Source organism: Elephantulus edwardii, unplaced genomic scaffold, assembly GCF_000299155.1.
Source record: "Elephantulus edwardii isolate Elephantulus edwardi_28Jun2011 unplaced genomic scaffold, EleEdw1.0 scaffold00099, whole genome shotgun sequence".
Classification (NCBI taxonomy): domain Eukaryota; kingdom Metazoa; phylum Chordata; class Mammalia; order Macroscelidea; family Macroscelididae; genus Elephantulus; species Elephantulus edwardii.
Window position 1 is genome coordinate 10,424,945 of NW_006399849.1, and position 111,966 is coordinate 10,536,910.

A 111,966-nucleotide genomic window follows, 5' to 3' on the forward strand; every position below is an offset into this window, starting at 1 on the left:
TGTGTGTGTGTGTGTGTGTGTGTGTGTGTGTGTGTGTGCCGTCAAATCGGATCTTCAGATCTGACTGGTACAGGAGGAGATTATCCATCCTTCTCCAGCAGAGCATCTGGTGGATTCGAACCATGAGCCTCTGGGGTTGAAGTGTAGCTTCTTGCCACTTAGGCCACCAGAGCTCCCTTTTTAAGATTTTTGTTGCTTTGTTGTTTTTTTTTTAATTTGTTGTTGTTGTTGTTAAATTCTATTCTTGAGATGGTTTTAAATAAAGATTACATAGGTTATTCTTGTTGCTGATATATGCCATCGAGACAACTATGACTCATACATAGCAACTCTATGCACAGCAGCTCTGAACCTTGCCCTTTCCTGAGCCAATCTCACTGTCTCCCACACACTTGACCCCATTGCTACAGTCACTGTATCAATCCATCTCATCTGGGTTCTTCCTCTCCTGCCTTGACCCTCCACCCTTCCGAGCATGTCCTTCTCCAAGGACTTGTCCCTCCTGGGAAAATGCCCAAAATATGTGAAGTAGAACTTCAAAATTTCTTGCCTCCAAGCAGAAACCTGGTTTCACTCTCTCTAGCCCAAACCTGTTTGTTCTCTTAACACTCCATAGTATGTTCAAATACACCACAGCTCAAAGGCAGCTTGAATGGCTCTCACAAACTTGTTTTAATTTTTTCAGCTTGAACTTGAATTTGCATCTGAGCAATTGATGTCTTGCACTAAGTATGAGCATATCTACTCTATCCTTAAAAATAGCTGTCCAAGTGGGTGCCCAGGGACTTCTGGAGCTCACTGAGACCCTTTCATGATTAGTTAAATTCAAAACTATTTTTATTATAACACTAGGTCTGGTTGCCTACTGATAAGAAGCAGGCAGGACATATTCACCAAGTCACTTTGCTGGTAAAAGATGGACAATGTCCTCTCATGTAATTTACAGCCTCTGAAAACCCACAGGAGGGCCAGCTATGAACCAGTCCTGACTCAAAGACAGAGAATGAGGATTTCATTTCCTTTTTCACTTTTGTTCTCCTACTTATGTAAAGTGTAACTTTCCAGGGGTTATAATATCATTGTTTTACCAATTAATGGAATGTGTTTATAGATTTTTATTTTTTTGGATGTTTTTAAGAAAGGCTTTTTGTTTTGTTTTTACTTTATGTTGTTGTTGTTGTTGTTGTTAGGTGCCATCAAGTCATAGATGTCTCATAGCAACCCTATGAGCGAAAGGCCTGAGCACTGTTCATAGAGTTTCCGGAGGCAAGCCATTTAGGAAGTGGATGCCACTCCTGCTTCCAGGCTTGTTTTAATCAGGAAGCTCCAGCAAACGCTGTCCACCATGGGTAACCATTATCACATTTTGCACATCAGTGTCACAGTGTTCAGCATCACAGTAACCACAAGTAACCTCTGTACAGCAATGCACAGACCAGTGCTATACCACCTAGTAGAATGTTTGACAGAAAAACAATCTGAATCAGGCCTGAGGGCCACAGATTAGAGTCACCCACCTTGGGGTTAGTATCATAACTTTCTGTCCACTAGGCCAACGTAGCTCTATGTCTTTGTTGTTATTGTTGTTAGGTGCCATCGAGTCATAGAGTTTTACTTTATACAGGTTTATTTTTTTAACATAATTTGTGGGTTATAGAATGCATTTTCAGTTGCTACATGTGCATGTGAAAACTAGACAGTGGATAAGGAAGACCAAAGAAAAATGCTTTCTAATTGTGGTGTTGATGAAGTATATAAAATATACCACAGATTGTAAAAGGGCAAATAAGTCTGTCACAGAAGAAATGCAGCCAGAATGCTCATTGGAAACAGAGATGAAAAGACTTTGTCTCACGAACTTGGAGCATAGAGAATACGATGAAGACGCAGGATGAGCAATGTTCTGATCTGTTTGTCAGCGGTCATAGTCAACACGATGGCATCTAACAAAAACAGTTGAGTTGGTATATTAATTTGAAATCAGGTTTTTTTAAAGATCAAAGACAAAGAAGCTAATACTTTACACAAAGATAAGAGGAGTTCTTTCAACACAAAATTGTTTCTGCTTTTCTAATTTGGAACTGAAGAAATTCCTCAAGTGTGTCACAGGTTAAGTTATCATTTCACACACTGACTGGGAAAGCCCACCCTACACCTGAGAGGCTAAGGTGTTCTCATTCCGCTGGTACTGTTGAATGCCTGAAAACGAAATAAAGGCATCATGGGAGTTCCACTTCCCAACAATACAGTCATTCACGGAATTAAAAATTGAATTCCAAACAGGAAGACTGAGTTAATAGTACATCTGCAAAATTGTACAGGCCTCACAGATGGACGAATCTACAAATGTGGGCTGGTTGTTTTGCTTGTATTCATCTGGTATCAGCACCAAATAGTTATTGAAGAATAGCTTCTTTTATGTGAAAGCTTGCCAACAAACACAAGTAGTGCTTAAATAATCCAAGTGTTGAATAACTCCTTTAAAAAAAATTGCAAGGTTTATGCTGAAACAATTTGCTGCACTGTTGATGCAGAAGAAATGCTGGAGAAACCTGCAGGCATCTTAGTGTACATCTAGGTGGTGACATCAAACAGTATCAGCAGTCGTTGTAGTCTTTGTCTTTGTTGTTCGGTGCCACCAAGATACGTTTTTGTCCTTGGTTACTAAGAAGATCCAGCTGTATTTAAGAATGGTCTGTATGTTTAAATTGCTTAGATGTGAATGTAGGAGTTCCGGTAGCTAAGTGGCAAGAAGCTGCACTACAATCTTGAAGGTACACGGTTCGATGCCACCAGCTGCTCCACAGGGAAAGGATGAGCAATCTCCTGTTGTGCGGTTAACTGCCTCTGAAAACCTGCTGGAGGGTCAGGTATGAGTTGATTCCGATTCTACGGTGCACAACAACAACAGATGTGAATCTATACATTAAAAAAAGATCTCAACAGTGAGCACTTTCAGGTTTTAATAATATCTATTACTGAATACAAGGAAATTATAGTGACTTAATGGTAAAGAGTTGCACCGCCAACGCAGAGTTTCAAATCCACCAGCTGCTCCGTGAGAGAAAAATAGGTAATCTTCTCCGGTGCAATTTACTGCCTCTGAAAACCTGCTGATGGGTCAGCTATGAGTCAGTTCTGACTTGACAGAACATAGCATCAACAGTATATTACTTAATATATACATCTAAATAACTATACAGATATGCGTTGCTCTGTCCTGGAGAGAGTGAAACCAAATTGCCATCATGAGCAAGGATTTTTTAAGCTCTGTCTCACATACATTGGTCATGTTTCCAGGAGGAACCGATACTTGGAGAAGGACATCATGCTTGGAAGGGTGGAAGGTCAATGCAGGAGAGGAAGACTGAATGAAATAGAATGACACAGTGACTATGGTAATAGGGGCAAGTATGTCAGAGACAATGAGACGGGCTCAGGATAGGACAGGGTTCAGAGCTATTGTACATAAGGTCAAGACGAGTTACAGGCAACTCCATGGCACATAACAACATACAGACATGAGAGAGATCTAACAGCTTAAATCACAGTGTGTTCTGCTGCTACCAAAAACCCTATCATCTCAGGCAGCTGGAATCCACCTGTAGCTCTGCAGGAGAAAGATGGGCAGTGTCTTCCCACTAAGATTTACAGCCTTCCAGTGGAGGATTGCATGAGTCAGAATGCATCCAATGGCAGTGAGTTGCTTGGTCATATAGATATGTACTCCAAATAAACATAAAATAACATAAAAATGTTATTGGTGGTGGTGTTGTTATTAGGTGCCATCGAGTCGAGCATGACCCATAGTGACCTCTTGTTTGAAGCAATTGGATTCTGGAAAGTAGTTTAAAGGTAGGTCATTATTCATTTAATTACAATCAGGTGTGAGCTATTTGGTCATTTTAATTTTATTAACAATCCATTGGGGGCTGGCAGCCTCTTGTTTAAACCAGTTAGGACCCAGTTGAGGTGGCTGGCGGGTGGGGTGCCTCTGTGACTGAAGTTGGTGTGAAGACTGATTGGTTATTAGGGTTACAAACTAAATTCTTAGTTTGTTGTGTTTAGGAGAACACTGTTATAATTGGTACAGCATTTGTCTGTCAGTTTACTGTACTAACAGGTAGGTTGCTGTGATGCTGAAAGCGATGCCACTGGTGGGTCTCATGGCACAAGGGTTACCCATGGTGGACAGATTTTAGTAGAGCTCCCAGATGAAGACGAACTAGGAAGCAAGACTGGCCATCCACGTCTTAAATAACAGGCCTCTGGAAATCCTATGAACAGTAGAGAAACACAGATATAAAAAATGTACAACAAACAAAAATGCCATTTATAAAATGGTAAAAAGTATTAAACATACCAAATTTCAACTTTCAAGTGTGTGTCTTTCTAATAACTTCTACGTCTATGATGTTGTTGTTGTTGTCATTATGTGACAGCGAGTCGCTTGCGATTCATAGCGACCCTATGTACAAGAGCCCTAAATGCCGTTCTATCCTGTGCCAACCTCGCCGTCTCAAACGCACTCATTCCCACCACTCCACTCACAGAATTAATTAATCTCATCGAGGGTCTTCCTCTCCTGCGCCATCCCTCCACTCTCCCAAACATGATGTCCCTCTCCAAGGACCAGTCCCTCCTTGCAACACGCCCGAAATATGTCAGAAGAAGCTTCAGAATCCTTGACTCCAAGGAGCATTCCACCTTCACCATCTCCAGGACAAACTTGTTTGTTCTCCTAGCAGTCCATGGTATATTCAACACTCTTCTCCAGCACCACAGCTCAAAGGCATCAATTCTCTTTCTATCATCCCTATTCACTGTCCAACTCTCTGATGCACAGCACGTAATTGCGAAGAGTATAGGTGTCCTTTATTCATACATATTCAATCTGTGTGAATCATTCAAGAAGCTGGATTCTGTGAGGAAGAATGTGTCATCAGGATAGGAAGAAGACTCATCAATAATCTCCATTTTGTAGATGACACAACTTTGTTCAATGAAAGGGAGGAAGACTCAAAATACTTGCTGCAGGAGATCAAAGACTAGCGCCTTCAATATGGACTGCATCTCAACATCAAGAAAACAAAAATCCTCGCCACTGGACCGATACGCGACATCATGGTAGATGAAGAAAAGATTGAAATTGTACAATTTTGTCCTACTTAGATTCACAATTGACATCCTTGATACCAGCACTCAAGAGATCAGGAGACATATTGCACTGGGAAAGTTTGCTGTATAGAACCTATCCAAATTACTGAGAAGCAATAACATCAGGTTGATGACTAAGGTTTGCATAAATCAGGCCATCATCTTTTCAGTCACTTGCTATGCATCGGAGAGCTGAACAATAAATAAGGTTGGCAGAAAAAGAATTGATGACTTTGAGTTGTAGTATTAGAGAAAAGCAGTAAATGTTCCATGAGTCACCAAAAGAACATACAGATATGTCTTGGAATGAATGCAGCCAGAATGCTCCTTAGAGGCAAGGAAGACAAAGTTTTGTCTCACATACGTTGGGCATGTTACTAGGAGAGACTATTCCTTGGAAAGGACATCATGCTTGGAAGAGTGGAGGGACAGTGCAGGAGAGGAAGACCCCAGATGAGATGGATTGATACAGTAACTGGGGCAATGGAGGTTAAAATTAGTGAGCCTGGCTCAGGACAGGGCAGGATTCAGAACTTCTGTGGGTCACAGGCAACTTGATGGGCACATAATAACAACAATACCACCAAAGGTCATAGCAGTATTATTCACAATTGCAAGAACTTGGAAACAACCCAAATGTCCATCAACAAATGAATGGATTGAAAAATTGTGATACATTCACACATTGGAATACTGTGTAACAATCAGGAGCAATGATTTTTAAAAATACTATATAACATTACAGAGGCTAGAGAGCATTATGCTGAGTGAAATAACTCAGGATCGTAAGGACAAATACTGCATAAGACTGTTAGTGTAAATACAGAAGGACAACTATCAAATCTGATGGAGGGTCACTGTGTGTCAGAATTGACTTGCAAGCAGTGGGTTTTGTTTTTGGTTCTGGCAGGGTGTAAGGAAAACAGGGTGACTCTGGGCAAATTACTAACCTACTTCAGCTTCACGTGGTAATAATAGGAAGGGTAATAGTCCTTTTGACCACACCTCAGCAACCGGTGCAACCATCAGTGGAGAATGTTTAAAAAGCTTTCATAAACATAAAAATGATGTTCATCTTTACAGCCAGCATTTATTTAGAAAGACACTTGCTTTGTTTCTCCCCGTGGAGCTACATCAAATAAAAATTGTTACAAAGGCAAAGATTTCTGTGCATTGACTATGTGACAAGATTTCATAAAAGCCTCATATGGAATTTTTTTTGTTTGGATTTTTAAAAATAATTTTTATACTGGTTTACTTACTTACAAAGTCATTTACATTTTCACACCAGATCTTTCCCGTTTCCTTTACCCAGCCCTCCATCCATTCATCAAATTGTGTGACCCTATGTTTAATCCACTCCCACCCCGCACATCCTCACCCTTCTACTCCCCCACTCCCTCCCTTCGATCCTCAGACACATTCTACAATAATGGTCATACAGTATTTGTCCTATGGGACTGAGTTAGTTCAATTAGCATAATGCTCTCCAGTCTCTCTCAAATTAGGTAGTGATTTACAAAATCATTGCTCCTGCATGCTGTGTAGTATTTCATGATGTGAATGTACCATAATTTCTCATCCATTCAGTTGTGGTTGGACATTTGGGCTGTTTCCATGTTCTTGTGATAGTGAATAACGTTGCTATGAACATTGGTGTACAAGTCTGTTTGTGTCTCAGTTCTCATTCCCTTGGGGTATATTCCTAGCAGTCGAATAGCTGGGTCATATGGAATTTCTATATTCAGTTTTCTGAGGATACACCAGACTGCCTTCCAGAATGGTTGTACCATTTTACAATCCCACCAACAGTGTCTGAGAGTTTCTATCTCTCCACATCCTCTCCAACATTTATTACATGCTGTCCTGTTAAATTGTGGCACTGCTACTGGAGTGAAATGATATCTCTTTGTGGTTTTGATTTGCATTATTGCCAGTGATTTGGAGCATTTCTTTATGTCTTAAGGTCATCTGAATATCTTCCTCTGTGAAAAGTCTTTCCATGTCTTTTGCCCATTTTGTAATTGTGTTACCAATCTTTTTCTTGTGCAAGCCCTGTAGGATTCTGTAAACTTATGAAATGAGACTCTTGTCTGAAATGATATTGCCAAACGGTTTTTCCAGTCAGTAGGCTTTCTTTTCACTCCGTTGAAAAGGGGTTTTGATGCACAGGGAATTCCCATTTATCAATTTCAGCCTCTCCAGATTGTACATTTCTGGCTATATTTGGTAATCTCTTTATACCATAGACTAGGCTGTCTAAGCTTGATCCCAATTTATCTCTGATTAAATGAAATGTTTTTTGTTTAAAGGTCATATAATTCTTTAATAAGCTAAAACCACAAACCTGTCTTTGGAAACTACCAAGAGCCACACATGGGGCAGGGCCAGACATCAGGGTGGGACCTTGGGGAAGTACGGTCTACCAAGCAGGGGTCAGTGATGGCTGAAGAAACCTTGCCAATGATTCTATTTAGGCAGCTCCATCCTACTGTTGTTATTATTGTTATCATGTGCCATCAAGTCAAAACTGAATCATCACTAACTTTCTAGGGGTGTTATCAGAGGCTGGAAACTTCACAGGTAGAGATCGCCCATCTTTCTTCCTCAGAACAGCTGGTGGATTCAAACTGAATGCCTTCAGGTTAACAGTGGCATTCCTTACCACTAATCCACCAGAGCTCCCTTCATCCTACTGGGACCCCTGTAATGGTACAGTCACATTACCTTCTGGGGAAACTCCTTGGGCCCTTTCATGCTCTCATTGTGGATTTTGGTCTCCAGGTAGACACATCTAGCACTATAGCTGGTTGGTCAAGAGCTGGTGAACTGATGGGGTGCCACACAGCCCCTAGCACACACAGACCTCATTGCCCATGGCCCAAAGATTGTCACTGGTGGTGGTGGTGGTGGTCTGTCCTTTCCAGTTTAGACAGAGCTAGGGGGCATGGAGAAGCAGTCAGGGTCCATCTCCACAGCAGCCTGAAGCTTGACTGCTTCCTTTTCAATGAGCTCCATGTATTAGAGATTGGTGTCTTCTGATAATCGGGCCTCCACAAGGTCTTTGTTGAAATGCATCACCATGTCATCTTCACGGGCAATCACCAACACCTCACCAGGCAGAAGACCAAGTTTGCAAAGAAGAGGAATTATTTCAGAGGAGCAAACTGTTTATGGAAGGCCAGGCAGGACTGCTCCATGGTCTTCAGTGCTTTGATGATGGCCTCTCTGTGCCTGGCACTCAACAAGCAGTTTATAATCATAATCACTGTGCACTGCAGCTGTTCTTTGGAGAAGTGGAGGCCACAGATGGGGTTAACTTAAGTCACAGTCAAGACAACAATATTTTCTTTCCATGATCCCCAGGGTGCAACCAGCTGTGACAGGAGACTTCCACATTCTAGCTGTGTTATTCACCTGCCTGTTCCGTGTCAGATCAATTCAGCTTCCCCTTAGCTACAAGCCAGTCATTTCAGAGCACTCTGAGCTGAAACAAGGTTTTTTTGGTGAGATTCTGATGACATAGCTGCTCAGGGAGGTTACTCAGAAGGAAATAACAGGAACCTCACCTCAGCATTGCCAACAGGAACCAGCTAATGAACCTATATGCATTAACTTAACCGTGCTAACCATTTTTATGAGGGAGCTCTGGTGACATGGTGGGTATAGAGTTGCACCACCAACAAAAATGCTAGAAGTTAGAATCCACCAGCTGTGCCACAGGAGAAAGATGGGCAATATCCACTGCCTATGAAAACCAGCTGCAGTCACCAGGAGTCAGTTCTGACTTGGCAGCACACAGCAACAACCACAACCACTTTATGAGGTAACTCCAAATACTATCTCATTCTACACTTAAGGAAACACGAGTTACATACAAGATACACACAAGTATGAATTACATACGAGATATATACAAGTCAAGTAACCTAGTCAAAGTCACTCAAAATTTCCCTAACTGATCCTTCTTTTCCTAACAGTTTTTCAAGTACTTGAAGGCAACTTTTCTATATACTCGGTAATCATCCTTGTTGTTGTTAGGTACCATCAAGTCGACCATGACGCTATGAACAACCTGTGCCGTCCTCATCATCTCTGACACACTTGCTCCCATTGCTGCAGTCCTATATCAATGCATTGAGTTGATGGTCATCTTCTGTTTCACTGACCCTGCACCTTTCCCAACAGGATGTCCTTTTCCAAGGACTCAAGGACTAATAGCCTCACCTAACAACTTGCCCCAACTATGTGAGATGAAGCATCGCCATTCTTTGCCTCTAAGTAGGAATCTGGCTGCACTTTCTCCAAGGTCATTGGGCAGTCCATGGAATATTCAGTAGTCTTCTCCAACACATAATTCAAAGGCATTAATTCTGGCTGAAAAGCTAGCTAGGGCTGAAGTAACCAATCATTGGATCTTCTGAGCCCTAACATGCCTGCGTTAATGTGGTTCAGAAAGGGACATAGACCTGAATTATGCTAAGCAAATCAACTGTCTCTGCTTAATTATTTCTTTCCAAATCAAAAAGACCTTGCAAAATTGTTCCAAACAAGTAACTGTCATTTCACCAGAAAACTCATAAAAACAATTCAAAAATGTAAAAGAAAAGCTAATAGACCACTTTAGAACTTTATTACTTTAGAACTTTTCCCTCTAACATCGCATCTTATAAAACAAGTGTGATCTTCCCCTTCCCCCACTTTTTCAAAAGCCAGGCACATTGGAACTGGGCCACCCAAGTGACTGCTGCTCCCTTCAAAGTTGTCCCTTTGGTAGACTGTGCACTTACTTCACTGCCCAGCACAAAGCCAGGAACTCAGCCTGTGCTGTCAATGCAGGAACAATTTCTGGTGATGTTGCCCTTGCTTGGATTCTTTTGGAATTATTATGTTAGATATGGCCTCCCACATTAAGATAAATTTCTTGTCAATCTCTTTCATAGTCCCACCTCTTGACTTTAGAGTGCATTGGTTAACAAGTTGTGAAATTCTTCCTCTCAGTGTGAAACCACAGAAAGGCATAAAATATAAAGGCATGCTTTATGTGCAAATTCAGCACATTTTCACAAATGCCACAGGCACTTTTTCAGAGATTTTGGTGCAAACAAATTTTCAGGTCCTGAGGATGTATACAGAGAATAAAAAAACAAACAAACAAAACCTTGGATGCATACAGAGGTGTGTATAAATGATGTTCCATGAGCCACAGTTACTGTTCTGTATCCTTATGTGGCATCAGTGACTAGAATTACATCTTGCCTTCAGCACTATTCAATTACTTGAGTTTTAGACTGAGTAAAAATTTGGGCAGGGGAGAAAAGGCTGAACTACTGAGTGATGGAAAAAATAACCTCTCATAATTTATGGGATAGTGTCATTGTGGAATGATTTGGGGAAACTTCTTAACACCAGCCAAATTCTTGTTCAATCTTTCCTTATGCAAAAGTTCAGGGAGGAAATTGCCTTTTTCACTGCCCGTATAACTCCACTTAGTTGGCCTGATATCACACCTATTTGAAGCATTCACACTGTTCTTCCTATTCTTCCTTACAGTTCTAAGAAATTAGATGTCAGAACCTTTCTGTGAGCTAAGGAATTTAAAGACAGCATAGGTACATCACAAAAGCATGGGAACAGCTCAGATGTCCAACCACAACTGAATGGATTGAGAAATTATGGTATATTCATATGATGGAATACTACACAGCACTCAGGAGCAATGATTTTGTTGAAAGATTAAAATTAAAACAGCCCCTATAGTTCTCAGCTGAATTAAACTCAGGTTTCTATAGTTCTCAGCTAAGTTAAACTCAGGAATTTTTCCCTTGTCCCGGTTAGAGCCCCACACCCAGTTGTATCCAGGGCAACAGTATTTAAAAAATGGCTAACTACAGGGTAGGGCAAACAAGCAGATATTTCTCGACTGATAACCCATGTGCCTTTGTTTCCCGACTGATAACGCATGAGTCTTGTGCTTTTCCACTACCCTGGAGTTTGAACTCATTGTATACTTAAGAATTTGTAAAACCACCCTATAGTTAAAGATCTGTCTAACTGCTACATGTGCTACGTGACTGCCACATGTGCTACGTGCAAATATGCTGTGTAAACCATGAGCGAAAACCGAACCAATGAATTCAAACTGTGCTTTCATCACCCAATGAGAAGCTGATACCCAGTTGTATCTCCCTAAAGTGTATAAAAAAAGCCAATTTTGTCTGCTCGAGGTCAACTCCTCCGTCTCCTGCGAGAGATACGTGTCGGCCCGGAGCTCCGCAATAAACCTCTCCTCTTGCTGTTGCATCAAGCCGGTGTCTTGGAGTCTTGGGTCTTCGCCGTCCACTCGGGACAGGACAGGACCACCGGTTCGGGGGTCCTTCATTGTAAACTACTACCTAACCTGGGAGGGACTGGAGCATTATGCCGAGTGAAATAACTCCATCTCATTAGGACAAATACTGTATAAAACAATTACTACAGAATGAGTAAGAGGATCCAAGGGGTGAGAAGGGGGAAAGCATGGGGGGGGGTGTTAATAACAGCATCACACAATTTGAGGGGGTGGGGGTGTGAAAGAAATGGGAAAGATCTGGTGTGAAAAATAATGCATTTAAACTTTGTAAATAAATCAGCATAAAATAAAGTAAAAAAAAAATAGCATAAGTAACATTGATTCTGACACTGGTTTTATCTTCATTGATAGCTCTCCACTGTCAGCAGGATAAAATCAAAGTTCGGTCAGCATGACAAAATCCTTCCAGGATTTGGCCCCTTCAGCCACACCAGGCTTCTTTCTGACTTTTCTTCCTTTTATATTTCTACTTGGGATCTCTGGAGGAGTAGTGAGTAAGAAGTTACACTACCAACCCAAAGACAAGTTGGCTCCAAGGGAGAAAGATGGACAAGCTCACCTTATGTGACTTATTGCCTCTCAAAATCTACTAGGTCAGTTATGCATCTCTTCCAACTTGATAACAACATAATATCTCGACTCAACAATCTGTGTTATGCAGATAACACAACCCTGCTTGCTAAAACTGAGGAGGACCTGAAACGCTTGCTGCAGAAGGTCAAGGACTGCAGACTTCAATATGGATTAAAGCCCAACACCAAGAAAACAAACACTCTCACCACGGGACTGGTTGGCAGCATCATGATAGATAGTGAAGCGACTGAGATTGTTGACAACTTCAGTTTGCTTGGCTCCACAATCAACATTCTTGATACCAGCTGCCAGGAATTTAAGACTTATTGCATTGGGAAAGTCAGCTGTCAGAGACCTCTCCAAAGTACTGAAGACAAACATTGCTCTTTAGCACTTTTGAGAGGTTCCTGAAAGACTTCCCCAGTGAATTCATCTTTTGATTCCCTGATGGTGCCAAGTATTGATTGTGAAGTCAAGCAAACTGGAACTGTTAACAACCTCAATCTCTTCTCCATCCATCATGGTGCTGCCATTTGGCCCAGTGGTGAGAATTTTTGGATGTTAAGCTTTAATCCATATTAAAGACTACAGGCCTTGACTTTCTGCAGCAACTGTTTCAGGTCCTCTTCACTTGTAGCAAACCAGGTGTATCATCAGCATAATGCAAGTTTCTTATGAGTCTTCCTCGAATCCTGATGCCACATTCCTCTTCATAAAGTCCAGCCTCCCAAATAATCTGATCCACATATAGAATGAAAATGTATGCACTCTCTTCCTAATTTTGAATCGTTTCGAAATTACACATCAGTGTTTCCTTGGTCTGTTTCGACGACAGCCTCCTAGTCCAAGTATAGGTTTCACATGAGCACAATCAAGTGTTCTGGAATTGTCATTCTTCTCAAGGTTAACCACAATTTGTTGTAATCTACAGTCAAATGCCTTTGCATAGTCAATGAAACACAAACATTCCTCTGGTATGCTTTGCTTTCAGCCAAGAAGATCTGACATTGGCAATAATGTTTCTAGTGACATGGCCTGGTGGTCCTCTGTTAATGCATGGTTCCAGTTGTTTTGGATAATCTACAGCAGGATTTTTATAGTGTGATATTGTTCAACAATTTCCAGTCTGTCGAGTCAGCTTTTTTGGAGATAGAAATAAGTATGGATCTCTTCCAGTCAGTTGGCCAGGTAGTTGTCCTCCAGATTTCTTGGCACAACCTGGTGCAACTTGGCAAGTGCAGGGCAGCATTTATTTGTTGAAATATGTCTAGTGGTTTGCCATCAATCTCAGAGCCTTGTGTTCTGCTGATTCCTTCAGAGCAGCTTGAATTTCCTCCTTCATCATCATTGCCTCTTGATCATGGTAATTTGCCTAAAATTCTCGTTTCTCTATGTACCTAGGTAAACTGCTATTAATGAAAACTAATTTATGATGAAGCACTATATATATGACAACAACTTGGAATAAGAGATACATTGCAAAGAGGACTCGGGGAGCTGGGGAGGGAGGTAATTGTGCAACAACGAGTGAATATTTTTTAAAAAAGAAGTGAACTGGGAGAGGGGGACAAGAGGGAGAGAGAAGAAATGAAAAGCAATGAATGAATGAAAATCTAATTTTGCTGTAAACTTTCATTAAAATCACAATTAAATTTTTATTAAAAACCCCATCAACGTCAACAAACGAATGGATAGAGAAGCTGTGGTATATTCACACAATGGGCTACTATGCTGCATTGAAAAACAAGGAACTAATGCAATATTATTCAAAATGGGTGACCTTGGAGGACATTATGCTGAGTGAAGCATGTCAGTCACAAAAGGACAAACACTGCATGGTGCCACTGTTGTAAAGCAGGACTGACCTCGGGGTTGGGAGGAGACTGAGAAGGATGGGTTCAGTAATGTATACTGCACTGAAGCAGATGAGGGAGAAAACTGGCTAAGAGGGAAAATTATTAGGGATTTTTGTCATGACAGGAGTCCAGAGCAAACGCTGTGTAGTGGAGTGAACCTCGGGGGAGGGATTGTAAAACCATGAAAGAATTTTTCTTTTGCTTTTCTAAGAGGGTAGTGTACTAGAGAGGAAGGTTGGGTGGGGAGAAAAGTGCAACAATGAATGAATGGAAATACAAAGTCTCTGTACATTTTCATTGAAATTAGTAATAAATTTAAAAAAGAAAAAATAATACTCCATCATAGGGAGAAAAATTGAAAACCATTTAAATATGCAGCAGTGTGAATTCCACATTAAATACTATGTACTCATTTTTAAAGTTTGCAAAGTTTGAAATAATTTGTAAAATGTTAATGATATAAATGAAGTTGGAAATGTTACATAAAATGTTATGTTCTGTGATACAAAATTCACTATGCAAAAATATACAGAACAAGCTTAAAGTAAATACATTAAAGTGCTAACACTAATTCTATCTTAAAAGAAAACAAACCCTTCAACTAATAATCTATTCCTCCCACCCTCACCCCAATATGAGGATTCCTGGCTCCCACCTCCAACAAAAAAACACTGGGGAGAAAAAAAAAAGCAGAAACTGGCAGAATCAACATTACTGGAACTGTGAAAACAAGTTCATAAGGTTACAACAATGAACTGCATGCTGGATTTTTTAAAAAATGCCATCTGAACAGTAGACATTACTCAGCATGGCCTTCACGAAGTGGTAGCAGCAAGCAAAACCAGAGAAAGGACAGAGCAGGCTTTATTTGCCAATTCTTGTGTTAACCTATTTAAAAGCTGCCTAAATAATTGAAGCAAAGCACGCTCAGCTTGGTTTGGTCTCTCCTGGTGCGCAAGCAGAGGTGAAGAAGACTAGGAGAAATCTAGGTGGAGTTTCAGCAAGTAGGGCTTTCAAAGGCAATGTGAGCATGGGAGAAATGAGAAGGCTATATAAACACATACCTCAACGCAAGAAAAACTCCTGAAGACCCTATGCTTTCTCCTCCTGACATTCAAAGAAATTTCTGTCAAAAGACAAGCTAAAACTTCAGTGCCCACATGTGTCTAGAAAGGCAGTCATAGCACAAATAGTCGTAGCACAAGCAATCTACTACAAAAATAAAAAAAAGAAAAGGAAAAAAGAAAGGAAGAAAAGAAATTTAAATTCATTGCTGTTGAGTCAGAACTAACTCATAGGTGACCCTCCGGGTGGTGTCCAAACGCTGTAAATCACACAGGAAGATTGTCCATCTTTCTCCAGTGAAGGTGCTAGAGGATTCAAGCCACAGGGGAGACAGTGCCTGTAAGTTAGCAGCTTAATTCCTTTGGGACTGTATAAACAGAGTTTCCCAATAATTTAAAACAAAATTGTAAATTATGGAGAAGAGCAAAAGCCTGGTATCACTGAAGGAGTTCAAAAGCAGATTATCAGCTGGTGAACGAATCCGCAAGTTTAAAGTTAAATGATTTTTTCTTTTTTCCTTGAAAGTAACAACCTTTTCCCATCAAGTTTCTAAGGCTACATATCTCTAAACCAGAGCAGCCTACCCCACCTTTCTTTCACAGAGTGGTTGATGGATTCCAGCCACTTTCTTTTCTGTTAACAATCCATCATGTAACACCATGGCACCAGGGCTTCTAAACTTGGGGATGTTGTGTACCGTTGAATCAGAACCAACCCATAGCTGACTCTCTGGCAGGTTTTCAGAGGCAGTTAATACATGGGACGAACTTGCCGATCCTTCTGACGGAGCAGTTGGTGGATTCAAACAATGTGCCGTTGGGCCACCTAAACTCCCTAAATTTGAAATTAGGACAACTGAAATTATCTACTGTAAGGACAATGAAGAAAGAAAAGTTAACAGAGCCCAAGTGGTTTACAACAGGACACCACAAAGTGGATCAACGGGAGTCCTTCAAGAAGTATCAGTTTGAAGACTAAAGTGCACCTGAATCATGCTATGGTCTTTTCAGTCACTTGCTCTGCATCTGAGAACTAGACAATGAATAAGGATGACACAAGAATTGATGTCTTTGAGCTGTGGAGTTGGAAAACACTAAGTATCCCATGGAATGCCAAAAGAACACAGAGATATAAAGTGCAGTCAGGGCGCTCCCTAGAGGTAAAGAGGGCAAAGCTTCTGCTCATATATTTGGGCATTTTGTTACAAGAGGCTATTCATTGGAAAGAGACATCATGCTTAGAAAGGTGCTGAGTCAACCAAAAGAAGATCCTGAACCAGGATTGACACATGACTGCAGCAATGGGCTTGAGTATGTTAGAGAAAGCAAAGACCGCACAGGATAGGACAGAGTTCAGATCTGTTGTTCATAGGGTCACTGTTAAGTTGTACTCAACTTAGTGGCACCTAACAATAGAAAAGGGAACAGAAAGAATATATGAACAAATAAAGGCCAAAAATTTGTTAAATTGGATGAAAGATACAAAATCTACACATTCAAAATGTTTTCAAAACTCCAAGTAGGAATGACTTAAAGCAGCACACATTATACTGAAATTGACAAATAGTGAAGATAATGAGGCTTTACAAAATTATATTCCCCACAGCAGTGTCTGTCCCTATTTCTGGGCTGAGCTTCTGCTGGGCTCACATGCTAATGTTTTCCTGGCTCATGTATCTTTGCCCCCAACCCCCAACCTGAGGTTTATAGTTAGTCCCGAGATTATTCAAATCCAGGCCTCCAGACCCCTAATTCAGGGCCCAATGGCCATCAAGAGCACTGGACTAGAAGTCAGCTGAACTGCTTAGTGAAAATTCTGTTTAGACTCTAAGAATAGTCACTGTATCACCATGCTATCTAGCTATGTGTGTGTGTGCATATATAATCATGTATCTATGTGTATATATATATGTATTTAGATATGAGATATATTGACCTATATTCAACTATTTCAGGAAGTAGCATCAGATCATTTGGGAGGGTGGACTCTGAGGAGGAAGGTGGCATTGGATTGGAGGAAAACTCATCAACAACCCCTGTTGTGCAGATGACACAACCTTGCTTGTTGATATGAAGAGGACATGAGGTGTTTGCTGCAGAAGGTCAAGGACTGTAGTATTCAATATGGATTGAAACTGAACATCAAGAAAAGATTCTCACCACTGGGCTGATCAGCAGCTTCATGATGGCCAGAGAATTGAGGCTGTTGATAACTTCAGTTTGCTTGGCTCCACAATAAACACTCTTGGAACAAGCAGCCAGGCAATCAAAAGATGAAATCACATTGGTAAAGTCTGCTGTCAAGGGCCTCTCTGGAGTACAAAAGAGCAACAATTTCAGCCTGGAGACTAAGGTGTGCCTGTCCCAAGCCATGATCTTCACAATTTCTTACTCTGCATACAAGAGCTGGACAGTAACTAAGGATGTCAGAGCAGAGGTTGATGCCTTTAGGCTGTGGTGCTGGAGAAGTGTTGAACATACATGGACTGCTAAGAGAACAAACAGGTCTATCCTGGAATGGGTGTGACCAGGTGCTCCCTGGAGGCTAGGATTTTGAAGCTCTTTCACATATATTTTGGGCATGTCGCCAGGAGGTACTAGTCCTTGGAGAGGGACATCATTCTGGAAGGGTGGATAGTGTAGAAGAGGAAGACCCCAGATGAGATGGATTGACTCAAGTGACTGGAGAAATAGGAATGGGTCTGTTGGAGATGATGAGATTGGCTAAGGATAGGCAAGTTTCAGAGCTAGTGTATGTAGGGTCACTATGAGTCGCAGGTGGCACATAATAACAACAGCAACATATGATGAACCACCAATGATATTGACAGAAGTTTAAACTATACTCCCTGAAGGCTATGGGAAAAGCACAGTTCTGAAAACGGATTTAATTGAGACGTTTCAAGAAACAGATACTATGCTGAAAGCACTTGTCAAATTTAAAAGACCACTGAGAAGAAAAATACTGAAAGCATCTGACAAAATTCAATATCCTTCCATGATAAAACACCCAACAGACTATTAAAGGGACATTTCTCCATGTGCTAAAGGTGATTTGGGAAATCCCACACCTATCATATTCTCAATGACGAAATAGTGAAATTATTTCACCTAAAATCAGGAAGAAGACAACCATACCCACTGTTGTCATTGTTAGTCAACACTGCACAGTAAGTTATAGGTATGGGAATTATGCCAGGGGGAGAAAAGGCATCCAAATTGAAACGGAAAAAAGTGAAACAAGTGCCCTTAGAGTTGACATGATCCAATAGATACAGAAAAGTCCAAAGAAAACCTACAAAAGATGATAAATTCAGCAAAGTGGTAAGATGCTAGATGAAAATAATAATCAGTTATACATTAGCAAGAAATAATCTGCACAAGATTTAGAAAAGTCATTTATGATAGCATTTAAAATAATATCTAAGAATAAATTTAATTAGAGAGGTTAAAAAGCTGATGAAATGAAAAATAAACAACCTAAATTTAAAAAAAAAAAAAAGCTGAATACTGACAACTATGAATCACGGTTGAATAAAAAGCTGTGCTGAAATCCTGAAGATGTGCGGTTTGAGCCCACCAGACACTCCGCTGGACAAGGAGGGACAATCTCCTCCTCTGCCAGCAGGTTCAGACTTGGCTGTATACAAGGAAAAAATAAGATAAATATAGAGGGCACTCTCATGGCCTACTGAAAAGAAGCTGCACCGCAATCCCAAATGTGCATGATTTGAATCCACCAGATTATCTGGTAGAGGAAGGACAATCTCCTGGGACAGACGGATCTTATTCGGTGGCACACACCAACCAAAAAAAAGGGGGGAAACAAAACAAAAAAACAATGAACCCCACAACACTGCTGAGAAAATTAAAGATCGAAATAGCTGAAAAACTAAGAGGGGCTTATTTTCTTAAACTGTCAATATTGCAAATGATCATACAAATATAATGCAATCCCTATAAAGATTGGAGGGGGGTCCTTTGCATAAAGCAACCTGATTCTTATATTCATAGGAAATTGCACTCATTCAGTGTCATCAGACCAATTCTTATTCATAACAATCCTCCATCAGGTTTCCAAGGTTGTAAATCTTAAAAGGGAGTAAACTACCCATCACTCAACTGACAAACCAGTGTTTTCAAATTGCCTGAGATGTGTGGTTTTGTTTAGCAGTGTACTACAAGACTAAACTAAAAAAAGATAATCTTATCAAGCAGGACTTCAAATTATTTACAGCATAAAGTTCCACTAATCAAAAGAGCTCTGATGGCCTAGTGGCAAGAAGCTACATTGCAATCCCCAAGGCGCACAGTTCAAATCCACCAGATGCTCCACTAGAGGGACACTCTTCTGTATTAGTCAGATCTGGTTTGACAGTACACACACACACACACACACACACACACACACAGAGAACAATATTTTTTTAAAAAGGTTGGTTTCTTAATGAAAAAAGTCATTTCTAGATCTATCCTGAAATACAATGTGGTGACAGGATAATATCCATACACATACAAGGAATCCAGTGAATACCACTATCCTTCAAATATATGCACCAACTAGAGACAAAAAGGAGGAAACAGAAGATTTCTACCAACTTTTGCAGTCAGAAATTGATCAAACATGCAGTCAAGATGCATTAATAATAATGGGTGACTGGAACCAAAAAGTTGGTAACAGGGAAGAAGGATCAGCAGCTGGAAAACACAGGCTCAGTGAGAGAAATGAGGCTGGAGAGAGAATAAGAGTTCTGCACGTTCAATGATTTATTCATTGCAAATACCTTTTATAAGAAACATAAACGCAGGCTATAAACATGGAACTCACCTGATAGTACGCATAGGAATCAAATAAATTACATTTGTGGAAAGACTCACTGGAGAAGCTCAATATCAATAGTGAAACCTAGGCCCGGTGCTGATTGTGGGAGAGACCATGAACTACTCATATGCAAGTTCAAGTTGAGGTTGAGGCAAATTAAAGGAAGTCCAAGGGAACCAAAATTTGACCTTAAGTCTGTCCCACTAGAATTTCAAAACCATCTCAGGAAGAGGTTTGAGGCTTTGAGCACCAATGAGCATAGACCAAATGAGCTTTGAGAGGATATCAAGAAAATCATCCACAAAGAATGCAAAAGAGCATTACAAAGGCTGAAAAGACCAAGATGGATGTCTGATGAGACTCTAAGTATTGCATTAGAGCGCTGAGAAGCCAAAGCTAAAGGAAGAAATCAAGAAATCAAAGAGCTGAACAGAAACTTTCAAAAGGCAGCTTGGGAAGACAAAACAAGATACTATAATGAAATGTGCAAAGAGCTGGAGTCAGAAAATCAAATTGCTCAGCGTTTCTTAAGCTGAAGGAGTTGAAAAACAAATTCAAGCCATGGGTGGCAATACTTAGTCTTGGTAGAATGTTATATGATTCAGGAAGTATCAAAAGAAAATGGAAGGAGTACAGAGTCACTGTTAACAGAAGGAATTGCCTGACACACAGGAATTTCATGAAATAACGTATGAACAAGAGCCTATGATGATGGAGGAAGTTCAAGTTTCTATGAAGGAATTGGCAAAAAACAAGGCTCCAGGAGTTGACAGCATACCAATTGATTTATTTCAACAAAGAGACGCTCCCTGGATGTGCTAAGTTATGCCAGGAAATCTGGAGGACAGCCAGCCGGCCAACTGACTGGAGATCGATATTTGTTCCTATCCCAAAGAAAGGTGACCCAACAAAGTGTGCAAATTATTGAACAATATCATTAATATCACATGCAAGCAAGATTCTGCTGAAAATTATCCAAAAATGTTTGAAACAATGTCAATAGAGAACTGCCAGATGTGCAGGCTGGATTTAGAAGAGGTCGTGGTACCAGGGATATTATAGTTAATGTTAGATAGATCTTGGCAAAAAGCAGAGAATACCAGAATGTCTATCTGTGCTTCATTGACTATGCAAAGGCTTTTGACTGTGTGGATCACAAGCTGTGGCTGACTCTGAGAATGGGAATCCCGAACATTTGATTTTGCTAATGTGAAACCTATACTTGGACCAAGAGGCAGTCGTCAGAACAGAGCAAGGAGACACTACATGGTTCAAAATCAAGAAGGTGGTCCATCAGGGATGTACTGTCTCCATCCCTTTTCAATCTGTATGCAGAACAGATCATCCGAGATGCCAGGCTGTACGAGGAATGTGGCATCAGGACTGGTGGAAGAATCATCAACAACCTGCGTTATGCAGATGACACAACCCTGCTTGCTGAAACTAAGGAGGACCTGAAGCACTTGCTGCAGAAGGTCAAGGACTGCAGCCTTCAATATGGATTGAAGCTCAACATCAAGAGAACGATCCTCACAACTGGGCCACTTGGCAGCATCAGCATCAAAGTGAAGAGACTGAGATAGTTTACTTGGTTCCACAGTCAAACTTATGGTTAACAGCAACCAGCAAATCAGGAGATGAACTGCATTGGCAAAGTCAGCTGTGAGGGACCTCTCAAAAGCACTGAAGAGCAATGACATCAGGCTGGAGACTAAGGTGTGCCTGATGCAGGCTATAATCTTTGCAATTACGTGCTATGCATCAGAGTTGGACAGTGAATAGGGATGATAGAAAGAGAATTGATGCCTTTGAGTTGTGGTCTTGGAAAAGTGTGTTGAAAATACCATGGACTGCTAGGAGACCAGGTTTCTCCTGGAGAGTGAAGCCAAGGATTCTGAAGCTTCATCTGACATACTTTGGGCATGTTGCAAGGAGAGACTGATCCTTGGAGAGGGACATCATGTTTGGGAGAGTGGAGGGACCGTGCAGGAGAGGAAGACCCTCAATATGATGGCTTGATTCTGTGACTGGAGAGGTGGGAATGAGAGTTTGAGACTGTGGGGTTGGCAAAGGATAGAACGGCATTTGAGGCTCTTGTACATAAGGTTGCTATGAGTCGCAAGTGACTTGATGGCACAAAACAAGAATCAAAACATAAGAAATCAGAAGGAATAAATCAATCCACCAAATTGAACATCTCAACTGCTTGTTGGTCATTTCTATTTCTTTGAAAAATGCTCATTTGTCTATTTTTAAATTTGGGGACAGTGGTTATTTGTTGGCTGGTAACAGAAAGGTAGTTTGAATGCACCAGGTATTCTTTGGAAATTCTGGTGGCCTAGTGCTTTGAACCTTTGGGAGAAAATGACAGGCCATCTCCTCCAGTGTGATTAACTGCCTCTGAAAATCTGAAGTGTCACAGCTGTGGGTCGGTTCTGACTCGACTGCTCATTTCTAGATATATACCTAAGAGACCTGAAAGCAGAGGCTCAGCCACCTACATACCAAAGTATATCGTCAGATCAGTCACTTCACTCAATGAAATGACTATATCTTTATGGCAAATTGATTTTCAACAATGGTGTCAAGTTCCTTCAATAGTGTCTTAAGAAATGATACTGGGAAAATGGATTTCCACCAAAAAAAAAAAAAAAAAAACCAAAAACAAAACATGTTGAACTCAAATACTGTACAATGTTTGACATTTAATGCAAATAGTTGTAAATAGTAGAACAAAAATCCTAAATTGTAGGCAAAATCATGGTGGTAAATCTCCAGGATCATGTTTTAGCAATGACTTCTTTGCTATGAAGCCACAGGCAACAAAACACAAAATCAACAAATTGGTCTTCATCAACATTAAAAAAAATAAATAAAATTTTAAATAAAAAAAAAGAACTAGAAAAATGTATATTTAAAAGGATGGGGAACAGTTGTGAATCATGACATGAGTTTAATTATTTTTAAAAACCTATGACACAAGACAACAAGAAGAAGACACAAGAGAAAGAAAACACTCCCAACTTTTAAAATGGACAAGTAACTTACAGTAAGGCCAATTCTCCAAAGATATGCAAATGACCAACAGTGGCCTCGTTCAATGCCAGTATTCATGATAATGAATAGGGTTATTATTGCAAACCCAGATTATGACCATGTCCAACCTTGATGCTGTGGTATGCAAGACATCAAAAGTGCTAGGTAGTAGTTAAAGAGTTCAACTAAGACAAATAGGCAGCTTCCTCCTCCAAAGACTAACCTTGGAAAACCAATGGGAGTGCTGCCATGAGTCAGGGCTGCAATGGGTATGGGTTCAGTTTTGAGGGGTGAGTGAGGAGACATTAAAACACCTGTGGATTTTATTCTGCTGTCCACACAATGAGTAAGGATAATAGAATTGATGCCGCTGAAATGTGGCATTAGAGAAGAGTACTGAATATACCATGACTGCTAGGAAAACAAACAGGTTTGTCCTGGAAGTTAATCTGTCCTCAAGTTAATCCAGGCTGCTTCTTGGAGGCAAGGTTTCAGAAGCTTCATCTGACATATTTTGAACACGTAGTAAAGGAGGGACCAGTCCTTGGAGAGGGATGTCATGCTTGGGAGGATGAAGAAACAATGTGAGAGAGGAAGACCCTCAATGAGGTGGATTGATTCAGTAACTGGGGTGATGGGGATAGATGTGTCAAGACAGTAGATTGGTACAGGACAAAGCAGGGTTTAGACCTGTTGTACACAAGGTTGCTTTGAGTTTTAGGCAACTTGATGGCACATAACAACATCTGTCCACACTATCCGCCCATCCAGGTAATGAAGTTGCTCAGTGGTTTGCCAACTGTTAAATTGTGTGCTCTGACATATTGCCAAGTTAGAATACTGCTGCACTGAATATGCCAAAGCAGTGTCCTAAAAAGACCTAGAAATTAAACACAATCTCACTTTTCACCAATGTGCCACATTAGATTTCCTTTAAAATATGTATTAAGTTCAGACTAAGGGTCTTAGAGAAATTCTGAGCTCCACCACGCCAAAAACATTTGTGCCTCATAAATTGTGGTGAGAGATTATTTCCTGTGTGCACAAACTTACATAATATTGTGATTAAACGTACAGTATATACCAGAAAACTTTAATAGACCTATTAGGAAACTATGGTCATATAGAAACCTTTGGAGGAATATACTCCACAGTTTAAGACAAGTTGCATACTATTCAGATGGCTCATTTTTCACCATAGGTGTGTTGTCTTCCCTAACTTGTAAATATTTGGAGATTTCTTCTACATTAGATTTCTACAGAACAAACTAAATTTACAGGTTAAGTTATATTATCACAAAGGAACTAACAAACTATAGTAAGAACACTGCACAATTAAAATACTTCGGTTTTAACAGGGTAACTGCTAGTCATACATTGTCACAAAACTGACCTACAAACTTTTCCAAACCTTTAAGAGTAGAATTCCACAATGAAGGTATTTATTCTTAAAATCATAGCTCTTCTGCTACACCTTGCTTTTTAGGACCCAGGCAAGATTATTAATACTGAGCAGCAGTTACTGAAGCATCTCTCTGCACTGGTGGATTGTAAAGATTTTTGCTACTATTTGAAACACACTCTCAACTCCCAAAAGTCATCTAAAGCACAAGGAGCATGCAACAATCCAAAATAAGATGCTATAATAATCAGATTACATGCCTTTCCTAATCTAGAATTATCTTTATTTGCCAGGATACACTACTAAGATCTGATAATTTGAGTAGATGCAGAAGCAACTAGGAAGAATTAGAAAAATTAGGCAATTATGTGGTTTTTTCCCTAAAACCAACTTTTCTTAAATTTAAAATTTATGATCATGGTATAATTCTAAAACAGTAGAAACCATATTAGCATAAAAGAACATTTTTGTAAGTACCAGTCCTTTTAACATACTCAGCTTACCTGATACTTCTGTATTTACTTCAACTTTAATAAAAATTTATAAAAACTAAAAATATTCTCAAATAAAATACAATTTTTAAAGTGCTATTTTCAAGCGAGAGGGATTACAAAGAAGCACCAGAAAGCTTTGGGGGATGACATGTTAATCATCTTAACTGCAGCAACAGTTTTACAGATGTGTAAGTCAAAACTTACCAAATTATATAAAGTTTACTGAAGGTCAATTACACCTCAACCGGTAAAAACAAAAATACCCACCCACACACTTTTCTGTAATTGAGTTTGAGGTAGCCAAATTATATTCCTCACTTTCTCAAACTTTTACGGCCTATTATTCATTCCAATTAATTCCATACTAGAGCTACAATTTAAGCTGGTTCTGTAACTTGTGGACCCTTTCCAAACAATACTGGTCATACTGCAGCATGATCAGACAGAAATTAAAAATTATGTTTATTATATTTTAATAGTTATCTTAAATGACATGTGCAAGTATGGCTGAACTCTCTCAGAACCTGACCGTGTTCATGACATCATTTACAGACTGATCATACTTTACACAAATGCACTCCATAATGGGGGGGAAAGAATGTTTTACATGACACAACAATTAGTAAATAAGGCAAAAATTGCAAAAATTATCTGAATATAGGAAGGTGTCAGGAAATAAAAACTGAAGAACATATTTTATCAATGTTTAGAAAATTAATGGTTGTTGTTAGGTGCTGTCATGCTGAGCACAACTTATATCGATCCTATGAACAGATCTCAACCTTGTTCTATCATGGACCATCCTCACACTTCCATGACACACAAGAACCCACTGCAGCAGTCACCATGTCAATCCACCTTGCTAAGAGTCTTCCTCTCCTTTGCCGACCGACTCAAGACCCTTCCCAACATCATGTCCTTCTCCAAGAAACAGAGCCTCCTAACAACATGTCCAAAGTATGTGAGGCAAAGCCTCATCATTCCTGTCTCCAAAGAGCACTCGGGCCACACACTCTCCAAGACATACCTATCTATTCACTCTCTTGGTCATCCATGGGATGTTCTGTGCTATTTTCCAACACCACAGCTCAAAGGTGTCAATTCTCTGTCATCCTTATTCACTGTCCAGCTCTCAGATTAACAGAAGTAACTGGAAAGCCTGGCCATAGTCTAAAGATGCACTATAGTCTTCAAACTGACATCATTATTCCTCAGTAACTTGAAAAACAGAATAGGGTATTTTAAAGTAAACTTTTGTTAAGTACTTATTTTGCACATACTTCGTTTCCACAAATAGTTTATAAACTGGTAGATTTCATTACTCTATTAAATGAGTACAAACTAATACAGAGTCCCCCAAAATACTCTGAGATACTCACAAGACTTTCTTTATCAAAGTAGTCTATTTTCTGTGGTTGTTCCTACATTTACTTTTAGATGATAAAACAAAGTACAGCAGGTCATATAAACATCAAGATATAGTTAAAATTTGTTACCATAAATTTATCCTCTAACATTTCGTGGGGTAGAAGAGTGTGGTTTTAATTTCTCTATCACCACTGGTCTCATTAACAACCACCACCATAAAAAAAAAAAAATCTATTTCCTGGTAAAATCTGGCAAGTTGGGCAGCGTGTTGTGGAAATGGCAATAACACTGCAGGTTTCTATGAAAAACAATTAAAATAATAATAAACTTTTAGAATAATCTGATAAAAACCCCATAGTGTGTTGCAAATTATATTTACAATTATGAGATACATAAACAAGATGAGGGCAACGCAAGTCAGGTAGAGATATAAAAATATAAATAAGCAGTCAAATACTTTTCCAGGAAATTATTCTAAAAACTAAAATAAAATGAACATTTAAGAAGTTTATGAAAGCAGCTTAATGTATCCCATACATTATTTTTCTAAAATCATCTTTAAGAAAGTGTACTTGGTTCAATAAATTAGCAAACTGCTGTATCTGGAGACTAATACTTTGAACACTACAAAGAAAGACAATATTCTGAAAATCCAGTTTATTTTCCATGTGTGGACAGATCCAGTCAATGTGATCAGTTTTTCTGCATGTGTAATAATTTATCAAAATAGGTTTTCCCACAAGACTCTTTTCCATCAACTCTGAACATTCTGGTCTGACAACATACTCAAATAAAGCTTTTGAAAACCACCTCTTAAATTTGGAAGAAAATGTGGCAAGTCTTTCCTTTAACATTTACTGCACTATGAATGGCTAAAGAGCAATTTATATTTTAAAAGGTGACTAGTATAACAGTTGAATTCAGGAAATTAATGTTTTAGTGCATTTTGCTCCAGTTTTAGCCAACATGCTACATTGTCCTTGTTGTGGGGCGCACAAAGTGGACTTGAGGAGTTCCATTGTACGTGAAAGATATGACTCTGCAAGCAAAACAGTGTAAGCTGCCTTTTGTTCTTAAGATCTGGACATTTTTAAGACAGAAGCTTTGCAAAACATTACACAATTTTTTATTATTAAATGAGAAAATCTCATTTGTTACATCGTCACATTGCTAGTCAGAGAAATGCTGCAGTGATGAAGAAAAGTCAATGCTGGATCAACCAAAGTCCTCATTTCTACAACATTCATTTACAAAGAAATAATGTTCAACACAGCCCAACACAACATTCTTGGTTTTCTTCATATTGAAGTCCCCCAAAAAAATCATCTTCTAATGGGGTATTTTACTACATAAATTATAGTTCTTCATTTTTACAATTCACCCCAAACAGTATGAGAGATGTGTCACACTAAAATTTCTAAAGCTGTTAGGAAATTCTTCACACATCATCATCATCTGATGTGTCACTGCTACTTGTCTCTGTGTCATCATTCTCAATAGTGGGTTTGAAAGTGCTGTTTTTCCAGGGTCCAAACTTGAAGTCACAGATCAGGCCATTTTTCAAAATACCATTTTTTCTCAGACCATTCTTCTGTAACTGAAATGTCAGAATGAAATAAAAAACAGGTAAAAGTGAGATACAAATTAAGAATATTCTACATGAATACAACTGAGTAAGGAGTCCTTAAGAATCATTCTTTTGACAGGTCTACATTTACCATCTCTAATGGAGATATTTAAGGCAAGCAGGTCTACCTGGGTGTGAACCATAACTCCGTCACTTATTAAAGTATGAACATTTCTGAATATTCAATCCCTTATGATGTGAAGTTTTATAAATAAAATTCAAAATGCTAAACATGAAGTAATGGATAAACTATTTTAATTAAAATAAATTTTATCATTAAGTAAATTAATTAAATATCAACAATTAAAATTCTTTAAAAGTTCATATAAATTATAATGAAAGTATTTTTATTCTAACCACAATACACATTAAACTCTACAGAATATGCACAATGAGAAATACAAAGTATTATAACAAAAACAGTCATCTCATTAGCCATAGAGCTTAAAGTGCTAGGAAAAAAAAATTAAGCCTTCTAGCTCCGAAAAGAAGTCAAAATTAAAGGGTTAGTGTAGCAATAATAAGGAATTCTGGTGGCACAACAATTACAATATTCTGTCACAAACCAAAAGGTAGGATGGTCTAGCACACCAGAAGAAAATCAGGGGTATAAAGATTTCAGCCTACAAAACCCTACTGGCCAGTTTTACTCTATCATACAAAAATATTATTGATCAAAACCAGCTCAGCAGCACATAATGAAAACAAGGAGTAATAAGTAACAACTTGGTAAAAGGACAGTTAGTATCGAGGGGGGAGGACAGAGTAACAGTCTCATATGATAAATGCTATAAAGCCACTACACACACACACACACACACACACACACACACACACACACGAGAACATACATGTGCTTTATATAAACTCTGGACTTTCCAGTTTCATGGAAAATGTGAGACTAGTAATTCTCACAGAAATGTCTAAATGCACTCCTAAATCTTGCTATTTAATAAAGCAGTATTTAGAACTGTCTTAATATCTCATATAGTCTTCAATGAAGATTATTAACAATTTGAACAAAGTCTAAACCTGAAGAACAAGCCAATTCCATCATGACCTAACGATGTTGTTATTATTATTATTGTTGATGTTGTTTTTGTTGTGTAAGTGCTGGCTCCAATTCACAGCAACCCTGGCAATGCCTGATATGCCATCTTTTACTATTGTGCCCTTTTATTCCATCATATGCTCCAGCAGCCAGCAAAAACAGCGTAACTTCATTCATACTCTTTTGTTTATTCCTTGTACCAAGAACATCACCCCCAACTTACCTATTCAAGGTCAATTCAAACCTACATCTCAATAAATCTTCACCAGATTACAGCAAATACAATTAATATCTAAAATTTAAACTACATGAGAGATTCTTTCCCTTCTTGTACTCTAGAACCACTCTGGGATAACAGACAAAAAAACATTTTTTAGATTTATAAGACCACTCTCATCTTCAACATTTCCAGAACTGTTGACAAAATGCTTTCCATCAGAATCTATCTCCTCCAATTAAATGGTTACATTTAGAAATTTGTATTTCTCTTCTCTTAACAACTGTAATAGAAATTGTTTTATAAGCAGCATTGTCCCCTAATGATTTTTCAGACATATAAAAGTCAAATAATCTGTCAAACGATGCCTTTCTCTTGAGTTCAAAAACATGAACATTGTTATACCATACAATGATCTTCAATCCACAGTATGTGTAAAATGGTCATTGCATCAGTTAACTAGTTTACGATCAATAAATTTATTCATCAATCTGAAAGCTACTTATCAAGAGAAAAATCCTCCAGCACTAACTGAATTTTTCCTGATGCCCTTCTTTAGAGTCAAAAGAAAAATGAGTCTCAAGAATGAACTAAGCCTAGTTCCAGATTAATGTATACGATATAGATCCTTTATAAAACATTCTACACAAACATCCACAGGAAAAGAAACATTAAGTGGTTGCGAAGAGGCAGAGTTAGGGATTTAAGGACTGAATTTAAAGGTTAATGAAGGAACTTCAGAATCATGTAACTATCCTTTACATTGGTTAACTACACAATTATCCAAGGAGCTCTGGTAGTTAAGTCCTAAGGAGTTGTGCTGCAAACCCAAAGGCATGAGCATCTTTGGTGAGAGATGGGCAATCATCTCTCATGCAACTAGTTTAAAGGCTCTGAAAACCACATGGAGGGTCAATACCACATGAAAACAACATATATATGCATTTATCAGAAAACACGTTAAATGGTATGTTTCTAAAATGTCAATTTTATGACCCCCTCAAAACACCATTATCCACTGACAGGTTTGAAATTACAGAATATACTTTAAGCATTTTTGACATTTAAGAAACAACAACAACAAACCACCTTAATATGACCAAGTCTTTTATATTATGAAGTTAGTATATAATCAATTGCCTTAAACTCTAATCCAAACACTTAAAAAGTACTGTGAAAAAAATCACAACATTAATTCTGACATCTCTATGTAAAAATCAGTTCAATCATGACTAGAATTACAAAAAAATTAATTCTATATGGCCAGAAGTACAAAATTCCTGTAATGCATTTGAAGATAACATCCAATCTTCCTAATAGACATTTTTTAAAACTCTTGCAGAAAAAATTAACAGGGACATAAAACATGCTGTTGGAGAATATAAAACATTCTTGTTAGAGATTAAGCTATCCAGAAAACTGGTCATACTTGCCCTCTTTGTCTCCAAAAAAAACCTAAAACAAAATGCTGTATAAAGTATGAGGAAAACTTACAGTACAGGTTTAAAGAAGTCACCAGTGCAGGAAACAAAGGCAATTCTAACTATATGTTGTGTGCTATTAAATTCCTAAATAAAACTGCAAAATCCTTTTTTAAGTAAAAAAAAAATATTATTATGTTGTTGTGTTAAGGAAAAGGTAATTTAAAAGAAAACTTAGACAAGTCGAGTTTTATTACCTGTTCACTAATAACTTGGAATTCTCTCATTTCATCCTCAGTTAAAGGAGCACATGTTTCATCATTTTCACTATCTTCCTGCCAGCCCATTTCCTTTAACAACCTAAAATAGAAAAAATAAGTAAAATGAATTGACTGCTTCATGCAGGAGGTAATTTAGTTTATATTATGTACTAAAAGCTATGATCCATTATCAAGTGCCCAAGATACAATTTTCTTAAAATTATTCAAGTCCAATTACCAATCCCTGCTAGTAAAAATAAAAACTACTTAACTGCTTCATTTTTGGTATTGAAGACACTAAGACAGAAAACTTCTACTTGAAAACATCTTTGTAATAAAAACCTGCTAAATTAGTTCTACTAAACAGCAATACTTCTCATATTCAATACTCTCAGTCTACTATGTTTGTGTTCAATTAATTAGGCTTTCAGGTTTGAAAAGGCTACGTAAGTTTTACCATCTTATATTCTGCTGCTGCTGTTGTTAGGTGTCACAGAGTACGACTGATAGGGTCACTATCAGTCGTACTTGATGAGCTGAACCTTGTTTAGAACTGAACCTTGTTCTATTCTATGCCATCCTCATAACCATTGCTGCAGTCACTGTGTGAATTCACCTAGTCTTTGAAGCTCTACTACTTATCTGCCCTTAGCCAGGGAACAGCCTCTACTAGCAACATGCCCAAAGTATGTGAGACAAAGCTTATTATCTTTGCCTCCAACGAGCATTCTGGTCACATCTTCTCCAAGCATCGCTGTTTGTTCTTTTGCAGTCCGTGGGATATTCAGTACTTTTCTTTTTTAATACCAAAGCTGAAAAGAAGATGCACAGCAAGTGATCGGAAAGGATGAATCAGGTACCTATTTAAGTCTTCAAATGGATATCATTGCTCCTCTATAATTTGGAAGGTCCGTGACAGCAGTTTTTTCCAGTATAATACACCTTCTGATTTCCTGATTGCTGTACCAAGGATGCTGATTGTGGATCCAAGCCAAGATAAAGTTGCTAACAGCCTATCAGTCCAGTGCTATTTCCATTTTCTTGATATTAGGATGCAATTCTACACTGAATGCTGCCGTATTTGATCTTCTAGAGTAGATTAAAGCCCACCTCATTTTCATTAAGGTTGTGTCCTAGTCACACCGAAGGTTACTGATCAATCTGCCTTCAATCCTGATGCCACATTCTATTAAACACTTCTTATGCACACCCCAGCCATTAGCTCCACATAGTTCAATTTGAAAGGAGCATTATGTTCTACTATAATTAAAAGATAATTTTTTATAATGCCTTCCCACAAGGTCTATAAATACATTAATAAATAAAAGTGGCATCCACTTCCAAAATGGCTTGCCTCTGGAAACTCTATGTATGAACAGTGCTCAGGCTGTTTGTTCATAGGGTCGCTATGAGTCGTCTACGACTCGACGGCATTAAACAACAACTATTTTCTTACCTATTAAAAAAAAATTATTTCCATGTTATGCAAACAGAGCTAAAAAGACACATTAAAAGGAAACCAAATCCTGTTTAGAGAGCAGAAAATGGACAGGGCACAGGGCTTTAAGTATCTTTCTGAAAGGGACTAAGAATAGAACAGCCCCTCACCACTCCAAAGAAGAAAGTAAAGAAAGCGTTTGTAGCCCAGCCCCATGGTGCCTCGAGACCCACACCAGCATCAAGAGATTAATTTATACGTTGCCGACTCATAGACTTTATTCACAGTTGTGGTACCAAGAATAGGTTTTACTAGAGAAGTAAGAGCTGCAAAGTAGGCAAGACAAAGAATATCAACCAATACAAATCCAGGTTTTAGCCCAACAGTCCCAAGGCACAATCCCACAATTAGTCCAGGCTCTGGTTTCAGTTCAGCAGTCAAATCCAAATCATCCAGCAGTCAGCCTGAGAGGAATTGTTAAGTCAGCTTTTCCTTCAATTATCCGGCAAGAACAGCAACAACCTTTAATTGTAGCCTTTATCTCAAGCCTTCTGTTTACACCTTGCCAGTCTCTCCACTACCATTTCAAGTGTCTCACACTTACTTGGATCTTACCCCAGTCTTATCCTAATCTCACAACTGCTGATGATTTTCAAGACCATGCATCTGCAGTTAAGGTAACTGGAGAACTGACAGGCTTAACATGATGCCTAGATAAAGTCAACTTTAGGTTAATACTGTAGGAACCAATCTCTTTTTATCTGGTGAAACTAGAACACAACAGCCATACTGTTACATTCATTCAATGAATTAAAAGTTTCTGCTTCTTGTACATACTACATAAGGATCTGAGAGGGCTCTTGCTTCCAAAGTCACTTATCTATTATCTGATTTGATTCTGTGTGAGCACCCGCTTAGGCATATCTGTTATGCTCATTACAACTATGTATTTTTCACTCGGCCTTGCCATATATTAAGTAGTTGTAACTTTCCTGCCTTCTCTAAATAGCCTCACAGAGTATCAGGCTTGAGCAAAACATGACTCTACTTATTAACAGAAAGGTGTGTGTGTGTGTGGTGGTGGTGGTGGGGGTCTGGTGATAAAAGCTGTGGATTACATCCTGGGGGTGGGGTGATGGGCTGTGGATTTCTAACCACTAGATCTGGCAACATCATAACTGGTAAGACTAAAACTGTCAACTATTTCACTTTATTTTCCTAATGAGTACGTCTTCAATCTTACTGCAGGTACGAAGGATGTTGACTGAAGACATATTGCACTAGGACAGTATGCAGTAAGGGATTTCTCCAAATTACTGAGGAGCAATGATATAAATTTGAAGACTAAGGTGCACCTGTCACAGAGTCCAAGTTTTCCAACTACTGAATCCTCTTCTCTGTTGCCAGCTTTTGCATTCCAGTCACCCATTACTATCAATGCACCTTGATTGAATGTTTGATCAATCTGACTAGCAAAGTTGATAAAAATCTTCTATTTCCTCTTCCTTGGCTCTGGTTGTTGGTGCACATATCTGAATGACAGAGATGTTCACTGGCCTTCCTTGTATGCATACAGATATTATCCTGTCACTCACAATACTGTACTTCAAACTGGATCTAGCAATGGCTTTCTTAACTATGAAAGCAACTCCATTTTTCCTCACCTTTTCATCTCCAGAGTTAATATATCATATGATCATCTGCTTCAAAATGACCCATGCCAGTCCATCTCGTCTCACCAATACCAAGTATGTCAATATTTATGCATTCCATTTCTTCCTTAACAATATCTAATTTTCCTACATTCATGGTTCTCACATTCCATGTCCCAAAATCAAAAGGGCTGAACTCGATCAGCATCTCTTAAGCTCAAGGAACTGAACAACAAATTCAAACCTCGAGTTGCTACAATCAAGGATGCTTGAGGAAGAATACTAAATGATTCGGGAAGCATTAAAAGAAGATGGAAATACATAGAGTAATGTATCAAAAGGAATTGGCAGACACAGAAGAATTTCATGAAACAACATATGAGCAAGAGCCTATGGTGATGAAGGAAGACGTTCAAGCTACTTTGAAGGAAATAGCAAACAATAAGGCCCCAGGAATAGAAGGTATACCAATTGACATATTTCAGCCAACAGATGCTGCCCTGGATGTGCTCACCAAGTTGTGCCAAGAAATCTGGAGAACAACCACTTGGCCAATTGACTGGAAGAGATCTATATTTGTTCCCATCCCAAAGAAGGGTGACCCAACACAGTGTGGACAGTACAGAACAATCGCATTAATTTCACATGCAAGCAAGATTCTACTGAAGATTATCCAAAAACGACTGGAACAGCACATCAGCAGAGAAGTCCAGGCTGGGTTTAGAAGGGGTCGTGGTACTAGGGATTGTAGCTAATGTTAGATGGATCTTGGCTGAAAGCAGGGAATACCAGAGGAATGTATATCTGTGTTTCATTGACTATGCAAAGGTGTTTGACTGTGTGGATCATAACAAACTGTGACTGACTCTCAGAAGAATGGGAATCCCAGAACACTTGATCGTGGCTTAATGAGAAACCTATACTTGGACCAAGAGGCAGTCGTCAGAACAGAGTAAAGAAACCCTGCATGGATCAAAATTGGAAAGGGCGTACGCCAGGGACACGCCTATCTCCAAACCTTTTCAACCTATATGCCCAACAGATTATCCGGGAGGCTGGGCTCTATGAGGAGGAATGTGGGGTCAATATTGGTGGACAATCTTATCAGCAATCTGCATTATGCAGATGACACAACCCTACTTGCTGAAACTGAGGAGGACCTGAAGCTTGCTCCAATATGGACTGAGGCTCAATGTCAAGAAGACAAAGATTCTCACCACTGGGCCAATTGGTAGCATCAGGATGGATGGTGAAGAGATTGAGATTGTTCACAGCTTTAGTTTCCTTGGCTCCACAGTCAACACTCTCGGCACCAGTAGCCAGGAAATTAAAAGACGTATTGCGATGGGAAAGTCTACTGTTAGGGACCTCTCTAAAGTACTGAAGAGCAATGGTGTCTCTCTGGAGACTAAGGTGCGTCTGATACAGGCCATGGTCTTTGCAATCACTTGTTATGCATCAGAGGGTTGGACAATGACTAAGGAGGATAGAAGGAGAATTGATGTCTTTGAGCTGTGGTGCTGGAAAAGAGTATTGAGGGGACCACGGACTGCCAGGAAAACAAAAAGATTCATCCTGGAAAAGGTCAAACAAGGCGGTTCCTTGGAGGCAAGGATTCTGGGGTTCCATGTAACATATTATGGACATGTTGTAAGGAGGGACCTGTCCTTGGAGATGGACATCATGCTTGGTAGGGTGGAGGGACAGCACAGGAGGGGCAGGTCCTCTTAGGTGAACTGATTTAGTGACTGGGGCAATTGAAATGGGTGTATCGGGGATGGTGCGATTGGCACAGGACAGAGCAGTGTTTAGGGATGTTGTACACAGGGTCACTATGAGTCGCAAGCGACTCAACGCCACATAAGAATAACAACAACAAGAAGGTGCACCTGATTCAGGCCTGTGCCTTTCATATCACTTGCAATGAATCTAAGAGCTGGACAATGAATAAGGATGAAAGAAGAACTGATGCCTCTGGGCTATGGTGCTGGAGAAGAGCAAAGAATATTCCACATATAGCCAAAAGAAAAAACAAGTATGTCTTGGAAAAATGAAGGCAGAGTGCTCCTTGGAGACAAAGATGACAAAGCTTCATCGCACACACTTTAGGCATGTTGCTGAGAGAGAGACTAGTCCTTAGAGAAGGTTATTATGCTTGTGAGGTAAAGTTTGGAGAAAGAGAGGAAGATCCTCAACCAAATGGATCAACTACTGCAGCATTGGGATAGAGTATGTCAAAGATTTTAAGAATGGCACAAGATAGGACAGGGTTCAGATCTGTTGTTCACAGAGTCACTATGAATCATACTCAACTCAATGGCACTTACTAACAGCACGGAGTTCTGGTGGCTTAGCAGTAAAGAACTGTGCTGTCAACACAAAGATAAAAGATACATGGTTCAAATTCACCAGCTGGTCTATGAGAAAAAGATGGGGACTCAGCTCCTAAGTGATTTACTGCCTCTGAAAACACTGGAGTGTCAGTTCTGAGTCAGTTCCAATGCTGGTAAACAAAATAGGCCCTAAAGAGTTCAAATGGTTCAGTATCAGTTAAAACCTTTACTCCAGCTCTTTACTCTTTTCTGATCTTTTTAGGATTTGTAACATAGACATAAACCTATCTCTTCACACTATAGGAATTTACAGTAATTAAAATTTTTTAAAGCCACTCACCACTTATCTAAGGGAGTCTGTGTGCTGCCCTGATACAAAACAGACTGACAGAGTAGAAAAAAAAACCCTAACTTACATACTTTACTTACTGAAAAATCAGCTAGTGAAAATTTTACGACTCCTAACAATCAAACCTGACTAAGCATGTGTCAGCCTGGAAGTTGACAGCACTTCATTCAGATACTAAGTATGTACTATATACATATTACAACTCAAAAAGGCCAAACAGCCTATTATATGATTTCATTCATATGAAACATCCAGAAAAGGCAAATGTAGAGAGATTTAAGGTAGTGATTATATATGGCAAAGAGGATAAACAGGTAATGACTGCCAATATCATTGGTGCAACGTTTCACAGTAATGTTCTGAAACTGTGCGAAGAAAAATAAATTAATTACTAAATAAGCAAATAAAATGAAAGCTGTGGTGTGGAGTTGTACAACTGTGACGGTATTAAAAACATTAACACATACTCAGGTATATGTTACTCTTGGTCTTTTATTAAAGATGTTCCAGAATTGGAGCCATTATGAGTTAAGTAGCACAAACACCCCCCCCAAAAAACAACGAAACCCCAAAAACAAACTCACCTTGACAGAAATGCTTAATATGAGTGAAGTTTGAAATATGGAAGTTATGGCTAAGTTTTGAAAATTAACTACACAACATAAAACAGAGAAAGATAAAATCTTGAGTGTAGAAAGTAACGAGCACAAAAGTAAAAACTACTAACCTGTGTTCTGCTTCAAGTGAACTTGAAAGCACATCGGTTTGTGGAAAAGTTGAAGACCGAATGATCTGTTGAGAAAGCACTGAGGCATTGCCATTCTCTTGTGGAATCTCACTTTCATCAAAGTTTCGATTTATATCCCTCTCTTGATGACTACTATTGCTGTTGTGCAAATTAAACGAATCTTCCTCCTTAGTTTTAAGTCCATAAAAAAAGAAAAAAAGATTAGTTCCAAAGAATACACCTAAACCTTTTTTGGGGGGGGTTATCTCATCATCAAACATTACACATTTTGACAACAATCACAGCACCTTCAATAGTCTTGGCCACTTAAATAAACAAGTTACCGCACACTTTTAAATTGAGACGGTGCTTAGAAACACATTTTTTCCCCCGTCATTTGTGGCAACGTGTTAAGAGACCACTAGCTGAACCTGGGGTGCTTCTCTGGGTCACCCAAAAAACAAACCCAAAGCTCTGACGATGCTCAGGATAATCAGGACTTAAGAAAAAAGTGTATACATAGAAATGAAGGGGGTGGGATGCACACCCATGTTTATTGCAGCTTTGTTCACAATAGCAAGGAGTTGTAAACAACCTAAGTGCCCATCAACAAACGAATGGCTAGAGAAGCTGTGGTATATTCGCACAACGGAATACTATGCTGCATTAAAAAACAAGGAACTCATGCAATATTATTCAAAATGGTTGACTCTGGAGAACATTATGCTGAGTGAAATATCCCAGTCACAAAAGGACAAATATTACATGATGCCACTGTTGTAGAATGGGACTGTCCTTGGGGTTGGGGAGAGACTGAGTAAGATGGGTTCAATAATGTATACTGCACTGAACCAGAGGAGGGAGAGAACCGTTTAAAAGAGAGATGTAACTGGGTATTTCTGTCATCACAGGACACTAGAGCGAGGGCTGCATGGTGGAGGGGACCTGGGGGAGGGTTTGTAAAACAATGAAAGAATCTTTTCTTTTACTTTTCCATAATTTTTGGACTCATGTACTTATAACTTGTTAGTCAAATTTGTGTCTTCTAGGTTGCAACACCCCCATGATACATCTTGAAGGATATGTACATGTACAGCCAAGCACAATCAATAAGAGTGCATCTGAATTCCAAAATCAATCTCCATAATAGTCAATGTGTTTCCTACTGCCAAAGGGGCCCTTTAGAGTAGTGAGAGAAGATCTTCACCCTGAAACCCACAGCGTCCCTTTTCAGCAGGAAGTAGCTAAGAGAATACGCCGTCCCCTTTTCCTTATGACTCAGGGTGAAGTCTCTCTCAGGGAGGAGTGACAGGGAATGGCAAAGGACACACTGACAAAGAAGATTAATCAGAACTGGCTTTGACAAGCACTATGGCATTTGGACAAGAACAAACTGGGAGGAGGGTAGAGAGAATAGTGCAACAATGAATGAGTGGAAGCCCAAAATCTCTATAAATGTTTATGAAAATTAATAAAATATAATTAAAAAAAAAAAAAGAAATGAAGGGGGTGGGGAGAGATCTGTATTTAAAAAAGAAGTCACTATTTATGGAATTGAAACTATCTTTAGGAGATTTTTATTTAATCAAAATTCCAAAATAACATTTGACTAGATACTTTAATGGTATTTTAAATACTTCATTTCAGACCAAGAGCTACCATAAATTCAATTACCTTCTCTGAGCCAGCATGACTTTCATCTTCATGTTCCTCTTCTACTCTGTCCCTTTTCAATGCTTTCAAAAATTCACTCTTTTTGTCGGTACGCATTCGTGTCAGTTTGGTTAAACGAGGTTGCTGATTAAGTTTGTCAACAGGTGAAGAGGAATTTGAACGATTACACTAAGAGGAGATTTAGAAATTATACTTAACTAGACAGCCAGGGTACATATGCATCGTTCACAATTACAATTTTTTTAATTTTATGTTTACACACACAGAAAATTCATTTTAATGTCTATTTCAAAATCTAGTATCTCTCTCTCCCAATAAAGGTTAGTTTGCCTTTGTTTTCTTTACCACTGAGTAAGTATTGCTAAACTAAAGAATTTTCTTAGACACTTCATTTAATACTTTATACCAACAATCCAGAAGCAATAAAAATCAGATACTACTATGATTTTTGATACCTGAATGCTAAACAGTGTCAAATAATCCATTTTATTATTTCTATAAATACAAAGGGTTTATAGTGTAAGATTTCACCAGTAAAAAATTCTGAGGAACCAACAGCTAGAGAGAGGAGAATTAAATCCTTCTGTTTTTGTTTTGGTTCTTTATAGCATTTTTTTTAAGAGTGGGATACAATAGAAAAGAGAATGTTAGAATCTTTGTCACAGGTAGTTTTAACTATGGAAAAAGACCATAACTGCCCTAATTACTGGTATTACCTTATGTCTGCGCACTAAACTAGGCAAAATTAAATCAACTGAGAATATGTGGCTACAGAAAGCCTCTTCCTTTACAATTCTAAAATTCTAAGCTATAAATAATCTACAGAAATAAGATTAACTGGACCAGTAAACTAAAAGACTGCTAACTTATCATTAAATCTATGCACATCAAAGCCTACAGTAAAAGTACTCAAGATCATCTCTTCATTAAATAGGCTGGATCATAAAATAGTGTTTATTAAATACCTATGAGTGTTATGCGCTTTTAGTAATCATGTAAAAGACCGAATGCTCAACAACTTTTATCAAAGTTGAAGTTGTCCCATAAATAAACCGACAGAGAAGCACTGACATATTCACACAATGGAATACTACGCAGCATGGAAAAAAGAACTCATGAAATATTATGCAAAATGGGTGACCCTAGAGGATATTATGCTGAGTCAAGTTATCTCAGTCACCAAAGGACAAATATTGTATGGGCCACTGCTGTAAAATGGAACTGATATTAGTGTTGAGGGAAGACAGAGGAGGAGGGGTTGAATGATGTATACTGCATTAAAACATATGAGGTAGAGAACCATTTAAAAGGGACATATGAATGGGTATTCTTGTCATTACAGAAGTCCAGAGTGAAGGCTGCATAGTAGAGTGGACTTGGGGGGAGCGACTGCATAACAATGAAAGAGTTTTTCTTTTTCTTTTCAAGAAGAGTGGATTGGGGGGATAGGGTGGGTGGGGAGAAAAGTACACCAATAAATGACTGGAAACCCTAAGTCTCTAAAAACTTGCATTAAAATTAATTTTTTAAAAAAAAGTTGAAGTTGTAGGAGACACGAAAACCAGATTATGGAAATGAAACATCCTGATGGAATGAGAACATTGTGAAAAATGCAACCAGTGTCACTAAAAAATACCTATACTGACTTTTCTGTGCAAAACTTTTACCATAATGATGATTCAGGTGTGTGTTTGATATTTTTTACAAAATAGTTTATGACGGTTATGAAGTCTCAAACTATTGTCCAGAGTTATTTCAGATATAACAATATAGTCACAAATGTCCTGAACTCAAGTCTGGTCAATGAATTACCATATACTTAGTCATTATCATTATAATATGCACTCTTACTGATACATTTAGATTAGTTGTTATACACTTCGAAGTCAGACTGACTCACTGACCCTTCACTGAATTTTTTTTTCATCTCTCTTGGGGAAGAAGCACACGGTGGATTCAAACCACATGCTTTTGGGTTGCCAGTACAATTCCTTATCCATTAGGCTATCTTAGCTCCATTTTACATCAGTATAATAAAATATGAACCTTTTCCTCTTCGTTCTCCGTTAACACTAATACATTTTTTCTATCACCTTTAAAATAAGAGGATCAGGTAATACAAAATCATAAAATAGAAAATAATGCTATTTTTTGCACTGCAATCTCGAAGGCACGAGGTTCAAATCTACTAGATGCTCTGCTGGAGAAGGGGCAATGTCCTCCTGTATCAGTCAGGTCTAATATGATGTTACACAACAAAGAGAAAAGGGAAAAAAAATGCTATTTTCATAGCAATTATTTTCTTAACAAATTTCTTTTTAACAAAGATTTGACTAATGAGTATATAGGCATTCACCTACATTGTTTTCCCCACTTTTTTTTTTTTTGAAAAATTAAAAATTGTTCCTACTTGTTCAAAGCCCCAAAATGATTAGTAAACAGAGAGAAGTATAATAGTTTTCTGAAGGAATTAAAATATCTCTCTTCTAGATAACTGTATCTTTATTCAATGTTAATTCAATTACCACTCTCAGGAATAACTGTTAATGGCATTACCTCTTTCACAGAATTTGTTGATGGACTAAAATTCTTTGTAGTCGATTTGAAAGCATTAAAGTTGCCAACACCATATGAAGACTCATGCGAGAAAGATGGTCCACCTTTATTTTCTTTAGTTTGGCTTTTCCATTGTGTAGGCTGAAGAAAAAACACAAAAACATTAATAAGCTATCATAAAGAGATTATAAAAAAAAGAAAAAAACAAGAGCAAGAGAGGAAGAAAGAAAAGCAGTTACATTTAGCCAGAAAAAAACTTTTAAAAAAGATCTTTCTTTAAATCATTCTCATGATTATCTTTCCTCTGTCACTCTTCCTATAAATCAAAGTTTAGTAGATAAAAACAGCCAATTACACTGATATTTATTTTACGATCTATAAATCTAGTTAGGTTTCTTTCACCAGATGTTAAGAAATACCATGTGGGAATTTAAAAGACTTACACTGAACATCAAAGAGAATTACTGAACATTAAGCAACTAGAACTAATAAAAAAATAAAAATTTCACAAAATTAAATTACCATCACTAAAACTAAATATACAACACTTAAAGAGAATGTAAAAATTAGTTCATGAACAAGCAGTCAATTTCTAGAACACAACATCCTATCAATATCCTGACACTTAATTTTTTTTTTTCCTCTCACAAAATAAATTAACTGATACCAACTGAAAATTTCTATTTTCCAGTAATTTAGAACTTACTTTTGTAGGTGGAGCAGCAGGTTTCGGGACTAAGCCTTTATAAACACTTGGACCAGTCCCATTCTTAACTGGCTGTGATGGAAGATTTCCCACTACTGGGAATCCAGATAGCTGTAAGTCTTTTGAATTACCTTTCTTAATGACCAGCATTCTTGGAGCTCTAGGTTTTGGATTCGGAGGATATTCTGCATAAATAAAGCACGAGCAAGAGTTATACATCATTTCGATTTTTTTTTTTTTAGCAAAGAACAATACTACCAAAAGAACAGTATAATCCAAATTTTGGTTATGTTTTAAAAACATCATTTGCCTCCTGTATAAAATGCTGACAAGTAACTTTATTTCTGGGTTGTGGTGTGTGGTTTTTTTATGGGTTTTTTGTGTGGGGTTTTGTTTGTTTTAAGTAAAATCTTAAATCCAACAGAACACAGCACACATTGAACAAGACTTATCAATTAGGTTAGGCAGGGGCCTAAAAATGTTATCTAGACAAAGTAAAGATTAATTAAAGTCTTAACATATTTTTTAAAAATTAACTACAACAACAAAAATCACAAATTACACTAATGGTTTTTTCAATTAGAATATAAAATATATATCTGTTTCTCATTACCATAGTTTGAATAAGTAATTCCATTTTCTTAATTCATCTTCATCCTTAACACCACTTATAAAGTTATCACTTATGAAGTTATCAACTATGTAGTATCTCTATTAGTAAATTTCTAATTAAGTTATGCTTAACAAAAAAGTCTTTTCAAAGTACCAATCTGCTCAAATATATACTGGCCATCTATGATTCTGTGCAAGGTACAGGCCAACTAAGTCTGCCTTTGCTTCTTGGGTTTGTAACTGCAGGTATTTCTCAAGGGTACATCAGTTGCTGAAATTATAAAAAACTATTTCTAGAGTTCAACCTAGAAATAATGATTAATAAGTTTTAACACACCAACCAGATGGAGTAAGACAGTGACTGCAATAATGAACTAAAGAGCAGTACAGAGTATAAGGATGGCTTAGGACAAAGCAGTACACTTTATGCTTTTATACAAGAGGTCACTATGAGTCCTCTTTAATGTGTGAAAGAATGAGGATGTTACTTTGTGAGTTGAGGTCTATCTGATACAAACCAAAGTATTTTAAAATGTTTCATATGCATATGAAAGTTGGGACAATGAAAGATATGATGTTTTTGAAATGTATTAGTGAAGAGTATTGACTTTATCAAGCATTGCCAAAACAACAAACAAATTTGTCTTTGGAAAAGTACCTTCAGAACACTCCTTACAAGCAACAATGCTAAGACTTTGGTTCATATGAGGGTGAGCAAAGTCCTGGAGAAGGACATCATGCAGCTAAGATCTTAGTAAGATAAATTTACACAGTGACTGCAACAGTGGAGCACAGCATAGATTTTAAGGCTTGGGCAGGGCTTTATTTTGCTGTACTTTGAGTCAGAGTCAACAGCAACTGATAACAGTAAATAAGGCAACAGTGTAGATATGTGTAATTTCTAAAATCAGTGTTCGTAACTATTAAATTCTACTACTGGAGAAAATGAAAATTAAACTAGTTGTACTAGGTATTTTTTAAAAAATATCTACTCCTAAACAAAAATACACAAATACAAAAAACATAATGAACAGTTAGGATAAATCTTGTAGCTGATTACCTTCTTTCCATTACCATTACATTCACATCTCTCTTTTTCCCCTCTTTATCATTAAGAGGCAAACTTTAATACATTAAAAAAAATACAGAACCAAATGAAGAATAAATTTTTAATTAAACAAGTTTTAAAAATAATCTGAAGAGAAAACTTACAATTACTAGGAGCCATATCAAACTTAAAGGATCTGTACCACAAAAATTAAATTCCTATCACAATCATTAGTTTTAAGAAAAATAATCGGTGTAAGATAGCATTTACAGTAATGCTATTTGAATTCAACTGGCTTTAAATGCTTTTATTTCATTTCATTTCTGTACATGTTTTGGTTTTTAAATACAACAATTTTTACTTGGTAATTCAAGTCACATAAAAAAAAGAACACGCTTCAAGAGATCTACTTTATAAATATGTAAATGATTTAAAAAGTTAAAACCAAACTAGATGCTCTGATATAATGTGCCAAATATGGGCAAATAGAAAAGTTCATCAATTTATCAATAAAGAGATGGGGAAAAAATGCTGACTAGTAACATTTACTAGTTAAATAAGCTCTTTCATTATTTAAGCTTTAAATATTTTAATCTGTTAAATGGATGACAAAGGAAAATAATCAGTCCAACTTCTGAAAACATAAAAAGTCAATAACCACCAATGAGGACTCAAAATAGATTTTGTTAGTGTGTGTAGGCTGAGTCAATTCCAACTCACATCAATCTTAAAGAACAGAATAGCACTTCCCCATAGGGTTTCCAAGATGATAATCTCGGACTATCACGTCTTTCTTACATGGAGTAGCTGGTCAACTTTGAACTAACCAACATTTCAGTTAGCAGTTGAGCATTTAAGCATTGCATCACCAGGGCTCCTTTTTTCAAACCTTCATATAAACACATAAAACATACATCTTCCTCTCTCTTTCCTCCTTCCCAATTAATCAGTTCATATACCTAAATATTCTAAATACTTGTACAGACACAATGAAGCACTTAACCAAGTAAATTACTAAGAACGGAAAAATCATCTTAAGCACCACAAAGAGGGGCAATCAAGGATAAGATCAAAGCACTACAGTTAAGAGATAGAAATTAGAGAAAGGGATTCACAATAAAGTTAATTTTAAGTAGAATGTGGAATTCAAAATAGGTTAAAAAACATCTTGGGTAGCTTATTCTCCACCCCCACCCCCCACCCCCAAGATACTTTTTAAACTGGAATGCTTCTTAGAAACTTCCAATTTCTCATCTACAAAACTTCTTTTCAAGGACAAACGTTTATTATTCCTTTTATACACACTACATTTTCATTGTTAAATACTGACTTACCTGGAAGGAAGAAGCACTAGAAAAGCTCTATTGAAGTCTTTCCTAAAATTCTCTCAAGTCTTCCTCAGGAACATAAGCTATTTTAAATGTTGTAATGGGCAAAACAGTAATTGTGGACCAAACGGGTAGTGAGATTCAAATAGTGACGTGTGATTCAATGGAAGTTTCATTGTATTAATATGGAAAGTGCTGGGAATTTAACAATTAACCAAGTCACAACCATATTTATTTCTCTAATGCAGATACATGTTTTAGTTTACCTAAGACACAGAAAAGAGTACATCTTCCTTTTAAACATCTTTTCAACTAGTGCTCAAAATCCTTACACCAAGCCTGAAACAGTAGAACCAAAAATCTTTATATTAATACATTTTAGTCTTATTTTCAAAGATGTCTCTGCCTTTAAATAATTTCTATCATTATTAAATCAACCAAGGATCAGTACAAATAATATCTATAGGTAGTTTTATATGACAAACTATCACTGACATTCTTGATTTTTAAAAATTTACTTTCATTCTAATCAAATCTAAATTATTCCTATTTCTTAGAGTTTCTATTTAACATCTTCCAGGTGATTCTATATTCTTATGCAATCAGTTGTTCCCAGAAAAACTGAATAATAAGGAAACATACCTAAGAGAGGAGCTTGGGAGATTTTTTTGGTTGGGTATGTGTGTGTCTGGGCGTGTTGGCCTGGGGAGAGTGGTAGAAATACTAATTTGCAATACAGAAAAAACAATGCCATTCACATGGTTCTAACAAAAGTGTATGATCACTCCCATCCCCCACCCCAGAAAGCCATAAACAAATAGGGAGATCAAAAGAAAACTCCCCAGAGTTATCATTCCATAAATACAACAAAGAACAGCACAGGAAAGTGGCAAAGTTTAAAATAATGCCTTTATTGTTAGAACTAGTGTGCTGTCATAAGCAACAATCTTTTTTTAACAGTTCCTGATATTCAATAGGAAAAAAATAACAAATGGACATGGTACAAGTTAAGTTCCAAAGTGAATACAGCACTTTAAAATTTGGTATATAATAATCTTATTGCTTAGCTTGCAAATATTAATATTTTTAACTTTCCATTATTTTAAACTTCACATGACTCTTAAAAAGCTGTCTATTTTTACTACTTGAGGCAGTTTATTATTCTGTAAAATTAAACTCTCATTCATTTTTAAAGAAAAGGGAGTGACTACCAGAAAAAACTCTAAGCTTTGATAATAAAATCGACAAATTATCTCCAACATAGACTTATCGACATGGCAAATTTATACAAATATTTTTAACAGTATATATAGAAACATTTTCATTAGTTAAAAGACTAATTTCATCAGAAGAATTTTAAAGTTCACCAAGTTTCTGTTTTCCTTAGGTTATCAGGTTAGAAACATGACATAATTTCATTACATTAACTAAATTATTTTTAGAAGAAATTCTTAATTGAGTATACTTAATAGTATTAACATCTGCAAATAAACAATTTAAAGTCAAACTCTTCCTCTACACCTCAAGTATCTTAAAAATACTTCCTTAAAAAGCCCTTTTTGAAGTTCAGTGTATCAAAAATGAAGTTTTTTAAAAAAATAAAGTTTTAATCTAGCTTGCATTTTATAATTTAAAAAGTTAGATCTACAAATATCAACATTTTATCCTCTTCAGAAGTATATCATAAACTACTTACCCCATACACCTGCAGCTAAAGATTTATTCTGATTTGGTTCTCTCTCATACTCAGGATTTAAAGATGGCTAGAAGAAAGACGGAATAAAAGTATTAAAACATGTTTAATGGCTTATGATTTTTTAAATGAAATCCTTTAAATGAAGTCTCAAATTTACACACATTTTAACTACTGAGGAAGCTATTATGACCACGACAGACTCAAACTCTAAAATATTAGTAAAATACTATCTACACACACACTACTCAGGAAAAAGCAGAAGTCTTCAGTATTTCCAACCACCTGATGAAATGTTAACTTGAGTGAATAGTCTTTCAATCAATGTGAAAAGGAATCCTTCCTTAGCACAAGGTCAAAAGAAGTGAACAGGAAAATGAAACTATTCTTTAATTCTTCTGGAGGTTTTTAAACTGTATGCTTGAGCTGACACCCATTTCCAAAGGAAGGCATAAATTTTATTTCAATACACTCAACTTACTTAAAAACACGGAGCTGAGCATTAAATGGATATTATAAAGCTAATATACAGGGATAGATTTTTCTTTCTTCTAAAATGCCAAATTTTTAGTTTTTTATATCATGTGTTTTCCGTAATCTTAGCAGTACAGTTTGGCTTACTTTAAAAAGATACTTTAATACTGAATAAAATTGTTCCTAATATAAATGAAATTTCAATCTCCCACAGAAGTTACTTACAGTGTACCAGCATCACTGTAAAGCACTAAAACTGCATGCATGTATATAAGGTTACCTGACAGAATTAAGAGTTAATAGGATTTTGGTAGGATGTATAAAATGTATAGATTTAATGCCTGGCACAAGCAGTTTGTAATCCACAGGCTGCTAACCTAAAGGAAGTCTGAACCTATCCAAGTGACTATGTGGAAAACAGACCTGGCAATCTTTCTATAAAGATTAGAGCCAAAAAACTTTATGGAGAAGATCTACTCTGTAAAGCCTGGGGTCAATCAAAAATGGCACAACAGCAATTGTTAGCTTGGATTTTACGTGCATTAAAAATGTTTCTATTATTACAAATCATACTCTAGGTCCATACACCTGCACTAGTATTAAATTTGAGACTTTAACATTAACAAACCAGCAACTAGCTTCTACAGAGCATTATGTATCAGGCACAAGTGATTTACTTGTCAAAAATTTGATTTGTGTGAAGGAACAATTTTTCATTTCACCATTCAGATTTGGTTTAACAACATTCACTTCTGTCCCTATGTGTAGTCTTATTTTTCTCCACTTCTCAGTAATTTGGATTCTCATTTTAATTTTTCTATACATCTCTGTCTTCCCTTCCTTTAGCAATACTATGCTGATCAGCCCCATTCTGGATACTGCCTTTGCTTCAACCATCTTACTGGGTATACCTAGTAACCATTTACTAAATTTTCCTACTTTTCTATATCTGGTAACTATACATACAGGAATCAATCTATTTGTGTGGCAACATTTTCATAGTGTTTACAACATAGATCGTTATCTTTCCTTTTCTGACTGACTTATCTCACAAGTTATTTGGGTTTTTTATTTTAAATCTCAGTGTTCTGAGAATGTACTATTACCATCAGCTTAAAGAAAGTTCACTGTATGGTTACTAGGAAATGAAAATAATTGGAAAATTGAAATAGGAAGAGTTAGGACCTAAAAAAAATCTCTTATACTCTTTTTTATTCCTTACAACTCTCCGAGAGCCTTAGTGGCTTAGCACAGAACAGGCCACTAAACAAAGCATGAAGAGTTCAAATCGCCCAGATAGTCCTGGGGAGAAAAATGAGCAGTCTCCTCCTGTATAGATAACAGCCTTGGAAACACAAGAGAAGGCTGTTATGCCTCAGAACCATTCTTCCAGTCCTAAAAACCAATCTACTGAATTCTCTCTGCCTTATTCCTATCCTAAACCTTATCTAGAGACCAGTTCTCCTCATTTACCACTGTAGTGGTCTTCGTGTACTGTTAAAACAGAATCCACTCAGAGGTGACCCACCAGCAGGCTTTCAGAAGCAGGAAATTGTATGACAGGAGACTGTTCATCTTTCTCTTGTGGAACAGCTGGTAAAATTAAAACTCCATACTTGCCCATTGGCAGCAGAGTTTACCCAAATCATCATTTTCACAGACCCAACTATGATTGCTTCTAAGGACTTGGACCAGTGTGCCCCTCCAAGACCCTAGGGTTTTCTCCAGCTGCTGTAATAATCCAATCAACACAAAGCAATTGGAGTGGTTTTTTGTTTTTCAAATCACAACTAAAGAGCTCTAGTGGCCCAGTGGCAAGAAGCCGCGCCGCAATTCCAAAGGTGCACAGTTCGATTTAACACCAGATGCTCTGCTGGAGAAGGAGGGGCAATCTCGTCTTGTGCCATTTGGACCCAATTTTCATGGTACACAACAAGGAAAACAGTGACAATAACAAAAATAAATCACACTAAAGCCATTCCTTTTGAGAGAGACTTCCCACTTCACATAGAATTAAAAGAAAATTTTTACTTTACAAGAGACCAGTCAATTAAGTTCTTCTCTACTTCTCTAATCAGGAGCCCTGGTAACTGAGTGGTTAAAATACCTGTTACAAGCCTTAAGGTCAGAGCTGGAAACAATCACTCATGGAAGTCACCACCACTCTCTCCATGCAAAGTAGTCTAGTTCTATAAGATTTATATTATGTTGTTGTTGTTGTTATGTGCCGTCGAGTCGCTTGCGACTCATAGCGACCCTATGTACAACTGCCCTAAACTCCTCTCTGTCCTGTGCCAATCGCACTGTCTCTGACACTCCCATCCCAATTATCCCAGTCACTGAATCAATCCACCTCATAGAGGGCCTTCCTCTCCTGTGCTGTCCCTCCACCCTCCCAAGCACGATGTCCCTCTCCAAGGACCGGTCTCTCCTCACAATATGTCCAAAGTATGTTAGACGGAGCCTCAGAATCCTTGCCTCCAAGGAGCCACCCGGTTTAACCCTTTCCAGGACGAATCTGTTTTCCTAGCAGTCCATGGCATTCTCAATACTCTTCTCCAGCACCACAGATCAAAGGCATCAATTCTCCTTCTATCCTCCTTGGTCATTGTCCAACTCTCTGATGCATAACAAGTGATTGGGAAGACCAAAGCCTGTATCAGACGCACCTTCGTCTCCAAAGAGACACCATTGCTCTTCAGTACTTTGGAGAGGTCCCTAACAGCAGACTTTCCCATGGCAATGCGCCTTTTAATTTCCTGGCTGCTGGTGCCAAGACTGTTGACTATGGAGCCAAGCAAACTAAAGCTGTGTACAATCTCAATCTCTTCACCATCCATCCTGATGCTGCCAATTGGTCCAGTGGTGAGAATCTTGGTCTTCTTGACATTGAGCCTCAATCCATATTGTAGGCTGCAGATTTATATTATAGTTCATGAAATTCTTAGACAATTCTATTTTTCTGTTCTACCTATTTCTAAGAGTTGGAATGGATTCAATGGGAGTAGGTATCAGACACCTCTATAACCTGGTCTCATACAACTCTTTCCCTACTACTAGGCTTTTACTTATCTCTTAGACATAAAATACCAGCTCTTATCTGATAGGAGCCAAACTAATAAAGCTCTTTCTGTATTCAATATATCAAGTAAAATATAACTTCCTTAAAGAAGCCTTTCCTGACAATGCAGCCACCCAGTCACTATCTGACTTCTCTGCAAAATACTATTTTACTTTTTTAATAGTCTTCCTGTTTCCCCTAGGACTGAAACTCAGTAAGAGCAAGGGGTTTCACTGATCGTATCAGCATGTGTATCTTGAATTTAAGTCAGTGACTGATACCCCTAACCCTCTGACATACTGCCATAAGGTCAAGTATGACTCTTTGGAGACTTATCCTGCAGACTGGATGGTGAGCTCAAATCTCCAACTGTTCCAGAAGAAGCATGATACATACACAGTCAAGAAAATGTTAAATACAAAATGGACACCCCCCCCCCAAACTATGACCTACAATTGTCACTATTCTAGAGGTATGGTGTGGTCGGTCCAGCAGTTCAAATCCATCAAGTGGTTCCAAAGGTGGGAAAAACAGACAGGCAGCCTCAGAAATCCAATGACCCAAACAACAAATACTGGCAAAGTTGTGGAAACTGGAAATTTCATTCACTGCTGGTGGCAATGTAAAATGGTACGGCCACTATGGAAGGTAGTCGGTGCTTTGTAACTAGAAATTACCATTTGACCCAGCAATTCCACTACTGGGAATATATCCTAAAGAAATCAGAGTCACAACTCAAACAGGCATATGCACACTCATGTCTACTGTTAACAGCGTTATTCCTAATAGCAAAGAAATGGAAGGAACCCAGGTGCACATCAACAAACAAATGGATAGAAAAACTATGGTACATTCACATAATGGAATACTACACAGCACTGAAACAATGCACTGGTAAAACATTACACAAATGGGAGGGCATGGAGGACATTACACTGAGTACAGTAATTATTTCAGTCACAAAAGGACAAACACTGGATAACACTGCTGTTACAAGCAGGACTAACATGGGAGGTTGAGGAGAGAATGAGGAAAGAATAGACAGATAAGGAACACTGTATTAGAACAAATGAAGGGAAGAAATGCCCTAAAGGGATATATGATTAGGCATTTTATATATGGCAACAATCTGGAAAAAGGGGTACACTGTGAGATGGGCTGGGGTAGGGGAGGGAAGAAAATATTCAATGAAAAAATATTTTTTTAAAAACAAATCTAATAAAGGATCATTTTGAATCAGACTCAACTTAGCATCTAGTCTTTTATTTTTTTTAAAGTTTCACAGTAGTTAGGTTCTAAAATAACAAAAATGAGCCACAACTGAACTAGATAAACAAGATTATGATTATGAGGACCAATTTTTTCTAACCTGAAAATCACACTCTTAAGATTTAGGAATAGGAAAAAATTGGTTTTCATTAACTCATGCTGCGAGTGCAGAGTTAATATTCTCAATTACATTAGTCTCCAGGATACTGGTTTGCTTGCCTTCCCAAATGAAGGGGGGAATGTGGAGTACATAAAGTAGCTTAAAGACAAAAATATTATCCCAAAATTAACATTAAAATTATACATGAATAATCAAATATTGTATAAAAAGGATAACATAAGGGAAAAATATTTTGGTAAATTATCATAAGGGTGTAAAGCTGTTTTAAGATATTATGATGAATATGTAATACGTGAGGTCACTCCCATTTCTATAAAGATTTGATCTTAAAATAAATTTAACTGAAATGTAAGCTCAGTGTATCAAGTTTTTAAAATGTCATATTACAAGGTCTTAGAACTAAGCAACCCTATAATGTTTTAAAGTAAAGAAAATGAACAAAATGCTCTTGAAATATCTAGGAGTTAGAAATTGGACAAAATTTCTGCAGAAAGAGTGATCCCTGTAGAAAATGATCATTACTAATAGAAAATCACAGAAGAAAATTGTATCCTAAAACATCACTGGCAAAATCTTATTTATATTAATACTATAAGAAACTTACAAAGTCCTCAGCTTCAAACTGTTTTCGTTCTCTCTTGTCTTCTTTCCTGCCAGTTTCATTGTCGGGCATATTACTTTCATGTAGTCCTTGGTTTTTTCCAGAATGGAAAATACTGCTACGAGAACGGGAACTTCCACCATGGTATCCTCCTCTATGATTTACATTTTCAGTACCATTTCTTCCATGTGTACGCCATCCATTTTTTTCTTTCCTTCCAAAATTACCTTTATTAGATAACAATAAAGTATTATAAATTCAAGAAGGTGGTTGAAAGATTAAAAAAAAACTGTCCTTCAACTCAAAGTATTCTTTAGCAAACTTTACCTCCATTAGGGCGCCCAATGCCAGAATCAAAGCCATCTGAAGAGTTGTGTCGCCGACGATTCACATCATAGCGATTTTCTGTCCATGAAAAGTTTTCAGAATGTTTCTCAAAATTCAATGATGACTGAAACAAATCATAAATTGCAGGTAAATATACTTAAAAAACCTAAACATACAACACCAGAGTAATATTCCACCCTAATTTATAATGTGCTTTGTTAAAAAATGAAGAAATAAAGAATTTATTGTTGAACAGCAAAGATTATATAGTCTTCTATATAGATTACATTTCAACACAAAGAAAACAAAAATTTTGACATTATGATAAATTGGGGGGGGGGAGCTAGTAAGGATTAAATTTCATTTTAATTCAGTCCATGTCCATGGAAGCAGCAAACCTCCAAAAGAGAATCTGTGAAGAAATCAAACAACATATTGCAAAAGAACCCTGTACAATTGTTTTAAAGTGCTAATTAGTAAGAAAGTCACTTTGAGAAGGTATTAGATCCGAGTCATATTCTCAAGGGCCTGATAATCATGTACAAGTCAGATAGTGAATAAAGTTAAGAACTGATGCCTCTGAATTATGGTTTTGGCAAATAATATTAAATATCCCATGTACTGGGAAAAGAACAAACAAGGCTGTCTTGGAATAGGTGCAAGACGTTGAGCATGTTTGGGAAACGGACATCATTCTTGGTAAAACAAAAGATCAATGAAAGAAGACTCATAACAAGAAAAACTGAGGTAGTGGCTGCAATAATAGACTCAATCTCAGAAGAAGTGATCCCTCTGAATTGTTGTGTTGGGGGGGAAAAATGCAATAAACAAATCCGCCTTGCAAGATCTGTAGAGAAGATGCTCTTTAGAGGCGTTATTATTAAGATTTTGTGTCACATCATGGAAAGTACGTAACACATGGACAAGCAGAGGAGGGTCAACAAAGGAGAAGAAGAACTTAAAGGGCTTTGAGTATCTAAGGTTTATCGTTCAAAATTTCTTTCTTGGCCAAAAGATTAACTTTTTATGTGCTGAAGTACTTACTGTATTAAGAAGAGAGGATGCTTCTTAGATTGGCAGTAATATGAAAATGGTAGTGTTAACCTATCTACAAGATGACTGGTCAGTCTCAACAATCTACAAAGGGAATAGTCCCACCACTGAATTAAGCCAGAGTAAGAGACAGATAGCTCTTCTGGTACCACTGAAGAGAAAGTAAGACAATGTAGACCACCCTTTCTATTCCAACTCCAGCTACAGCACTAAAACCGAAGGCCAAACTGGAGACCCCAACATGAGAGGAGACGGAGAGCCAATATTGGCAGGAATGAGAACTGTGTTAGACAATTAGGGAAAGTCAGTATTATAATCAGGATTATAATCTTGGGAATACTGGCCAAAAAGCCACAAGGCTCAAGGGCTGAGGTGCCTGCTTGCACATTTCGGGAGCAAGACGTCTTGAATGTATTGTTATTAGTCTGGGTCATAAACTTTTGACTTCTCCAGTATGGTTCTGTGTGGTCTGTGAGCTATCACTTTGGATTTTGGAGCCAGCAAAGCAGAAGACTGGATTTTATTTAGAATGGGAAGAGACCCTGAGTACCTGTAATAAGCAAAGCACTTCTAAAAAAAAATGGAGAAACAAGGTAAGAGGCATGACACTTCCTGATTTCAAATCCTACGACACAAGTTGGTGGTTAAGACAGTGATACTGACTCAATGATGGACACACAGATCAATGGATTAAACTGAGAACCCAGAAGTCAGCTCATCTCTCTATGCTCAACTGCTTTTGGATAAGACAATGAAATTAGCTAAGTAGAGAAATGACAGACTTTTTGTTTAAAATTAAAAAACATCACTTCGGAAAACCATCTCTAGAAAACTAAAGAAAGACACATACCTCACCAAACAAAAACTAACTCAAGATGGATCAAGGTCCTAGGAGTAAAACCAAAGACTTTTAAAAACACTACAAAAAAACTTGGGAGAACTCTAGAAGCCCTAATTGACGGTATGAACAGTCTTCCAAGCTTCTAAGAATCAAATCCCTATGCACATCGAAAGCTTCTCCAACAGGGTAAAAAGGAGAGCGATAGACTGGGAAAAATATTTAGTAAGGACATATCTGATTAGGGACTCATATCTATAGTTTACAGACTATGCCAGCACCTCAATGAGAAAAAGGTAAAGAATCCAATAGCAAAATGGGCACAGGATGTGAATAGACAGATACTTCACCAAAAACAACATTCAGATGGCAAATAAACTCATGGAGAAATATATGCAAAATCCACAGCTACCAGAAAGATGCAAATCAAAACAACTATGAGACATCGTCATGCCCCAGCAACAATAGCAAAGTTCAAACAGAGCAGCAAACAATATATGCTGGTGAGGTTGTGGAGAGATGAGTACCCTTTATACTGCTGGGTAAGAGTTTCAAAGGGTGCAACCACTATGGAAGGCAGCTTGGCATTTCTCAAAAAGTGGGGAAAAGAATTATCATCTGACTCAGCAATGCCACTATTGAGAATACACCCTAAAGAAACCAGAACTGCCATCCAAACAGACAGACAGCATCCATGTTTACTGCTGTGTTATTTACAATAGCATAGAGATGGAAGCAACCCCAAATGCTCATCAACAAATGAATGGATAGAAAAACCATGGTATATTTATACAATGGAATACTATGCAGCACTGAAAAAACCCCACACACAATGAACTCATAAAACAATATACAACACAGGTAACCCTAGAGGACATTATGCTGAGCGAAATAGCTCAGTCACAAAAGGACACTACTACATAGCACCACTGTTATAAAGCAGGTTGACACAGGAGGTTAAGAGGAGAAGAGAGCTAAGAGTGGATAGATAATGAACACTGCATCGGAACAGATGAAAGAAATAACTAAAAGGAATATATGATTAGGCATTATACATACGCCCAGAATAAAAAGTACATTGCAAAGAGAACTGGGCGGGAGGTAATTGTGCCACAATAAACAAATTTGTCATTTAAAGAGAACCAAGGAAGGGAGAAGGGAGGGAGAGGGTGTAAAATATGCAAGAATAAATGAATGAAAATCTAACTTTTCTGTAAACTTTGGTTAAAATCACAATTAAAAGAAGTAAAATTATTTTAAAAAAATCTGGTATTGAGGTAAGTAGAGAGATACAGGAGTGTTGGGGACATGTTTCACCTCACAGAACTGATGGTGTGCTATTGATGTTGTGGACAAGGACAGTTAACTTTGTGAAGCTGAAAATCAGATATAGTTGTCCCCACGTGGTCTTTGCTCTTTTGACAAGGACTAACATAATGAGTTAAACCAAACCATGACTTCTTTATGAAAGATCAGCCAGTATTTCATTCTGCTGCAGACAACAAACTATGAGTGGGAACTGACTAAGATGGTTGTTGTTGTTATGTGCCACCGAGTTGCTTGCGACTCATAGCGACCCTATGTACAAGAGCTCTAAATGCTGTTCTATCCTGTGCCAACCTAGCCATCTCAAATGCAGTTATTCCCACCGCTCCAGTCACAGCACACCCATGTTTATCGCGGCTTTGTTCACAATAGCCAAGGAGTTAGAAACCACCTAAGTGTCCATCAACAAATGAATGGATGGAGAAGCTGCAGTATATTCATTCACACAATGGAATACTACGCTGCATTGAAAAACAAGGAACTCAAGCAATATTATTCAAAATGGGTGACTCTGGAAGACATTATGCTGAGTGAAGTATCTCAGTCACAAAAGGACAAATACTGCATGGTGACACTGTTGTAAAATAGGACTGACCTTGGGGTTGGGGGAGAGATTGAGAAAGATGGGTTCAATAATGTAAACTGCATTGAAACAGATGATGGAGAAATATGTGACTAGGTATTTTTGTCATGACGAGTCCAGAGCGAAGGCTGCATAGTGGAGTGGACCTGGGGGAAAGGATTGTAAAACAATGATTCTTTTACTTTTCCAAGAGGGTAGTATACTGGGTGTGTGTGTGTGTGTGTGTGTGTTAGGAGGGGAGAAAAGTGCAACAGTGAATTAATGGAAATAAAAAAAAAAATTTAAAAAAAAGAATTTTACATGATTAAGAGGAGCATGCTTAAGTTATTTCCAAGGTGTTTGATAACTGGCAATTTTAAATGTAGATTCCACTATAAATCCATTTTCTCAGAAAGCTTAAAAACTATATCCACTTATCCAAAATATAAAAAGTAAAATTTTACTTAAAGGAAAACAATGCAAAACAAAGTGCCTTATTCTTATATATGTTTTGCTATGTATGCTTTTACCAAAGTAAGAATGGTTTAGTCATTAACACAGACTTCTGTCACAGTTTTGAAGTTGGGGAAAACATTAACAAAACAAAACAAAAAAAAAAACCACCCACCCCAAAATATTAACCCAATATTAAAAAAAAATGATCTCTCAGCTAAAATTCCAGCAATTTTTGTCAAAGAACTATAAGGAGGGTATTAATTTAGTTTTGCAATTTGTAACTTCATTCTCGTAGTGTTCATTTTCTGCGGATAAAAAAAAGGCTAGTGAATAACTTGTTTTGGAAGGAGGAGTGGCATCCACTTCCATAAAAGCATGCCTCCGGAAACCCTATGAACCAGAGAGAGGACAAAAGGCACCCAAGCGTCCAGGACGCTCCTTTATAGAGTCACTATGAGTTGCCTGCGACTCAACGGCACTTAACAACAACAAATAACTTGTTATTTATTTAGTTAATATCTACTCGAACATAAAATTATGACTGCAGATTGTAAAAAATTTTCCTAGATTATTCTAAGGAAAAATACTAAAGCTATTTTAAATGAGGCAGGCAACAACAGCCGAGACCTTCAACAAAGACTACAACATAGAAGATAATCCTGGAATCCCAAGTTTCAAAGGAAACAATAAAAGGTGGAGTTCAAGCAGTTATTAGAAACTGAATGAAAATATCACATAGGAAAATACATGAAAATGTGAACAGAGCAGACACACTGCAGTCACTTGAATTTTTTGAGAGCTATTTTCTGACTGGCCCAGAAACAGTATTTCAACAATGCCCAGAGTAGGTACTGGCTGACAAGCAAGTATGTTCCCCAAATGATGCTGGAGATTAAGAAGACAAAAGTCAAAATGAAGTTGGCACAGAAAAAGCAGACGAAACAAAGAAATCTGCAACACCACAAAAAAGATCCATGAATGACAGCATGAAACAGTGCTTGATGCAGATGATCTAGGAAATTATAGAGTGAAATAAAAACTCATTCACCAGAATCACCTCATAGCTGTTCCTACAAAGGTTTCTGGAGGCTCTAATTGTCACCCAAAGAGACTGCTCATCTTTCTCCCATGAATGGTGGATTCAAATCATGAGAGAAGTGAAACTTCTTATGGACGAGATACACCACCCAAAGACAGTCATAAAAGGAGAAATATTGTCTAAGACTGTTGTTGTTATGTGCCGTTAAGTCGTTTGCGACTCACAGCGACCCTATGTACAACAGCCCTAAACACTACTCTATCCTGTGCCAATCCTATTGCCTCTGACACACCCAGCCCGATTACCCCTCACTGAATCAATCCACCTCATAGAGAGTCTTCTTCCCCTCCTGCGCTGTCCCTCTACTCTACCCAGCACGATGTCCCTCTCCAAAGACCTGTCTCTCCTTACAACATGTCCAAAGTATGTCAGACGAAGCCCCAGAATCCTTGCCTCCAAGGAGTAGCCTGGTTTAACCCTCTCTAGGATGAATGTTTGTTTTCTTGGCAGTCCATGGTACATTCAAATACTTTTCTCCAGCACCACAGCTCAAAGGCGTCAATTCTCCTTCTATCCTCCCTAGTCACTGTCCAACCCTTTGATGCATAACAAGTGATTGCAATAACCATGGCCTGTATCAGGCGCACCTTAGTCTCCAGAGAGACACCGTTGCTCTTGAATACTTTAGAGAGGTCCCTAACGGCAGACTTTCCCATGGCAATACGTTTTTTGATTTCCTGGCTAGTGGTGCCAAGAGTGTTGACTGGGGAGCTGAGCAAACTGAAGCTGTGAACAATCTCAATCTCTTTGCCATCCATCCTGATGCTACCACCGATTGGTCCAGTGGTGAGAATTTTTGTCTTGACATTAAGCCTCGGTCCATATTGAAGGCTGTAGTCCTTGACCCTCTGCAGTAAGTGCATGAGGTCCTCTTCAGTTTCAGCGAGCAGGGTTGTGTCATCTGAATAACGCAGACTGTTGATAGATCATCCACCAATCCTAATGCCACGCTTCTCCTCATAGAGCCCAGTCTCTTGGATAATCTGCTCTGCTTACAGGTTGAAAAGGTATGGAGATAGGACAAATCCCTGGCGTACACCCTTCCCAATTTTGAACCAAAATGGATGTCAGAAGAAACTCTGAAAATTGCACTGGAACCTAGAGAAGCCAAAGCACAAGGAAGAATCCAAGACACTAAAGAGCTGAACAGAAAATTCCAAAAGGCAGCACGGAATGACAAAAACACAAAGACCTGGATTTAGAAAACCAGAACAGAATGAAACAATATAGTATTCCTCAAGCTGAATCAACTGAAGAAAAAAATTAAGTCTGGTAGGATTTGAACCACATGCCTTCAGGATTGCAGTGTAGTTCCCTGCTGCTAGAGTCACCAGAGTTCCCAGTTTTAATTTAAAGGAGTTTGTCAGGGATGTAGTCTCGCCATACCTATTCAATCTGTATTGCAGAGCATATTATTCAAGAAGTTGGACTCTTTGAAAAAGAATGTAGCATTAGGACTAGAGAAAGGGATAATACATGGTTGAAAATCAGAACAGTGTGCCAACAGGACTGTATTTTTTCACCATACATATTCAATCTTATGCTGAGCAGATAATCTGAAAAGTCAAACTATATTAGTCTGTGTTCCTAGAATTGAAAAAACAAAGCACAACTCACTCCCATTAAATCCACTCTAACTCATAGCAAACCTACCAGACATAAATTAACTACCACACAGGGTTTCAAATCTTTACTGAAGCAAAGTGTCACAATCTCTCTACCACCAATGAACAGTCCTGAATCACCAATTTTTTGTTATGAAACCACTATACCACCAAGCATCTTCTACAATGGGCAAAAACTCACTGCTATCAAGTCAGAACGGACTCAAGTTAGCTGACCCTCCATCCAGTGGGAGGCTCTAACTCATCATCTTTCTCATGCAGAGAAGCTAGTAGATTCAAATCACATGTCTGTGAGTTGGCAGCACAGCTTCTTCTTACCTACCAGGTTAGAGAAATAAGGATTCATAAGTCAAAGGAAAAGACTATTATCATGTGCAGCTCACCTAGCCTAGGAGAATCTCTGGGGGTTTTTTTTGGGGGGGGGGCACACACAAAACCACAACTACTTTTGGGAGTAAATAGGGCTTTCTTTGGCACTTGCAAAAAAAAACAAAAAGAAATAAAAAAAAACCCCAACAGCCACTCACTGGCTTATATCGTGTAAGATACTTAACATGCCCTGGCCTTTGTCACTGATTAAATTAAAAGAGAAGAGATGATGTCCACCAAGCGTCTCAACAATCCTATAAAACTGAATTAACCAGTTAAGGGACAGCTAAGCACAAATGGTTCCTATGAAAGATAAAACCTGTGCTTTAAACACTTTTACTTACTTTTTGTTAGGGTGCCATCAAGTCAAGTATAACTCACAATGACCCTATGAAAGCAGGGCTGAACCCTTTTCTACCCTGTACCAAGCTCACACTCTTAAGACACATTCTAGAGCACTGCTGCCGTCACTTATCAATCCATCTGGTGGACGGTGTTGTCCTTGGCTGTCCCCCACCTTTCCAAACATGATGTCCATTTCCAAGGGAAAACCTCTACTATCAACATATCCAAAATATGTTTTTGTTGTTATATGCCATCGAGTCGCTTGTGACTCATAGCAACAAGAGCCCTAAATCCCGCTCTATCCTGTGCCAACTTCACTGTCTCTGACACACCATTAACCCAATCACTCAAATCAATCCATCTCAAGGGGTCTTCCTCTCTTGCACTGTCCCTCCACCCTCCCAAACATGATGTCCCTCTCCAAGGACTGGTCTCTCCTTGCAACATGTCCAAACTATGTCACACAAAGCTTCAGAATCTCCCTACAAGTAGCAGCCCAGTTTCACCCTCTCCAGAACGAACCTGTCTGTTCTACAATTAGTCCACGATACAGTCAACACTCTTCTCCAGCACCACAGCTCAAAAGCATCAATTCTCTATCATCTTTAGTCAATGTCCAGTTCTCTGACTCACAGCACACAACTGCAAAGACTATGGCCTACATCAGGCAAACCTTAATCTCCAGCTTGATGTCATTGCTTTTCAGTCCTCTGGAGAGGTCCCTGACAGCTGATTTCCCCAATGCAATTCGTCTCTTGATTTCCTGGCTAGTGGTACCAAGATTGTTACCTGTGGAACCAAGCAAAATAAACCTGTTAACAATCTCAATCTCTTCACCATCCATAATGATGCTGCCAACTGGCCCAGTGGTGAGAATCTTTGTTTTCCTTATGTTGAGCTTCAAACCACATTGAAGGCTGCAGTCCTTTTTGTCCTTCTACATCAAGTGCTTCTGGTCCTCCTCAGTTTCAGTAAGCAGGGTTGTGCCATCTGCGTAACACAGGTTGTTGAGGAATCTTCCACCAATCCTGATGCCACATTCCTCCTCAACAAGACAAAGATTCACCATCCTTGTCTCCAAGGAGCACTCTGACTTTACCTTCTCAAGACATTCACCATTTCTTTTGATAGTCCATGGAATATTCAGTACTCTTCTCCAAAACAATTCAAAGGCATCATTTTTTCTTCTATCATCCTTATTCAATGTTCGGCTAGTATCAACCCAGCAAGTGATTGGAAAGACAATGATCTGAAATAGGAGCACCTTAGTCCTAAAACTAACAAGCTATTCAGTAATTTGGAGAGATACTTGATTGCACCCTTCCCCAGTACACGAAGTCTCCTGATGTCCTGGCCGCTGGTATCAAGTATACTGAGTGTGGATTCACTGAAGATGAAGTGGTCAACTGTTTCAAACTTTTCTCCATCATGTCAACTATCAGTTCAGTGGTGAGATTTTTTGTTTTGTTAATCTTGAGATACAATTCCTACTGAAAGTTCCAGTATTGGATTTTCTGCATTAAGTATTTCAAGGCCTCTTCATTTTCAGCAACCAAGAATGTGTCATACGCATAACACAGCTTGTTGTTCAGTCTTCCTCCAATCCTGATGCCAGATTCTTCTTCAGGGTCCAGGTTCTTGAATTATTTGCTCAGGATACTCAAATAATTTGCTCAGCATAAATATTGAATAGGAATGAAGAAAGGCTACAATCCTGATGCACTTTTCTTAAGTTTTAAATTGATCTTTTCTCTTGCTGTTTGTACAACAGCTTCTTGGTGTTATGTACAGGCTTTGTAGGAGCACAATTAAGAAGTGTTCTGATACTATGATCCGTCTCAATCTTAGCCATAATTTGTTATGATCAATATAGTCAAATGACCGCATAATCTGTAAAGCACAGGCACACATTCTTAAGATATTCTGTGTTTTTGGCAAGAATCCATCTGATATTAGCAAATGATATCCTCGGTGCCATTGCCTCTTCTAAATCCAAGTTGAACTTCTGGCAGTTCTCTATGTACTGTTCTAGCCATTTAAAAAAAATTATCTTGAGGAGTATTTTGTTTGTAAATCATACTGTTTGATAGTTTCCACACTGTGTTGGATCACCTTTCTTGATCCTGGGAACCCTAGGCAGCTGTCCTCCAAATTTCCCTGCAAAGCCAGGTGAAAATGTCTAGGACCTCATCTGTCATTTTGAATCTCACTGACTAGACATATTATAAACATACTGACTCATGTTTTTGCCAGTGATCTAGTAGTCATCTCACCACTCACTCTAAAAACCAGTTAAATATATTAAAGACATCTGTTAAGATGAAAACTGAAATTATGCAGCTACTAATATGAACTCACTCATGTAGATTAGGGTCTCTTGTATGGTGAGTTAATTAGAATCATTCAAAAACCAAACTGAGTAAATGCTGTTAGCCGGTTTTGACTCAGTGACCCTCTATCAGGTTTCTGAGGCTGTAAACCTTTACAGGAAAAGACTGATCATCTTTCTCCTGTAGAGTGACTGGTGGATTAAAACTGTGGGCCTTTCAGTCTGACCCACAGTCTTGCATTAAAGGAGGTCATATTTGGGGAACTGGGAGGTTAACAAATGATGGACAATTAGATCAAATTTTTGGCTACCTTTCAAAACTAATATTACCTCTTCACTACTGATATTTTTGTTATAGTGCTGCTACTTTCATATGACAGAACTCTAGCCACACCAACATGGCCCTTAAAAACAATTTCACTTTACTGAAGGTAAAATAACAGGAAGCAGCAACTAAAATAAAGAAGAATTTTTGAAATATTCCTCCAATAATAAGGAGCTTCACTGTCAACCAAAAGGCAAATAGTTTGAGTCTACCAGCTGCTCTGCAGAAAGATAAAGGTCAATCTCCTCTCGTGTGACACACAGTCTCTGAAAATGTGCTAGAGGGTCAGCTATGAGTTGATTTCAACTTGAAAGGACATTATAATCACCACTATCAATGATAAAAATGTTACCGTGCAAATTACATGTGATAGACGATAAAAGTGGTCATAAATGATACTTTCAATGAGGGAAAACCTTTAAACAGAAAACCACAAAAGAAACTATTAATGCAACACAGATATATCTATTATCTATGTTATGTGCATATAAAAATGAAAATGCTCAATTTAAGTCTTACTATGAGTCAAAATAGTTCAAAAGCGACTAATGTGCTAAAACTGTGCAATTGAAAATTTTACCAGATGGTGGTGCTATAATTCTTCACATGGAAAAATGGCCAAAAATAACACTCTAAAAACTTTCCTTTTAATTCAAGGCTCCACATCATCATTTCAGACAATAATTTAAATATTCCAAAATAGAGAACTCAATAGTAATAAATATATATACTATTTATTCAAGGCAAGATTAAGAACGCGAACATCTCTGGTACACAGTAAAATACGAATTATAAATGGGAATCACTGAATGAATTTAAGAGCTCCAAGGTAATAGGATAAAGCAGAAAACAAGAGATTATCGTTAAATGAAGATAAAAATACATAAACTAGGTTACACAAGGTTTGAGAAAATAATTTTATATATCCCAAGGTATGAAGAAATAGATTAAAAAACTGGTTTGTTTAAAGTCCATGCCGACATGTTCTAGAGGTAATTTGGAATACTCTGAGGAAATAAATGCAATTCTCAGAAATTAAAATCATCATTAGCTATATACTGCTCAAGCAACAGTAAGGAACTAGAAAGCAATAAAGAATTTATAACACAACAACTATTACCAATCTTAACCTCAGGTAAAACTTAAAATTCTTATGTTTGTAAACAACATTCCAAATCTTGGTAATTTTTACAGTGGAACATCTTAAAAATAAAAACCAAGTCTTATACCTATTATCAGAGAAAATAAACTAAAAAGGGAAATAGAAGGAGATACAGAAACTCACATAATAATTTCAGCATCCAGGCTTTGAAAAAGGCCAGAAAAGGGGCAAAGGCCTGTAAATAGCAAGTGATCTTTCAGGAGTCTCTATTTACTAGAAACTTAGGACTCTCATTTGATAGTCTATGAAATAAAATGTTTAGTCATCTTATGTAGTTATAAAGTTTGTTCTATGGTAAGAGTACAGAATAAAAGTCACATGTTGAATACTACCCTATATATTCACAACATGAAAATAGAAGCAGGCACACCAGTTAATCTAGTAATATCCATCATCAAATACTAAAAAATTTATTTTCTAGGAAATTTTGTCATTTCAATGCAACTTTTCCCATACATTATGAGACAAATTTTATTAAGAACCGTTTATTAAAGAACCGTTTTTTAAAAACGGTTTCCATAAAATTTCCTTTCCGTGAACTTGTGATTATTAAGAAAGACATTCTAGTGGGATAGTCCATAGTGAGGTATGCAGCTAATTCAACGTCTGTACTTCTGGATATGCTCACCAAGTTGTGCCAAGAAATTTGGAGGACAATTACGTGGCCAACTGACTGGAGAGATCCATTATTTATTCCCATTCCAAAAAAAGGTGACCCAACAGAGTGTGGAGATTACTGCACAGTGTCACTCACTAGCAAAATCCTGCTGACGATTATCCAAGAAACAACTGGAACAATACTTTGACAGAAAAACTACTAGAAATATAAGCTGGGTTTTGAAGAAGTTGCCCATGTCAGATGAATCATGGCAGAAAGCAGAGTACCAGATGTATGTCATCTGTGTTTCACTGACTATGCAAAGGCATTTGACTATGTGGATCACAACGAATTGTGGCTAATCTAACAAAAAATGGGAATCTCAGAACAGGGAATTATGCTCATGTGAAACTTACACTCTGACCAGGAAGCAGTCCTCAGAGCAGGGAAACACTGTGTGGTTCAAAATCAGGAAGTGCATCAGGGATGCATCCTGTCTCCATACCTTTTCAAACTGTATACAGATCATTCAGGAAGAAGGGCTTTATGAGGAGGAATGTGGTATCAAGATTGAAGGAAGACTCATCAATCTGCATTACGCAGATGACACAAGCCTGCTTGCTGAAACTGAGGAAGACCTTAAGCTCTTGCTGTAGGTGGTCAAGGACTATAATCTTCAATACGGATTGAAGCTGAACATCAAGAAGGCAAAGATTCTCACCACTGGGCCAATTATTAGCACCATGATTGATGGAGAAGAGACTGAGGTTGTTAATAATTACAGCTTGCTTGGCTCCACAAATCAACACTCTTAACGCCAGCACTCAGGAAATCAAATGACAAGTTGCATTGGGAAATGTACTGTCAGGGACCTCTCCAGAGGTACAGAAAAGCAACCATGTCAGTCTAGAGACTAAGGTGCACCTCATCCAGGTCATAGTCTTTGCAATTACTTGTTATGTTTCAGAGAGCTGGACAACAACTAAGGATGACAGAAGAAGAATTGATGCCTTCGAGTGGTGGTGCTGAAGAAGAGTCCTGAACATTCCGTTGACTGGCAAGAAAACAAATAAAGACTGTCTTGGAAAGGGTGAAACCAGATCTCTTCTTCTTGGAGGTTAGGATACTTTTTTTTTTCCCAACCCACAATGCCAAGTGGCAGATGGGGAATAAGTTTATTCTTATGTACAGAAAAGTCAGTGTGTACATCAGCCCAGTTTGGTGGCGAGTTCTTTGGCCTTGGCCTTCTCCAGCTTGGCGATGCTGGCCACTGACTTGGACACCAGGACTTTGCCATCCCAGTAGCGCCAGATCTCATCATTATCTGTCGCTGTAATTGGTTCTGATGGCTTCTACCAGCTTCACAAGAGTGCCTTTATATTATTCCGGGTTCACCTGTGTGAAGACAACAATGGTACAGGTCTTCTGATGAACAAGGTGGCCCAGCCTGGCCTTGTCCTTGATGATGCAATAGGGAACACCCATCTTTCAACACAAGGCCCACAGGAAGGCCACCAATTCTACGGGGTCTACGTCATGTGTGATCACCAGCTGGGCCTTCTCGTTCTCCACCAGAGTGGTGGTCGTGTTCACCCTGGCACGGAGGACAAGGGGTCTCTTGGTGAGGGTGTATTCTTTGCGAGCAGCCTCTTCTTCTTCTCCTTCTTGGTCTCTGGTCAGTACTTGTGGGCCGGCTTCAGCAGCTGAGCAGCCATGTGGTGGTCTAAGGTCTGAGTAAACTGGTTAATGGTGGGTGGCACCTTGAGTCGTTTGTAGAGGACTGCCCTTTGCTGTTGCATTCAGATGTAGGGGGGCCATTTGGCAAAGTTGGTAAGATCCCTTATGGGTTGAATGTCCTGTCCGATGCCAAAGTTTTTTGATCTTTTCTCGAACAGGGGATTCACCACCTTCTTGGCCTCCTGCTTCTTGTCCACGATGGGTGCTGGGGACAACATCTTCCCTTTGGCCTTCCTTCCCTTCGGCATCTTGGGCAGATGGGCGAGAGTGAGACTAGGATTTTGAAACTCCGTCTCACATATTTTGAGCACGTGCCCAGGAGGGACTCGGAAGGATGGAGGGACAGCGCAGGAGATGATGATCCCAGATGAGATGGATGATACAGTAACTGGGGCAATGGGGGTTGGTGTGTCAGAATTAGTGAGACTGACTCAGGACAGCAAAGAGTTCAGAGCTGTTGTACACAGGGTAGCTACGGGCCACAGATGATTCGACGGCATTTAACAACAATGCCTTTGACTTTTGATTTCACTCACAAGTACTGAGTATATTATCATGGACTGCCAAAAGAACAAATCAGATTTGGAAGAAATGGAAGAGGGTGCTCCTTAGAGGAAAAATTGGGCAGAGATTGTCTCATTCACTATGGGCAGTATTTCAGTAGAGGCTAGTCTTTGGAAAGGGATACTAAGCTCTTTTTAAAAAAGTAGAGAGTCAGTGAAGGAGTTGAAGAACTTAATGAAATGGAATGACATTTTTTCCATCGATTTGTTTTTAAGAAATTTTTTTTTTTAAATTTTTTGTGTGTGTACTATCAAATCGGATCTAAATGATACAGGAGATTGCCCCTCCTTTTCCAGCAGAGTATCAGGTGGATTCAAACTGTATACCTCTGGGACTGCAGTGCAGCTTCTTGCCACTAGGCTACCAGAGCTCAGGTTTCAATCTATTGTACAAAGGCTTGCTATGAGCTGAGAAACTTTGATGGCACCTAACAGCAGCAGCAGCCTACTATTAAAAGAGAACATTAATGACATACATTAAGGAAAACTGGAAGAGCTGAAGCTCAAAGCCTCACATACAGCATTCTGCTTGGAAAATTATTAGGGCATCTTAAAGTAGATGACAATTTCATGTCTTAAAACAGTCTTAATATCTGTAAATATACATTCTATTCTATTTCGTTTTTACGTAACATGAGAATTTCTTGTATTCAAGAATCTTATGTCCACATCATTCCCAAAATGTTAGTATTATGGCTTTTAAGCCTTAAATATGTGAAAAAGAAGTTTATTTATATGGAAATCTTCAAAAACTTACAATTTTTAGAAAATGTGTATAGGGAAAAGTAAATTACATTATCAGAAGTATAGAAAAAGTTTTAATGCATATCCATATAAATATGAATGAAAGAGAGGGAGACTGAAAATACCTTTGTTGATGATGGTGGAGTAGGAAAATTAAGCCAGGCTGGAGCAAAGTCATGCTGCGCCATTTAGGTCCAGTCTCTCCGACTCAGTGAAACAAGGCTTCAACACCTCATGGCAAGTCCCTGTTCATACAACATTGGAAGAAATTAGACCTGCAGCTACTGGTCAAAATTATCTTTTTATAAAAAAAAAAAACACAAAATTTTTATTACTGCAACATCTCATATACAATGAACCTTTTTTTAAAAGGTGAAACTATAGTGCAAGAAAGCAGATTAGTTACGGAGGGTAGAAAGGCTGTAAGGTTTCAAAAAATGTATTTTATGATGTTTATTGTGCTAATAGCTATTGAACTGTAAACATGACAAAATTCTTCAAATTGTACACTTGTACCTAATTTTAAGTCAACTACATTTCCAAAGTTTCTTTTTTAAAAATCTGATGTGATTAAATGCAATTTACATGGTACCATTCATGATAAAATACTCCTAGCTCAAATAAAACCTGAATCTAACCTAGCAATTTACATAAAAAACAAAATAAAAAAAGTTTAAAGGACAACTATTAGAAGTAATCTGTCAACTATAGATCATAAAACAGGACAAATTATTTGGTTTCATCAACAAATAAATGGCTTAAGAGATCAAACAAACATACAAATTCTACAGATACTGAAACAAGCTGCAAACTAACCAAACTAACAAATTCTGTAAAATAAATGTTTGTTTTATGTTACTGTTATGCGACCTCAAGTTAAAACAGACTCATAGCTGGCCCTCTCACAGGTTTTCAGACAGTAAACTGCAAGGGAGGAGACAGCCAATCTTTTTCCCATGGGGCACTGGTAGATTTGAACCATGCTCAGTCAGATTAGCCCTCAGCCACCAGAGCTCCCTCATTTGTGTACGAAATAATCACACAATTTTGAACTTAAGTTGGATAATAGCATTAAGGAATTATTTTAGATATGATAGCCACAGTGGTGCAGTCTACAGGGATTTGCACTGCTATTCAAAGGCCTCATGGGAGGTTAGAATCTACGAGACAGGCAGGCAATCTCCTTTCATGTGTGTTAGTCGCAGAAACCCAACAACTTGAGTTTTAAAAGATAGTCACACTCAAGTCTTGACAACAAATTAGTTGTTGTTGTTATGTGCCATTGAGTCGCCTGCGACTCAAAGCGACCCTATGTACAACAGCCCTAAACTCCTCTCTGTCCTGTGCCAATCGCACTGTCTCTGACACTCCCATCCCAATTATCCCAGTCACTGAATCAATCCACCTCATAGAGGGCCTTCCTCTCCTGCGCTGTCCCTCCACCCTCCCAAGCATGATGTCCCTCTCTAAGGACCGGTCTCTCCTCACTACATGTCCAAAGTAAGTTAGACAGAGCCTCAGAATCCTTGCCTCCAAGGAGCCACCCAGTTTAACCCTCTCCAGGACAAATCCGTTTGTTTTCCTAGCAGTCCATGGCATTCTCAATACTCTTCTCCAGCACCACAGCTCAAAGGCATCAATTCTCCTTCTATCCTCCTTGGTCATTGTCCAACTCTCTGATGCATAACAGGTGATTGCGAAGACCATGGCCTGTATCAGACGCACCTTAGTCTCCAAAGAGATACCATTGCTCTTCAGCACTTTGGAGAGGTCCCTAACAGCAGACTTTCCCATGGCAATGTGCCTTTTAATTTCCTGGCTGCTGGTGCCAAGACTGTTGACTATGGAGCCAAGCAAACTAAAGCTGTGTACAATCTCAATCTCTTCACCATCCATCCTGATGCTGCCAATTGGTCCAGTGGTGAGAATCTTTGTCTTCTTGACACTGAGCCTCAATCCATATTATAGGCTGCAGTCCTTGACACTCTGCAGCAGGCGTTTAGTAAATTAAATAATTCAATTACTAAATCTATGACACATCTTAAGATATAGTCTGAATAGGCACAGTTCCTCTGAACATCAGCCTCATGGCTAATACTGGATACGCATAGTAATTGATTGAAACCATTTGTTCGTATGTTTGTATACACCAAAGCTATATATACTGGTACATGGGGAATTTTATAATACTATTTTCTCTGTGTGTATTCAGTAACTTTAATACTTAAAAGCTTGTTTTAATTAAAATAATCCCAACCAGAATGAAATATTTTAGAAACTGTTCTTCTCAATTGCATCACAAGACTCACGGTGACTGTACCCACTTCAATAATTCTGACTGTTATCTAGTCTTTCTAAACCAAATTTACTTTGTGATTTTAAGTCAAAGACGGTACTTTTCCATCTAAATCCATCTGCAGCTCCTAGGAAGAAAGGTGCGCAGGCAATCTCTTCCCACGTGGTTTATAACTTCCAAAAACCCTTTAGAAGGTCAGCTATGAGCTGGTTCCAACTTCACAGCAATGGGCATAAGGGTTTTGTTGGCGAGTTTTGGGTTTTTTTTAAAAAAAAAAGAAAGAAGAAAACACACTAGTAACAAATGTTTAATATGTACAATTGTATGATAATGTAAAAGGGAAACTTTAGAAATGCTTAAATAAGACAGAAGCAACAGAGGAAGAAAATCCAAAACTAGAAGGTATAAAAAAAACATGAGGCTAACTGCCTCTATAAATAGGAATTTAAATGTAGAGTTCCAGTTACCACTGCTAAACACTTCTATCAGTTTTTAAAAAAGAATTTTGAACAAAAGATGGGAAACACAAAACAGAAATGTAAGCTGAATGAAATCCTGAGTCTACTGCTCCCAGATAATTTTTAGAATATAAATAAAAATAGCCCGAGTCTTTAAGCCAATATAAAAAAGAGTGATGAGCAATGTGAGGACAGAATTTGAATGCTATTAATATAATCTCATTTTCCCTTCTCTACTTTTCCCCATCAGTGACATCCACATACAAAACCAATTCCCTTAAATTCAGGTACAGTCTTCACAATCCTGTATCTATGTTTACTAACACCAAGTGTACTGCTAACACCAAGTGTACTGCTCCACTGGTGGATCCAAAATCCATTGAGAAAGCTACACACACACAAATCAGAGAACTATGGGGTTTAATGCAGAAGTTATGTCAAGTTGGCAGCAAAATAATAGTCTGGACAGCTTCACAGGCATAGGCACAGTTCCTCTGAACTAGTTTTAAAAAGCTCTCTTGGTCCTACCAATGATGGTGTCTCCTCTTGCTAGTTCTCCAAGAAGTTTGGGCAAAGGTCTCTGGCTCTGGCTCCAAGGAGCAGGAGTAATAAAGGTCAGCTCTGTCTCATGTCAGTCTCTGGTTCTCCAATGTGGTTGCTTGTGGTTTCATGCAGGTCTCAGTCTTGACTGGTGCCAGAATCTCTGGCCTTGAAGAATATTTTTTCTCTGTTTTACCTCCTTCTTGATAATTAGATCCCCACTATTTAAACTTGCTCAATTTAAACTTCGTAGGATGACAAAAACTAATCCTATTATGAATCATTCAGCCAGCTGGTTTGCATATTTCTGCCTAGCCATTTGATTAAATCAGAGATAAGGAGCTAAAAAACCCACTTTGCCTACTATCACAGACATCAATAATTTAGCTTCACTAGATCTGCCATGGGAATTTGCGTGCATTCAACATCAATCTATATGGGATCATAATGACAACAGTAACTCAAAAATTAGGTGACAAATAGGGAGTAGTGCTGTGAAGGGAAGAGAAACAGACTATTAAGGAAGTAATCGACTGGGTTGAATTGTACATTAAGGAAGTGTTGAATTAAACTAAGTTTATACTGTGTATATTCTCAACAACTGCAGGGGGGGGAATCCTAATTTTTCACCTCTTATCAATTCTGCAATTTATTCATGGTTCTATGTCTGAAGTTTCTTTACAAGATCCAGTCAGAAAATTGTTAAAATCATAAAGAAAATGACTTATTACTAAGACTACTACATGTTACGTGTTTAAGCATACAATGGACTGTATTCAGCTAAGAAAATGGAGTTCTGAGACTACAATATGGATGGACTTGAAAATAATGGAACATGCAATAACCAGAATCAGTAAACCCACAGAAATAGCAGAATGGTAACTAATAGGTGCTCAGGGGCAGAGGAAATGAAGAGTGACTGATTCACTGTTTACAGTTTTTTTGGTTTTTTTTTGGATGAAAAGTTTTGAAACTAGACAGAGTTGGCAGCTCTACAATATTATAAATGGATTAAATACCACTAATGCTTCCACTTTAAAACATTAGGTTTATGCTAGTTAGGAATTTTGTTACATAATTTCATCTAAATAAAAATACAATAATGCATTAGGTGCTGTTGAGTCAATTCGGACTTATGGTAATCCCATATTCTCCTTTATTTTAAGATCTCTTCAAGTAAACTAGAGCTTCCAGCTTTTCTATTAACAACTGAGTGGTATTAGGGGACCGTTCTGGGAGGCTTGATATATAATCCCTTAAATAGAGAAACCATGAAACAGAATACAAATAAATGAATATATTTTAAAAGACTTTTCCAAGATGAACAACCTGTTTATATAATTGCTACATATATGCCCTAAAACATTCTTTAGCTGTTAATCTGCCAGAGCCTTGATAAACATTACCATTAAGTTAAAATGAACATCATCAATAATGAAAATAAAACTGAAATCACAATACTTATATTAAAAAAGCTCACTTTGTTTTTTTTACTATTCTGTGTCAATGCTATACAATTTGAATCGAAACATGAGAGAGCTATTTGAAAAGCTTTCTTTAAAAAAAAACAACAAACCAAAACATACCTTGGCCCAAAATGTTTAAACTATCAAGTCATGAGAATTACAGAAAAAAAAATTTTTTTTTTACCTATTGATTGATTTGGGGGTGGGGAGGAGTAAAGGACTAGGGAAAGATCCACAGGGCCCTGAAAGCATGGAGTAATAGTGGTCATAATCAGTTTGGATTAATTTTATAAAACACAATGAATGAATGAAGGTTAAGTGTGAAACACAATGGATATGAATTCTGTATGTAAACAAAGAAAATAAAAAAAATTAAGTGTCACTGAAATTTTAGTCCATTAAGCTTTTTTTTGTCCTGTTTTTTGTTTGTTTTTAATTTATTATTAATTTCAATGAAAATTTAGAGACTTTGGATTTCCATTCATTCATTTGTTGCACTTTTCTATCCTCCCTAATACACTACTCTCTTGGAAAAGTAAAAGAAAAATTCTTTCATTGTATTACAATACCTCCCTCCCAGGTCCACTCCACTATACAGCCTTCATTTTGGACTCCTGTCAAGACAAAAATTCCTAATAATTTTCCCTCTTAAGCAGTTTTCTCCCTCATTTGTTTCAATGCAGAATACATTAATTACTGAACCCATCCTTCTCAGTCTCCTCTCAACCCTGAGGTCAGTCCAGCTTTACAACAGTGGCACCATGCAGTATTTGTCATTTTTGTGACTGAGATACTTCACTCAGCATAATGTCTTGCAGGGTCACCCATTTTGAATAATATTGCATTAATTCCTTGTTTTTCAAAGTCCATTAACTTGTATGTATCACTCTTTTAAATACTAATAAAATTAGTATCAATATTTATGGATAATGTACAAAGTTCTAAGTTATGTCCAGACTGTCAAACAACAGTTGTTACAAAATAATAATTTACAAGGTCCATTCCCAACGGACTCTCATTCGATGAGTATTTTAAAAAAAAAATAAAAAAATTACTACGGTAAGTACCCAGTGAAAGAAAGGGATCAGAAAAAAACAGTAATTACAATTAATAATACTTTTTAAAAAAATGCTTTGCCTAAGAAACATGGCCTCTTAAAGTAGTGAAACAATTTTTCCTACTTTGTGTTTTGAAACAAGTATCTCAAATTCTGTCCTATAGTTATCATATTTTCTCTCTTGGAGAGGATGAAACCAAGCTGCTCCTTGGAGGCAAGGAATTTGAAACTCCATCTCATCATACTTTGGTGATGTAGATTTTCTGAAAAAGGATATCATGTTTTGAAGTGTCAGGAGACAGAGGTAACTGGAGTATTGATAGTAGGTGTGTCAGAAACACTAAGACTGACTGGCTCAGGAAAGAGCAGGTTTGAGTCACTGTAGACTTGACAGTATGTAACAACTGTAGTATATAATTTTCCCTCTTCTAAAAGACTCCACCTTTTTGTTGTTCCTTTTAGTTGGAAATTTTGTTAGACCTCTAACTTCATCAATTTTCCTCTTTCATCATCAGAATCTTTTTCTATACTTCAGTTATGACAAATCTACAATAGGAATTTCATGAGAAATCTTATTTTTTAGAGTGTCACATTAGAATTTACTGGGATGGGGTGTGCCTAGATGTTTACTACTCCAAAACAGAATTCTTTTACTTACGGGGAGGAATTACACTCTTAAAATAACTAAAAATAAGGCACACCAAAAGTACAATACTCAAAATACAACTGAAGAGGTATAAATCTTAAAATAAACTGGCATAACTTTTGATAAAAATTAACCATTTAAAAATTATTGTTAACAATAGTGTAATTAAACAAATCATTTTTTTTAAACAAATCATTCTTTCAATGAGCTTCTCTTTCCTCACAAAAGCAAAGCTGTTAAGTCATTGCGCAATTTTTAGTCTATGGAATCTTTCAAAAGGAGCAAAAATAATGTGCCAATAAGGACGGCAAGGCTCAAAAAGAAGGGTCTTGTCATTAACAATTAACATTTAACTGTTTACAAATAATTGTAAAATCTTGTGATAAAGTATGAGCATTGAAAATAATTATTTCCTAATATCCCAACATTATAAGGGTTTAAATAAAAATCAGAGTGGGAGGGAGAAAGCAAATAAAGTAAAATAAAGTGTTTTCTCTGAAAATGAGATGAGTTTTTAAAAGCTAAACTTAACACTCAAATATATAGTAGGTAACAGAGCCTTCTAGACAATATGAACCCAAGTGCTTCCACATCAATAGCCTTTTCCACGATCAGTATTTCTCAAACTCTTCCACAGAAACTGTCAACCTATTCTTAACACTAAGATACACAGCCAGTAGATGGCAGTCTCAACAATATGAACAAAGGTCCTTACACTTCAAAAGCAATTTCAGAATGTAACAAACCATACAAACCCATCTTCTCACAAAGTTAAACAACTGGTTTTCATGTCCTTCGTTTTATTTCATACATTTATGAAATTTCTGCACTCCAATGAAACATATTCTAAAATGTTTTAATATCTTTAAAATCTTTAACATTTCTAACCAGTAAGTAACATAATCTTGTCAAAACGTACATTCTCAACCATGTTTCCAGGTGAAATGTTGAGAATGTTTAGAACCAGTTTTATGAGAAAACACTTTTATGCAAAATTCCAGAGATAACCTGTTTCAATTATCATAATGTACAGAAATGAATACAAACTCTTATACCACTAAACAGAACTATTTTGCTTGGAAGCGACTACTAACCCATGTATATGATGTTGCTTCTATGAGCCGTAGAGTCACCTCAGACCCAAAGCAACCCTTATGTACAGCAGCTTTGAATCTATTCCTGTCCTGAGTCAGTCTCACTAATTATTCTGTTACACCAACCCCCATTGTCCCAGTTACTGAACCCATCTCATCTGGGGTCTTCCTGCACTGTACCTCCACCCTTCCCCAGTGATTGTCCCTCTCCAAGGACCAGTCTCTCCTGGCCACATGCCCAAAGTTTGTGAGACAGAGCTTCAAAATCCTAGCCTCCAAGCAGAGACTTGATTTTGCCTTCTCCAAGACAGACCTATTTGTTTTCTTAGCAGTCGATGGTATGTTCAAGACTCCTCCAGCACCACAACTCAAAAGGCATCAATTCTTCTTGTGTCATCCTTAATTAGTCTCCAGCTCTCTGAAGCGTAACAAGTAATTGCAAAGACCATGGCCTTGCATGAGGTACACCTTAGTCTCTAGACTGACATGGTTGGCTTCCCCCCCTCCCCCCCGTGGAGCCAAGCAAGCTTTAATTGTGAACAACCTCAGTCTCCTCTTGTGTCATCTGCATAATGTAGGTTGTTGAGTAATCTTTCTCTAATCCTAGGGCAACATTATTCCTCATAAAGCCCAGCCCCCGAATGAACTGTTCTGCATATAGAATGAAAAGGTATATTGGTCTACCCCATTCCAATCTTATTTTCTCTGACACACTTAACCCCATTACCCCAGTCACTGAATCAATCCATCTCATCAAGCGTCTTCCTCTCCTGCACCTTCACCTTCTCAAGCATAATGTTGCTCTCCAAGAACTGGTCCCTCCTTGCAACATCAAAATCCTTGCCTCCAAGAAGCAGCCTGGTCTCAATCAGTCCATGGTAATATTCAATATTCTTCTCCAGCACCACAGCTCAAAGGAATCAATTCTCCTTTCATCCCTAGTCATTGTCCAGTTTTCTGGTAACTAGCAAGTAATTAGACTATGGCCTGGATCAGGGGCACCTTAGACTCCAGATACAGGTTTCACATAAACACAATCATGTATGTGTTCTAGGATTCTCAACTTCCTCCAGGTTAGCCATAATGTTTTGGTCCACCCAGTCAAATGCCTTTGCATAGTCAATGAAACAAAGATAGACAGTCCTCTGATACTCTGCTTTATGCCAAGATCCATCTGATATTGGTGATAATGTCTATAGTGCCACGACTTCTTTCTAAACGTAGCTTGCATTTCTGGAAGTTCTGTCAATGTGCTGTTCCAGTAATTTTTTTATTATCTTCAGCAGGACTTTGCTAATATATGATTACTAGTAATATGGTGCACTAATTTCCACATTCCATCAGGTCACCGGTTTTTGAAATGGGAATATGTATCACATAGAATGTTTTGAAAAATCAGAGTATTAGTGACTAAGGAAGACATTCCCTGGTAATACTATTAATGCACAAGGCTACTTGCCTAAGGACTGGAAGTTCAAGTCTATCAAGGGAAGAGATTTAAGTGATCTACTTTGGAAAAACCAGTCAATAACAATTCTATGGTGCACAGTCCTAGTGTGACACATATGAGGTCACTATGCGTTAGCATCAATTAATAAGCAACACTAGTATCATTTTTTTTAAATACTTGAGACCACTGCTGCAGTCACTTTCTCAATCTTTTTAAAGGTCTTTCTCTTTTCCACTGACTTTTCCGAGCATGTCCCTCTTTCCATCCATCAAACAGCCCCTCTCTCTCCATCGAACAGCCTCTCTTGGCAACGTGCTTTAAGTATGCAAGTCTTTCCTCCAAGGAACATTCTGCCTGCACTTTTTGCAAGATCTGTTTATTCTTTTGGCAGTCCATGGGATTATGCAGTACTTTTCTCTAACACGACAGCTCCAAGGCATCAATAATTCTTCTGTCGTCTTTATTCACTGCCCAGCTCTCAAATATATACAGCAAATGACTGAAAAGACGACCATGGTCTGAATCATACACACTTTCATTTTCAAACTGACATCACTGCTTCTCTGTAATTTGGACAAGTCTTTTCCAGCGTACTCGCCCAATGCAATAAGTCTCTTGATTTACGGACTGCTGGTACCAACGGTGTTCGTTGTGGATCCAAGCAAGATGAAACCATTCCCAATTTCTATCTTTATCTTCATGATATTGCTTATTGGTGAAGTGGTGAGGATTTGCCTTCTTGATGTTGAGATGCAATTTATACTGAAGGCTGTGGTCTCCGATCGTCTGAACCAAACATTTCAAGTCCTTATCACTTTCAGCAAGCAAGGTTGTGTCATCTGCATAACACAATTTGTTGATGGTCTTCATCCAATTTTGATACTACATTCTTCTTTAGAGCACTACATTCAAAGTGATTTGCTCAGAATACAGATTAATTAGGTATGAAGAATGCTACAACTCTGAGGCAACTTTTCCTGATTTTAAATCATGCAGTGTTCCCTTGCTCTATCTGGACAATGAGAGTAATGATTTTGTATTAATGGATGAGGAAAAACTCAGAAAAAGAGACAGAGAATGGTGGTACAACCACCTCAAAAAATGCACTCAATGTCACTACATATAAATGTAAAAGCCATCAAACTGGTGTTAGTTTACTATGTATGTTGTTTGTTGTTATGTGCCGTCGAGTCCCTTGCGACTCATAGCGACCCTATTACAACAGCCCTAAACCCTTGCTCTATCCGGTGCCAATTGCACTGCCTCTGACACACCCACCCCGATTACCCCTTCACCAAATCAATCCACTTCATAGAGGGTCTTCCCCTCTTGGGCCGTCCCTCCACCCTCCCCAGCATGATGTCCCTCTCCAAAGTCCCGTCCCTGCTTACAACATGTCCAAAGTATGTCAGACAAAGCCCCAGAATCCTTGCCTCCAAGGAGTAGCCTGGTTTAACTTTCTCCAGGATGAGTCTGTTTGTTTTCTTGGCAGTCCATGGTACATTCAATACTATTCTCCAACACCACAGCTCAAAGGCATCAATTCTCCTTCTATCCTCCCTAGTCATTGTCCAACTTTCTGATGCATAACAAGTGACTGAAAAGACCATAGCCTGTATCAGATGCACCTTAGTCTCCAGAGTGACACCACTGCTTTTCAGTACCCTGGAGAGGTCCCTAACAGCAGACTTTCCCATCGCAATACTTTTTTTGATTTCCTGGCTACTGGTGCCAAGAGTGTTGATTGTGGAGCCAAGCAAACTAAAGCTGTGAACAATCTCAATCTCTTCACCATCCATCCTAACACTACCAATTGGTCCAGTGGTGAGAATCTTTGTCTTCTTGACATTGAGCCTCAATCCATACTGAAGGCTGCAGTCCTTGGCCCTCTCTAGCAAGCATTTCAGGACTTCTCAGTTTCAGCAAGCAGGGTTGTGTTATCTGCATAGCACAGACTGTTCATAGGTCTTCCACCAATCCTGACACCACACTTCTCCTCATAGAGCCCAGCCTCCCGGATAATCTGTTCTGCATACAGGTTGAAAAGGAAGGTATGGAGACAGGACACATCCCTGGCGTACACCTTTCCCAATTTTGAACCATGCAGTGTTTCCCTGCCCTGTTCTGACAACTGCCTCTTGGTCCAGTTACAAGTTCCACGCCAAGTGTTCTGGGATTCCCATTCGTCTCAGAGTCAAACACAGTTTGTTATGATCCACACAGTCAAATGCCTTTGCATAGTCAATGAAACACAGACAGACATTCTTCTGGTATTCCCTGCTTTCAGCTAAGATTCATCTAAAATCAGCTACAATATCCCTAGAACCATGACCCCTTCGAAATCCAGCCTGGACTTCTGGCAGTTCTCTGCTGCTGTGCTGTTCCAGTCTTTCTGGATAATCTTCAGTAGAATCTTGCTTGCATGTGAAATCAATCATATTGTTCTATAGTTTCCACATTCTGTTGTGTCACCCTTCTTTGGAATGGGAACAAATATAGATCTCTTCCAGTCAGTTGGCCAAGTGGTTGTTCTCAAGATTTCTTGGCACAACTTGGTGAGCACATCCAGGGCAGCATCTGTTAGCTGAAATATGTCAACTGGTATACCATCTATTCCTGGGGCCTTTTTTTTGCTATTTCCTTCAAAACAGCTTGAACTTCTTCCTTCATCACCATAGGCTCTTGCTCATACACTATTTCATTAAATTCTTCTGTGTCTGCCAATTCCTTTCTATACAGTGACTCAGTATATTCTTTCCATCTTCTTTTAATACTTCCTGGATCATTTAACATTCTGCGTAAAGCATCCTTGATTATAACAACTCAAGGTTTGAATTTGTTCTTCAGTTCCTTGAGCTTAAGAAATGCTGAGTGAGTTCGAACCTTTTGATTTTCCGACTCCAGCTCCTTGCACATTTCACTGTAATATTCTGCTTTGCTACCCCATGCTGCCTTTTGAAATCTTCTGTTCAGCTCTTTAGTATCTTGAATTCTTTCTTGTGCTTTGGCTTCTCTGCATTCCAGTGCAATCATCAGAGTTTCTTCAGACATCCATTTTGGTCTTTTTTTTTCTCTTCTGTCTTTGTAATAACCCTTTGCACTCTTCCTGGATGATACATGTGACATCCTCCCACAACTCAGTAGGTCTTTGCTCTTAGTGTTCAAGGCCTCAAACCTGTTCCTGAGATGATTCTCAAATTCAGGTGGGATGAAATCAAAGTCATATATATTTTGGTTCACGTGGATTCGGTTTAATTTTCTTCAGCTTCAGGTTGAACTTGCATATGAGTAGTTGGTGGTCTGTTCCACCATCAGCTCCTGGCCTAGTGTTCACAGCTGATATTGAGCTTCTCCAGCGGTTTTTTTCCACAGATGTAATCGATCTGACTCCTGTGCATACCGTCAGATGAAATCCATGTGTATAACCTGCATTTATGTTTCTTATAAAACGTATTTGCAATGAGTAAGTCATTGTGCAAAATTCAATCATTCTATCTCCAGCTTCATTTTACCATGTCCATGTTTTCCAACTACTGATTCTTCTCTGGTCCCAACTTTTGAATTCCAGTCACCCATTATTACCAATGCATCTTGACTGCATGTTCGATTGATCTCCGACTGTAAAAGTTGGTAGAAATCATGTATTTCGGCTCTAGTTGGTGGTGCATGTATCTGAATAGGTCTCAATAAAATGACATTCAGAGAGAAAAGAAAATTAACATGAACATAAAAGGAAACAATTTTCAAAGTGCTCAGCAAATTAATATTATCTTCATCATCCAAAGTATAAAGCACTTCTTAAAAAGAGAAATGCCTACAAATAAGGGGGGGGAAGTGAGATTCCAGCCATAAAGCTTCTACTGTATTATGCTATAACTCACCCACTCAACTCAATGATGAGTTGGAAATGACTCCCAACTGGCTCTCCAGTGGATTTTTCAAAGGCTGTAAATCACAAAGTAGGAGACTGTCCATACCTTGCAGTAGCTGGTAGACTTAAACCATAGTCTACCTTAGGGTTGGTAGTACAACTCCTTACCACTATGCCACCAGAGCTCCTTTATCATGCAACACAAAGCAATGCAATGCAATGCAACACAACACACACACCCCCACACACAAATGCGTGCGTACATCTTAAAAGTATTGAGGTCTTGATTATCTAAAGTACCAATCAAACATGAGTCAGAGAAACACATTCTCAAACATGACGTTTCTAATAACTTAGAGGAAAAAGAAATTTAACACAGGTATGAGCCGCAAACGACGCGACGGCACATAACAACAACAACAAACTAGTGTTTTATTTTCATAATCAGTTCACAAAAGAAATCAAAATGACTCAAAAATAGGAAAAAAGATTAAATGCTAGGCTGTACTTACAAAGGAAACACAAATTAAGTATTTTTAAACTACTTCTCAGTTCACAAGTTGTGTTAAGTCCAGAATAGTAGCTTGCAATCTAATTCTGTCCCACTGCATATCTCTGGCAATTCAAATCTACCCAATGCCTCCTCGGGAGAAAGATGGGCAGGCTCCTTTCATTGTGATTTTGAACCTTGGAAATCCACTGTGGAATCACTAGGAGTGGAAATCAATTTGTTGAGGGTTTGGTTTTTGGTGTGTGGTTGGTTGGTTTGTTTTGTTGTTTGTTTTTTTAAGTTAAAGATACCCTCCATCTATTTGAACTTTCTACACTGAGAGATGAGAACAAGATTTTCTAACCTTCAGAAATGGTTTGCCTACGGACTCCTGATTTTTGTTCTATCTCTGGCTTTGAGATAACTTAGCAGGCCCAAAAAGCTCAGTACTCAACCAAAGAGTAGAGTGGACTCTTCTGAGTTCTCATTCTCTATGGGTAACATTTTCCTTGCTAGCACTTTTCTATCAAAAATGTAACTTGTTTGAAGTCAAAGTCTGACTGTGTTTTCAAACTTTAGTAAGATCACCAAGAAGAATCAAGAAGACTCCCCATCTGTGTGTGCTAGTGTATCCACTACATTCAGGAAGTGAATTAGGCCATTCAAAAGTTTCATCTCTATCATCTAAGAATTTGTTTCATCTCTTTCATTTAGCTATTTAAGGTGGGAGAGAAAACTTTTCTTGTTATCCCATTATGGCCAAACACATCCAAATTTCAATGGAATTTTCACATCTACTATTTTAACTTCAGTTTTCTCCTAATGATGCTCTGCCATCAGAGCATCTTTATGACCGATTTAGCCTTCAAACTAAAGAGACAAACTCTGAAATAGAAGCACTATACTCATTGTTATTATCTGTCATCAAGTTGGAGGAACTCATAGCTGACTCTCCAAGGGGTTTTCCATAGGTTGTAATTTGCCTGAGGGGAGAATGTCCATTTTACCCCTTGTCGCAGTTAATGGATTCCAAATGCCTGCCCTGGGCTGGCAGCTTACATCCTTATATCCACAAGACCACCAAAATTTGTTCAACTCACAGTTCCTACTATTTACGCATTCGATTACAGAAATAGCTTTCATAAGGTAGAAAATACAGATGATAGAAGACACTGCTCTCAATCTAACACAAATCAAATAATCACTAGAATATGAAAATGTTAATCACACATGTAATTGGAGTTTTATGTAGTTTTGTGTAGAGTTTTATTTATCAAACTCTGTCCTAGAAAGAATACCTTCTTTCAAGCACTGTCTGAGACCACAAAGAAAATCCCAACTCTTGCTGCAGTAAAGTCAGTTTCCAACCCAAAGCAACCCACGGAGTTTCAGAGTCAATAAATTACAGTAAGAGACTTCATTTTTCTCCATAGGAGCTGATGGGTATGAACCACTTGAGACATGCAGACTTCAGGTAAGCAGCACAACTTACTATAGACTCCCACCAAAGCTCCTGAAATAAAGAATATATCCTTTTCAAACACCCATCGGAGAGCACAAAGAATGTCATCACTCTAGGAATTAAACAGATAAAGATTTTTAAAAAGATTAAATATAAACCCTGTAGCCTTGCATTTTAATGGAAATTATGAGGATGACTTATTCAGTACTATGGAGGTAAACACATATTGGTTTGTTTTGAAATCAAATTCTACTTTTCCTGTCAAGCACCAACAATAGAATGTCATATCATTACAATTACCCTGTCAATTTTAACCAACTTCATCAAAGTTTTCTAAGTTATCAAAAGATTTCTCAATATAAGGCATATCTCTTTTTTATTATTATTAATTTTAATGAAAATTTACAAAGACTCTGGATTTCCATTCAATCACTGTTGCACTTTTCTCCCTGCACACCTCTCCCAGCTCCCGATACTCTTCTCTTTGAAAAGTAAAGGAAAAATTCTTTTATTGTTTTACAATCCCTCCGCTCAGGTCCACTCTACTATTGCAGCCTTCGTTCTGGACTCCTGTCATGACAATAACACCTAATCACATATCCCTTTTAAATAGTTTTCTCCCTCATCTGTTTCAATGCACTATACATTATTTATCCCATCTTTCTCAGTCTCCCTCCAACCCCGATGTCAGTCTAATTTTACAACAGTGGCACTATGCAGTATTTGTCCTTTTGTGACTGAGATAAGTCACTCAGCATAGTGTCCTCCAGAGTCACCCATTTTTAATAATATTGCATGAGTTCCTTGTTTTCCAATGCAACATGGTATTCCATTCTGTGAATATACCACAGCTTCTCTATCCATTTGTTTGTTGATGGGCACTTAGGTTGTTTCAAACTCCTTGCTATTGTGAACAAAGCCAAGATAAACATGGGTGCATATATCTGCTTGGGTGGCAGTTATGGAGTCTTTGAGGTATATTCCCAGTAATGGAATTGCTGGGTCAAATGGTATCTCTATTTGCAACTTTTTGAGAAAGTGTCTAAGGCATATCTTATCTCATTAAGTTCAATAACACGTTGCCGCACACTTTTAAATTGATGAATGTGCTTAGAAACTCTTTCCCCCGCTGTAGCTATCATTTGAGGCAATGTGTTAAGCTCCCACAGAAAAACACTTCTCAAATAGTTGTTTTATAAATGACATAATTCATCACCAAATACTTAGGGAGCATCAACTCCAAATCATGGCACACTGGTAGGGCTGGCTAATCTGAAAGTCCCAACTCAAAGTCATCCAAGTGATTTTAACATATAGCAATCATATATCCAGTTTCCAATTCTGTAAATCTTCACAGGAGAAAACTGCTGATCTTTTTCCTAGGAGCTGCTGGAAAATTTGGAAAGACCTTCATGACATGTATCATCACTAAGTTGGCTATTTTGGGGGTTTATAATGGCTGGCAATTTTTACAGATAAAAAAGAATCTTACAGCTTTAAAAATCATTATTATTGATCAAGGTGTCATCACTGGTTCCTAATGAATTTAAATACAAGTATCATATGCCTTACTTTAGAATTTTTCAGGATTCCTTTTGAAAACTTACTTCCCTAGCAAACACCATAATCATGAATATAGCTAGTACAATGGCTTTCTGACCCAGTAGTTGGACAGTACAACTGATGCTGAAAAGACTACAACCACGTATGGAAGCATAGAGACCTTATGGGAATTGCTTTATTAACAGAGGTTAAATGCAGCAATTCCTACGATACACTCTTTTAATAATCTGTATTTTTCTGCAGCTAGTAAGGCTGTAAACAAAACAGTCCAAGTGGAACAAACAAATATGCTTCAAGAAAGGAATTTTTTAAGTAACCCTAACTCTATAAACAAGTCAGTCCAAAAAGACTGCTGACTGAGAAACAGATTCTTAATATTAAAGATTTCATTATGGACAGAAATGGTTATGAAGAAAATTAACAACTAAACACATACTAAATTTACTGAATACTTCCTAAGGGTTTTCAAACATCTTCAAATTATAGCCTCCAAAAAAGGCACAGCATACCCTGTTTTAAACCAGAGAAACCAGTTTTTACATATATCCCCCAGGATGATATAAACAGTGATAGCTAAAATTGTAACATGTTATATAAACAATGCTATTAAGTACCATCAAGTTAGAACTTACAGTTGACCCTCCACCAGGTTTTCAGAGGCAGTAAATCGCAAGGGGAAAAGACAACCATCTTTTTCCTAAGGAGTAGTTGGTGGATCTGAACCTTGTGCCTTGGGGTTGGGAGCACAAGGTGTCAATAGGCCAAAAGAGCTCCCCTCTTGCTGTTATATACCATCAAGTTGAAAAAGACTCACAGCTGAACCTCCAGCAGTTAACCACAGGAAATATAAATGGCACAGAAGACTGCCCATCCTTCTCCTGAAGAGCAGCTAGAGATTTGATGAACATGTCTTTGGAATGGCAGTATTACTCCTTACCACCAAGCAACCAGAGCTCCTATTTACATATATACACACATAAATGAAAAGTAACACAATCTGTATTAGCTGGTAATCTGCACAAGTAACTTTTAATCCAAGACTAGTTTTTTTACGGCATTCGTTAAAAATGCCCAAAATTATCTAGTATCTCAAAAATGCTTTAACACTCTTTAACTGGCATCAATTATTCTTTCTCCCTTAAGGCCTCTTTCAATCATCTATATCTTTGGGTTCTGGAATTTGCTCTCAAATACTCAAAAGTTATCGAGAAAATGGCTCGCTCATGCAGCTGTAGATGGTGTTGCTGTTGTTACATGCTGTCAAGTAACAAAGCATAGCAATCCTATGAAAATCTGAACCCTGTTGTATCCTGTGCCATCCTCACACTTAACACACAAGAGCCCACTGCAGCAGTCACCATGTCAATCCACCTGGTTGAGGGGCTTCCTCTCCTTCACTGGCCCTCCTCCCTTCCCATCATGTCCTTCATTCACCAAGGAATAACACACCTCTTAGCAATATGCCCAAAGTATATGAGGTGAAGCATCATCATTCTTTCCTCCCAAGAGCACTCTGGCTGCAGGCAGATGTTAACAGCTGCAGAGGCCAGGTGCATGAGATGATTGGCTGTAGGAGCAGCCGGATCAAGTTAGATGCAGTGTCCATCAGTTTAAAGACTAAGATGTGTCTGATTCAAGCCACAGCCTTTTCTAATTACCTCCTCTTTACCTGAATGCTGGACAATGAATAAGGATGACAAAAGAAAAATCCAATGCTTTTGAGTTGTGGTGATGAAGAGTACTGACTATCAAAAGTACAAACAAATATGTCTTCGGGAAAAGGGGGCAACCAAAATGCTCCCTGTAAGCAAGAACGGTAAAACTTCTCACATAATTTGGACATGTTGTTAGGTGGAGCAAGTCCTTGGAAAAAGGCATTATCTTGGAAAGGTAGAGAGTCAGTTGAAAAGAGGAAGATCTTCGTTAAGACAGAGCAACAAAGGTGACTGCAGCAATGATCCCAAGTATGTATCAGAGACAGCACAGGATAGAGAAAGGTTCAGATCTGTTTTGCATAAGGTTGTCAGTGAGCTTTAATCAATGGCACTTAACAGCAACAAGGTAAACAATTACTGATCTGCCTGGAGCACTCCTTTACAGGCTGTCAGGACTATAAATCACACCCTGAGGATGACTTAGAAGACTTAGAACCAAGGGGGGGTGGGGTGTGTGTGACGGTTGATTGCCTTCAAGTCAAGCAAAAGCAAGAGCCCATGAACAAAAGGCCTGAAAGCCCTTCTACAAGCATCTACATTTATTATTTATTAAAGTTCATAGTTATTTTGGAAGTGGATGTCACTCCTACTTCCAAAACAAAGTATGGAGACAAAAATCTTCAAGCAGAGCAGGGCTTCAAGTATCCAACCCTAATCCTACCTCCTTTATACAACAAATAATTCATTCCAAAATGAGGTTTTAAGCACAAAGAAGCTAGAATCCCTAAATAGAAAGTTATCACAAGAAGGGCCATATTATTTAAACACTATAACAACAGCTAATACAAAACATTAGTATTACTAACAAGTAAATAATAAATTCTCAACATTTGTAACTGAAAAGCAGCATCTTGAACTGTAGCTTTAACAAACTATGCAAACATAGGTCTAAGTATCCTGGAGGTAAAAGAGAGTAATACACTATGGTCTATGTTGTTGTAGAGTGCCTTCAAGATGACAAGTCATTACAACCCTATGAACAGATCTGAATCTTGCTCTATTCTGCTATCTTCATGAGATGCTCAAACCCTTCTGTTACAATCACTGTGCCAATGTACCTCGTTGAAAGTCTTCCCTCACTTTCTCTGATCCTTCACCTTTCCCAGTTATGATGCATTTCTCAAAGGACTGTGCCCTTCCTGACAACATGCCTTAAGTATGTGAAACAAAATATTTATCATCCTTGCCTGCAGTCCACACAATACTCAATACTCTTTCCCAACATAACAATTTAAAGGCATTGATTGTTCTGTAATAGTTATTCACAGTCCAACTGGTCACAGTTGCTGTTAGGTGCTGGCTAGTTAACAACTCAGTGACTCAATGAACAACAGATCTGAACCCTGACCTATCTTAGAGTCTTCTTCATCCATGATATTTTCAAGTCATTGCTACAGTCACTTGTCTATAATTAGTCACAAATTGGCTTCCACCAACACTGTCAATACTATGTAATTTAAAATCAGGAAGGATGTAATTCAGGATTATATCCTTTCCTTACACTTTTTCAGCCTGTGCTAAGGAAATTTGAGAAGCTGGACTTAAGAGTAGGAATTAAAAACACTTAACAGCCTCTATTATGCAGATGACACAACTTTGCTTACAGAAAAAAAGAGGACTTTAATCCTCGCCACAGGACCAACAGGCAACATTATGAAAGATGGAGAAAAAAACTGAAGTTGTCAACAATTTCATCCTACTTGGATCCACAGTCAACACCTATGGTAACAGCAGCCAAGAAATCAAGAGTGCGACCTTAGGAAATATGCTGTCAAGGGCCTCCCCAAGGTGCTAAGGAATAAAGATTAAGTTTAATGACTAAGGTACACCTGATGCAATTCATGGTATTTTTAATTCCTTCCTAAGCACTTAGAAGTTGGACAATGAATGACAGCAGAATTAATGCCTTTGGACCCTTGGTGCTGGAAGAACTGCAAGCTAGATATGGTGAATCCCTGTCTCTTATTTTTGAGCATGCTGGGAGGGGCTGGTCTTTGGGAAAGGACAACATAGAGGGAAGGGTAGAGGATCAGTGCCCAAATAGTATCTTTCACAATCATTAGTAAAAAGGTAGCTATTGTTAGGTGCCATCAAGCCCAGTATGAATGATAGCAACCCTGAAAACAACAAATCTGAATCTGAGCTCTATCCTATTGTGTGCCATCTTCACTATCTCTGAAACATTTGAGCCCAATGCCGCAGTTAGTGTGTCAATACATCTTGTTAAAGGCTTTTCCCTTTTTTGCTGACCATCCATTTTTCTAAGTATGATGTCTCTTTCCAAGGAACAGCCTCTCCTCTCAACACGTCCAAAATATGTGAGAGAACATTCACCATCCTTACTTCTAAGGACCATTCTGGCTGCACAAAAGTAGTTTCCATAAATCAGAGACTGACAATGTTTTAGAAATATCCAAACTGTTGTTTTTATTACTCCATAATCTCAGAGCTTAATTATTCGTTCCCTCACTCCTATCTACGTCTCTTAGATTCTGTGCTTCACTGCAAGGTCTTAAAAATAAACTTAACAAAACTACCACCACAAAGACCAAAAACAAAACTCATAAGGGAAATGGCTCACATGCCCATGGATGATGTAAGCTTATGTCACAGAGGCTGGTGAACAACGGACCAGGTCCTCCTGTAGGATGTCATTTGTTGGTGCAGTTGCAATCAGGCTTTATGCAGTGTCCCAAGTAATAAAGTCCCAAGGTTCCAAGAGCATACAGAGGATCTAAGTCCAATAAATGACACCCCTAGAAGAACTAAGAGTAGCACCTTGGGTATTCTCTTCTAGTAGGGTAGGTCTTATATCCTAGCCTAATCCTTGTTATTGTATACTGTAGTCGAAGCGACCCACAGCCCTTTGGCAGATTTTCAGAAGCAGTTAACTACATGGGAGGAGACCGCCCATCCTTCTCCTGCTGAGTAGCTGGTGGACTGAACTGCATGCCTTCAGGATTACAGCACAGCTTCTTGCCAGTAGGCCACCAGTGCTCTCTACTTAATTCCAGTTCCTTAATATGCTAAATAACCTAATCCTTGAATTAGGTCTTAAAATGAAGAGGTTAGAATCACAAAATGGAAGCCTAGAGATGGAAGGACCATATTAATTCACAGTAGGAGGAGGAAGACCCTGAGCAAGATGGAATGGCAGAGTGACTATCAATGGACTACAGCATGGCAGACACTGTGTGGCCCAGGATAGTGCAAAGTTTTGATCTCTGTGTTTCAGAGTCACTTTGTAGCTGACTTGAAGGTACCCAACAACAATTTGGTGACAAAGCGAGAATACTCAAGGTGCCAGCCTTAGTTCAGGCTATAGGCCTTCCAAGCTAAACTCTCGGAAGGTTTTATAATTTAGTAAGATAAGGAGTAAATAGTGTCACCCAGTTTTCATCCTTTCCATATTGTCTATATAAACAAAAGGCATTCATTTTCAGTGGAAAAGGCAAGAACAATTAATCCTTTTCATACTGTTCATATAAATTAAAGGAATTTCTTTTCAGTTGAAGAAACAAGAGTCATTTCTGTGAAAAGTCTTTAGCAAAGCTAAAAGGGTAAAACTAAGGCAACAAGGCAGCTCTGGTGGTGTAACCTGTAACCAGTTTTTGATACCACCAGCAACTCCTTTGTGAGTTTGTGGTTGTTTTATGTGCCATCAAGTCGCCTGCAATTCATAGCAACCCTATGTACATTAGCTCTGACCCTTGCCCTATCCTGAGCCATTCTCATTGTCTCCAATAGACCTAATCCCATTTCTCCAGTCACTGAGTTAATTCATCTCATCCTAGGTATTCCTCTCTTGTTCTATCCCTCCATCCTTCCAAGCATGAGGTCATTCTCCAAGTACTGGTTCCTCCTGGCCATATACCCAAAGTATATGAGATGGAGCTTCAAAATCCTTAGCTCCATGGAGCAGTTTGGTTTCACCCTCTTCAGGACTGACCTGTTTTTTCTCCTGGAAGTTCACTATATACTGAACATTCTCCACCACTACAACTCAAAGGCATCAATCCTTCTTCTAGTGTCCTTATTGTCCAGCTCTCTGAGACATAGTCCAGCAAGTAATAGTGAAGACCATGGCCTCTATTGGGCACACCTTAGTCAACTCAAGGATCAGCTATGAGTCAGTGTCAACTCAACAGAGATGAGAGGGCAAGCTTGCATGAGGAAAACCTTTAATGTATCTTGGTTATCATGTGGAACCATTATTTTCCAAGTTGCTTTCAACCTACCTAATGTTCCACAAGCAATTTCTTCATTCACACCTGATTAGATGTTTTCAAATTTGGCATCTTTTTGGGGTTTTGCTTAACTTGCAAAAAATCCATTAACATGCACTTCTTATGTAAAGATTACAAAACAAGATTACATTGAAAACTGTTGTTGTAGGAGGTCAGGACTGCTTCCACTGTGGAAAGCTGGGCCACTTCACAGTAGAGTGTCACAGATGAGAGCCACAGACAGGCAAGGGAGTAGAGAGGAAGCTCCCACTCACTTGCTTTAAGTGTGGATCTGAAGGACACTTGGCCAAGGGTGGCCCACATCAGGTCCTTGTGGCTGACAGGACTGACAGGCCCCAGCTCCCAGCTGGAAACAAAGGAGGACACTTTAATGATTTAGATCCTCCCAGAAGAGCTGTGGGTGAGCATTAACATTACTGGAAAGCATATTCGTTTTCTCCTGGACACTATTTCTTAGTTGTTGGAATTGATGGAAAACCTCATAAGCAGTTCCTTACTTCACCCAGCCTTCCATGCGGACTTCTGAGCTGTAAAACAACCCAGTGGTAGATGGAATTTGCTCCAGGACTTAAGAAAAATAAATGACAATACTTGAGCCTCTACATCTTGTGGTTCCTAGCCTTCATACTATAACAGACAAAGTGTTAGTCAATAGGCCTTTTATTTTAAGAACTACCTTCCCTCTGTAGCTTGATTTGTGGCACTATTAGAGCCTCTACTTGGAATATTATTGCTTTTTAATATTTGACTCATGTACTTTTAACTTGTTAAATTTGTGTCTTCTAGGCTGCAACATTTCCATGATACATCTTCAAGGATATGAACATGTACGGCTAAACACAACTGATAACAGTGCATCTAAATTCCAAAATCAATCACAATAGTCTATGTGTTTCCTATTGCAAAAGGGGCCCTTTAGAGTAGTGAGAGAAGATCTTCACCCTGAAACCTACAGCGTCCCTTTTCAGCAGGAAGTAGCTAAGAGAATACGCCATCCCCTTTTCCTTATGAATCAGGGTGAAGTCTCTCACAGGGAGGAGTGATAGGGAATGGCAAAGGACACACTGACAAAGGAGATTAATCAGAACTGGCTTTGACAAGCACTGTGGCAACTGGACAATTAAAACAGACTTTCAAGGGGAGAAAAAAGAAAAACGAACTGGGGAGGAGGGTAGAGAAATTAATTTAACAATGAATGAATGAAAACCCCAAATCTCTGTAAATGTTCATTGAAATTAATAAAATTTAATAATGGTTGTAAAAATAACTAAGTTATGTTGCCATAATCTGCATTAGATTCCTACTATATTCCTCTTCTAATACTATAAAAATGTTAAAGACAAAAAAAGCAAAACAAAACACATATTCCATCTAAATAAATGTATGATGACTGTCTTGGATTTCTGAAAATAACTTACAGCACAGGAGAAGAAAGCAATTCCCTAAAACTATACTACCAGAGTTGTTCTTCAGAAAAGATAAGAAGCCTAAAAATTCTGTGTTTAAGAATAATAAAAATATTCTATGGACTGCTGAAAGAATGAGCAGGTTTGTCTTGGAGAGAAAGTAGTGCCAGAATGCTACTTGGAGGCAAGGATGATGAAGCTTTGTCTGACATACTTTGGACATGTTGTTAGGAAGGCAATTCTTTGGAAAGGGGCATCATGCTTAGAAAAGTGGAGGATCAGCAAACGAGAGAAGACCCTGACCCAAATGAATTGATACAATAACTGCACCTGTGAGAAAGAGAGGATAATATAGGATAGGACTGGGTTCACAGCATAAGGAAACGGAGTCGTACTCAAAGGCACCTAATAACCTAACAGCAACCAAAGAGGTATTTACACCTGGCTTAAATCCTTAAATTCCTTAAGACTTATAAAAACAGGTGTTACATGTATTTTTAAAGCTGAAGACAATTCAACTAGGTCTCTATCTCTGACTTAAAAATTCAAAACTGGGGAAAATTTTTAAAGACAAAGGTTATGGCAAAGAAACCTGAGGTAACAATTAAACCTGGGATCCATTAGCATCCATGGTTTCAACCTCTCATATTCTAATGTTCAAATTTTCTCTGATATTCTACCTTCTTCATTACATGCTACTGGGTAAACTCCCTATCATACTGATTTGTTTGTAATAATATTTTCAGGCAAGTCATTAAGAAAGCTAACAGTAAATGGCAAGTCTGTCTTGACTTTAACAAAGGGACTAGACTCTTATGTATGGAGAAGGTACAATCAGAGTGCTCCTTAGAAGATAATGAAGCTTCATTTCATATACACTGGGCATGTTATTCCTTGGAGAGGGACAGAAGGTGGAGGGATGGAGAATTAAGAGAAAAACCCTCAAGCTGGTTGACGGATACAATGACTGCAGCAATGGGCTTGAGGGTGTTGGAGATCATAGGATGACAAAAGGTAGAAAGAGGGTTAAGAGCTATTGTTCATAGGGTCACTATGAGTCAAAAATTGAAGCTTTTGAATTGTGGTTTCCTATGGCCTGCCTTAAGAACAGATCATGTCTTGGAGAAAGTGAAGCCTGAATGCTCCTTGGAGGCAAGGTTGTCCTGACAGCACCTATTAACAATAGGTAGATAAAGGGAGCTCTAGTGGCAAGAGGCTGTGCTGCAAGCTCAAAACCAGTTTGAATCCACCAGATGCCCTGTGGGAAAATGATGGGCAATGTCCTCCATGAGATTTACTGCCTCGAAAAAACCCACTGCAGGGTCAGCTATAGGTTGGATCCAACTCAACGGCAAACAAGGCAGACAAATCCTCCTAAATGATCTAAAGAAAAAAAAGTAAGTTCTGTTAATGAATAATTCTACAAATGTTATTGAGCCCTGAAGAAATTAAAAAGTAGCTCTTCAATGAAAAACAAGTACATACACCCAGTGGAGGAATAGGAGGGAAGTTAACCTAAATTATCAAAGTAGTTAATAATTCTTTTATTCTGCAAGTAACAGAACTAAAAATGAAATAATAAATGAGGTAAGGTTCCTGCCTTCAGAGAATTTATACGCTAAAGACAGGTAAGTAAACAACTTAAATACAAATTTTGCTTTAAACAAAATATAGTAAAACTATGAAGAAAACCAACGGGTATGGGAAGAGTGTCCACTATACGAGAAAATGTCTCTCAGAGAGGAGAGTGATGACAGCATCTAAACTAAAACTGAGGTAAGAAAGGGAGGAACAATCTGTAATTCCATAAAAAAGGAATTGTAGTGGTGTTCATCAAAGAAAAGGATGGCCAAGAAAACAGCAATAAAGCAGTGAAAGGGAAGAGATAAACAGTGCTGCTCCATGGATAATGAACTATATCAAGAATGAAGATTGGGAAAAGTTAGCTGTAGAGAAGACAGTAAAAATCTGGGAGTGGGGGGGAGACAAAACCCCCAGATATAAACCAGTAATTCTGAATTATGGCACTCATGTATGGAAGAATAACTGTAGTCTATGGGGTTTGAAACTGTCAACAACTTCATCTTACTTGAGTCCACAATCAATACTCTTGGTAACAGGAGTCAGGAGATGTAGTGCACTGTGGGAGTCTGCTGTCAGGTACCTCTCTAAATTACTGAGAAGCAATGATGGTAATTTAAGGTTTGAGGCCACCAGCTGCTCTTCAAGAGAATGATGGGCAATTTTCTCTGGTGTGATTAACTACTTCTGAAAACTCACCGGAGGGTCAGCTATGGGTCAGTTCCAAATCTACGGTACACAACAAGGTGTGTCCGACTCAGACCATGGTCTTTTCAATCACTTGCTATGCTGCTGAAAACTGGACAATCATTAAGGATGACAAAAAAAAAAAATTATTCTTTTCAACTGTGGTGTTCGAAGAGAATACTAAATAGCCCACTGACTGTCCAAAGGGGGGGGGGACACCAAAAACAACAAACAAACAAACAAACAGATCTTGGAGAAAGTAAAACCAGACTGGGGATGGCATGTTGCTAGGAGAGACTACTCCTTAGAGGAACAGATAATACTTGGAAAGGTGGACAGCAAAGGAGAGGGAGACCCTCAACCAAGTGAACTGATACAGTCACTAAAGCAATGGGCTAGAGATTGGGTCAAAAATTGTCATGTGAGGTTAGCAAAGGACAGGGTTCAAATCTGTTGTTCACAAGGTCACTCTAAGAGGTACCTGGCTCAACAGCACTTGACAACAATAACACAGAGCTTTCCAATTGTAGTTAACATTGAGAAGAAAGGGAAGCCCGGAGCAGGTGACTGAGCTCACGTGAAACCTATACCTGGACCAAGATGCTGTTGTCCCAACAGAGTAAGAAAACAATGAATGGTTCAAAATCAGAAAATAAGTGCATCAGGGGTATATCCTTTCCCATACCTCTTCAATCTATGTGCTGAACTCGTCATTCAGAAGGTCGGACTTTAGTAAAGAAGATGTGGCATCAGGATTGGAGGATGACTCCTCAGTAACCTGCATTATCCAGGTAATACATCTTGCTCACCAAAAACTAAGAACTTGAAGCATCTGCTGCAAAGATCAAGGACTGCAGCCTTCAACCGGGATTTTATTTCAGTATCAAGAAAACTTAAGATCCTCACCAGAGCCAACAGGAAGCATCATGACAGATGGAGGAAAGATTAAGGTTAATGATTGCTCAGATCCACAATCAACATCCTTGATGCCAACAGTCAGGCAATAAAAAAGGTGAGCTGCACTGGAAAAATCTGCACTAGCAGTCAGGAAATAAAAAGATGAGTTGCATTGGGAAAAATCTGCTGTCAAGGACCTCTCCAGGGTGCTAAAGAGCAACCACATCAGTCTAGAGACTAAGGTGTGCCAGATCCATGCCATAGTCCGAACTGCTTGCTATGCAACTGAAAGCTGGACACTGAATAAGCATGACAGAGGAATCGATACCTCTGAGTTGTGGTGCTAGAGAAAAGTAACGAACATACCATGGACTGTCAAGAAATAAACGGGTCTGTTCTGAACTGGGTAGCTGTGAAGATTGTGAAGCTCTATCTCACATACTTTGGGCATGTCATAAGAAGGGAACAGTCCTTGGAGGACATCACGCTTGGATGGGTAGATGGTCAGCGCAGGAGATGATTGGCACAATGACTGGCAATTGCGTCAAGAATGTGAGACAGTGAGGCATTTGAGCATGAGAGCAAGATTCAGAGATGTTCATATACAGTTATTATAAGTCATAGTCAACTCAAAAGTACATAACAAGAGTTTTCAATCTTTTTCCCATCTACCATGATGTTGCCTATCTATAAGTCCAGTGCTGAGGCTTTTTTCTTGATGTTGACATTTAATCCATATTGAAGAACAGTATTTCATCTTCAGTGTTTCAAATCGTTACTTTCTATAAGCAAAATGTCATTATCTGCGTAATGCAAGTTTTTAATGAGTATTCCTCCATTACTGATGCCACCTTATCATCATTCAGATAGTCCAGCTTTTCAAAACATTTTCTCAGCATACAGACTAAACAGATATGAAGAATACAACCTCGAAGCCTATCTTTCCTGATTTTAAATCATGCCATTTCCTTTGTTCTGGTCGGACAACTGCTTGTTCTAGGTATAGGTTTTCACATAAACATCATTAATTTTTTACTGACATGTTCAATGGCCTCATTTTATTTAGTTCTACAATCAACACACTCGCCCTCCCACCCCAGTCAAGAAATCAAAGCATCACTGCCTTGGGAAAATGTGCTGTCAAGGACCTCTCCAAGTGCTAAGGCCGAACTATGTCAATTTAAAGACTAAAGAAGGCCTGATCCAAGTCTTTGTCTTTTCAATTGTTTCCATACATCTGAAAGTTGAACGAGTTAAGAATGAAAGGACTGATGCTTCTGAATTGAAATGTTTCCACAAAAATGACTGAATATTTTAAGGACTGCCAAAAAGAACAAGTCAGTCTTTCTTGAGAAGTGGAACCTGCATGCTCCTTAGAGGCAAAGGTGGTCAAACTTCATCTCATATACTTTGGACACGTTGTCAGAAAGGGTCAGTCCTGGAAAGAAGGCATCATCATACTGTGAAAGGTAAGAATATCAGAGAAAAAGAGGAACGCTTTCAAGAAATGGACTAACACTATGACTACAACAATGGGCTTGAACATTTTAGGATAAGGATGATGCAGGACATCATAAAATGGTGCAGGACAGTGTAAGATTTAGATTCGTTGTTCATAAGGTCACTGAGTTCATGACAGCACCACAAGGTTTTCAAGATCACATACAATCTTTCAAAAAGCAGGTCATTTTCAGAAGTGCTTCAAAACTCATATAAATCAACTTTTTGGCTAGCAGGCTAATACTTAATCATTTGCACCTCCCAGAAATTATGAGTCTAGAAGCTGTTATTGTTATATGCCTATGATTCAGAAGACACCCATAACTGAACCTGCAGCAGGTTCTCAAGAGACATTTTATCATGAGAGCAGACTTACCCATCTTTCTCCCTCAGAGCAACATGTGGACTTGAACCACATGCCTCTGGAAGTTTTTTTGTGTGTTGAGTTGTTCCCGCCCCCTCAACTGTCTGAAATTTCTATAACCTTGCTCTAAAGATGGTGTAGAGCAAGGCCTTAACCCGTTTCAACATTGCTCTTTCAAGTACTGTAGGAATAATAACTCCAGACCCAAGCACGATGGAAGCTTGCAGGTCTTTGGATATCTTAATGGCAGCACAGGAATTCTGTGCAGCAGAACACCTTACTAGTAATCCAGGTGGTGAGATAGAAATGGACTTACATGGGAAACTTGCGGAATAGAGTAAATAAACTTGCTAGTGCAGCAGTGGGAGGTAAAAGGTGTCAGATTTTTTTACTTTAGCTTGAAAAAGTAGGTTAAGACATAGTAAAGAATGGACAAAACAGGAACTTGAAATAAACCCATCCCATTCTGGATCTGTTACAAACTTTAAACACGTATATAAAAAAGTCAATGAGCAGTTAAACTGTAAACCTAGAATTTAACAGAGAAATCTGGACTGGATATTTAAATTTAAGATCATCTACATAAAAACGCTACTGTTTTTCAGATCATACAAATATCATAGAAGAATCTAGTACATATGTCTCAAAAGTTAAATGTCACAAATACAACTTAAAAAAACTTGGAACAATGCCATCTATATAGACTTGTTTTTGCTCAGTTCTTTCAATTTATCTTTGTTTCCAATCCATAATCTCCCTCCAGTTCATTATATGGTTCTCAATAAGCAGTAACACTAACAGTATTTGTACCATTTAACATTCACTGTTTTGAGTTTAATGAGAACCTTATCAAACAGGAAAAAGAGCCATTATAAGGGCAGAAAATATAGTCATAAAATCTGACTTACTTATTAGAGATGAAGGTTAGGATTCAAATTCAAACTCTCTTCTACTCTGTAGTTCCAAAACTTGAAAAGAGATTAACTACATTCAAAGTGGCAGCTATGCTTTGCTTTCAAATGCCCAGCACCTATGTTGGTGCAGGCACATAAAAGACTCAAAAGTTTGATGAGACAAAAAACACTGTCTAGCATATAACTAGCACCCAAGAATCTTGGATCCACTGCTGAAAATGCACTGTTACAATAAATTGGTATTATTTATACCCTACTGTCTCATTTCTAACACAGAAATGCTACCCTTTATTTTCCAAATAAACTTGCAAATAGTAAAGCGTTAATATCCAACATTTCAAACTATTTAGCAAGTGGTCTAAACCCACCAGATGCTCCACAAAAGTGGCCAGGAAATCTCCTCCTGTGCAATTCACTGCCTCAGAAAACCTAGTGGACAGTCAGCAATGGGGTCAGTTCTGACTAAGTTGCACCCAACAAAGTCAAATTAAAAAGTCAAACATTATCTCTTGTATTCACCAACTAGTGTTCCATGGAATTGATAACAAAAACACATTTGAGACAGAGCTCTAGTGACCTAGTAGCAAGAAACTGTACTATAATCCCGAAGGCAAATGATCTGAGTCCCCCAGAAGGATATTCTGTACCAATCAGATCTGACTCAATAGTACACACACTCCAAAAAAACCCCACACTCAACACTGAATCCAGGTGGCATAGTATATTGTTGGGGTGCTAACCAAAAAAGTTGGCCACTGCTCCACAAATTAGGATTACAGCCTTGGAAGCTCAAAGGATGACAAACTTGAGTCAGAATTGGGGTCAACAGCATGGTTGAGATACATATTTACACAGGTATGAGCAGCATAATTAACATCTACAAATATGATGGGCTAGGAGATTTAAACTTTTTGTGAAAAATTTTTAACCTAGTTGCCCTGCTGTTCTGCTCACCAAAGACAAAGCCCAAAAGCCTGCATCCAGTATGTCATCTGCCTATAATAGCCCCAGCTATAGTCCAGTGCTACAAGAGTTTTCCTCCAATCCTGATGTCACATTATTCTCCAGTCTAGCTTCTTGAATGATTTGCTCAGCAAACAGAATAACTATGGGAAAAGCTACAACCCTACCATACACCTTTCTTGATTTTAAACTATGTGGCATTCCCTTAATTCTGTTCAGACAACTTTGTCTTTAATCTATGTTTGTTTCACATGACGAAGCATAATTAGATGTCCCAGGTTTCCCATCTCTCTCAGTATTAGCCATAATATTAAGATCCATAGTGAAGTGTCTTTGCATGTTTAATAACACATAAACATCTTTCTGGTATTTTCTTTAAATCAAGACATATCTAACATCAACAATGATGTCTCTTAGTCCAGACTTTTCTGAATCCAGCTTGAACTGCTGGCAGTTCCCTGTTGAAGTACTATTCCAGCCATTTTTAGATTTTTACTCTTCTGCTATAATTTATTTGCATGCAAAATTAATGATATTTTTTCATAATTCTCACATTGTTGGATCATCTATTTTGGGAATGGGAACAAATGTGGATCTCTTTGTTAGATGGCCAGGCAATTGTTTCCAGAGTTCTTAAGGGCTGCATCTGCTAGTTCAATCAACTCAACTGGTATTCTCATCAATTCCTAAGGCCTTATTTTTTGTCAATGCCTTCAATGCAGCTTGAACATCTACCTTCATTATCCCTGTTTTCTGAGCATATGCTACTTTCTGAAACAGTTCAATGCCACAAATTCTTTTTGATACTGTGACTGTGTATTCCTTCCATCTTCCTTTGATAATTCCTCCATCATTCAAGATTTTGTTCATAAAATCCTTCAGTATTGCAAATCAAGGCCTGAATTTGCTCCTCAGTTTTTTTTTCATTTTGAGAAATATTGAGCAAGTTCGTCCCTTTGGGTTTTCTAACTCCAGCTATTTGCATCTTTCATTACAAATCTTTGCTCTATCTTCTCAAAGTGTCCCCTGAAATTTTCTGCTCATCTTTCTTACTTCATTATTTCTTCTGTATTTTAGTCTACTTTCTAACGCAAGCTTCAGAAACTTCCAATATCCATTCCGATTGTTTTCTTTTTTTCTTTCAAGATGCATCAGTAACTGATGACTGAAATGCAGATGTTTAGAAATACAGACAGCTTAGAAGTTGGGAAATGGGCCTTGGTGGCAGAAATGAGGCTGGATATTAAATGACAAGAATTTTATACAATTATTTGATTACAGCTATACAGAGTTCAGGAGAGGCCAAGACACTCACATACACGATGCATATTACTTACTGAAATTTATTCATTACACTGATTGGGTATAAACAAAAAACCTAAAAAGCTTACTTCCACTATCTCTTTAGAATAACTAGAATGGTTACTGTTGCTGTTGTTTACCATCAAGTTGGAACAGACCCAGCAAACAACCCAGGAGTTGACAACCCATCTTTCTCCTGCAGAACTACTGGTGGATTTGAACCAAGTATCTCTGCATTGGCCATATGATTCCTTACTACCAATCCACTAGAAATGTTGCTAAGAAAGTCTAAATCTCCCAAGTCCAAATAAATTTAGAATACTAAATCACAAAAACATATTTATGAGCTCAACCTATCTACAGAGTGAAACATTTGTCTAATTATGAGGAGAACTGTTAACTGTAACGGATCACTTCAGATATTGTGGCAGAAATTACTTGAGCCGAGTTCGGCAAAAGATACCGTGTTAGAGAGACTAACTGTATAGCTGTAGACACTAAACGCTCTATCTAAATGTATACATGGTAAGTTGGCATCAAGCATTAAGTGCCTACAGATGACTAGTCCTGAACATCATCTTCACAGAAGTATTATTAAAAACTCAAGGGAGCCAGACTCACCAAAAAAAACCTATTCCCAAATTCCTGGCAAAAAAAAAACTAAAAAAAAAAAGAAAAAACCGTCCATATAACAAGGCACAGAAAAAATAAGTAACTTGTTTTGTTACTAATATGCATATATAATAAAAGCCACCATTCCTGGCAAATTTTGTGTTTAAGAATTTTTTTGAAAATGTCTTTTAAAGTTCCAAGTTGTTATTGTTATGTGCCGAGTCGCTTGTTACTCATAGCGACCCTATGTACAACAGCCCTAAACTCTGCTCTGTACTGTGCCAATCGCAGTCTCCAATACACCCATCCCGATTACCCCAGTCACTGAACCAATCTACCTCAGAGAGGGCCTTCCCCTCCTGCACTGTCCCTCCACCCTCACAAGCATGATGTCCCTCTCTAAGGACCTGTCCCTCCTTACAAATCCAAAGTATGTTAGACAGAGCCTCAGAATCCTTGCTTCCAAGGAGCCGCATGGTTTAACCCTCTTAAGGATGAATTTGTTAGTTTTCTTGGCAGTCCATGGTACCCTCAATACTATTCTCCAGCACTCAAAGGCATCAATTCTCCTTCTATTCTCCCTAGTCATTGTCCAACTCTCTGATGCGTAACAAGTGATTGCAAAGACCATGGCCTGTATCAGATGCACCTTACTCTCCAGAGAGACACCACTGCTCTTCAGAACTTTGGAGAGGTACCTAACAGCTGACTTTGCCATTGCAACACGTCTTTTAATTTCCTGGCTACTGGTGCCAAGAGTGCTGACTGTGGAGCCAAGCAAACTAAAACTGTGAACAATCTCAATCTCTTCACCATCCATCCTGATGCTGCCAACTGGCCCAGTGGTGAGAAATCTTTGTCTTCTTGACATTGAGCCTCAATCCATACTGAAGGCTGCAGTCCTTGACTCTCTATCTGCAGCAAGCACTTCAGGTCCTCCTCAGTTTCAGAAAGCAGGGTTGTGTCATCTATCTGCAAGACTGTTGAGAGATCTTCCACCAATGTTGACCCCACATTTCTCCTCAGAGCCCAGCCTCTCGGATAATCTGTTCTGTATACAGATTGAAAAGGTATGGAGACAGGACACATGCCTGGCGTATGCCCTTCCCAATTTTGAACCATGCACTGTTTCCTTACTCTGTTCTGAGGACTGCCTCTTGGTCCAAGTATAGGTTTCACATTAGCACAATTAAGTGTTCTGGGATTCCCATTCTCTGAGTCAGCCACAGTTTGTTATGATCCACACAGTCAAACGTCTTTGCAAAGTCAATGAAACACAGATATACATTCCTCTGGTATTCCCTGCTTTCAGCTAAGATCCATCTAACATTAGCTACAATATCCCTAATACCACTACGCCTTCTAAACCCAGTCTGGACTTCTGGCAGTTCTCTGCTGATGTGTTGTTACAGTTGTTTTGGATAATCTTCAGTAGAATCTTGCTTGCATGTGAAATCAATTATATTGTTCTATAGTTTCCACACTTTGTTGGGTTACTCTTTTTTGGGATGGGAACAAATACAGATCTCTTCTGGTCAGTTGGCCATGTGGTTTTCTCCAGATTTCTTGGCACAACTTGGTGAGCACGTCCAGAGCAGCATCTGTGAGCTGAAATATGTCTATTAGTATACCATATATTCCTGGGGCCTTATTTTTTTGCTATTTCCTTCAAAGCAGCTTGAACTTCTTCCTTCATCACCATAGGCTCTTGCTCGTATCTTGTTTCATGACAATTCCTTTCTATACAGTGACTCAGTATATTCTTTCCATCTTCTTTTAATACTTCCTGGATCATTTAATATTCTGCCTAAAGCAAAGGAAAAAAATCCACCAAAATTTTCAAAGCTCTTCTAAGGATAGCAAAAATTATACAATGGTTGACTGGGTTAATTGGGATGGGAGTGTCAGAGACAGTGCAATTGGCACAGGACAGAGCAAAGTTTAGGGCTGTTGTACATAGGGTCGCTATGAGTCGCAAGTGACTCAACCGCACATAACAACAACCTGAAAATTGAATAAAAGTACAGAAATTAAAGTATCAAAACAGAAGGCTCAAAATCAGAAAATTAAGCATGAGTAAACAGAGTAAAGCTGTTATTTAAGGGAATGTGAACTTAAGTTTCTCATTATCCTGCTGGATGGGGTAAATGAAGATAAAGGAAAAAAAATATGATTGAAAAAGAGAAATCTGAGCACAAAATGTTTAGCAGTAATCGTTATTGTTTTTAGTGAAGGTTCTGCTGAAAGTAATAAATTTCCAAGAAAAACAAACACCCACAAAATTATCAATTTCAAAGAATTCACACACACACAAAAAAAGCAGTTTCCCATACACATCCAGTAATCAAAAATCATTCAGGCTAATAATTCCTGTCATACAAAATGTTTCTTAACTAAGAAGGGGAAAGACTGGAAGGGTATATGCTAGTTCTCAACCAATACAGGAGTCTATGCTCCTTAGAAGCAAAGATAGAGAAGAAAAAAAAAAGCAAAGATGGTAAAGCTTGTCTCACATATCTTGCACAAATTATCAGGAGAAAAAACAACAAACAGCTTGGTAAAAAGTCAATGAAAAAGAGGAACGTCCTCAAGGAGAGACTGACAGGGTGGCACAATGAGCACAATAGATTGTGAGAATGACATAGGAAGGATCAGGAAATGTTTCATCCTGTTGTGTACTGGGTTGCTATGAATGGGAGCCAATGTGATGGCACCCAACAACAACAACAAAGGAAGCTGCAGTGAGCTACAAGGCTGGGAACTGCACTGTCAATTCAAAGGCAAGTAATCCGAAATCACCAGCTGTTGATAGAGAAGGAAGGGCAATCTCCTGTGAGATGTACAGCCTCTGAAAAGACACTAGAGTCAATCATTTCTAACTTGAAGGCAATGAGAGGGGAGCAACAACAAAAACTGAAAAAGTAACAAAATCAAGAGCTCTTTTTAAATTCATTTTTCTTTTTAAATTCATTTTAAATTCATTTTTTCTTCCTAGTTACAGGATAGACTACAGAGAAGAGAGCTGTAAGGGAACAAAAGTTTGAAAGTTACTAAAATAGCATGAATTTTGAAAAAGGGAGGTAAAGAGTTATGTGTCACAAACATAAAAAGCAATCAAAGATACAATTGGATTAGAATGAAGGGATTACAGGTAATGCCATTAACAAAAGAAATCACTGAGGCAGTAAAAAGCACAAGCGTAGACTGCCCATCTTTTCTCCTGTGGAGCAGCTGTTCGATTAAAACCTCATGCCTCAATTTGGCAGAAGAGCTTACCACTAGACCACCAGAACTCAGTACTCCTGTAGCCACCCTAACAATGGATCTGAACCCAACCTACCTTACCCTATGCCATCCTCATCATCTCTGACATACTCGAGCCCACCATTACAGTCAACTGTGTCAATCCATTTCGTTGAAGATCTTCCTCTCCTTCCCTGACCCTCCACCTTTCCAAACCCAAGTCCTTGTCCAAAGACTGGCCCCTCCGTCACAACATGCTCAAATTACATGTTTCACTAACCTTGCCTTCAAAGAGCACCCTGGCTGCACCGTTTCAACTGACAAGGTACTTGTTTGCCCTTAGAAGCAGCCCATGGGACATGCAGCATTCTTCTCTTAAAACCACAATGCAAATGCATTGATTCTTCTGTGATCCTATTCATCTTCCAACTTTCAGTGGCATAATTATTAGTGTATTTCAACTCCCTAAAAATTTCTTTAAAATACTTATTGTAATGTTAAAGTCAATCTGTCTTTTGAGCAGGTTACAAATGATAAATTATTCAAGGATATAAATTAACTGTAGAAACCTCTAGTCTCTAGTGTAATCTTACCCTTATACTAGTTACCAAAACCAAACCCACTGCCCCTGAGTCAGTTTCAACTCACAGCTTGACAGTAATATCAACAGGCACAATCTATCAATTGTAAAGTGATCTTTATAAAGGAAAGTTATTCCTTTTCAGTTCAACTTATTCACAAGGAACCTGATAAACCATTAGTTATTCATTTTCAGTTTAACTTCTTACTCACAAGGAACCTGATAAACCATTAATGTGAAAAATGTACAAAATCTGTTCTTCCAAGCCAAGAAGCAGGGAAATTTATATATGGCAAATTGGAAAATCCCCTAGAAATACTATACACAATTTTTACAAAGAAAACATACAACCAAGGAGAATTACTGAATCCTCTAAACTCAATTTTAGTTCAGGAAATAAATTCTATCAACATAGTGGTACCTACATTCTTTTGAGTTCTACTACTACTTTTGTTGTGAGCTAAAAGGATTCAGCAGTTTAGTAAAAGCTGTTTCAAAATAAGACCAACTTGACAAGTTTTTAGACAGCCTTGATAAAGTACTCAAAAAATATCTCTTATCTCAAGGTAAATAAAATAAAATTATTTTAATTTCTTTAACAAGTTATTAGACAGCTTTGATAAAGTATTCAAAAGTCTCTTATCTCAAAAAGTAATTAAATAAACTGATTTTAGCTATATTAATCTCTTTAATAACATTTTAAATGATAAATTTTAGTGGATTTTTTAAAACTGAAAACACTGAATCCTGAATTACTTAAAACATATTAACCAGAAAGAAAATACTATCAATTATTAATTCTGAAAATACAAGGATAGTCTCCCATCTGTCAAAAATACTTTTCTATGATATAGTTGTGAATATTCACTTCTTAAACTGCTTTATTTTCTTATTTTAGAAGTTCTTAGTGCAACTTTCTCATTTTCTAATAACGCTTTTTAATTTTTTTATTTGGTTCTTTGGGGAACTAAAGTGTTAAGGAGTACTTTCTAATACCAATAAACACCTCCAAACAAAAATTCAGTTTCTATGAAACATTAAAATGTCAGCAAAGGTCATTTCTTAAAACACATTGTAAAATATAAACAACTAAAACCTAAAAAAAGGTTAAAGAAAAACAAACACAAAAACCCCAACTAAAATCTGTATTTTGTTTCAAAAGACATATCTCTAAACTGGAACACAACTATATCCTCACATTAACAAAAATAACCTACCTACCACGATATGTGAATTATCTGTTGAGTTTTCTCAATCTTCCTCCCCAAATTACTAATCTATAAACCATAAGAAACATACTGATCACATAAACTTGATTTTTGCCTTTTAACAACAAGTATCTGCAACTTTTTAAAAAAAATTTTATTATTGTGTGTGTATACCGTCAAATCTGATCTGACCGGTACAGGAGGAGATCTGCCCCTCCTTCTCCAGCAGAGCATCTGGTGGATTCGAACCGCGTATCTTTGGGATTGCAGTACAGCTTCTAGCCACTAGGCTACCAGAGCTCCCAAATATTTGCAACTTAAGACTGTTTCAATCTGAAATAACCCTAAACCATTTTTACCTGAGTTTTTATTTACTCAGAAAATGCTCCTTAACAGTTGTTTTCAGGCTGTCCAGGAAACAGAAGCCAAACACTATTATTACAAATAACTGAAAGGCTTAAAAAAAAAACAAAACAAAAAACAAACCCCACACAACCAACACACCAACCCAAAAACCACAGAATAAATCTGACTTATTACAGTTCACAAATGATATTTGCTCATCAAACAGTACTTACAAATTCCAACAGGACTGCACAGGAAGGTGCTGGTTTTCCCCCTGGAATCTTTATGTTTTCCAGTTTGTTTTTTTATTTTGTATCCTCTGAAGTAATTTCCAAGTTCTTTGAAGATACTTAGCCTATGACTATTTGACATAGAGTTACTTCAAGTCAGCTACCCATATTTCTGTAAAGTTTTCATATGGCTATCGCCAAAATTAGCCAAGTTCCTTGAATTTAAGATTTATAAGTCTTGAGGCCAGTCTTCTTTATTATTCCATGTACTTGTCACCGTTGTACTTATCCACTCCACACGAAATATCCAATTTATGATACAAAAAAATCAAAAACTAAAAGAAAATTTCACATCTGAAGAGCATTCCTAAACATGAGCACATAAACGGAGACACAGCTATCTCAATACTACCATACTGCTGGGAAACTGCAACATCTTACATTTCCATGTAAATAAAAGATAAAAGGAAAAAAACTCTGTTTTCTTTCAATGTCTTCATTTAGAAAAGCTGTCCCATTATGAGAAGAAAAAGGGTAAGATCAAAAATTCCTAAAACTTTAAGTAAATGTAAAAATAAACTACCACGAAACTTTAATATTTAAACAGTAATTTGAAACTGTTGAAAACTACTCAGTACACAAATCAAACATATCTTACAGTTTGGCTGAAGAACACCAACAGGGGGCAAGGGGTAAGAAGCAAAAATTCCACCAGCTGAAACACCGGTTATATAATCCGTTTGACGCCAAAACACGAAGAAATGCCTGGTCTCTTTACGTAGTGTAATGAATTGTTTGCTATTATCAATTCACTTTGGTGATGCTGCTTCGCCAATTTTAATAAACTTCTGAGGCAAAAATATCCAAGACCATTGTAATTCCAAAACTGGCCACTTCAAATATCCGGGGACCTTTTTACACAGAACCTAGAAGATGATCTTCATATCTGGCTAATTCAATCACCTGTAAAAGTTATTTAAAAAAACCGATCAGTTTCGATTTTTGAGCTTAAAAAAAATAATAAGTAAAAAGCAACTACTATTACTCTAAAGAGTCAAATCCGGAAATTCATGTCTGTAAAATGCTACTAGAGCCTGAACAGAACTTTGCCCAAGTAAACACCCAGTAAAAGTCTCCTGAATGAACAGTGCTTCTGAGCAGTGAGGCGAAAGGTGAGTTTTATGTTACATGGAGGACACGCGCTGATTTCAAATGAGGGAGAAGGTCCAGAAACAAAATTTGCGGGCATTATATAAGCAAATGCGTCCAATTTTTGAGACAAATTGAAGAGGTAAAACTGGCATACAATCTTATTTATACAAGGTCTTCTTTACTTTCTATCCAAAGACCAAAAAAGCCAAGCAGCCAGGTATGCTGCCACGAAACATCAATATATGCAACTTAAGAGCATCAGAGATATTAAAGCCAACATGCTCCCTCCAAGCTGAGATGGTTTAAAAATAAGTGGATGAAAAGTGGGGCAAAAGAGCGTTTCCTAAATCGGCCCAGGGGTGAGACTTCCCAGCGTCTCAAGGTAGTAATGGAATAAAGGTGTAGGTTCCCGTTTCCTTGAATTAAGAAAAGCACGTTTCCCCAGCACTACGGGGTGGAAGGGACCGAGCTCCGCTAGTTAAGGTCCAAGGAGGACAGACCCTCTCCTCTAAAGGGGGGACCGAGGCAGCACTCGCCCGGGTGCCTGGCAAGAGCCAGGGACGTGGGAGAGGCGGGAGCGCGAGCGGGCGCGCTGCTCCAGGACAGCCGAAGGCCACAACCGGGCCTCGGCTCGCTCCGTCCTCCCAGGTGGAGCGGGGCTAAAGGAGGCGGCCGTGCGCCGGAGGCCGGCAGAGCCCCGGGGACGTCGGACCCGCTCCCAGCCAGCCGCCAAACACCAGCCCCCTCGGCCGCCAGGGCTCAGTCACCCACCCCTCCCCACAAGCGTGCCCCTCCGCCCTCCCCGGATCAAGTCAAGAGCCGGAGGGCCCTTCCCGCGCCTTCTTCCCGTCTCTCTCCGAGCCGCCCGGTCCCCCCTCCCCCCAGTCCACGGGCAGCCTCACACCTCGCGCCGCCAACGCCGCTCCCGACCCCTCAATCCCCAACGCCGACACGGGCACCCCCCCTCCTCCCCGACTCCGGCGCAGAGCACAAGGGACCATGTTACCTTCTGCCCCACCAGAGGTGCCCCTGGCCTGGGGGTGACGCTGCGCTCGATCCCGGGAGGAGGTTTTCGGCACTTTGAATAATCCCCTTTTGCCGCTTTTCCCTCCCCCACAACCAGCCTCAGTCCCAAAATGGCGCCGACCCGATCCGCAATGTTCTGGGCCAAGTCTCGCGAGATCGTGGAAGGTGGCAAGGCGGGGAAGGAACCAGAGGGCTCGAGAAGGAGGGGGAAGAGGCGGGGCGAGGAGGGAGGCAAGGGAGGAAGAAGCAGTGCGAATGAACCTACTGGGCGGGGCGGCAAGAGGAGCGACTCCACAACAGAACCTTCTGGCCCAAGCAACCGCTCACGCCTGGCTCGGAGAAGCTCCGCCCTCTACGTCAGGCGCCAAGGGGGAGGGCGAGAGGGTGTGACTATGTCGGAAGGCGGTCCTTCGAAGCGGCCGGGGAGGCAGGGGCGCGCGGGGGGCGGTGGCTCCGCATGGTGACGTCACGAGCAGCTGGAGACGGGGGATTACCCCCTGCTGCTGACGTGAAGACGGTGAACAATCGGGAACGTTCTGTGGAAAGGGGATTTCCCCGCCGCTCCCTAAGGAGCCCCTCCTCATGCCCCTCCCCCATCCGGGCCGCTCCGTAGCTTGGGCTGTGGTGCTGAGGGGAGGGTGGAGAGGAAGCTCGGCTCCGGCCGCGCGGGCTCGGCTGGCGCGCGCGCGCCGCAGCTTCGAGCCGGGAAAGGAACTGCGGCGCGCGCGCCACGCGCCGGGCACCGAGCTGGGACCGGGATGGAATCCGAGATCACATGCTCGCGGTACACAGTTACGCGCGGTGGCCCGCTGGAGCGCCGGCTGGATTTGTGTACTACAAACCTGAGACCCACCGTCATATTCAAATGCAACACTGGGCTGGACTTGAATCATGTAAAGCAGAGGCTGTGTGCAGATGCGACGAGATTCGCTGGGAATTAATCCAGAGTCTAAAAGGATAAAAACGGTTACTAGATAGGTTACCATAGTAATTAGCGTTTTTCTTTCCACTTAATCTACAATAGTTGGAGTATTTTCGACAGGAAGGTTCTACGCAGCCTATACGGTTTTTAAAAAATAAATTGGATGATGTTTACAGGTTATTAATTGTAGCATGACTTTGAAATCGGTAGGGTGAGCGTTTTTGGAGGTAGAAATTTACTCCGTGTGCTTGGAGGAAAGGGAAAGAGAGTATGTTAACAAGGGGAAATCCAGGTAATAAAAACTGTTTGGCTCTCTGCCCTCTTCCCAGCCTCTAGGACTTTATACTCAGAAACTTTATGGTCCTTTTATTTGCGTTGTGGGGTTTGTAGTTTAATGGGCTGCTTATAAAAGCTCCCTGAAAGAATGTTTGAATGTAAACTCACCAAAAATACACCGCCCAACCTTTTATTTTAGTTTTCGCCAGGGAAATAAACAGTTTGAAGTTAACAATACACTTGATGCAGAGGAAAAGGAGTTAATGATTACTGGATTTGTCATCTGTGGAAAAAATCTTTATAACAACGTCTAGAGTCCGGACCGTTCTCTTCCTTTTGCAGATGAAGAATCTGATCACTTACCCGGGACCAGAAGAAGGATATATAGCCATGGGTGTTTTGTCTGTTTGGGAAATTTATTTTTCTCCCAACTGCAGCAGTTCCAAATAATACATCATGACAACTGAGACTTTATGTTATTGTTGTTGTTATGTACCATCGAGTCGCTTGCAACTCATAGCGACCCCATCTATGTACAAGAGCTCTAAATGCTGTTCTATCCTGTGCCAACCTACCCCTCTCAAATGCACTTATTCCCACCGCTCCAGGCACAGAATTGATCCATCACACCAAAGGTCTTCCCTCTTCAAAACTGTTGTTGTGTACCGTAGAATCTGAACTGACCCATAGCAGACCCTCTGGCAGGTTTTCAGAGGCAGTCGATTGCACGGGAGGAGATTGCCCATCCTTCTCCCACATAGCAGCTGGTGGCCTGGAATTGGGAATGCAGCACACCTTCTTGCCAGTAGGCCACCAATCCAGTAGGGACACAATTTCACTACTCTGACTGGTAGGCTAACGCCCCATTTCAACAGGAACTTCCTACAGAAGATGAGGCCTTCCTTCATCTCTTTTTGTAGGGATGGGGAAATAGGTACAAAGCTATTGCAGTTACAAAAAGTCAAGAAAGGTAATTCTGGCATGAGTATAAAAGGAAAAAGAAAAGGTGGGAGAATCAGCCAGCCAGCAGAGCAGCTAGTTCCTTGACTCGTGGTGGCTGCATTTACAGAAAGATTTAAGTTGTTGTTGTGTACTGTAGAGTCAGAACCGACCATAGCTGGCCCTCCACTGGGTTTTCTGAGGCAGTTAAATCCCACGGGAGGAGATTGCCCATCCTTCTCCCACGGAGCAACTGGTGGCCTCAAACGACGTGCCTACAGCATGGCAGCAAGATTTATACAAATTACAATATTGAAGCTCCATTTACATAAAGATTCTTATACATTTTATTTCCTGTTTTTTTAGAAGAGAGACTTTTACATGTCTGTATTTTATCAGAGAACAGGATATTCACCAAAGTAAGGACTTCACAATTGTGCACTATGCATCAGAGAGCTGAACAGTGACTATGAATGATAGAGAATTGATACCTTTGAGCCTGTGGTGCTGGAGAAGAGTGTTGAATATACCATGGACTGCTAGGAGAACAAACAAGTTTATCCTGGAGAGGGTATAACTGGGCTGCTCTTGGAGGCAAGGATTCTAAAGCTTCATCTGACATACTTTGGGCATGTTGCAAGGAGGGACCAGTCCCGTTTGGGAGGGTGGAGGGACAGCGCAAGAGAGGAGGACCCTCACTGAGATGAATCGATTTAGTGATTGGGGGAATAGGAATAAGTGTGTAAGAGACAGGTTGGCACAGGGTAGAGCAGGGTTTAGGGTTCTTGTACCTATGAGTCACATGACAACAAGAAAGAAGGCTTGAAGCATTTGTTGCAGAAGATCAAGGATTACAGCCAGCCTTCAATATGAATTACATCTCAGCTTTGAGAAAACAATCTTCACCGGCGAGCTCTGGTGGCAGGGAGTTGTACTGCAATCCCAGAGGTGCACGGTTCAAATCCACCAGATGCTCTGCTGGAGAAGGAGGCACAATCTCCTCCTGTACCAGTCAGATCTGATTTGACGGTACACACAAACACACACACACACACACTAACAAAATAAAATAAAACTAATAATTTTTAAAAAAACCCAATCTTCACCACTGGGCCAATGGGCAACACCATGTTGTTGTTGTTGTACTGTGTCATCGATTCACTTGTGACTCATAGCGACCCTATGTGCAAGAGCCCTAAACCCTGCTCTGTCCTGTGCCAACCTCTGTCCTGTCTACAACACACCCACTTCCACTACCCCAATCACTGAATCGATCCATCTTATCGAGGGTCTTCATTAGATCCACAATCAATAACTTTAGCACTAGCTGTCAAGAAATCTAGAGATGGGGGAGGGGGGTGTTTGAGGGAAATGGAAAGAAATTGTTCTTAAAAATAATGTATTTGAATTTTGTAAATAAACTTAGAGAAAATTAAAATAAAAAAGAAATCAAGAGGCATATCCAGTGGGGGAAATCTGCTATCAGGGACGTCTCTAGAATGCTGACAAGTAATGATAACAGTTTGAAGACTATGATATGCCTGGTCCAAACCATGATCTTCTTAATTGCTAGTTATGCACCTGAAAGTTGGACAGTGACTAAGGATGTTGTTGTTGTTGTTATGTGCCGTCGAGTCCACCCTGCCCAGCATGATGTCCCTCTC

The 111,966-nt window shown here is 38.6% G+C and overlaps 1 protein-coding gene across 4 annotated transcripts; it reads right to left on the reverse strand.

Moving 5' to 3' along the window:
• Positions 1 to 27,236: 27,236 nt before the first annotated feature.
• GPBP1 (GC-rich promoter binding protein 1) lies at positions 27,237 to 108,240 on the reverse strand. Of its 4 annotated transcripts, XM_006891527.1 has the most exons (12): positions 108,146 to 108,240; positions 105,991 to 106,950; positions 67,926 to 68,045; positions 52,670 to 52,793; positions 52,346 to 52,569; positions 46,820 to 46,886; positions 42,136 to 42,320; positions 41,430 to 41,570; positions 38,874 to 39,041; positions 37,200 to 37,387; positions 30,698 to 30,800; positions 27,237 to 27,721 (listed from the first exon to the last, which is right to left on the reverse strand). In XM_006891527.1, the coding sequence occupies exons 3-12, from the start codon at positions 67,986 to 67,988 to the stop codon at positions 27,563 to 27,565; spliced, it is 1,422 nt and encodes a 473-aa protein (XP_006891589.1). In that variant the 5' UTR covers positions 67,989 to 68,045; positions 105,991 to 106,950; positions 108,146 to 108,240; the 3' UTR covers positions 27,237 to 27,562. The 4 variants fall into 4 exon arrangements, with proteins under 4 accessions (XP_006891589.1, XP_006891590.1, XP_006891588.1 ...); XM_006891528.1 differs by lacking the exons at positions 105,991 to 106,950; positions 108,146 to 108,240 and adding an exon at positions 57,532 to 57,543 and having other exon boundaries at positions 67,917 to 67,988; XM_006891526.1 differs by lacking the exons at positions 105,991 to 106,950; positions 108,146 to 108,240 and adding an exon at positions 45,766 to 45,825 and having other exon boundaries at positions 27,563 to 27,721; positions 67,926 to 67,988.
• Positions 108,241 to 111,966: the final 3,726 nt, after the last annotated feature.

Bases quoted from the DNA above. Each gene is read 5' to 3' on its own strand.
- GPBP1 (XM_006891526.1), bottom strand. From the start codon at position 67,988: ATGGCGCAGCATGACTTTGCTCCAGCCTGGCTTAATTTTCCTACTCCA. The intron at 39,042-41,429 runs GTAATGCCATTA...ATCTCCTCTTAG, and splicing joins CAACAAATTCTGTGAAAGAG to TGTAATCGTTCAAATTCCTC. The intron at 37,388-38,873 runs GTAATTGAATTT...CTTAAAACTAAG, and splicing joins GTCATGCTGGCTCAGAGAAG to GAGGAAGATTCGTTTAATTT.